Source organism: Pinus tabuliformis, chromosome X, assembly GCF_031772625.1.
Source record: "Pinus tabuliformis cultivar Carrire ecotype Pingquan chromosome X, CPIR1, whole genome shotgun sequence".
NCBI lineage: Eukaryota > Viridiplantae > Streptophyta > Pinopsida > Pinales > Pinaceae > Pinus > Pinus tabuliformis.
In genome coordinates, this window is record NC_142308.1 from 703,394,431 (window position 1) to 703,538,609 (window position 144,179).

The 144,179-nt window shown below is 37.9% G+C and overlaps 1 protein-coding gene across 2 annotated transcripts; it reads right to left on the reverse strand.

Moving 5' to 3' along the window:
• Positions 1-21,387: 21,387 nt before the first annotated feature.
• Positions 21,388-107,317, reverse strand: LOC149141922 (zinc finger CCCH domain-containing protein ZFN-like). 2 transcript variants are annotated; one of them, XM_089447678.1, is made up of 8 exons: positions 106,712-107,317; positions 105,177-105,349; positions 48,247-48,300; positions 43,708-43,821; positions 43,111-43,416; positions 22,614-22,964; positions 22,065-22,394; positions 21,388-21,900 (listed from the first exon to the last, which is right to left on the reverse strand). In XM_089447678.1, the coding sequence occupies exons 1-7, from the start codon at positions 106,914-106,916 to the stop codon at positions 22,068-22,070; spliced, it is 1,530 nt and encodes a 509-aa protein (XP_089303804.1). In that variant the 5' UTR covers positions 106,917-107,317; the 3' UTR covers positions 21,388-21,900; positions 22,065-22,067. The 2 variants fall into 2 exon arrangements, with proteins under 2 accessions (XP_089303804.1, XP_089303803.1); XM_089447677.1 differs by having other exon boundaries at positions 21,388-22,394; positions 106,712-107,316.
• Between the last annotated feature and the right edge of the window lie 36,862 nt (positions 107,318-144,179).

Genomic DNA, 144,179 nt, shown 5'->3' on the forward strand with positions numbered 1-144,179 from the left:
ACATGAAGCTCCCAAGGAAGAAGTTTTTGTTCCATCCAATTCTTCAGAACATCTCATAGATCATAAAGAAGAGCCAGAAAGGCATGTGAACCAATAGATCCAATTGTTGTTCTTGAGATTAGGAATTGGCTTGTAATGTTCCCATTTACAGTTCCCCTTATGACGCATTCAGGATGGACTTCCAGGGTTGGTGGTAGCTAGTTTACAAGAGCCATATTACGTCAACAAAGGTCTTAGAGGGATTTTGAGGTGTTTTATGGGGGGCAATGGGGATTGATTATTGCATTTCACTATCAAGGTCAATTATGCATAACTTATTCTTGGTTCTACTGCATTCCGACAATTCCTATAAAACAAGGTTATTATTGAGCCTAGCTTAATTAAATACACTTGTATCATTTTGGGAAGAATATTTAATTAAACACCTTAGTGTAATAGCTCATTGGAACTTGAACGAAGAGATCTACATGATGGGATGGTGAAAAGTGATTTTCAGTGTCCTAAGAGATCGGAGAGGCAAATTTACCATTTTCCTAGATTCAAAGTGACTTTAATTAATCACTTAATTAAATAAAAAATGGAAAATGATTAATTGAGGAAAGAGCTCAAGTAACTAAAATAAAATAAAATGAAAGGTCACTTAAGATAAGGATAAGAGGGGAAGTTTCTAAACTGGGAAATAAAATAATAAAATAAAGGCTTCTAGAAGGTTGGAGAGAGATCCATTATATCTATAAAAGGAGAAGTAGATCACTTTGGACATCTAGGATTTGTGTATTTGTCTTTGGTGAGGGTTGGAGAACTGATTTATTTTCTTCATTAGCCCTAGGACAGAAACCTTTGGGTGATTTGGTGAGATTGGATGAAAACTCAACTCATCCCTAGGTGGATTTGTTCAAAATTCACATGTGTATTTAGTAGTTTTGTTTATTTTGGAGGTATGAATTAGTATTGGAGCGGATCTTCCAGTGACCATCACTGTAACTATTTTCTATTGAGATATTTGTATGTAATTTCTCCAATAAATAAATAAAGTTGTATTATTTTCTATTTCTCATGTTATTTGTAGCACTTCCCAATTCTATTGCAAATTTTGTTTGTGTTGGTGCTAATGTGTATTTTTTATTAGGATTCAAATAAAAGTGTGTGGGTTAATTTTGTCATAAGCAAAATCATGAGAAATTTATAAACATGGTACAAGTCCAACTTGGCTTAGATCTACCTTGCAGGAAGAAGAAATACATGCAACAGCACGTGGCTCCCTTAGGGAAATCAAGAGACCAAAGATGTATTATGGTTATGCAACATTAATGACTAATCTTATTAGTTTTCAACTTTCCACTTATGAAGTAGTTAGCCAGCGAGTTTGAAAGTATGCGATGTTGGTAGAATACCAGTCAATCATGAAGAATGATATAGGGAAGATTGTGCCAAGACCTAAAGGGATGTTTGTGGTCACCTCCAGATGGGTATACAAGATCAAGCATGCAGTGGATGCTAGTATTGATAAATACAAGGCAAGATTTGTGGCTAGAGGGTGTTGAGAAATCTAGGAAAGCTAGGCTAGGGCTAATTCATTTTGATTTCTCTTAAATTTTGATAGTTTCTTGTGACATTCTTTTAGATTCTTCTTCTCTTTATTATTATTATGTTAATTTATCGTCAAACAACTACCAAAACCATGAATATCATCAATTACAAAAGGAACACCAGATGTAGGCACTCAACCAAGGCAAAACCCCTATAAAAGGGAAAACCCAGTCAAACTCTTCCACCAATAGATTCAGATCAAAATTGAGACAACCAAAACCTAAGACCAAGACAAATAACTTCACTCACTCCACCAAGTCATCATTCCATAAAATACAAACTAGGGTTTCGGCCCCTTTTCTTCTTTCTTTTGTAGCGCTTGTTTTCTTGCTCCTTTTTGGCCTTGTAGTTCATCTAAAAAAACTTGTATGTGTGGCTAAGGATCACTTATTTCATACTTATGTTCAACTTCTCTTTCTTCTTGGCATAGGATAGACTTTTCTCTTGATATTTTGCACTCCATTACTCCTAGTTGCAGATAGAATGTTCTTTCTTGTTGTTACTCAATAAGTCGAATGATAGGCTATTAATAGTTGTTTGAGGCTCCACTTGAGGCTGACTTATCAATTGTTTGAGGTCGGCTTGGAGAACTAGTGTAGGTCGACATGTAGGAGAGGGAGCTGACTTGGTGGAGGAGTCATTTTTACACAAAAATAATTCTACTTTGACTTAAGGTGCCCGTATAGGGTATTTTACATAATGATTTTGATTTTGACACAATACAAAAATCCTAGAGCACTCAATGGGTGCTTTGACCTATTGACCATTGACCCAAGCATGAAACCCATGCTTTAATAATTCAATTTATTTTACAATAAAAATTCATTTTTCTTTCTTTTGACGAATACAATATGAATACGGACACTAGTTACGTTCTTCAACACTCCTTAACTAGGGGGGTATCATAATTACATATATACAAATGTACATGGAAGATCTCAAAATGATATGTTCTAAGAAGAGTCGCTACACACAGAGTGCTACAGATTGGATACTTGACCAAGTTATATAATCTGGTTGGGTCTAAGGTGTGTTCCAAGCTTCATCCATTCTAGGTACCATCGGGCTTCCACTCTAACACAAACCCAGGGATCTAGGTTTGTATCCAAGGTCAAAGCTCTAAGACCAATGACACCCTCCCTACTTCGGGATCTAGACATCATCAAAGTCGGCCAGATGTCCTCCCAAGCATCTTGTCGCCCCAAGAAGATTCATCTATCCCCATAAACTAAATCATATATATCCACCAGTCCAAGCATTCTTCAAATGTTCAACCTTTTTACAGAGAGATCATGCACAATCACAACCCCAATCAATAATAAACTTTCAATATGTATATATATATATATAGCACAAACCTTCAGGGCCTTAATCATTATGATGTTGCTTAATACATTATCCAAATACATCTCAACGAAAGCTTCCTTCTTTAATTTTCCAATAGCACCAAACTCGGCCTCAACACTTTTCAAAACATCCAACTCGTTTACAACTTCATGAATAAAAATTAATCCTATGTAGTGCTTTAGCTATTCTCTGATCTCAAACATCCTAATGGCCTTCACATCATGTAGTGATTTGCAGGTACATAGTCCTTTTCTTCAACCAAGCTCCCTCTCAACTAGGGAGATTTATATATCTTCTTTATCCATCCTTTTACTAGGGACAAATTCATCAACTTCAACCACACATCCTTTTTCTTTTTGCACCATTATATCATCGAAGAACTTCAACCTTCCAAAGCTTCATAAGAACATCATTCTTTCTATTTTCACTTGGAAACGTGTATGCTACAATGTCACCAATATTCTTATAGATCCCTCTTTTCATCATACTCAACATCATCATCAATTCATCACCAAATATCTTCAACATCTTGAAGACTATGTACCTGCAAATCTTCAACAACAAGTACAACCAAGCACAAATATGTATATACAAGAGCATGAAGTCAACTTTATCAATATAAGGTTAGCATTATAATGGGAGCATCTAGGGTTATCAAATAAGAAATCAAACTATACTTGGATTTTCAATTAACGAAGGTTACAACTTTCACACCCTAGATTCTTATAACAAATTTTGCTAGGGTTTTTTCACAAACCATAAAATCCATCAAGATTAAACATAAGGTATCATCAATTAATAAACATAGAAAAATATTTTTACATCTAGGGATTTATTAACACTCCCTAGAAATCTATATCATTCTTTACTAGGGTTTTGTCATAAACCCTAGACACAAACAACAAGAAATTTGGAGTTAATTATACAACAGCTTGATCGAGCTAGGGTTTCAAACATACTGAAGCACATTCACTTAGGGTTTCTTTCCTAGGTTATTATTCTTGCAAGGGTTTTGTCATAAAGCCCAATTCATCAAACCCAAAAAACTAGGGTTTCATTATTTAAACATCAACAACATTCCCTAGGAATCTAGGGTTTCTTCATAACATCAGCAAACCCTAAACAACAAAAGGCTAGTGTTTTACAATGAACCTTAAAGGTTAGGGTTTTTACTAAAGTGAACACATGACAAGGGTTGATTAAATCAATCACCCTAATATAAGAATTTTCATGATTCTATAGCAAAGTCCTAAAGTGATTATATCTTCTTATTTGCTACATATTTTTGCAATTTTTACATACCTTGAGTTGCTTTTATAACAAACCTTGCAGGGTTTGTTAATGAATGACTACTTTTGCAACAAATATTCTTATAAGCCTTATTTTAGAGACTTCCTCTAAATTTGATCACACTCCATATTCCTTTGAATATTCTTGCAAGCAGTCTTTCAAAGAAAAAGGGGTAATGATTAAAGAAAAGCAAAGATTATATATGGAAGAGCTCCTTGTGGAAGAGCTCCCTCTCACCGTGAAACAACATTGTCCTTATCTCATTATGCACATGCAAAAATCCTTGGCAAGTACTACCAAAATGATCCAAGTGGATATTGGTGGCCACCAACTTATTCCACCTAGACCCCCCAGTCAGTGTCATATGTTTCCTTGTTCATTTCATCATTTACTATTTTTAGCCATTTTTTGGGTCTCGAACATTTGGAGCAGTTTTGACCCCCTAAACGGTGTTTTTTTGGGGTCTGTGGAAGGATTGTAGCCATAGATAGGGGCCTTTGGTGAAGCCTGTAGTACTTAGAGAGACCTTTCCAACAATGTATCGTACGCACCAAACAGAGATAATATGATCAAGTTACGACCCCGGGAAGTTGGCTACCCAACTAACCCCAACGAGGCCCACAAACTCTTGGTGTTACATCTCCTGGGGTTAGGGTTTTGGTTGTTTAGGGTTTTCTCATGTTTTCCAATAATAAATAGGCCCTTGAGCCTCATTGTAACATAGTTCAGAGGCATGTAGCCGCTACATCTCTTCTCAGAGATAAGCTACCATCGCCCGAGCTATCTTATTTCCATTATGTTTGTAATCATAGTTCAGTATTTTTCTATTAATGAAATGAAGTGTTTTTCTATTGCATCTCTGTGTTTATGATTATATCTATAAGTTGTTGCATTCCTATTTAAGTTTGTATCAGTGGTATCAGAGCAGTCGACTCTTTATCTGTTTTTCTTTTGCATGTCCCCAACGAGGTCAGGGTATAAGGAGTTAGGGCTTGATCTGGTTAAACCATTGCAAGATCAGCCTCGCAAAACCCGACGACCTCCCATGGCAGAAGAAAAGAAAGACGAGGGGGCAAGAGATCCTTTCAAAATGTTGCTCAAGGAATCCCTCACGCGATAGAGGGACGCGATGATGGATAACTTTGCCCAGATCCTTCGACAGCTACCCACAAGCGATGCATCTTCATCCAACAGCCACTCTGGAGGCGCCACTCCTTTTAAGGTACAAGTTAACTTCGATATTCCCATATTCGAAGACCTGATACATGCAGACGTTGTAGATATATGGTTAAATCTATTGGAAGGATATTTTTCAGTTTATGCCTTTTCCAATCGGGAAAAGATTACTTTTTCACTTCTTAAAGTCGTCCCACACGTCAAGGATTGGTGGGAAACCTACTGTGAATAAAAGAACGAGAGTGAACCCTCACTGTTTTCAGCCGCACCCACTTGGAATACTTTCTGAGACACCATCAAGGAACAATATTACCCTGTCGGGAGCTATGAAGACAAGTACATAAAGTGGACCTAGCTACGGCAGGGAAGGGGCCAAGATGTGTCAGAGTTCACAAATACTTTCCATACCTTTCACACGAAGCTGGGTATCAAGGATACTGAGTGGCATTTGGTGCTCAAGTATCTCGGCTGTCTACACAAGTACATCCAGGACGAGATGGAGTTCCTGAACATTTTCTCTCTTGGCATGGTGTATTGGTACAATGTCAAGATTGAGCAGAAGTTTAAACAGAAGAAGTGGGACTTTGAATCTGCAAATCCAAAGCAAGGAAAAGGTGCCCCCAAAACACAGAACAAAGGACCAAGCCAAGGCAGCGCTAACCAGGACAGCTTGTCGAAGCCGCAAGCAAAGAATAACACCTAGAAGACGGAGAAGGACACAGGAAAATGGTATGAGTTCCATAAGATCTCCACTCACAATACAAGTGAGTGTCGAGCCAAGCATTCACTGGTGGTAGAGTTGAAGGCTTCTGAATCAAACACAGGTTCTGACTCTGAATCAAAATTTGATAAGGGAACTGACAGAGGGAAGCAGATCATTGATGTGGAGCTCAGTGCCACCATGGCCACCACCAAGATCGAGAAGATTGAACCTAAAGATCCAGAGGAGGGGGAACGCCTCTTCCACTCACAAATGTGGGTGAAGGGTTCTCCGCTACAGTTCATTATCGACAGCAGAAACCAAAAGAACCTCATTTTAGCAGAGGTCGTGAAGAGGCTGGGCCTAAAGACTATAGCACATCCACAGTCGTACACCATCGGGTGGCTTCACCAAGGATGAGATCTTCGTGTCAGCCAATAGTGTCGCCTTCCCTACAACATCAAGCCCTCCACGGATGAGGCACTCTGTGACGTTGCTCCTCTTAACGTTTGTGAGGTATTGTTACGACAACCATAACTCGGGAAGCGACACGTTGTATATGAGTCTAGACCTCACTCTGTGATTATTACTTTGGCTAATAAGTTATACAGGATACCAGAGGTAGCCCCACCTATCGCCATCTCTTTGATCATTGCAAAGCAATGCAGTGAGATCATTTCCCAGACCAGGAAATTTCTTTTCCTTATGATTTGCCCCCGGGGCAAGAAGAAGGTTGTGGCCATAGCGTCCAGGCAAGGCTTTTATGCATAGCAGCAGCGGATGGACAAGGTCGTGGAGGAGTACAGGGATATTTTCGCCGCACCCATAGGGGTACCTCTGCACTGTTAGGTCAAGCACTCCATTGATCTAACCCCAGGCGCATAGTTGCCCAATGGACTAATCTATTGACGCTCTGTTCTGGAGAACGATGAGATCAACAGATAGATTCATGAACTATTGCAGAAAGGGCACATCAGGCCAAGCTCATCACCTTGTGGGAGCTCGATTGGATTGGTACAGAAAAAGGATGGGACGTGGAGACTCTGTATTGACTATTGGGTGCTGAACAAGATAATTGTCTGGAATAGGTACACAATCCCGCAGATTGATGACCTTCTAGACCAGCTCAAGGGTGCCAAATATTTCAACAAGATTGACTTGAATTCAGGTTATCACCAGGTGCATATCGAACCCTCCGATGTGTGGAAGACTGCCTTCAAATCCAAGGAGGGCCTTTTTCGAATGGTTGGTCATGTCGTTCGGATTGACAAACACCTCTGCAACCTTCATGAGACTGATGGACGACATCTTTTGACCCTTCACCAATGCATTCGTGGTGGTGTATTTAGACGACATCTTGATCTTCAGACAAATTTGGGAAGAGCACCTCCACCATATTCGACAGTTCCTTCAAACCCTGTGCCAACACAAGTTGTGTGCTAACTTGGAGAAATGCACCTTTGGCCTGGCCCGAGTTCAATATCTAGGGTACATCATTGATGAGGAGGGTGTAAATGTGGACCCATACAAGATACAAGTCATTTAGGATTGGCCAGTCCCGACCAATAGGGCTTCGCAACTTTTTGCGTCTTGCCAATTTCTACCGTAGGTTTGTGTCAGGATTCTCTCATATCACTTGGCCTTTAAGTCAAGTAACCAAGGGCAGAGCAAAAGCAATTTTTTTTTTGCGGAAACCCAACAACAAGCGTTCTCTGAGTTGAAAATTTGTCTTAATTTTGCACCAGTGCTCACATTACCAAACCTGCAACAACCGTTTGAGATTGAGACAGATGCCTCCAACTATGCTATTGGTGCGGTTATTACTCGGCAAGGGCATCCTGTGGCTTACCACAGTGAGACACTTTCAGACATAGTCCGAAAGTACCCCACTTACGACAAAGAAATGTATTCCATTGTGCAGGTCTGCCATCAATGGAAGCATTACATTCTAGGGAAGGAAACGGTCATCCACATAGACCTCCGACTTCTACAGTTCATACAGACAAAAGGGAAGTTGCAGAATTATCGCCATCAGAAATGGTCCACCTATTTGCACATTTCCATTTGAACATTAAGTATAAGAAGGGAAGCACCAATAATGTTTTTTATTGCCTCAACCGACCATCGGTCATGGCGTTGATCATTGTGCTCAACTCCTGTGGGCACAAGACATCGGGGTGGCCGCATCTTTACAAGAGCGATCCAGAATTCGGCAGCATATACCAAACACTCATGTAAGGGAAGCAAGTTCCAAATTTTCACCTTCATGATGCACTATTATGCCACCCAGGACAGGTCTCTATTCCTTCAAGTGAGCGTGCCAAGATGGTTTGGGAAGCGCACTACAGTCGGGTCGCTGGACATTTCGGAGTAGAGAAAACGGTGGCGGTATTGCAGAAGTATTTTTATTGGTTGAAACTTCATCGAGATGTTGGGAAGTACATTAGATCTTGCACCGCCTATGCCATTTCCAAAACAACCATCAAGAAGCAACACCTGTATACTCCTCTACCTACTCCTAGCCGGCCTTGGGAATCTGTCTCCATGGATTACATGTCGGGCCTTCCTTCTACTAAGCACAGAAACGATTGCATTTTTGTGGTCATCAATAGATTCTCTAAGATGTCCATCATGGCGGCCTGCAAGAAGAGTATCACAGCAGAGGCCACTACTAAGCTCTTCTTTCAGCGAGTATGGGTACACTTTGGGATCCCACAGTTCCTTGTCTCATTCGAGACAGCAGATTCCTGAGTGCCTTTTGGTCAAGTCTCTGTTCAATGCTGGATACAAAACTTACTAAATCCATGGTTTTCCATCCCAAAACTGATGGTCGAACAGAGGTTGTCAATAGGATGATCGTACACATTATGTGCATGTACAACTCGAAAAATCCACGCACGTGGGATGAAAGTCTCCCTTATGTCCAATGCAGCTACAACAGAGCTCTCCACAGCTCAACGGGCCACATCCCCTTTCAGGTAGGGCTAGGATTTCAGCCATTATATCCCATTGATGTGGCCATACCATTTGTAGCCACTCAAGTTCGGCTCACGTTCAGTTCAAAGTTGAAAGGGCTAACAGCTTCATTGAGCGTATTCAACACATCCACCAGCAGGTCCATGATATATTGGACAGAGCCAATGTTAAGTACAAGCAGCACCATGATCAGCATCGAGTGTCGCATAAGTTCTAGGTGGGTGACAAAGTTTGGCTACATTTGCAGAAGGAGCGCCTTGTTGGACCCCACCACAAGCTTCGCCCACTCCGATATGGGCCATACACCATCACCAAGGTCGTCAGTGACAATGCCTTTGAGCTCAGCATCCCACCGTTCCTTGGTCTGCACCCAATGTTCAATGTAGATCGCCTTCGGCCATACTTTCCACCATTGTTGTACACATCTGACATTGCAGAACAGCTCACCAACATAGCTCAACTCGGACTACATGGAACAAGCCACAACTGATCAGATCATGGACAGACATATCAAGAACACTCGCCAACAGAGGATACAACTATATCGAGTTGTCAAAGCAAGCCAACTCCTTCACCAATGCAATTGGTTCACCAAGGACCAGGTTCAATAGAAATTTCCTCACCTTAAACTAAAATCAATAAGATCTGATACAAATGGACCAATCGGATCCACTCTATCTGGAGATCTAATGGACAGAAGTAGTTAACTAATCTTATATCTTGTTACCAAGCTCTTTTTACTAAGAAATCTGATTTGCTTCTAGTGACCGTTTCTTCCTAAGGGAGGAGGAATGATCTAGGTGGATATTGGTGGCCACCCGCCTATTCCACCTAGAGCCCCCAATCAGTTTCATCTATTTCCTTGTTCATTTTAGCATTTACTATTTTTTGCATTTTTTCAGGTCCTAAACTTCTGGAGCAATTTTGACCCCCTAAATAGCGTTTTTTGGGGTCCGCATTAGGCCTGTAGCCACAGGCAAGGCCTGTGGCGAAACCTGTATACTCAGAGAGACCTATCCAACAAGGTATCGTACGCACCAAATGGAGATAAAATGACCAAGTTACGACCCCGAGAGGTTGGCTTCCCAACTAACCCCAACGAGGCCCACAAACTCTTGGTGCTACATCTCCTGGGGTTAGGGTTTTGGTTGTTTAGGGATTTCTCATGTTTTCCAATAATAAATAGGCCCTTGAACCTCATTGTAACACAGTTCAGAGGCATGTAGCCACCACATCTCTTCTCAGAGATAAGCTACCATTGCCCGAGCTATCTTATTTCCATTTTGTTTGTAAGCATAGCTTTGTGTTTTTCTATTCATGAAATGAAGTGTTTTTATGCTGCATCTTTGTGTTTATGATTATATCTGTAAGTTGTTGCATTCCCGCTTAAGTTCGGATCACAAAAGTATACAAATACAAGAACATTATTACAAATTAGTAATTTCATATTCACATCCTAAGTTCAAATCTAATCCTATACTTACTAGAGCTTCCAATTTCAACCTAGGTTTACAAACCCAAAAGTTAGGGTTTCTATGAGGGAACACAATGAAATAGGGTAGGGTTTATTTACAAGATGTATGACAACAATCCCTAGAAATTATGGGTTAGGGTTTCATAAGAGGGAACAAAGGTTTTTATATGAACTATCTAGGATTTTACAATCCCTAAATACAATCAGAGCTTATAAACCCTAAACATTAGATTTTAACAAAAGAACGTATTATTCTAAGGGGCGGCGAATGATCCAGGTGGATATTGGTGGCCACCCGCCTATTCCACCTAGACTCCCCAATCAGTTTCATCTATTTCCTTGTTCATTTCAACATTTACTATTTTTAGCAGTTTTTCGGGTCCTGAACTTCCAGAGCAATTTTGACCCCCTAAACGGAGATAATATGACCAAGTTACGACCCCAGGAAGTTGGTTGCCCAACTAACCCCAACGAGGCCCACAAACTCTTGGTGTTACATCTCCTAGGGTTAGGGCTTTGGTTGTTTAGGGTTTTCTCATGTTTTCCAATAATAAATATGCCCTTAAGCCTCATTGTAACACAGTTCAAAGGCATGTAGCCGCCACATCTCCTCAGAGATAAGTTACCATCGCCTGAGCTATCCTACTTCCATTCTGTTTGTAATCATAGTTCAGTATGTTTCTATAGATGATATGAAGTGTTTTTCTACTGCATCCCTGTGTTTATGATTATATATGTAAGTTGTTGTGTCCGTGCGTAAGTTCAGATCACAAAAGTATACAAATACAAGAACGTAATTACAATTTAGTAATTTCATATTCACATCCTAAGTTCAAATCTAATTCTATACTTACTCGAGCTTCCAATTTCACCCTAGGTTTACAAACCCAAAAGGTAGGGTTTCTATAAGGGAACACGATGAGAAAGGGTAGGGTTTCTTTACAAGATGTATGCCAACAATCCCTAGAAATTATGGGTTAGGGTTTCAGAAGAACATATTATCCAAAAGAACATATTATCCATACCTCAAGATAACATACCTTTGTTTTTGGAATGATTGATGTTCCATTGAGCTTGTTTCTCTCCATGCAAGTTAAAGACATAATGTTAGAAGACTAAAACAAAATGAGTAATAACAATATTTACATGAATTTGATGAGGACCTCAAGTTGTTTTCTCGTGTCGAAGAAGCTTTCAACAATGACCTTAATCTCTTTTCAGCGAATCATGAATTGCAAGATTGATGGACTTCAAAGGACTAACAATTTTTTTGTCTTTCCCAAAACAAGCCTTATTACTCAAAACATTGTGATCCTTTCAAGTCACTGATAGAGCTCAGATCTTATATGTGTAAGTACCACAGACCACAGTAAAAAAGAGGATTTCCTTAGCAAGCAAACAAAGCTTTGAATGTAGGAGTATGAGATTTGATTTTGTCCTTCAAGTAGTTTCTTGCTCGCTTCAAGGACTGTTCCTAGTCCTAGAGTTCAATCACTTACTTATGCACATAAATTTTCCCAAGTGATTGTAACTTCAAATTTTGGCCTCCCAGTTAGACATATATGGCTTTCAATTAGTTCGGTTTTGATTTAGTCAACAAGTAAACTTTATGTAGGCTTGAGAAGGCTTCTTCTAGTTCACAATGAGACACTTTCCTACTTGAATTGATTATCCACTAACATGAACAGATTTCAGAAGTTTTCGAAGTCTGGATTTTAAATGATGATTTCAGATCTTAATCCTTATGCTCAAGACTTTGTTCCTTGTTTCAAAGGACTCAGGTTTGTTTAGGCTAAAGGTCTAGTCATACGAATTTCCAAATGAAGCAATTTGGTTCCTCAATATTTCGATCTTCAACTCTTGATCTGTAGCCCCAATTACAAAGGTATGTACCCAGAAATGTATCTTTTGTAATTCATTCCTACTAATTAGTTCTTCCTCCAAAACAAAGCTAGAAACCTTAGTCTTTTGCTCATACAAATGATCTTCAGCGACCTTATTCATTGCCCTTAGCTCTAATACCATGTTGAGAAATCTAGGGCAGCCAGGTTAAGGCTTATTCAATTTGATTTCTCTTAACTTTTGATAGTTTCTTGTGACATTCTTTTATATTCTTCTTCTCTTTATTATTATTATGTTAATTAATCATCAAACAACTAACAAAATCATGAAGATCATCAATGACAAAAGGACACCAGATGTAGGCACTCAGCCAGGGGAAAACCCTAATGAAGGGGAAAACCCAATCAAAGTCTTCCACTAATAGATTCAAATCAAAATTGAGACAACTAGAACCCAAGACCAAGACAAATAACTTCCCTCACTCCACCAAGCCAACGTTCCATAAAGTGCAAACTAGGGTTTCGACCCCTTTTCTTCTTTCTTCTACAACAGTTGGTTTCATGCTCTTTTTCGGCCCTACAGTTCATCTGAAAAAAACTCACACATGTGGCTAAGGATCACTTATTTCAAACTTATGTTGGACTTCTCTTCCTTCTCAGCATAGGATAGACTCTTCTCTTTACATTTCACAAGCCATTACTCCTTCTGGTTGCAGATCGAATGTCCTCTCTTGTTGTTACTTCAATAGGTCGAATGATAGGTTATTAATAGTTGTTTGAGGCTCCTCTTGACGCTGACTTATCAAATGTTTGAGGCTGACTTGGAGAATTAGTGTAGGCCAACATGTAGGAGAGGGAGCTGATTTGGTGGCGGAGTCTTTTTGACAAAAAGAAAATCTACTTTGACTTAAGGTGTCCATAAAGGGTCTTTTACATTATGACTTTGATTTTGACACAAGACAAAAATCCTAGAGCACTCAATGGGTGCTTTGACCTTTTGACCATTGACCAAAGCATGAAACCCATGCTTTAATAAGTCAATTTCTTTTAAAATAAAAAATCCTTTTTCATTCTTTTGACAAATACAATTATGAAAACCAACACTAATTACATCCTTCAATAGATGTTCTTCCAAAAGAGGGAGAAGACTATGATGAGACTTTGCTCCAATTTCCAAGTACACTACCATTATATCTATTATTTATATTGCTTCTTCTATGGGTTGGAATTTATATCAAATGGATGTAAATATTGGTTTCCTTAATGGTGTAATTGAGAAAGAAGTGTACATAGAGCAACCTCAATGTTTTCAGGTTCATGGAAGAAATATCATGTTTGCAAATTTGAAGAAAGCCTTGTATGGAATTAAGCAAGCACCTAGAGCCTGGTACTCTCAAATTGAAAACAATTTGACAAGACTTGGTTTCTGCAAAAGTGATGTTGATCCAAACCTATATTTCAAAGTCAAGAAGAATGAACCTATGATTCTATTTTGTATGTTGGTGACTTATTTCTCACAGGTGTGTAGCAACTCATTATTCGAAGTAAGAGAGAGTTGGCTTCTGAATTCGATATGAAGGTTCTTGGGTTGATGCACTATTATTTGGGATTAGACGTATAGCAAAATCCTAGGGAAATCTTTCTTGGACAAGGAAAATATATTATCAAGGCCCTGCAGAAGTTTGGAATGATGGACTGTAAATCAATGGCAAGTCCCATGGTGACAAATCTAAGAAAGTTCGGAGACACTGAGTCAGATTTGGTAGATCCATCCATGTACCAAAAGCTAATTGGAAAATTGATGTATTGGTTAATACCAGGCCAAACATTTGCTTTGCAGTGAATACTCTAAGCCAGTTCCAGGTGGAACTAAGACATGATCATTGGATTGCAACAAAGCATGTATTGAGATATTTGCATGGTACAGTTGATTATGGTTTGAGATATGTCTCAACCGGTGATATAAAACTGCAAGGTTATATGGATGCAGATTGGGCATAGTGTGTTGACGATAGAAAGAGTACATCCAGAGGTTGCTTCAGTTAGGACTCCACTATGATTTCGTGGATGAACAAGAAGCAGACATATGTTGCACTATGTATTGTCGAAGCAAAATATATTGCAACTAATTTAGCAAGTTGTGAAGTAGTGTGGCTTCGAAAATTACTCATGGGACTATTTGATCATGTTAGAATCAACTGTGATATACGGCAACAATCAAAGTTGTGTGAAGCTGACAGAGAATCTATTTTTCCATGACAGATCGTAGATCGTAGCACATCGAGATCAAGTACCACTTATTCATGACATCATGCAAAAGGAAGTAGTGAAGCTCAAGTATGTTTCTACTGATGAATAGGTTCATGATATTCTTACAAAGCCTTTGTCTAGAGCAAAGTTTGTATACTTCAGGGAAAAGCATGGACTTGTTGAGAATGCCTCTCTCATTGAGAGGGAGTGTTGATGAGATAGCATCGTGGATTGACATTCTCCTTGTGTCATATATCACCAGAATTAGGGTAAAAGGTTCAACAGAGGACAATCATTTTTCCTGTGTCAAATATATTGACTAGAATTAGGAAGAATGGTCCTAGAGGCCCAGAATTACTCAAATAAAGTGTGGCCTTTCAGCATCAAGCTCATTTAGTATTAGGCTCAGAATTACTCCAGTGTGGCATTTGGAGATTCACCATGTGTCAGAGATATTGACCAGAATGATGGTGAACCAAGACTAGTTTGTATACCATGTGTCGGTGGACCATAACTATGCACAATCCTCAACGATGAGTTATGAGGCATGCCACCCACCTTTAGAATCGACACGAAGAGGAGAATTAAATGAAGATGGTCTTGTCTACAAATGTACTAATCCTCATCCAAGTTCCTCGTCAAATGCGGAGCATCATGGCCACATCGCAGGAGCTCCTCATCCTTCCAGGGTTTCTTGACCAATGGAGCTTCCAATCAATGCCATCCATAGATGAATATTAGGTGTTCAAAGACGACGTTGGCATCAATGACAATACTATTCAATAATAGATGAGTTCATGCTTCGATGGTTAAAGAAAGGAGACCAAAATATTGTTTTCTTTTAAAAAGGCACCCAAAAGACGCAAGTCACTAGCATAGATCCATCTTTACCCTAGATATAATTAAGCAATAAAAAAGGATTAAAAACAAGCATACCAACCTCTATATTTGGTGTAAAAAAGAATCTAAAGTAATTTATTTATTTTTTAAGATTAAAGTTCGGATGTCATTTTTTTCAATTGATTAGTGTTACACGCATGTTACACACTTCTTCCACTCTAGGCTATAACAACACCTTGTTTCTTTGGGTGTAAAAAGCACAATAATTGTTAAGCTTGTTCACTATGTTCTAAAAGGGCATGACCAAATTTGCAAGGAAGCATAATCTTTCTTCAATCCCTATAAACAAGACCCTAAAATTTATATGAAGAAATATGAGAGTTACTTCTATCACCCCCATCTTAAGTTTAATCATAGATGAAATGAATCAAAACCTTATGGCTCTAGTTTCATAAGAAGAATTGGATTAAGAAGTATTTTTCTTGAAGAAAAAACGTCTGAGATGAAATGCATTCTCAATTGATTTCTTCAAGAAAATGTCCCATACCATCAAAAAAGATCACTTGGAAGCAACAGAGAAATTAACGAAGATGAGAAAATTCTTAACATAATGAACTCTAAATTTCTCATCCACGTTCTAAGAAAATAAGAAACTAACAAGGTTTAAAAAGATGGCCAGCTAAATCCCAGTTCATGTTCCCTTTTTATTGCTATTCTAGCTAAATCTTTGGAAACATATGTTTCATTTATGAAAGAGACAAAATGGATCAAAATCGTTCAAAATCAAACACTCAACCCATTTCTCTTTTTTATTTTTTTGATAACTCCTTATGGACAAAGAAAATCTAAGAGAAGCAAAAAGACTCCGGGAAATCATATCAATGTTCATGGAAGCATCTACGCAAGAAATAAATGAAGTTTATTTCTTAAATGTGGAACCAATGGCTGATGATTGGAAAAATATTGAGATTTCAGGGTGGAGATATTACAACTAAATTCTTTAACCGTAACACATGATTATGCCCCCATTTTAAACAAGCTGAAGTGCAAGATAAATCTATGGATGATGGGTATTTACCAATGGTAGGAAGAATGAAAAATTGTTCATTCAATCATACGTTCACATTAAAATACCATCTTAAAGGTACCATCAATAATATTACAAGAATTATAAAACATTATATGAAACTTCTTATAAGAAGGAGTGCATAATATTTAAAAACAATGTCTGCTTCATAAACCATCAAAGGAGAACCATTGATTTATGGAGAAAAACAAATAACTAAGTCAGTATAAATATGCTCATCTTTAGTCAACTGAGCTTAAAGCACATTGTAATAGAGAGATTCCAAACAATTGATAGGCTACCTAAATAAGAAGAATGAAAACCCATCATGGGGTTTCAATAGTCAAAATGGATGAAGTAATTTGGAACATGGAGGCAATCGATTTTATCAATGTCACAACAACCAATCAACTAGCTTAATTGCCAGCAAATAAAGTTATATCTACCAAGTGATATGAATAGATGTTGAGAGTGGATTTCATCATCAAGGAACAAGTATAATTGGAATGAGGGGCTCAATCAAGTCTTCCCCAATTCTTAGTGTTATAACAGATGGGAGGGATTGAAAACCAACCCAATATATATGATTTTGAGGGAAAGGACATAAAGGGTCTCCTAATTGAAAGGGATATCATGCATTCCCCATAAATGCAATATTGTACACAACAATGAATGATGAAGAATCAATGCTAATTGTTCCTCAATTATGGGGGAAAGCATCCCAAGATATGATAAAACAAAGTCCAATTATGTAATTTATGGCCACCCAAGGTCATTAACACTTGGGTGGTATTTGAAGGCACATTGCTCAAGCATGTGTAAATTTAGTAATGCCCTAAAGTCTTCTTGTATTGCAATATCGTCAACAATGGTTGAATCCAAATTATTTATTTGTAACATAAACCTTCTTCACTAGATTTTGGGTTAATATTAAAGAGTCCTTAAGAAGTATTCACCTCAAAGGCCAACACTTTGATAGCTTAAGAGTTTGGATTTTGCACCTAAACAAAGCTCGGGACCAAGACCTTACCCGCCTCAGCAAAGGCAACAATCATGGACATAGGAAAGCATGGCCAATAAACTTCAACATGAATCTTAGTGGCTATGTTGATCAAGGGGAGAAAAAAAATTAAGACCGGTTACATAGTTAATGAAGTATTTGAGTGTACCTCAGGGTGGAGATAAAGATCCTACTCTCAATAACAATGAGGGATGGCTTCATAGAGCTTCAAATATAGATACTATGAATGTTCTAAAAAAAAGTTGAATAGGTAAAAGTCAAAGATGATACATGTGGGAGCAATGCCTCAACAACTTGGAAATAAGGGTGACACACATTCTAGATAGTATTTAGTCAAAGTCAAACAAAGTGAATAACGATAAGGAGATCACAAAAAAAACATTTTTAAAACTATCTAAAATATGTCTAACATCAAATGTATGGCTATGCAAAACCAAAGAACAATAGTTAAATATTTCATTGAAGGGGGGTCCATAGTTTACAATGAGGCAGAGAAGGACAATTTTTAGAAATACCAACCTACACCATAGCCATGTGCACAAACTAATCCTCCTTGCTAGCCAAGCAATTTTTGTCAATATGATGCTCTCTGGTTTTTGGTACCTGCAATTCTACTTGTTTGGACCATATCATTGAGAATGATATGTTTTGTACGATTTTGTAATTTTTATTATGAAAACCAAACACACAAAGAAACTAGGCATGAACACAAGAGGGAACTTGAAAGATAGAATACTTCTTGGTTATCATATCAAGAAAGTGATTGCCTCTTTATAGAAAAAGAATAGCATAAACCTTAGATGTGTGAACCCTAAAATGACTTTGTAAACTTCAAATCATTAATAAAACAAATAGGCATAATTTAAACTAAGTCATAAAGTGACTATTATTATGTCTAAGACTATAGTCTAGATCATTGTTATAAACTAGCATCCCCCCTTAATGGCCATTCTAGAAAATACATCGAGTTTTTCTCTAATTTTAGCAAATTCATATGGGCCAAGCGACTTGGTGAGAATGTTTGCAATTTGATCTTCAGTTGGACAATATTTCAGCTCTATTCCATGTTCTGTAAGTTGTTGAATGAAATGATAATGTACATTGACATGTTTTATGTGCTCATGAAAGACAAGATTCTTTGTCAACAAAATAACTCCCTAGTTATCACCAAATTGCATCGTCGCTCAATCTGATCAATTTGCAAATATGCAAGTGCTCTATTGAGCCAAACTACTCACATGTGCCTTTAAACATTGCTGTGTATTATGCTTTTACAAAGGGAATTGGAATTGCAATTTGTTTCTTGTTGAGCCAAGAAATTGTCCATGTTCCCAAACTAAACACATAACTTGTTGTAGACTTCCTTATCCACAAACCCTACCCAATCTAAGTTTGTCTGATTAGCCACACAACTGAAGCGTTTTTCTCGTGACATTATGAATGCCAAAATCTTAGCACCCTTTTTGTAGCAAGATATAGTTCGCTACATGCCTCAAGTCAAGACTAGTGGTAGTAAGATAGATGAAGTTGTCCACAAGTTGCCTATAGATTGATTTATTCATTACCTCTAAACCAATATTCATTGAAATGTTAACCATTTCTCAATAGGTATAGATGAGATTTTGCAATCTACCATCATGAATCTATCTGCTAAAGATTTCATATTTTGTTTGTGAAACATGGATTTGTTTAACTATTTGTCAGACTCTACAACTAAGAAATAACATAAGAAGCCTAAATATGTCATGTCAAAAGATGAACATAATCTAATTTTACTTTTGCAATTCTTCCAACCTCACTACACATCATGATGACATCATATAAATATATCATCAACATCACAATATCCCCAACTGTGTTTTTTATGTATAGGTTGGGATCTAAAAAACTTCTTTTGAAACCTTATTCACCCAATTATTTTTTACTTTCTATGTAACAAGCCTTGGGACCCTATTCCAAGCCATATAAAGTTTTTGTCAATCTAGAAACTATATGTCCCTTCCCTAGACCCTAAAATCCCTATGGTTGGCACATGTAGAACTTTTCCTCTTGATATCAATTGAGGAAGGCATTCTTCACATCCATTTGGTACAATTTTGATCCAATTTTGTTTCAATGGATAGAACCAAGCAATTCGTTCCCATTTTTGCCGTAGAAGCAAAGGTCTCCATGGAATCAATCCCTTATTTCTAAGCATGGCCCTTTGCAACCAACATTGCTTTGTGATTGTCAAATGTCTCGTATGCCTTGAATTTGACTTTACAAATCCATTTGTAGCCACTAGGTTTTTTTTGTAGGGGTAACTTTGAGAGAGCCCATGTTTGATTCTTCATCAAGGTTTCATGTGTGACTTTCATAGCATCAGCGTTTCTTTCTTGTTGATTTGAGTTATTTCTAGCATCCTCTTTATCAGAAAAATCATATGAATTGTGTTGAGAGGTTCATTCCACCTCAAAATGATGTTTATTATTTTACATCATTGTTTTTCCATCCATATTATCTTCACTTCAAGCAACTTTTAGATCTAATTGATGCTCTATCATTGGTTGGAAGAGTGGTGCACTTTCATCAACTACCACATCATTACTATAGAATGATACTTTGGTCTTCACATCAACCAAACAATATGCCTTGTGATTGTTGTTTTATCCTTTGAGCATCATTTCCTTGCATTTTGCATCAAGTGTGGTTTTTTTTCACAAACGCCATGCATGTACAACAAAACCAAAAACTTTGCAATGACTTGCTCTAGGTTTCATCCAGACCATGCTTCTTCTAGAATCTTCTTGTGCACTGCTTGTGTTGAAGATCGATTGAACAAATACATTGATGGTACAATTTTGCCTCTCTGCAACTTCATTTTGTTACGAAGTGTAGGGTGTGATGTATTGCCTCTAGATACCTTCTTGAGTACAAAAATCAAGTCCTTTACGAGTAAAATTCCCCACCATTATCCTATCTAAGAATTTTAATATTCTACCAAATCTTTGAATTTTTTGAATTCATCAACCACATCTGACTTTAACTTTAGAAAGTACAAAAAATACCTAGAACTAGGCATTGATAGCATCCACATAGACCAACAAATGTCAACATGGTTCAACTGAAGAACCTCCTTAGTGCTCCAAGCTTGTCCTTGAAATAGAGTCCTGTGTTGCCTTCCAACCTCGCATGCTCCACAAACACCTTGTTGATCTAAGCCTATGGTTTTCAATACCAAGAGAGATTGTCTTCTTATTATCCTTATCAACAAAATAGCATTTGTGATTGTTGAAAATCACATGTAAGTGAGCACTGTACTTATTAATCTCACTTATAGAGAGTATATGATTCTTAAGTAGATAACCTCACTTGTCCTAACCTTGGGCAATCTTAAATCTATGTGAGGGACCTTTGATAGCCATAACGAAACTGAAAGTAAAAAACAATTTAGCCTGAACTCAATCTAGTAATTACTAGCCCATACATTTTAAGATAATGCCAATTTCATAGACAGCTTGGTCAAAACAAAATAGCTCTATGACCTAAAGGATCATGAACATATTCATGTGGAATAATTTATTATAACAGAATAACCTTGCCTAACATTGAAGAGGTTCAAAACTACCAAACTTCTTGAATAGCACAATCAAAGATAACTTTTAACAGTCATACTATGAAAATACTCCAGCTATTTTCAATTAAAAGAACTATCCTGCAAAAGCAGAGCACAATGAAATTTTAGATCAAAATACTTCTGCAGTTTACAAGTCTGTTACTGGAAAATTCCAACTCCCAGTTTTAACACATAATCAGTTTATAGCTTTTTAGTTGTGCTGAAAATGTTAACTGATTAAAGACAAATATCCTTAAACAGATTATTAAACACTGTACCATTAGGCTAATGTTTTACAGTGTATTACATTCGAAATCAAATGGTTGGCATGATACTGGACTGTCTAGCTCATTAACTATGTTTATTGTAGACAGTAAAGGAATTTTCCTAGATGACAACCTTACTCAACTTCGGTGTAAAAATAGTTCATGCTTGTCCTTGGAAGATGCTGTGTTTCAGACAAAAAAATGTTCCACGTTGTTGGAGTACAGAGACCTTCTAAAGGACAGTAAGACGCCCGCCAAAAAAAGGGAAAGATGGAAGACAAGGAAAAAATATGACAGGAGATAAAACTAAACCACAAAGCAGCATTCCCATACCAAAATGTCAAACTCTCATTTTTTTGACATTAAGACAAAAACACATGGTAACACGTACAGGGAGAAGACTCTGTAAGCAAACCACAAAGGCTTCATGGCTCAAGTCCCAGCCTTGTCGGAGTCCACCTGCTGACACTGAAAAGGAGAAAAGAATGAAATGCATGAATTGTTGCTGTCTATAAATTCTGACATCCTTCGACCTAGAAAGCTGTGAGGAGTAAATACCAGATCCAACTAACATTCTAAGCAATCAACACCAAGATCGAATTGAATGTTAGCCTGAATGATTTTGTACGGACAGATTAAATTGCAGCACCAGAAGTAGATGGAGAATTTGCTGCCAATCTATCCCCTGCACCCTCTTCAGTTGATTTCTGCTTTAAGCTGGATGCCTCCTCAGCTTTTGAATACTGATCTGTTGCTTTCAAATCTTGCTCTGAAAATTCTTCAGAAGTGGACTGACAATGTGCCCCAGAAGAACCCCCTTCTGGATATGAAGTTGTCTGCTGTTCAGATGATGAAAAAGCTGCAGGATTACAGTTGGGACCTGTCAGCGGATGATCAAACTTGCATATTGGTCCAAACTTGCATATGCCATACCTGCTGTAAAATGGGCAGGTTGGCTGGCCCTGAACAAGGAAAGAATAGATAACAGGTTAGCATAAGATAAAACACAGTAAATTGGCACAACTCCATTAATTGTCCCTCTACTGGAACCCTTTTTGACCTGCAAAAAGTTGCCAACATGCATATAACCTCATTTGCAGAGGTACAGGGAAATTTCCTATTGAAGGGATGCATTTTCTTATCGTAAAAGAAAGTAGAACGGGCCGTTAAGGAGCACTCACAGGTCGTAAAGGAAGCCCTTGTGAACTAAGCATGCAACAAGGAGATAATGCAACTCTCTCCTGAGGGTGGTGATATCTGCAAGTTGTGCCATATTTACAACACCCTGTTTTCATGTAACGTTGACATTGTGGCTGATCAAGCCTTTTAGGGAATGCCTCCCTTTGTGGAGCAGCAACCTGACATTGAACTCCTGGGTGTTCCATGGCTGTAGATGATCCCTGTACAGGGGAAGAAAGAACACCATGCATATGACTACTTGACGATGAATCAGTCATGTATGACGAACTATACACAGTACCAGCTCCAAGTTGTTGCTTTCCTTCTGGAGATGACAAGGGGCTTGTAGGACCCTAATTGGAAGCAAGGATGAAAAGAAAGTATTATTGTTAAAATGCTAGAATGAAGTTGCGAAACTACCAAGGAGTAATTTTATTGTACAAATAAATAACAGAAAAAAAAAATTGCCTTTTGGTGCATATGATTCCGCTATGATGAGCAAGACAGCTCAAAACTAAACTTGGTGAAATCATAGGCATACAAATATCCTATCAAAAGAGATGTTTGTCTATATGCAAATTTACTTATACACAGTCAAAACATTGCTTAGCCAATCAGCAATAAAACTGCAGAATTCCATAAATGCTGTCAGGTTTACAACAATAAATTCATCCCCTACTCTCTCCCATGCAAAACATTTGTCATGAAATTTCTGACAAAAAAGTACTTTGATGTACACATTAAAATTTAAATAACTAGAAATAAGAAAGCGAAGGAAACAACTCTTTACGTTAAATTAATATACCAATTGAAACATAAATCCTATGTTACCAGATCTTCTTCCCGTGAAGGAAACAACTCTTTCTGTTAAACTAATTTACCAATTGAAACATATATCCAGTGTTACCAGATTCACCACCCCTCTGTCTTGAGTCTGATGGAAGTGGATCTCCTAAAGAAGGAAACAGACCTTAAGTCCATGAAACGAATTCATATGGAATATACCATTTGTAATGTCCCTCCCTCAGTGAATGTAATATCCCTTTTTCTATTTTCGGCAAAATTACCATGGATTTTACATTGGTAAAATTATTTCACAAATTCCATCCAAAACACCATACAAATTTGCAAAATTTAACACAATAATTGTTGCCGAAAATAAATTAATAAACCCAGAAAACAAATGACAATGTTGCAACTCGATAACACGAGGAATGGAAACAAACTCAGCTTTATTATATTAACTAGAATAAGGTTTAGCATGCCAATACAAACTGGAAATTAGCTGAGACATAACAAATGCAGCCTCCAAAATATCTGTTGCATCACCAAACCTGCAAACCTGCCCTCCAAAAATACAACTAAAAATGAGGCCCAAATTGGAGATCTATATGATCCCCACTCCAATCGGCTGATAACATTGAAGCTTCATGAAACTTCTGGATGAAGTCTCCTCAAGGAGTGTTGGGGTTTCGTCCAAAACACACAATGGAAACCCAAGGGTTTTCATCCTGGGGCTTGCTGAAACTGCGAACTTCTGTTCTCCAAACCTCACTATAACAAATAAACAACAAAACCAAGATGTCCCCAAATGGCCTACTCCTTTTATAGATCTGATGGATCCTTTTAGAAGCCTTTATTTTATTATTGAAATTTTTCTCCGTTTAGATATACTCCCTCCTTTATTTGATTAAGTGACTAATTAAAGTCACTTTTTAATCTGGGAAAATGGTATATTAGCCACCATCCTTTCTCTAGCCACCAAAATCCACTTCTCCGCATCACATCCTGTAAATCTCGTTCTAGTTCCAAAGAGTTCTTACACTAAGGTGTTCCATCAAAGATTCCTCCCAGAATGCCACCTTAAGTGTAATTAATTAAGTTATGCTCAATAATGACCCCGTTTTACAAGAATTATCAAAATGCAATAGAACCAAAAACAAGTTGTGGAGAACTGCTCCTAATGATGGAATATGCCAAGCGAACGTCATCAGACCCCATAAAAGTCCTCAAGAGTCAAAACCCCTCTTTGACCCTAATGACATAATTATACTCTTGTCACTTGGGCATCATGTTCCCTAGAAATCCATCCTGAATGTAATATAGAGGAAACTAAAAATGGGGACATTACAAGTCATCCCGCCCCAAGATTGCTTGCCCTCAAGCAATCCCTATCTATCCATCGCAAAGGCATCTACAAACTAATACCAAGATCCCATACAAACCATTGGGTCACATCATGCCTCTATGCTAGACAAAAATGAATGGGTCCCTCGATACCTGGATCCCAAACAAACTGCTAACTCAATTTGTCATCAATGGATCTTATTGGATCCCAAAGCCACCATGGCCAATCATCATCGCCCATACCGCATGGCTCTAGTTGTGCTCTATCTCTACCCATAGATGTTGCTCCACCAATAGAATACCAACTCACCACTTCTCTCGAATCAAACACTTGGCATAGACCAAGCTCAACCCCGCTATGCTGATGTTGGGCTAGTGTAACTGGAATGTTGATGAACTGTCAGCCTACCCCCGACTGCCAACTGGAGCATGTACTATCCCTCACATCTATGGGCCCCTGCTGCACTATGCCTTAGGCTAAGAATATCGCCCCATCAATAGGATAACAACTCATGATCTCTTGCCAATCCATTATGTGGAAAGGGATCGGATGCATAGACACTTGTATATGGAACAAGTCCACTATGTTGCATCATGCTCAACTCGTGCAGCTTTGCCCGGTTAATAAACAATATCTTTCTAGGAAAGCCTGCCCCTCTTTCTCTAAGAGATAAATGTGGGCAAATCATGCTGCAAGCCTGGTCTATGTACTCCTAGAGAGGGTTGGTGTATGAAAGTATTGCAGCTTTGTCAGTTGCCAAGCTCCAGCACATCTATCTGCTCCTCATCAATGGTGATTCCATAAGATGGTTGCTCGTCCTCCTCCACCATGGCCTCAACATGAGCCACTAACTGGTTCTCCAAAAATGGTTCATCGTGCACATTGTGCATATCATCATCCTCATCTGACTCACGCTCCTCTATGTGCTCTCCATGCCGTGTCATTAGTCAGTCATCTTGCAAGTCTCCTCCCCAGTGTTCTTCCCTCATGGGGACAATCTATTGCTCACCATACTATTCCATCAAACGTGGATGCATATGTGGGTTGTTGTCAAGTTGTCAACAACTCCACATGAATGCTCATGCTCCTCAGAGGTATCCTCATAAAAACCCATGGACTCTTCTATAAAAGAAAAATCCTAGTCCTAAAACCCAGAAGGAATCTCCTCCTAATCTACCTTTGTCCTCTCCTCTGTGTCACTCAACATGAGTGGTTAGGCCCCCAAGGTCCCCTACAAATGAAGCAAAGACCCTTTCTCCTTAACTCATTCTTGTTGCATGGTCCACAAATCCGAAGCAACTCCTCACTGGTCAGTTGTCTTCTAAACAACTTTATGTTCTGCTCAACTAACTCTTCGGCTAGTTCATGGGCAGCAGGTGAGACTATTTGTTCCTCTCTCCAAATGGCCAACAACTTAAACTGCAACTTCTTGCAAATGGCATCACGGCCTCCCATAACTGAAGACAAAATGGACTGCATGTTTGTTTTGACCGTGTTAGGATGATGTTTCTTAATGCTGAAAAAACATTGGAACATTTGAAGAATTAGGTCATCACACTCTAGATCAAACATGATGTGATATGATCTGACCATGGCCATGATTTCTAAAATCTTGAGTTTTTTCCCAAAGGTAGGACCCATGGTGTTATCAGAGTCCTCAAAAGGTTTCTACTATCAGCGTGAAGATTCCCCTCATAATATCATCGTTGTAAGGGGATATAAGTGAGGTTAGCCCTAAGAAAGGAGGCAACTGGAAGTTTGACCCCTCACAAGGTTGCTCCAAGAACTTGTGTTGTGTTAGGGCAAGCATGGCTAGTTTTAGATCCCAACTTGTTAAAATTGGCAACTAGGGCCAAACTCCATGTGAGTCATCTTATTTATGGTAGCTGATATTTTTCTTGGATCCCTCTCATCGAGAGGTGTAGGATTGATCTAAATATCATCCGATTCCGATAAGTATTCATGGAGATATGAATTTATTTGTGTTATAAGACAGTTCGTCAAGTTCGGCCAGCAACCAAATAAACCCCACAAGTGCTCAACGTTTTAGTATAAAAGGAGATGACTTGAGAGTCATTTCTCACACACACTTCTATCTTGACTTCTCTCCACTTGTCTTGGGTTTTAGTGGAAGGGAAATCTAGGAGTGGAAGCCCTAGACGTTGGAGGAAAAAAGACTAAGGGAGCTGCCCTAGAGGAGATAACCTAGCCCTAGACGCTACCAAAGAAGTCAAAAACACTATCAAGGAAGCATGCCCTAGCCGCAGTCTTGGAGGAATCTTATCACAGCTAAGAGAGGCCCTAACGCTGTCCAAAATGCAACCCTAGACGCAGTCTAAGAGAGGCCCTAACGTTTTCCAAAAGGCAGCCCTAGATGCAGTCTAAGAGAGGTCCTAACGTTGTCCAAAAGGAAGCCCTAAACGTTGTCCAAAAGTCAGCCCTAGAAGCAGTCTAAGAGCAGCCCTAAATGCAGTCGAAATGGCAGCCCTAAACGCTGTCTAAAGGCAGCCCTACCGTGGTCTAAAGGGACCCCTAACGCTAACCTATAGTGCCCTAGATGCAGGCTTAACACGGCTGAAAAGGTGGGCTGTAGGTGACCCTCAAAACAAGGACAGCATGAGAGTTTGAGGACTCAAACATGCCCAAGACAGAAATGCTAATAATTGGGATAGCAGCAAGACATGGTGCTGCAATAGCAATTGGGACAACAATGACATTGATGGGACAACAGCATACTATGATGGGACAGCAACATAGTATGATAGGACAGCAATGCTAATAATTGGGACAGCAGCAAGACATGGTGTTGCAATAGCAATTGGGACAGCAATGACATTGATGGGACAGCAACAAAAACAATGGGACAGCAAGCTAACATGGAATCGCTATGTCACTAATAGTGGGACAGAAGTATGCCACATAGGACAGTAGTGGCTAGCATGGTGCAACAATGGCACATGGGACAGCAGTGCAGCATAAGGTGCAGCAGTATGATGTGTACAGCATGGTCATGAGGTCCAACATTGTGATGATGGGTGTAGCATGGTGCAACACAGTGAGGTGCAGCATGATGACGAGATGCAGCACAATGATAGGTGAAGGAGTCACCTTGGAGAATCAGTTGAAGCAGCATGTCTTCAACTGATCTCATGTATCTTCTTATAGATGATCTATGCTCTTATCTAGATAAGTCAAAATGTTGACTTATGTTGTAAATGTACACTCTCTCTCTCTCTCTCTCTCTCTCTCTCTCTCTCTATTGAAATATTGAAGAACATATAAAAAGAATTGATCAAGGGTTCCCCACATTGGGGTTTGTCCCTGGCTAGCGCCACATCTTGTGTCCCCTTGTCTTGACTTGTCTTCTACGATTTACATTTATGTTCTATCTGCAGTTTACTTTAAAGCCGATGTGATTGCTAATCTGGAAAAGATATTGAGCTAACTGTGAAAATTGAAATAAATTGCTCTAAGCATAGAACATACCTAAAATTTAACATGGTATCAGAGCTGAGGTGAAGACAAAGCCCAAGCAAGAGTGGAAGAGCAATCACCGAAGAAAATTGGAAAAGGACAAAAGGATCAATGGATTCTTTATCCCTCTTCAAATTCACCTAGGGTGAAATCGAAGCAGAGAATATTATCAGAATAGCGCAGCGGAAGCTTCTGATGGCCTACCTAAAGATCACTCCATTGGGAAGTCTGGATCTAAGGGTGGAAGGAAAGGCAGATGTCTTGGTTGCAATAAGTTCGGCCATTATGCGAAGGAGTGTCCGAATGGCAGGGACACATCACTTGATGATGATAACAATCATTCCAGGGACATCTTCAATGATCAGAGGAATGACAGATAGTGCAGGTCATCAAGGAAACGATCGACTCTTCAGAGAGCAAGGAACCCCAGGTATGAAGAATCAAATGTTGTTTCTAATAAGATAAAGAAGCGTTATCTTGTATTGGCCCTCTCCTTCAGATTCTTTGGGAATTTGGTTCATTGATTGTAGTGCTTCAAGGCACCTCATCAGATAGAAGGGTGCTCTCTCGAATTTCGTAGAGATGGAAACAACCATGGGATTATACTTGGAGTCGATGCCACCTATCCCGGAAAGGGTGTAGGAAATGTTACCCCTCAATTGAATGAGGGTAACCCGATTCATTTACAGAATCTATACCTGATCGCAAGAAGAACCTCGTGTCCATTTCAGCAATGGAAGTCAAAGGCTACAGAGTGGCATTCATTGATGGAAAAGTACGTGTTTGAAAATGAAATTTTCAAAGATACTTTTTCTCATGGGTTCAGGGTTGGCAATTTGTATCAAGTTGCAGGATGGTCCATTAGGGATCATGTCAATTGACATATCTCATCTATAGCACCGAAGGTCTACTTATTATGGGACCCTACCCAATGTGAGTCAAATGGTGACAGGGATGCCTGAATTCAAGAAGAGCATGAAGGTACATGTCCAAGATAAACCAAATGAAAATCTTACAAGGGGATCATTCCCCTCATGTAGCAGGTACACAGATTTGGAACAACCCGAGGGGTTTGAGATTCATGATCAAGAATCTCATGTATGCAGGTGGAAGAAAGCCCTCTATGGCTTGAAGCAAAACACCCCAGGCGTAATATGAGAGGATTGATAGTCGTCTGATGAAGCTGAGATTCGCTAGGAGTGAAGTCGATCCAACCATTGCTTGAAGGTTGTGGACGATAAACCTCTCATACTGGCACCTTATGAGGACGCCCTCTTTCTGACAGATGCAGACCCTCTCATTTGCAGAAGTAAGAGGGAGTTGGATTCCGGATGTGGAATGGTAAAATGCAAACCCGTGACTACCTCGAGGATCTTAACTTTCAGAAGTTATATGGTGATGATGTCGGACCAGATTTGAGAAATGCCTATGAGTTTCATAAACTCATTTGCGTTGATGTTCTTGGTGAACTTTCGTCTGGACATATGTTTTGCAGTTAGCATGGTGATCTCATATTTGGTTGAGCCTCATTGGATTGGTGCCAAGAATCTTCTAAGATATCTTCGGGGCACAATCTCTCATGGATTGAGATACACTGCCGGAAATATGAAGTTGCATGATTATTCAAATGCTGACTGGGCAGGCAATGTGGAAGATCACTAGAGCACTTCTATGTGTTGGTTCTCTTTGGATTTTGCTTCGATATCATGGATGAGCAGGAAGCATATGTCGGTTGCCATAAGCACCGCCGAGACCGAATACATAGCTACGAGTATGATCTCGTATGAAGCTGCCTGGTTGTGAAAGCTCTTCAATGAGTTGTTCGTACATATGATGAATACCACCGTGATCCTCTGTGACAACCAGGGGGGATTTGATTATTGGGGAATCCCGTATTCGATGATTACTCCAGCAGATAGACATCAAATACTACCTTATCTAGGATATGGTAAGTCAATGAGCGAGGAGGCTCCATCGCATTGAGACTGATGTACAAGTCGCAGACGCTTTGTCAAAGACCCGGGGAAAGGTCAAATCTGTGATTTTCCCGAACGACTTGGAGTCGTTGAGAGACCTTCGTATAAGGGTCCTACATGTTGCATGCATTGAGCTCTGGAAGCTCTGGGGGGCTTGGGGTACTTACTGGAGCAACATATGACTACAGGGCGACTCACTCTCCCTTGGTGGTGGCGCTATGTATAGGGTGACAGGTTCAACCTTTCCTTGTGATACCTCGTGGCGACTATGGAACAGGATGATTAGTTCTCCTATGGGCCGGGATGATTAGTTCTCCCGTGGCAACTATGGAACAGGATGATTAGTTCTCCTATGGGCCAGGATGATTAGTTCTCCTATGGGCCAGGATGATTAGTTCTCCTGTGGCGACTAATGGATAGGATGATTCATTCTCCTGTGGACAGGATGATTAATTCTCCTGTCGAGGCATCCTAACCATGCAGTATGGGACTCATGGGAAATACCTCTAATCTGATCAATGAGCAAAGAAATGGGGTTAGGGACCATAGTAGTACTATCAATGGACGCATTGTTGTATCTACCGTACTCCCTATACTTGGATGACCTCCATTAATCTGGGATCAATGAAACTGATCTAGGATCAGTATGAGTGGTTTGAGACACTCTCTTGTGATATTGATTTGGGATCAATGAAACTGACTTCGGGCCAGTAAGAGTGGTATGACACACTCTCCTCATATGAAACTGACTTCGGGTCAATAGAGAATGGTATGAGACATTCTCGATCAATTCTTCTTCTTCATGGTTCAGCAGAGCAGTGCAAGGCACTAATGGCAGAGATAGTACAGTCGGACATATGGATCAACAGATGGAGTTCTCCCTAGTTGAGAGGGAGTGTTAAAAGTGGCAACTAGGGCCAAACTCCATGTGGGTCATCTTATTTATGGCAACTGATATTTTTCTTAGATCCCTCTCATCAAGAGGTGTAGGATTGATCTAAAGATCATCCAATTCTGATAAGTATTCATGGAGATATTAATTTATTTGTGTTATAAGGCAATTCGTCAAGGTCGGCCAACAACCAAATAAACCCCACAAGTGCTCAACGTTTTAGTATAAAAGGAGATGAGTTGAGATTCATTTCTCACACACACCTCTATCTTGATTTCTCTCCACTTGTCTTGGGTTTTAGTGGAAGGGAAATCTAGGAGTGGAAGCCCTAAACGTTGGAGGAAAGAAGACTAAGGGAGTTTCCCTAGAGGAGATGCCCTAGCCCTAGATGTTGTCAAAGAAGAATTAAAAAATGTTGTCAAGGAAGCATGCCCTAGCCACAGTCTTGGAGGAATCTTATCACAGCTAAGAGAGGCCCTAACGCTATCCAAAAGGCAGCCCTAGATGCAATCTAAGAGAGGTCCTAATGTTTTCCAAAAGGCAACCCTATACGCAGTCTAGGAGAGGCCCTAACGTTGTCCAAAAGGCAGCCCTAGACGTAGTATAAGAGAAGTCCTAAACGTTGTCCAAAAGGCAACCCTAGAAGCAGTCTAAGAGCAGCCCTAAATGCAGTCTAAAGGGCAGCCCTAAACGCTGTCTAAAGGCAGCCCTAACGCAGTCTAAAGGGAGCCCTAACGCTAACCTACAGTGCCCTAGATGCAGGCCTAATACGGCTAAAAAGGTGGGCTGTAGGTGACCCTCAAAACAGGGACAACATGAGAGTTTGAGGACTCAAACATGCCCAAGACAGCAATGCTAATAATTGGGACAGCAACAAGACATGGTGCTGCAATAGCAATTGGGACATCAATGACATTGATGGGACAGCAATGACATTGATGGGACAACAGCATACTATGATGGGACAGCAATGACATTGATGGGACAACAGCATACTATGATGGGACAGCAACATACTATGATAGAACAGCAATGCTAATAATTGGGACAGCAGCAAGACATGGTGCTGCAATAGCAATTGGGACAACAATGACATTGATGGGACAGCAGCATACTATGATGGGACAACAGCACACTATGATGGGACAACGATGACATTGATGGGACAGCAACAAAAACAATGGGACAGCAAGCTAACATGGAATGGCTGTGTCATTAATAGTGGGACAGAAGTATGCCACATAGGACAGCAGTGGCTAGCATGGTGCAACAATGGCACATGGGACAGCAATGCAGCATAAGGTGCAGCAGTATGATGTATACAACATGGTCATGAGGTCCAACATTGTGATGATGGGTGCAACATGGTGCAACACGGTGAGGTGCAGCGTGATGACGAGATGCAGCACAATGATAGGTGAAGGAGTCACCTTGGAGAATCAGTTGAAGCAGCATGTCTTCAACTGATCTCATGTATCATCTTCATAGAGATGATCTATGCTCTTATCTAGATAAGTCAAAATGTTGACTTCTGTTGTAAATGTACTCTCTCTCTCTCTCTCTCTCTCTCTTTGCTGAACTATTGAAGAACATATAAGAATTGATCAAGGGTTTCCCCACATTAATTATTTTAATTAAGACGTCCCATGTGCACCATTAAAAAAGATTAATTACTATAATTAAGACGTCTCTAGGTGGAATTTCCATAAACGATTTATGGGTTTTGGAGAATACATGTATTCTAGCCTCTCCACCAAATTTCGTGTCTAGAACACAATCGATGCTACAAAAATCAACACTCCATCTTAGCGAGGAATATGTTCTAGCGCTGCATCCCCCTGAAGCAACACCTTGTCTTTGCACCATCTCCTGTTACGTTGTTGATGTCTGGCTGTTGTTGTCCACCAACTACTGCGCAACTATAATAAACGTTGCATTCGTGTTGCTACTAGCCCTGCTGAACTGCTATCAACACTGCAACTCCCTCTCCATCTGTTGTTGTTGCAATTGCAACAACTACTGCTAAGAAATATCCAACACACTGAACCAACTATGGTCAATGTGATGCATCTGTCACCCGAGTCTTGACTGCTGCTAGACTTTGCGCTGTCACTGAAGCTTCTGCACTGTTGTTGACTCTGCATTGTGCCAACTGCACTACTGCCAATTATGCTCTGCGTTGCTCAGTTTCTAACTGCTACTAGCTACTGCATCTATCACTCTGGCACCTGACTACATCAACTTCCACTGGTCCATCTTGCTACTGCATGATATGGGCTCTCGTAGCAATGTATTGATTCATGAGGTGGACATCCTCAAGAATCCTACCCATCCTGTAGCTCTCTGGGCTACAAAACCAAATCACCCCACCTCACTCCTGTAGGTATCCCGCTGATCATGGAAAACTCTTCCTCCAATCTAGAGGACAACCTTTCAATCTCCGCAGATGCAACCTGTTGATCTTGCTTCTCCTCCTTGTCCTTCTTTCTGAGAGGACATTCAGTGTTGTAGTGGCCAAGCTCGCTACATTTGAAGCATTTCAATTTGGAAACGTCCTTCTTCCTCCTGCGTTGCTCCTGCTGCCCCTTTGATGCAACGGCCACATCCTCCTTTTCCTTTACTTTCTTCGTCCCACTGCTGCTGTTGCTGCCAGTGATGGTGGTCCTCACCAAATCTCGCCTCATCTCCTCCTGTTGCAGATCAACCCACATACGATCCCAGTCTGGCAACTTTTCTCTACCCAGAATACTCTGGACGAAGACTTGCCACTCTTTGGAAACGTTGTTTAGAGCAAACCTCAACAACTCTATCGGTTGAAGCTCTAACCCTACTGCAAACAGCTAATCTCAGATATCTTGAAGCCTAGTAAGGAAGGGGTCTATGCGCTCCCTTTCTGCATCCTCGTGCATCTCAGCTTCTCCTCAAGATACACCTTTTGTTGCTCGGAAGATTCCTTGTATAGCGTAGCAAGTGCTTCCCACATCTGTCGGGTAGTATCTTTTCCAACTATGTGAGACACCACGTGATCTCAAACCTCATCGAGAATCAGCGTCTTTGCCTTCGCCATCTCCTTCTTGTAGGCCTCAAGCATATCTACATCTGTAGGTACAGCTACCACTCCATTGATATAAGCTTTGAGATCGTACTCTCATCTAGAAGACAGGAAATTCTTGCCTTCTGGATCACGTAGTTGGACGCTCCATCCAACCGATCATGATCTCTCAGCCCTGCTGATGCCATCTCTGCAAAAATTTTGAATTCCTCCTCTTCTCCTCTACACAGCGGCTGACTAGGTCTATGCACTCCCTGCTGGAGCGGGCAAATCTAGTCATGGCTACAGCTGCACCACTAGGAAAATTCAAACTTATGGGCTAGATGTCCCCTGAGTAAAGAATTCCCTCAGTGTGTGCTCTTTCTTCCTCCTGACGCTATTTTGCACTAGCAAACTGCTGCAAAATAACTGCATCCCAGCTGAAGATCTGCTCTGCAAAGGAAAATATTGTGTCTCCCTTTGCCTCTGGTAACCTCTGATCTGGAAAATCTATTCTCTGTCGACTCTCTCAAAGAAATAAATCTTCCTCAGAAACTGACCCTCCTGGCCCAAGGACTGCACTGCCTCTTGAGGGTTTCGAACTGCTGCCTACACAGGAATTCGAGCCTCCTCCTCCTCTGCTGCTACTAAGCTCTCCCGCTTCTATCGGTGATTTGATACAATGTGAAAATTCGGAAACCCCGAATCCTACTCCAGCAACTGATAATATTTCTTCTATTCAATGTTACTTGGGAGCGGGAGCGGAAGCGGGGAGCGGGAGCGGAAGCGGGAGCGGAAGCGACCATTTTCAGAAGCTCCCGGTTTGGGAGCGAATCCCGGAGCGATTTTTTAAAAATATATATATTTTTTATATTTTTTTAATTTTTGATACATATATGTCAACAAAAACATGTAGAATGATGAAATAGACATAAAAAACATAAAAAAACATAAATTGATCATTGAACCATATCACATCAATCATCTAGAAATTATAATCGTCATCAACCTTAGTAAAATTAAAATACATATTACAACTGCAACATATTGAGTCTTATAAATCATGATTCATCAAATTCAATATTAAAGTTTCAACTTCAAGCTTTCAGAATTGAAAATTCAATAACATTTATCATCATTGATCACCAAAGTAACAAGTTGTACTTGTAAGCCAAGTTTAACCATTACAAGAAGTAATATCGAAGATATTTCTAAGTCCTGACTCCTAACTTCTAACTGTTAACATGATATGAAATGTTCAAAATTTATAAAATGAAACATGAATAATGAGATGAAATGAAACAACTTTAGTGACTAGTCTTTCACAAAGCATCATATTCATAATTCACAATCATTACCAATGAGTTATAATTGCCAAGGCCCAACTTCAAACTTCAAATTTTCATTGTCACAGTGATATAATGTTTACAAAAAATATCATAATGTCATAATGATATGAAAGAGTCAAGAGTCAAGAGTCAAGGACTCAAAACTCAACACTGAACAGTTATGAAAACTAAAGTGACAAGTCTAATAGAAACTAAAAAAGACAAGTAAACTGTAAATCTACAAGTGGCCCTTGCCACGAGAGTCTCCAGGAGTATAAGTAGGTCGTGGTGGTCTTCTAGGAGTCTCCCGCCCAGACCGACGACCAGAACTAGAGCCTCCACGCGAGGGTGCCGATGGAGGTGGCGACAGCAATGGAACAAGACTCGGGCCCCGAGAACTGCTACTGGATGGTGGAGGTGGAGGTGCCATGGCTGTTGCAGCTGCTTCAGCTTCATCCCGTACAAGCTCCTCTTCTAGTTCTTCCATATGTACAATGCCATCCTCCAAATTGTCGTCCTCAGGGTGATTGTCCCAAATTTTATATGTGGGATCTTCATTAGCCCGATCACAATAATGGCTCAACAACCTCAAGTTGTAGTGCACATAAACCAAGCTTTCTGCTCGGTTTTCGTTGAGCCTGTTTCTTTTCACATTATGTATATAACTGTAGGTGCTCCAACACCTCTCTGCAGAAGAAGAATTTACAACCTGTGAAAGAACTTTTATTGCCAATTTTCGCAAAAGTCCGTGGCCGCCATATGTTTCCCACCGTGTGAGAGAATCAAATTTATCTTTGTCATCCATTGCATGGAAGTTACCATACAAACCACTGCCAGTGAAGTATCTGCCTATTTCAAGGCGCACAGCTGCACATTCCTCCCTGTCAGGCACCAACTTTTCTAATGCTTCCAGATATCCTCTAGTTACCTCTCGATCTAAATGGGGTTTGGTCCTAACACCACCCCCTGCTGCAGGTTTGCCCAACCAAGAATCTGAGTAGTATTTTGGCGTAAGGATATACGCCAAGCAATGTAGTGGAAGGTTAAGCCTATTCCACCGTTCACACACACAATCGTGAATCATTTTGTACAAGTCGGGATCTTTGTTATGAACAATGTCTTTTATTTCCCCCAACATGGTATCCATTTGCTCATACACCTCGCCAATCACTGGTTTGTCTGTATCTGCAAACCGAATCATGTTATAAATTGGCTTGGTGAAATCCAATACCTGTCTCACAGTTGTCCAAAACTGCCCATCAAGAGCGGCCTCCTCCACCGTTTCAAAACCTGCAATGTCAGCTACATTTGTAGCCCTTTCCTTTAACACCTGCCAATGTGGACTTGATACCATGCTAGCTAATGCCTCTCTTACCTTCAAAAGGCGCCTGAAGGTGAGGTAATAGCTACCAAATCTAGTCCTCGCAATCTTCAGCAACTCCAATCTCGAGTGACTGCGGAAAAGGCCATGGGTATTGCTATGATTTGTAATAAATTTTATCATTTTTTTCCCTTTCTTGTACAAATCACCAATCCATTGGTATTGTTCATTTTTGTTTTTGACAATATCATGCAACAGAAGGTTCAATGTGTGAACCAAACATCCAGACCAAAATATGTTCGGGTATTTATCCTCAATAATTGCTCCCGCTGCCTTACAATTAGGAGCATTATCAGTGATGACTTGGATGACATTGTATGGGCCAATACGCTCAATTGTTTCAAGCAATGCTTCTGCAATGTTGATAGCGGTCTTGAACTTGTCTGAGTAATCATGTGCAGCTAGAAAGATGGGACCACTAACAGACACAGCAAGAACACTTATCAATGGCTTGCCTTTTACATTTGTCCATCCATCAGATACAATGGACACCCCATTGTCAGTCCAAGAACTTGTCATTTTATTCAAAGAATGTGATATTTTTGCTTTTTCATGATCAAGGCCAACAGTTCTTGCCTTGTCATACCCAGGGCTCTTGTATCCTTTAGGGGCATCATTTATGGCAGAAACCATTTCGTGCCAATAAGGTGAGCGTAGAACATTGAATGGTATCCCACATGCATAGAGGAACCTGTAAACTTTTGAATCCACATCATTCCTACACCCCTCATCAAGGAAATCTGATATGGTTCTACGGCGTAAAGATGATGACCCTGTGCCTCCATGTCCATATCCACTGCCTTGGGAGGATGCTGAAGGAGTTCTTTGTGAGCTTGGTTCAAAGAAACCCCTTGATCTTTTTGCTCTGTATTGGGCGTCCTCCTCTTCCTTTATGTATTTGGCTCTATCTGCTGTTGACACCTTGTCACAAGTTTTGATTCCTATTTGTTTCTCTCCATCCCATGGCCTTTTCCCGCAGAGGTGTCTTCTAGCACGGGTGTATGAGCCTGTGTAGTCAGTGTTGCAATGGGGGCAATGAAATTTAGTGGTTCCACCCCCTCTCCCTGTTTCAGCCCTGTGAACATATTTCCACAATGGAGTTTGGTCTTGTTTAGTTTTTTGACCCTCATGTTCACCCTCCTCCACATCCTCCTCACTGGGGTTTTCACCCATTTGACTTCCTCCGGCTTCTTCATCCACCTCTTCAGTTTCAGGCCCCCTCCGTTTCCTACTCTCCACCACCATAATAACCAGAAAGGGGACCAAGAAGAGGAAAATGCCAATAAAAATGCTCAGGTCCATCGTGTTTGATGTTTGTAGGGTTTGAGTCTTGAATCTGCAAATTAATTTAGTTTATTGGGATTAATTCATTTAATTTATTAATTTAATTTAAATTAATGATCTTTAAACTCAAACAGGTAAATGAAACTAACCAAATTAACTACCTAACCAGCTAAACTAACTAAATGATTAAGTTACTTACCTCTGCAAGCTTCCTCCTCGCTCCTTGGCACTTGCTCCTCGCTCCTCAGCTCTGGCTCCTTGCTCCTCAGCTCTTGCTCCTTGCTCCTTTGCTCTTGCTCAGCTCTCAATCTCAAGCTCAATGAAGTTGAAATGAGTTTTTTTTGGCCCATTGGGCTTATAAACAAAAAAAAATTAGTTAAATTTTTTTGATTTTTCGGGTCCGGCGGAATTTTTTTCCGCCGAACCGCTCCCGGCCGGTTAAAAATCGCTCCCGGAGCGTTTTTTAATGCCCGGGAGCGATCAGGGAGCGATCGCTCCCCGATCGCTCCCGGGCATTAAAAAGCGCTCCGGGAGCTCGGGAGCGATCGCTCCCTGAAACGCTCCCTATCAGAGCAGGGAGCGTAAATTTTTTTAAGGGAGCGCGCTCCCGAAAATCGCTCCCGTCCGGGAGCGATTTTGGGAGCGCGCTCCCGAGCCGCTCCGGCCCGGAGCGCGCTTCGGGAGCGGGTTCGAGGGGGGGGGGCGCTCCCCCGCAACACTGCTTCTATTTGTTAAATTAACTGAACAATTTTTTGGCAGTTTTCTACAGCAAATATCGAAACATATACACTATAGCCTTCACAAAATAAATACTGCGGAAGAAATAAAAACACTAGAAGAATAGATGTACACACATAATAATACACCGTTATTTTTGGACTAACGTCCCAGGAAAAACCCAACTCGGGAATATCGATACAGCAGTTGAGGGTTTTATTATTATGCAGTATTAAATCTGAGTACAAATCTATGGAAGCTCAAATCTAGCTTTCCATATAGAGAAAATCACTGACAAAAGTCTAGTGAGAAAAATTTCACTTCCACCGGTGATCCGACACTGACCTTGGCTCAAGATGAGTTGCTCCTTGCTGCCTCTGCAGCACCCTATGCAGATCTGCATCACCCTATGCAGATCTGCATCACCCAGCTCGAACCAGCGCCTCTCTTGCTGGCTGATCAGCTGCTACTCTGGAAACTCGATCTTCCTCGCGGGCTCACACTCCGACTTCTGGCACTGAATTTCGTCTTCTCCTCTGCCAAATATGGATCTCCCTCTGGAGCTCTGTGCTACCTCTCTGCACTGTGTCAGCCTCTCTATGGAATTCTCTGTCTCTTTGTTGTGCACTCATCGGACTAGAAAAACTTCTTTCCGACCTTACTATCCCTGCCCCTCTCTCACTGCTTCGACTTTATTGAATCACCTCCGGCTACTCACAACTGCTACTCTGGAAATTGATTTCCCAACAAAATTGAATTTATGGTGGCTCCAAGTGTGTTCTTCACCCCCCTTCGAATTTCTTCTTATAATCTCTCGTTGAGGCTTCAACGGTCAAGATTAAAACATAATCGATGGCTAAGATTAACTAGAACTCTATCCATGTCTTCTTCTAGAAGATTTCACCATGACTTAATTAATACCCTTTAATTAATCAGTTTTCCTAAGTTTAGACTTAGGCACCATTAAAAAAAGATTAATTATTTTAATTAAGTCGTCTCTAGGTGGAATTTCCAGAAACATTTTCTGGGTTTTGGGGAATACATGTATTCTAGCCTCTCCAACAAATTTCGTGGCTAGAACACAACCGATGCTACAAAAATCAACATAATTGTCCTCCTTTTATGGTCTTGGCCCTCCCTTTTTGTACAGATATTAGGGCACTTAAATACTAGCTCTTGGACGAATGATCTTGCATAGAAGAACCCTCAACTAAGGCATCAACATTAGTCCTCTAACAATGATAGAATTGCCTTCCTATCACTATACTTAGGCATCAAATATACAGTCGTTCCAAATCCTTGGAACAACCCCTCCAACCAGCAACTATCATCCACATACATCAACACACTTGTAGCCCTACCACAGACCACCACACATTTCTTGGCTCCCTTTTATGCCACTGTACCTACAACATAACCTTCGGCCTACATTCTAGGATATGTAGCTACATAAGCTTGTTCTGTAGTAGCCCTTAGCCTAATAAGCCCCCCTTCTGCGCTATAGCTTGAGGTAAATAGGCCCTTACTTCTACAATTGCATAGGCCTTACGGCCTCCTTTCCAAGTTATTTAGGGGCTCAACCCTTCTCCACAGACATGCAATCCTTATACCTCTCATAGCACATAGATCTCGACCCTCTATTAGATCTTCCTTTCCTAAGATTCTTGGTTGCCCAAATGCAGAAACCCTACTCAAACTCAGCTATCTAAAACAAATCGTATTCCTCCTTGAGCTTAAAAAACTTGGACAAATCTACTTTCCTTATTGCTGCAGCTCCTTAAGGAAGGACAAAATACTTTTCTTGATGCCTTCTTGAGGAATCGTTACTCTTACAGATCAAATCACGACCTTCCCTTGCAACCTGACTCAACCTTCTAGCTAGGCCACTCCTAGAGCTACATCTCTTCTAGCCTCCACACTCAAAGGTCTTTCTCACATTGATATCTAGGCTTGATCCTTAGGCCTCTTTAAATACTTTTTCCCTTAATCTCATAGGAACCCTCTAGATCTAGGGTTTTAGTCTTCTTGACCTTAAGAAACAATAATAATTTCTTTTTAGATCTTAAACCCCTTTCTTGGGTCCAAAACCCCACTGCTTGGGTACTCCGCCCACAAAACAATTTTGTGGTCAAACTTCTCACATACCCAACACCTAGGGTTGTGGAGTACCTCCCAAGCTACACAAATCAACATAATTGATGTGTCAGGATTAACTGTCAGCCACCTGTTTTAGTACGAAAGAGGGGTTCGACTTGTTGCAGAGGTTTTGTATGAGAGCCTTGTCGCGGAAAGCATGGACAATATTGTTAATTGATGAACATGTTCCTATCGCTTAGATTTTGTCTACCGCACCAACATGCCCATCACTAAACCTTTGCTCGACTTAGTCCTGGCGCTGCATGATGGCATGTCTTGCCAGTTGTCACCCCACGTCATCACACTACCATGTGTCACCCTATGAGTGGTACCACATGCCACTCGACAAAGGGCCACTTGGGCACCCATGCCACATGTCCTTTCCACGTCATGTCACATCATCCTCACACTGACCTATCAAGCTAGTTGGCTGCCACATCATCTGAGTCATTCAATCACATATCGCCACGTGTGTTTCTCTCCACCTCATTTGTACGAGGAAACAGTCTGAGATATTGTGGTTTTGCAACAAAATCCTTTGTTAATTTAAAATGGCCTAGTCATTGGATTCACATTAATTGCCATATTCTGCAAAGTTTGTCACTGCAGAGTCTATCAATCATGGGACCAAATCATCGCTAGGATCTCTGACCAAAACCTCCACACCGTATTGTACAATCACACAATAATTAACAGAAACATGTGTCATCTTGCGCCTTTTGTCCACCATGCCCTTGGAACCTTGCTGACCTTCAAACTTGAATAACCCCTGATCCCTTAGGAGTTTTCCAAAGTGCCATATACTGTTGAAAAAGTCTCTCAGCAGCTATCCAATTATACGCTTTGCAAGAGCATTTGAGTTTATCCATTGTGGACAAAATCCCTTCAAAGATATAACCTCCATCCTTGACATCAATGACAAAACTTTACCCAACACATCTGGTATGTCTCAGGGTCACACTGCTGCAAATCAAACATCAGCGAAGTATGCCACATCTGAAGTGAACAAGGGTCGTGAAACGACAGATCTGCCAGAATCTACGACGAAGAAAACTCGCAACCTCTTCAGCAGGCAAATTTATGAAGAAAGACTCCAATATAGTCTTGGATATCCTATCCCAGATCCAAAAACACTACCATCCTCTCAAAGAGAGCTTTGATAAGCAATTAATTGGTTTATGGCCCAACCATATCTCATTACATGTGTTTTTGATTCATAGATGGATTGCACTAGGTTTTATTTTATTTTTTGACAATATGCACCATTGTTATATATATGAGAAATTTTGCATATTTGTGTATAATGGTTTGGATTCATATGGATGCACATGAATATATATATTGTTTTTCAAATTCTGATTTTTTATGTATTTTTTAGTCAACTGGTTTTTTCGTATGTTTTTTCTCCATTTCCAGTCCAGTTCACTTTTTTGGGGTTGACCGGTTCGACAACAGGTCCAGTTCTGTTAACATTGGGTTAAAGGGATTTTACCATTCCCCCTCTCTGTAGAAGCTCACATAGAATTTTCAATTTCCTATGGGAGGGTAGATTAGAGGATGTTCTAGGTCACCAGGCCCATTATACAGGTTTCTCAGTAACCACCAATGCAAGTGTCCCACACCATGGTGAGAACCTAGTTAACTAATAAGCACAGGATTACAGTTGAGCCCTAAGTTTCACCAGCTCAAAATAAAATTCTTCATCCAATGTTGATCCCTAAGCAAAGAAAATTCTTTGCACATAAAAACAAATACACATCTCAGAATAGCTCCCAGCAACATTCAATGTTCAGAGAAAGTAAATGTGCCTTGCTCCCTGATTAGAGTGTGCTGTCAATCCTAATGTATACATGCCTGAAATGATATATTACGTAGCTGCAAATGCCTGACCAGAGATTATTTGTGAATAAATCTGGGCAATAAATATTAGTTTAAGTCATAGGTAAGTGGAGTTGCAGAAAGTACCGATACTAGAAAAAGAATGAGGGATCTCAAGGGAAAAGTTGAATAAACCAAAAGAAATATGGCCAAATAAATATTTCAAAAGAGATTTACTAAAGATGATTTTTTGGTGCAATGGTGTTTTTTGGATTACCAACTGTTATAATCTTGCAGTGGACGACAAAAATAGATTATAAAATAAGCAACTTACATGGCAAGTGTTCCAGCCTGGCTGGACTGAAGGTGTGCTTTGTTGAGGTGAAAGAATGACAGGCATGTATGTTGGAGATCCTTGCAGGTGAGGACCAGAGACATAAGGAGCTCCCTGTAAGAACCACGATGTGAGTCCTGCTGGATATGGTGATCCTGATGCAGGTGACAAAGGCAATTCTGCTGCCGCATATAGAGGAGAACCTGAATCAGGCAGCAATGCAGTGGGCTCTGAATGATGAAATTTGCAGGTAGCTCCAAATTTGCAAGATCCTGTGCGTGTATAATATGGACATTCTTTCTCTCCCTGTAGCACAAAGGACCATTGAAGTCAGACATCTTTCAGTTGTATGGGCATGCCACAAAAGAGAAGAACAGCTTTCACAAAGAAACTGTGAATTCAAAATTGTTTGGAGCTAAAGCTAAATTCGATTAGTATAACAGTTTCCACACAAACCGGGACTTGCTTGGAGCTAAAGATTGGTTCTGTATGCACTTGGGCATCCATGGCACATGCATGACAAGATATCATAAACATTGGGACAAGCTTACACTTTCTACTAGGAAAATAAAAACGCTAAACACAAAGTAAACAAACCTGTCGCATGGGAAGGCCTAGATAGTTTAGCTGTACTCTTGGTCCATCTCTGTCATGTGGATGATGATATTTGCATGTTGCACCATATTTACATGCTCCTGTCTTCATAAAATACTGAAAATACAGCCAAGAAAATGAACTTTAAAAGTATAAAGGCATGTCTAAGATGGAGCAGACACTTAATATACATCAGAGAACTACAATAAACCTTCATATTAAACTGGTAATAACAGTTTGAATTTTTAGAGGGAAGAGGGCTCAAAAGCATCTAAAGAACTGTTTAAACTTATCATCATGATCAGTAATGAGGAATTCCAGGGCCTATGTTTACAACCAAGAGAAAGCTAAACTAAGAAATTTGACTATGGTCAAGGGCAGTGTTGCGTGGGAGCACCCCCCCACACCCACTGACCCCGCTCCCAATCCGCGCTCCGGGCGGGAGCGCGCTCCCAATAAAAAAAATTGTGCTCCTTGCCAAATCCGGGAGCGTTGCTCCTGTCGTCCCGGGAGCAAAAATTAAAGCCCGGGAGCAGTCAGGGAGCGATCGCTCCCAGGCTTTAAATTTCACTCCCGGAGTGACATGCACAGAGGCCAGGAGCGAATTCGGCAGAAATTAAACCAAACCACCAAAAAAAAAACCACTCGGCTAAAAAATCGATTTTTTTTTATATAATGAGGGAGAGAGGGCTTTTATGAATCATTGTGACTTGAGTGAGACTGAGAGCAAGGTGCCAAGGAGCAAGGAGCAAGGAGTCTTGGACGCATTTGAGGTAGGTTAGCAATTTTTTTTTAATGTTTATTAATTTACTCCTAATTTCTAAATAAATAAATAAATTTTTCTCTATTTCAGTTTCCCATTGGACCATTCCCATTCCCATTCCATTTTATTAAATTTTGCATATTCAAAACTACAAATTTCAAACATCATGGTTATATTTCTTGGCATTTTCTTCTTCTTGGTTCCTTTTCTGGTTATTATGGAGCTGGAGAGTAGGAAAAGGAGGGTTCAAAATGAAGAAGGGGATGAAGAAGGGGGACAAAGTGGATTTGATGAAAACCCCGGTGAGGAGGAGCTAGAGGAGGGTGAACATGATTCAGCCGCTGAAAAAACTACACAAGACCAAACCCCACTGTGGAAATATGTTAACAGGCCTGAAGCAGGGAAAGGGGGTGGAACCACTAAATTTCATTGCCCCCATTGCAACAATAATTACACAGGTTCATACACTCGTGCCACAAAACACCTCTGTGGGAAAATGCCATGGGATGGAGATAAACAAATAGGAATCAAAACTTGTGCAGGTGTGTCAGCAGCAAATAGAGCCAAATACATAAGGGAAGAGGAGGAAGCCCAATACAAATCTAAAAAATCAAGGGGTTTCTTTGAACCAAGCTCACAATCACAAGCACAAAGAACTCCTTCAGCATCCTCCCAAGGCAGTGGATATGGAGGCATATGGTCACCAGCTTTAAGGCGTAGAACCATATCAGATTTCCTTGATGAAGGATGTAGGAATGATGTGGATTCAAAAGTTTACAGGTTTCTCTATGCATGTGGGATACCATTCAATGTTCTTCGCTCACTTTATTGGCACGAAATGGTTTCTACCATAAATGATGCCCCTAAAGGATATAAGAGCATTGGGTATGACAAGGCAAGAATCGTTGGACTTGATCATGAAAAAGCAAAAATATCAATTCTTTGAATAGAATGACAAGTTCTTGGACTGACCATGGGGTGCCCATTGTATCTGATGGATGGACAAATGTAAAAGGCAAGCCATTGATAAGTGTTCTTGTTGTGTCTGTTAGTGGTGCCATCTTTCTAAATGCATATGATTACTCAGACAAGTTCAAGACCGCCATCAACATTGCAAAAGCATTACTTGAAACAATTGACCGTATTGGGCCATACAATGTCATCCAAGTCATCACTGATAATGCTCCTAATTGTAAGGCAGCGGGAGCAATTATTGAGGATAAATACCCCAACATATTTTGGTCTGGGTGTTTGGTTCACACATTGAACCTTTTGATGCATGATGTTGTTAAGAACAAAAATGAACAATACAAATGGATTGGTGATTTGTACAAGAAAGGCAAACAAATGATAAAATTTATTACAAATCATAGCAATACCCATGGCCTTTTCCGCAGTCACTCAAGATTGGAGTTGTTGAAGATTGCGAGGACTAGATTTGGTAGCTATTACCTCACCTTCAGGCGCCTTTTGAAGGTAACAGAGTCATTGGCTAGCATGGTATCAAGTCCACACTGGCAAGTATTAAAGGAAAGGGCTACAAATGCAGCTGACAGGCGAAGTTTTGAACTGGTAGAGGAGGCCGCTCTTGATGGTATGTTTTGGGCACGTGTGAGGCAAGTATTGGATTTCACCAAGCCCATTTATCACATGATTCGGTTTGCAAATACAGATAAACCAGTGATTGGCGAGGTGTATGAGCAGATGGATACCATGTTGGACCAAATAAAAGATATTGTTCATAACAATGATCCCAACTTGTACAAACTGATTCACAATTTTGTGTGTGTACGGTGGAATAAACTTAATCTTCCACTACATTGCTTGGCGTATATCCTTACACCAAAATACTACTCTACATCTTGGTTGGGCCAACCTGCACCAAGGGGTGGGGTTAGGACCAAACCCCATATAGATGAAGAGGTATCTAAAGGATATTTGGAAGCATTAGAAAAGTTGATACCTGACAGGGAGGAATGTGCTAGTGTGTGCCTTGAAATAGGCAGATACTTCAGTAACACTGGTTTGTTTGGTACCTTCCATGCAATGGAAGACAGAGACAGATTTGATGCTCTCACATGGTGGGAAACATATGGCGGCCATGGACTTTTGCCAAAATTGGCAAAAAAAGTTCTATCACAGGTTGTAAATACTTCTTCTGCAGAGAGGTGTTGGAGCACCTATAGCTTCAAAGTTCATACATAATGTGAAAAGAAACAGACTCAATGAAAACCGGGCAGAAAGCTTGGTTTATGTGCACTAGTTGAGTCATTACTGTGATCGGGCTTATGAGGATCCAACATATAAAATCTGGGACAACCACCCAGAGGATGACAATTTGGAGGATGGCACTATACATCTTGAAGAACTGGAAGAGGAACTTATAAGGGAGGAAGATGAAGCAGCAGCCATGCCACCTCCACCATCCAGAATCAGTGCTCGAGTTCCGAGTCTTGTTCCTTTGCTATCACCACCTCCATCTACACCCTCACGTGGAGGGCATGTGCCTTCTAGTTCTGGTCGTCGGTCTGTGCGGGAGACTCCTAGAAGACCACCACGACCTGCTCATACATTAGACTCTCGTGGCAAGGGCCACATGCAGTAGTAGATAATAGATTTACAGTTTACTTGTCTTTTCTAGTTTCTATTAGTTTTCATAACTGTTGAGTCTTGACTGTTGACTCTTTCATATCATAATGATATTTTTTGTAAACAATATATGACTATGAGTCGTGACAATGAAAGTTTGAAGTTTGAAGTTGACAATTATAACTCATTGGTAATAATTCTGAATTATGAATATGATGCTTCGTGAAAGTTGTTTCATTTCATTTCATAATTCATTTTATAACATTTCATTTCATGTTAAGTTGTTAACAGTTAGATATTATTTCTTGTAATGGTTAAACTTAGCTTACAAGTACAACTTTGGTGATCAATGATGATAAATGTTATATATTGAATTTTCAATTTTGAAAGCTTGAAGTTGAAACTTTAAGATTGATGAATCATGATTCACGAGACTCAATTGTGGATGTGGTTGATGAAGATTATAACTTCTAGATGATAGATGTTATACGGTTCAATGATCAATCTATGTATTTTTATGTTTTTTATATCTAATTCATCATTCTACATGTTTTTGTTGACATATATGTATCAAAATATAAAAGATATAAAAAATATATATATTATATAAAAATCGCTCCAGGATTCCCTCCCAAACCAAGAGCTTTTGAAAATGTCGCTCCCGCTCCCAAGTAACACTGGTCAAGGGTAACTATCATACAAAGGTGGCTACAAAAACACTCACACATACATATTGCTAGTGCTTATCATATCTATAAACAATAAAACAATTTATCAATGACAGACTGCATAGATTTACATGGGTGGACTGTAAGGCTGGAAACAGTAAATTTTCGGCATGTAAACAGTAGGAAACATACAATCTGATCTGTTTGCAACAAACAACACCTGAGGCTTCAAAGGACAAAGAATTTTTCTATTAGAATAAAAAAGAAGCTGTTGAAGTCAATAAATACCATAAATAGTATTTCAGCTCATCCATATGAAATCATGATGCCAAACAGTCATTCTCGCATTGCAGCAACAGAACAAATTCAAAGAAGCAACAAAGATATATATAAACATTGAAAGCTAAAAAGGACAAACCATTTCATGAACTCATATTCAAGCAGCCCCATAAAGGCATATATTAGAAGCAAAAAACTGCCATTTCTAAATGAGTCGCATAACAGTGTAATGGAGTACCATACCTTACATTCAGGTTGCCCGAATCTCTCTGGAAGTTCACTCATATATTGAGCATCCTGTAGAGTAGACATTCAAGGTTAATTAGATATGAACTTTATTCAAATATAGTGACAGAAGAAACCTGTTTATAAGAAAGTAAATGACAACAAAACCAAAGAAAGCAATAAGGAATCTCAAGGGATCCATCTCAGATAGGCATCACCTAGCAGTCTAATGACAATTAGGACCAAAATTGATTTCAACCAGCCAACAATGACAAGAAGAAGATGAACAATAGGTCAATATCTGTCAGTTAACTGAATTTTAAGGCAGGGGTCAGAAGCACAAATAGACAAAAGTGCCACAAAGCTAAAGGAACAAAATCTTTGGTAATAGTGGGTTATACTCATTTACAATTTTCCCTATTTTTTTCTGCAATATGCAGAACTCTATTAGTAGATTTGAATGGTGTATTCATATTGGAGCACACATACATCCACAGCATGAATGAACATTGAAAATTCGATTTCAGATTTTGGCAGAGCCTCATTTAGCTTCTATGCATCTTTCATCATTCATTAAGTCTATTATAGATAGTAATATTATCCATGAAGATGTTTTGATGCAATTTTTGCATTTTCTTTGAATGGAAAGAATGCATGGGAGAGATATTGTGATTTCAACCATAAAAAGATAAAGTCATACCATATCTTGTTAAGAAATTTTAGAATTATTGGTTGTGTGGATATGGTAATGAGAAGCTGGTAGCAGATTCATATGAGGCATATTTTTGGGTTGATATTTGTCCTAAAATACAAAAGGAAGTTGTTGATCCATAAAGTGCCATGGACATTGTTGGAAAATCAAGGTGAATTTAGATACATGTAGATTTTGCTTTGACTTGATAATTATTTGTGAACTTTGTTGGCTTCTTATTAATTTCATGTGTTCTTTTTCTTCATCAAACAATTACCAATATAAACATGAAGATCACAAAAGACAATAGGCACAAGATGTAGGCTCCATGCTAGGGAAAAACCCCACTTCTTGGGGAAAACCCTAACAATCTCCTTATAGAATCAGATCAAAATGAGACCACCAAGACTCAGACACTAAAGTCAAACTCTTCTCCAAACATAAGTCGGCCTTCCAATCAAATTCTTCTCAAATCTTTCACAAGCTATTCTAGTCAAAGGTCTCGGCCCTGTAGATTAAGCCTACAATTTACCCTGAAGCATCTGACCCCAATCAATGTCTGCTCATAGAAAGAGAGAAACTCCACTTCTGTCCAATGAGAAAGGTCCTCGGTCAAATTCACGTGAATGTCACATTAAAAGGTACGAAGTTACAGTGCTTTTCTTGATCCTTTTCGCTCTTAAAATCTTCTTGTCCTACTGCAGATCTCTTATCATCAAGTTGCTCCAAAATGCATTGAATTTTCAGCTATATATACACTTTGAACATGCCTCTTCTAGGCTGACTTCACCATAGCAAGGCCGACTTGCTCCTGACCTAGGCCGACTTGATCTTTGGAGGACTCCTTGATTTTGTAGACTCAAAAGCAAATATTTTTACATGAATATGCCCAAATAGGTCTTTTACAATGTAATAATGACCTTGACTCACAATAAAAACCTAGAAGCATACAATGGATGCTTTGACCTATAGACCAATGACATAAGCATGAAACCCATGCTTTACAAACAATTTTTCTTTTACAATTTCTTTCTTCTTTTGATCAATACATAAGAATGATATGAGACAAATGACAATTATGAGGATTGAAACTAGTTACAATTTCCAATAGACATTCCACTGGACAGTTCGCCACAACAGATCTAATAAAATTATACTTAAAAATCTGAAATCTACACTATGAAGGTTTATTTCTCTTTAGATTTTCGGATCTATATATTATTGTTTATTGCATTTGCATGAAAATTAAAATTTATGTGGAAAATAGATAACAGCGAAATAAAACTCACAACCCACATTTGACACAAGATATATCCTGGGAAACCCTTTCAAGAGAGAACCCAGCTGGAAGGTAAGGCCACTCTTCTCTCTTACTCTAAATAGAAAATGGTTGCGACTACAAAAAAGGCATGTAGCCCGTGGGCTCCTACACTGCACAAATCCTCTTTGAGCTCTCTCCCTATCCCTCTTGGCTACTTTGCTCGTCTATGGAACAAGTGTACTCAAAAAGAATGGAACCCCCTTTCCTCCTAGTGGCCCAATTGTAACACAACCCGATAGTATACTAGTGGTTAGGTTTGACACCCTCAACTCTTAACCAGAGTTCAATATGGACTCTTCTAGAGTTTTCTTCATCATGATCATGTGGCTAGCCCCCTTTCCTTGATTAATGGGGGTTGACATGGCATCCTCTCAAATTATGGTGGCCAAAACAAGGTCAACTTCCAAGTGGCATAACTTTTGCATACGGACTCTGAATGAGGCGATTCTTGCACCATTGTAAAAGTCTTTGTTTGTAGAATAGGAAAGAAAGGTGTTGCAATAAAGGGGTAAATTTTTAGCCCAAAAAACGCCTTATGATGCCTCAAAATTTTCTCGAAAGGTTTTAGACCTAAATTTGCCAAACTAGGGCTTGCCAATAAAAATGGACCTGTTAGTTGATTCTTCCAATTTTTCCACTCTACAAGCATTGATATGGATGACAAACAAAATAATGGTCCAATCCAGATCACACCTCCCCATTTTGGGAGGTTTTTAGTCCCCAAATATGAGGTGAGGAAATTTGTTCTCTGCCTTCTCTCGAGTGTAACATTTAGCCTTTTCCTGGAAGCTACCCTTTCAACCCAATCTGCCAAAGGTCATGTTGCCCTTGTCTTGTAGTTTCTAGACCTCTTCTACAAAAATGTATCTTTTGTCAACTTTATCTAAGCATCTGGTGCCAAATCCTCTACTGAAGGTAGGATTTGTTCTTCTTCCTGATCTAAAAATATCATAGAATTTCAAATTCTATACATTCACAACTGAGTAAATAAGCATGTATGGGGGTCGATTGAGTCTATAGGCATTATCTCTAGACTCCCACCTTTTCTAGTATCTCTAAGGTACCATATCGCAAAGTCTCCTATACATATATATGGGTTTGCTTGATATTTTCTGTAAATATTTCAGCCATTAAGGCATCCCCTATAAGATCCTCCCTTTCTTCAAACTGCGCCATTGATCTATCTCCAAATTTGCTCTGATACCATGTGAAATTTTCAATCTATTGCAGCAACTGGAAATTATTCTTCTAACTAAATATTATTATGTGCAATTTATTTGCTACAGCAAACAATGAATAAAATCACAACTGCAATTTTCACCAAAACTAAAATACACTGCGGAAATAAATCTAGAACTGAGAAGAAAATAGAGCACACACACAATAAAATTGACACCGTTATTTTTGGACAAATGTCCCCGAAAAACCCAATGTGGGAAAATCGATGCAGTAGATGAGGGTTTTGTTATTATTATTCAGCAGCAAAATCTAAGTACAATAAATTGGATGTCAAACTGGCAATCCTCTCCTGAGAAATCACTAGAAAAATTATTGAGGGAAATTTTCCCTTCTCCACAAGCAATCCAACCTCAATCTGTCCTCAGAAACTGGCTCTCCAGGGCCCCTGCGCAGGCCTCTACGCAATCCCTCACACAGACTCCCCCGGTCTATCGTTGAAACAGACGTCTTGCCTATTGCTACCTCTGGAAGTGATTCTTCGGCCCTCTGGAAAATTATCCTGGCCTCCGGCACCTGAATCGACCACCTCTTCAATTGAATCGAATTGTACCTTTGAGGCTCTGTTCAAGCCCCTGCACAGCCTCTTGTGGAATAACTCGGCCTCTCTGAGATGACTCTTCTGGCACTAGAAATCTCCACTAGAATCTTGTTGTTGCTACTCTGCCTCTGCTACTGATCTCTGTCTCGAATTCTCTTCCCAATTGAATCTATGTTCTCTGGAAAATACGATCTGCCTAGATCAACCACTCACTTAATGTATCCTCTCAATCGCTATTGTCCTGCTCCTATAATCTCATTGGTGAACCAACGGCCATGATTAGATCACCATCAACAACTAAGATCATCTCAAACTCAATCCGTGTGAATTTCTAGAGCATTCTCACATTTCCTTAATTAATTCCTATTAATTAACAATTTTCCTAAGTTAAACTTAGGTAAAACTTAAATGATGGTTGATTAATTTAATTCAGGGGTTTCGCAAACTTATCTTGAGAAACATTTTCCTGGGTTTTGAAGATCTTGTGTTCTTAGCCTCTCTAACAAAAATCGAAACTAGAACACTTAATGATGGTTCAAAAAACTAGCATAGACCTCTTCAATTTCGTGTCCATCTTCTCCCACAATGTAGTCAAAAATGCACGGAGAAATCTCGTGTCCTTGTCTGAAATGGTGCTCCTTGGTATCCCAAAGTGCACCCAAACTATTAATTTTTCACTACTCTATTCTATATCAATTACTTGAGCCCAATTTAATTCTTCAAATAGCAATATTTTCAACAATAATTAATTCTCTCAATCATCAATAGTAATTGAAGGTGGAACAATAAATGCAATGACAATAGGAGATAATCAAAACATCAACAAGAGACACCAATTTTGGTCAAAGATCAAGGAAAAACACAAGTGGGAAAACTCTTTGAAATTCTTCTATTAGATTGTCTTCAAATGTTGAGCAGAGAGTACAATGATCCAAATTTCATCAACAAGAGTCAAAGTTCAACTTACTTATCCAACAACACTACCAATTAAAATCCAAAACATGAGCCAATAGTCAAATTTGGTCAAAGTTAATGGCAACAACAACAACAACAAGTGGTCAACGGTCAAAGGTCACTAGTCCTCCAAATGAACTCGGTCAGCAGCCAAAAAATGCTACCTGATCAGATGGTCAAAGTCCCTAAAAAACAATCCCAAAAATCTCCTTCAATCTTGGTTAAAGTCAAAGTCAAAGGCAGTGAAATCCCTAGTTGCAGATCTGAAGTCAACCACAGTCAAAGTGCCCAGAAATTCTCAATTTTTGTGCCAAGAAATTTGGCCCTCCAAAACAGTCCAAAAACCCAAGTCAAAATCGGTCAAACTGTGCCCAGTCTTCAAAAGGCAACCTTAGTCAAATTACTAGTCAAAACAGAATTCGGCCTCCTGAAATTTCTCCTTCCTCTTGCTCACACGTGTGAAGAGATGACCTGCAATTTTCAGATGTATCGAACCAAATAGAGGAGAGATGCTTGTGTTGAGTTGATGTCCAAATGAGCTTGAGGTGACTTGAATTTATAGGCGTTGGAGGAGGCTAATTTGTCTTTTAGATCGACTTGATCAAATGTGTCATTGTGGGCTTCACTTTAAAAATACACTTTCCCTTGTCCAAATCTAGTGCTTCAATGGTCAATTTTGGTCTTCTCGGAAAGACAAATCTAGTCCAATGATTGGAATTTGTCACTGAGTTGTCAAATTAACACTCCCTCTCAGCTAGGGAAAAATTCCAACTACATCATATGATCATTGGAAGTATCTTGTCATCAAATCATGTCCCATCTCTGCTCAACTCCATGTGTTGAATTATTCTCGAATCTAAAGAAGAAGAATCATAGGGGAGCGTAATCTACCACCTTCTATATCGAGCAATAAGCAAGATACAACTTATCAAGCAAGGATCACAACTATCCCATCATGCGATCAAAGGGTCAAGATACCACTCGTTATACAATAGGTAAGGATCACATCCATCCTATTGCCTACCGACCTTCCCAATAATGACCCTCAAGAATCATGTGGTAGAACACCTGCATCATAATCCGAGCTTGGGTGAGATACCCAACTTACCAAATGTAAGGATCACACACCCCCAAGCCTCCTCAACCCACTGGCTAGACGAGGAGGGACAATCCCACCAAGCCCGACTTGTGGGTATGATGCCAATTGGGGTATACTTTGCTAGACCAAGATAGGGAGAGATACCTCACTTGTTAAAACGGACAAGGATCACGCACACTCTATGGGTGACAATAGGGGAGATACTCAACTATTGAAAAAGTAGGGATCACGCACACTTATTGTCCAAATTTCCCTCAACCCCTGGAGCCTTCAACACTCCATTCCCACCTGGGAGCTCAACCAAGGGGGAAGAGCTATGCTCAATGTTCTCAATCAACGAAGCCCCTTATCAGGAGGGGTCACATCCATCAGTCCAAGTTGCTCTCTAAAGACCAAGAACTTCCCTTTCGGCAAAGCCTTAGTGAGAATATCTGTTATTTGTTCATATGTCGATATGTGATGGAGTCTAACGGCTCCTCTCTGCACCATGTCTCGAATATAATGATATCTAATCTCTATGTGCTTGGATTTGTCATGAAATACAGGATTCTCTGCCAATCAGATCCCACTCTTATTGTCGCAATATATCACAGTAGTGTCCAGGGCCTACTCAAATAGCTCTCCAAAGAGCTTCCTCAACCACACTGCTTCGCAGCTAGCCATGCTAGTAGCAATATACTCTGCCTTAATAGTACCCAGTGCTACGGATTTTTGTGTCCTACTCATCCAAGATATCATGGCAGATCCAAGGTTTAAACAACAACCTGAAGTGCTCTTCCTGTCAACAATGTTTCCTACCCAGTCAGCATCAATATATCCATGAAGTTGAACATCTTTGGCAAAATATCTCAGACCAAGGGTGATTGTCCCATGCAAGTATCTCAAAATGATTTTGGTAGCAACCTAATGTGCATGGAGAAGCTCAGTCATGAATTGACTCAACGTGTTCAATGCAAAGCATATGTCCAGACGAGTGTTCATTAAGAACATAAGATCCCCAATCAACTGTTTATACTCGGATGGATTCACCAAATCATGTATCGCAACTTCTCCACATGGCTTCTTGAAATTCATTTCCATCAGTGTGGCTAGGGACTTGCATTCTGTCATTCCCAATCTCTCCAACAACTTCACAATGTGTTTTCCTTGTGAAAGGAAAATCTCACCGAGCTTTTTCCACACCTGAAGGCCTAGGAAGTAGTGCATGAGTCCAAAGTCCTTCACCTCAAATTCAGAGGCCAGCTCCCTCTTACACTCGATCATCAGGGGCTCACTACATGTCAAGAATAGATCGTCAACATATAAAACTAAAATCAAGGGCATACCTTAGACCACCTTGAAGTAGAGGTTTGGATCAGCGTTGCTTCTTGTGAATCCAAGCTTCACCGGGTAACTATCTATGCGATTGTACCATGCTCTAGGGGCCTGCTTCAAACCATACAATGCCTTCTTCAACCTACAGATGTGTGTCTTTCGATCCTCCACTTCAAATCCCTGTGGCTACTCAACATAAACTTCTTCTTGTAACACGCCATGAAAGAATGTTGTCTTCACATCCATCTAATGGAGGGTACATCCTTGACTTGCAGCAAGGGCAATTATCAAACGAATAGTGGTATATCAGGCCACAGGAGGAAATATATCATCATAATCTTCTCCTCCTTTTTGGGAGAATCCTCGTGCCACAAACCTCGCCTTCTATTTCTCGATGCTTCCGTCAGCTCCATGCTTGATTTTGAATAGCCATTTTGAAGTCACCACTGATTTTCCCTTTGGTCTTGGAACAACATCCATATGTCATTCTTCATAATTTATTCATATTCTTTGACCATAGCATCCTTCCAAACTTGTTCTTTCACGGCTTCTTCAAAGGTGTAAGGCTCAACTTGAACTGTATTACTCATCGCTACAGCATATCCCTGGTACCTGCAGGGTTTCTTGCTCTCTCAGAATGTTTCACAAGCAGCAACATGTCTTTCGGCATCTTGTAATGTGTCACGAAGCCAAAGTGGCCTCTTCCTCGCAGGGGGATCACATGGAGGAGGATCCAAGGGATCCATAGGCTCCATGGGATCATCAACAATTTCCCTCTCGAATTCAGGCACGGAGGGACCTCCTAGAATATCCATATCATCACTTTTCTTCTCAGTAAGCGAAGGCGGAGGAAGGTCCCTTGCTTTTCCAAGAGCAGCATTTTCATCGAATGTTACATCCCTGCTAATTTCAACCTTCCTTTGACTAGGAATATATATTCTAAATGCTTTAGAATCTTCACAATATCCAACAAACATACCTTTTCTTCCAATGGCTTCCAACTTGTTTCTTTTGTTCTTGACACCTGTGAATACTTCTTCGAGAGTCTTGTTGTCCAATGTTTGATGAGGAACCTTGTTTTGAACATATACTACTGTTGACACCTAATCCGAAACGGATGGGTGAACTGGACAGTCATCTAGAAGATGAACTGATCCGTTTTATGTATGTATATAAATAATAGTTGGCTAATGAATAAAATCATCAGTTCTTTCTTGCGCTCATTAATTTCTGGAGTTACCCTGGCCTGACATGGTATCAGAGCACAGGTCCCAAATTAGTTGTAACTCCTGCCTCTGCCCTGAGCACTGCGCTGCTCTGTCCTGCGCTGCTCTGCCTCTGCCTGACACTGATTCTCTGCGCACTGATTGCCTCTGTCCACACCTGAGCGTCGGTTTCCTTTGAAAGAGCCGGTGCATCAGAAACGTTGTTCTTAGCATGTTCCAAATGCCCGTCTCCTCATCAAAACCCTCTGCGCTTCAAGAAATTATGATTGTTTCCACTTATTACCATGAATTTCCGCTCTAGGTAAACACCCACAGGGTTTTCGCCGTTTTAGGTCATATTTTCTATCTGTCTTCCTCCACATCGTAAGCTTCCGCAGTAGCCAGAGTGTTGTGATGCTCCAATGATGCTTAGAACCCGTCTCCACTGAAGATTATTCGAAGGCTCAGCTGAAACGCGTTGCTGCCATCATTTGAAATTTGTTGCAATTTTTGTTGCCGTTGTTTTTTTATCACGGTCATTTTTTTTCTAAATGGGTGCTTTATTATGGAGCAACAGAATGTTCTCTCTGATTTGTATGCGTTGAAGGGAGCAGCGTATGGTTCATTCTATGTGTGGAATGTCGCTGCATTGAATGGGTCATTGCTATGTTATCAAAGGCTGGTCATTGAAACATGCTTTGAACCACTGTTGAATGGAATCTCTGCAAATCATGACTGGTGATGCATAACTTCTGCAGCTCATTCAAGACGTGTTTTGAAGACCGTGTATGTTTTTTTTTAAGGCCGTATATGCTGTGAATACTGTGAAGGCTTTGTGCATTGAATAATTTTGAATGCCGTATGCTGGTCGAACCTGCATTATATACATATCTTTGAATCTGTTGGAACCTGCATTATATACATATCTTTGAATGGTGCATTGAAGTCCATGTACGATGGCCATGTTCAAATGTTGCTGGCCGTAAATGGGTAATGTGTTGTTGGTGGCTTATGTGGTGCGTTGAGCTCCTTTTTTGGAGATCATGTAATGCTTTTGGAACCTTCAATTGGAGCGCTGGCCTGAAGTTCGTTGAATTCAGCAATTACAGTGGAAAACAGTGACTGTGGGCGTTTTGAATTGTGTTGTGTTATGAATTATGCGTTGAATGTCTTTTTAAGGTCGTGACCTGGTGCATTTAAACTGCTTGTGTTTGAATGGTATGGTGACTGCGTTTTATTGTAAGAATGCGATAAAGAATGACAGCGAATGTTGTATAGCGTTTTTTTTATAAGGTGGAGATGCGTTTTTCTGTATAATGGTTGAGCAGTTTTGTTGAATTCAAAGCAGTTTGTTGAATTCAAAGCAGTTTGAGATGCGTTTTTTTTTAGTGGCTGAGCAGTTCGTTGAAATCAAAGCAGTTTGTTGAATTGATATACGCAGTTTATATTATTCAAAGCATTGTTGTGTTTCCAGAAGAAAATAAAGTGCATAAGGTTGTGGCATAAGAATTTGTTTTCCAGCAGAAGTCTTTTATCAACAGAAGTTTTTTTTTAGCAGAGATATTTTTTTACAGAATGCATTCAATCATTTCTATGGTAGGAATAGTTCTCACTGGCAAGGAGAACTATTCAGAATGGTCTCGGATGGTAAAACACACCCTCATCTACAATGAGCTGTGGAAAGGAGTGTGTGTCGGAGAAGAAGACAAAGACCTTGTGCAGCCCACATCAGACAAAGAACTCACCATTTGGGAAAACAAGAACAGCAAAGCCTATGCATTGATCGCAGCATCTGTAAATGAAGAAGTAAGTCGTCATATTTCATCCTATTCCACTGCCTTTGAAGCTTTACAAAAGCTGAAAGAACTCTATGATTCACATTCTGCACTTGAAGTTGTTCAGCTCATGATTAAACTCTTCACTCTTGAACTGAAAAATAATGACCCCCTTGCTCTTGCATCTGAAATAAAGTCTATAATGCATGATATTAAATCCACTAAGGTTGAGCTGGATATCTCTCTTATTGCCTTTCTCAAAGCACTCTATCCTACCTACTCTAATTATCTTGAGTCTTTACAAGCAAATGGAAATCTTAAAGACATAACCTTTGAGTCTCTTGTGAAAAAGTTTGCTGAAAGAGAGAAAGCCTTTGGAAAGAAAACAGTCCCTGAATCTTCTGAAGAGACTGTTTGCCTTGCTCATAAAGAAAAGCATCCTGCTCAAGATTCTACAAGAGGAAGAGGTGGACGAAGAGGAAGAGGAAGATACTTCAGAGGCAGGGGGGCAGACATTCTCAAGCAGAAAAGGCAGATATGCATTGCATTCGCTGCAAACGAAATGGATCACATGATGCTTCTACATGCAAGCTACCATGGGACAAAGTTGAGCAGAAAAGAAACCAGCAGAAAGGTAAAACTGATGACACAGACAAAGGTAAAGCACCTGAATCCGCTCACTATATTGAGGCACAATGTAACATTGGAGTAAATGAAGATTTGTTTAATGCTTCACTTGCTTCTTCGAAAAATGACTGGTTGCTTGATTCAGGAGCAACCTGTCATATGACTCATAGGAAAGAATTTTTTGAAGATTTCACTGACAATGTTGATGGAGCAGTATACTTTGCAGATCAGTCAAAAATCGAGCCATCAGGGCTTGGCACAATCAAGCTTAAACTGCCTGGTCTTCCAGATTTTCTTCTGGATCATGTTCTATATCTCCCACAGCTCAAGAGAAACTTGTTGTCCCTGGTCCACATCCGCCAGCAAGGTCACTCCATTCATATGTTTGATGGAAAGCTTGAGGTAAGAAAGGCATCTGACCACTCACTTGTCATGAGGGGTATAGAAGAAGAAAGACTTCTTAAACTGCAAGGAACCTCTGCTCATGCACAACATTTTTCATATATTTCTCATCATGATGAAGGTACACTTCCATCAAGTTTATTATGGCATGCTAGATTTGGACATTTAAACTATGATAGCCTCCGCTTGTTGAAGAAAAATGGTGTTGCTGGTTTGCCTACAATTCCTAGAAAACATAAACAATGTGATGCTTGCATTCTAGGAAAGCATAGCAAATAGTCCTTTCATGATTCACATTCAAGAGGACATAGGAAGCTTGAACTTATTCATTCAGATTTATGTGGTCCAATGCCTGTTCCTTCTGCAAATGGAAATAAATATATCATGACATTTATTGATGATTACACCAGAATGTGTTGGGTTTACTTATTGAAGAACAAATCTGATGCTTTTCAACCATTCAAGAATTTTCATAAGTGGATTGAAAATGATGCACAATCTCATATTGGGTCTATTCGCACTGATAATGGAAAAGAATATACATCAAATGAATTTGAACACTATCTTCGCCAACATGGGATTAAACATCAAACAACTGTGCCTTATAATCCTCAACAGAATGGTGTAGCTGAAAGAATGAACAGAACAATTTTGAATATGGTACGATCCATGCTTTTCTTCAAAAATGTAAAGACAATGTTTTGGGCTGATGCTGTTCTATGTGCTGCATATATAAAGAATAGATGTCCATCTAGTGCTATTAGAAACAAGACTCCTTATGAATTATGGTATGGACATGTTCCTTCGGTAAAACATCTCAGGATTTTTGGTTCCACCTGTTATGCTTTAATACCAAAGGTACATAGAAACAAACTTGGTGCTAGAAGTCGTAAGTGTATCTTCCTGGGGTATTCAAACACATCTAAAGCATACCGCCTTTATGATGAAGTAAATAAAAAGTTTGTTTTATCTAGAGATGTCATTTTTCTTGAATCATCCAAATCTGACAGTGTTGTTGAGCGACAACTTGATCGCTTGGATAGATTCACAAAACCGAAATCATTTCAAGAGTTTGATAATCAGATTCCACATCTTGAAGGGGGGATTCCTATACTAGATCAACATGTGGAATCTTCTTCTGAAGAACAATCTCCCCTGCATGACACTCCAACAACGGATGATGCTTTAAGTGATGTAATTGATAGAATTGGGAGACTTAATCTTGATTCAGTCCCAACTCAATCAACAGAACAGCCTGGACCATCTCAAAAAGGCCCCCCAAAGTGGCTGACAAAGACACTTGAAAGTGTTCATCCTGATGAAATTGGAAAAACAGGAACCAGAAATACAAACCGACAAGATGGAGGTGATGTAGATAACTCTAATTCACCTGTTGATATGGATGTTACTTATGATTGTGAATTGAACTTGTCTACAGATTTTGAACCAACTTCCTTCAAAGAAGTTGTTTCTCATGATGAATGGAAAGAAGCGATGCAGAAGGAGTATGATGCCCTCATAAAGAATGGCACTTGGAAGCTGGTTGATCCTCCATTTGGAACCAAACCAATTGGCTGCAAGTGGGTCTACAAGAACAAGTACAAATCTGATGGCTCACTTGACAAGCACAAAGCTAGGCTTGTGGCAAAAGGTTTTGCACAGAAGGAAGGGGTCGATTATGAGGAAACTTTTGCTCCCACAGCAAAATGGGCCACCATCCGGACACTCTTTGCACTAGCTGCTCAGAACGGTTGGAAAGTCCATCAAATGGATGTAAAAACTGCATTCTTGAATGGAGATCTAAAAGAGAATGTTTTTATGTCCCAGCCTGAAGGATTTGCTGTGAAAGGACATGAACACAAAGTATGCAAACTTGTGAAGTCCTTGTATGGCCTCAAACAAGCACCACGAGCCTGGTATGAAAAACTAACTGAGCACCTTCTGAAACTCAACTTCAATCATTTTGATCTTGATGATGCAACTTTATTTGTCAAGAAAGTTGGCAAAACAGTTGTATATCTTGTGGTATATGTAGATGATCTCTTAATGACAGGGAACAATGAAAGCTATATTGCATCCATAAAGAAAGAATTAGGAAAAAATTTTGAAATGACTGATTTGGGCTATGTTCATTACTATCTTGGCATTGAAGTAACCCAACATCCAAAGTCCATATTTCTTTCTCAAAAGAAATACATTGGAGATTTGTTATACAGATTTGGCATGACAGAGTGCAATCCCCTTTCTACTCCAATGGAACAAAACTTGAAGCTCACATCTACTGAAGGAAAGGAATTTGAGGATGCAACAAAGTATAGACAGCTTGTAGGAAGTCTCATCTACCTCACTACTACCAGACCAGACATTTCATTTGCTGTTGGAATCCTCTCCAGGTTTATGCAAAAGCCTTGTGAGGGACATTGGTCTGCTGCAAAAAGAGTTCTAAGGTACTTGAAGGGAACTCAAGACCTTGGAATTAAGTATACACAGGTGGACGACTTCAACTTGATTGGATACTCTGATTCAGACTTCAATGGAGACAAAGAAACTGGGGTATCTACTTCGGGATATGCTATGAGTCTTGGATCAGAAGCTGTCTCCTGGAGATCACGCAAACAATCAGTACCAGCAGATTCCACAACAGAAGCAGAATATGTGGCAGCAGCTGAAGCAACGAAAGAAATTGTGTGGCTCAGGAAAATTCTTGAAGACTTGCAGGTAAAACAAATACAATCAACTCCACTCATGATTGATAACACCTCTGCAATAAAGTTGGCCAAGAACCCAAAGTTCCATGATCGTACTAAGCACATCAATACTAAATATCATCTGATCCGACATCATGTTGAGGCCAAAACAATCCATCTCCGTCATTGTTCCACAAACGAGCAAATTGCAGACATCTTCACCAAAGCGCTTGGAAGAGAAAAGCTTGAAAGATTCAGAACGATGCTTGGACTCACCAACATCCCTTCAGATTAAGGGGGGGAATGTTGACACCTAATCCGAAACGGATGGGTGAACTGGACAGTCATCTAGAAGATGAACTGATCCGTTTTATGTATGTATATAAATAATAGTTGGCTAATGAATAAAATCATCAGTTCTTTCTTGCGCTCATTAATTTCTGGAGTTACCCTGGCCTGACAACTACAGTACTCGTTGCTTCACCCCAAAGGAACTTCAGCAGCTTTTGATCATGGAGCATGGCTCAGGCAGCGTCCACACTAGACATATTCTTTCTCTTAGCCACCCCATTTTTTTCGAGATTATAGGGCACAATCATCTCCTTCTTGATACCTTCTTTCTAGCAAAAATATATGAATTCATTTGAAATGTATTATCCACCATTGTCAGACCTGAAGACTTTAATTTTCTTCCCTGTTTGATTTTCAACCAAAGCCTTTAAGTCCATGAACATTTTGAAGGCCTCATCCTTGTGCTTCAAGTAGTATATCCATGTCTTCCTTGAGAAATCATTGATGACGGTTAAGTAGTAGAGATGGGCACCAAGTGAATGGATGGCCATTGGTCCACATGTGTCAGAATGAACGAGTTGGAGAATGTCATTAGTCTTATTCTTGCTAGAGAGGAATGGTCCCCTTTTCTTTTTTCCATTGGCACATCCTAGACATACTCCATCATGTTGAGCTTGAACATCAGGGATCTCAAAGACCAACTTCTTCAATTTCGGAAGAGCATCATAAAGTAGATGGGCCAATCTTTGATGCTGCAACTCGCTTTGATGATTAGTGTCATGTACCATTTCTAGAAGGGGTCTCCAGTGACTCTATAGAGTCCTTCAAATCTAAATCCCAATGTGAAAGCATCTCTCATAGGGGATTCCACAAGCCAAGTAGGTACTTTTCCCTTGATGAAGGCGACCCTCATCCCTTTGTCCTCCTACTTCTTTACAATGCTCCCATTAGCTAGGGGTACCAAGAGACAGGCTGATGACAGCATCACTTCTAGCTCTAGATCAATGCGGACCCGAGTGACCAATCCCCATCACCACAGATCATAGCGATGTCACCAAACCAGATCCCTTATCAATAGGCAAATGAGATCAACCATGCATCAACAACGAGTTACAACTATCGAATAGCAGTGTAGTAAAGTTTTTCGATCTTCCCCTAGTTCTTCCTCAAGGCATCATCCTATTCGTAGTTTTCTTCATTTGGCCTCGGATGTTAGGAGAGGTAGATCTAGTGGACCATGACCCAAACCCTAGATCATTTTCCTTTGTAAGTCTCCCTCCCATTACAGTTGTGCGCACTTGGATTCAATTGTTTTTCCATGTTTTTGTATATAGACTTCATGTTTTTTACTTTACCTCTTGTTCTTTATACAAGAGACCTTTTAGTACTCCTGCTTTATATTGAGTCTTAACATCATCATTCTTGGCAGTCCTATTGACCTTCTTCTCTGGTCATTTATTGGACATTAATATAATTATCTTATCTTTATGGCATCCATGATCATCCACTTGGCCTTCACTTCTTTCTTCTTGTGAGCTACCAATTGTTGCATATTTGTAAACAAAGACACAACATCCTTAACAATATCCCAAAAATTATTCTCTTTCAGTAAGAGGATACCCTCAACTTTCCATGACAAAAATTTCAAGTGCCATCTAATTTGTCCTCAAATTTGAGGCTAATTAAGGCCATCACTGAGATCAAATGCACAAAATCCCAAATCTGAAAATTTGTCCTTAAAAAAGATATACTGCAACCTTTTAACAATTGGTCCTTCTTTCTATCAATTGATTTACTGTTGCAAAACTTTGACGACAACAATCAAAGAAATAGCTTTGATACCATGTAAATTTTTCTAACCTAGGTGATTGTTATCCTAATGTTCTCTCAATAAACAACTCAAAACATAATTATTATAACAGCAAAAAATTAATTTCTAAGCATTGCATCAATGTAATATTCCAAATGGAAAAAATAATGTAGATAACAAAAGAAATGAACTAACTACAGCTACTAAATTCAGAAATGCATAACCATACACATTTGAACACAAAAATATGGGCAAAAACTTTGAGTCATTGTATTAATTTTGATAAATATGATTACAATAAATGAGATCAGAGGAACCCCGGCTTGCTACAGCAAGCTAGGAGAAACCTAGGTTTAAATTGTGATGCCCAAGTGTTGGAATGACTCCACCAAAAACCTCTACATTGAACCAGTGAATTATCGCCATTGCTGCTATAGGTGCGCTGAGATTTCGACCCTCAAATCTACTCCAAGAATTCTGCAAAATTAAATGTAGGCTTCCACACTAGCTCCAACAAAACCCAGAAATATCTCACGGACCCAAGTGGTGGAAATGGTCCCGTGGTAAACTTCGCCCTCCTCCAACAATTTTTGTCGCTGGCTACTGAATGTAACTAGGAATTTTTCCCTCATAAGTGCTCAGAAAATTCTGTAAAATTAATCCTGGCCTCCACGCACCAAACCCACAAAAACCCAGAAAGTGTTTGCGCTGAATCCAACATGCCCCGGTGATCCCCAAGAAGTGTGTGTGGTTCCAGTTCGCTAGAAAAACGCCCTATAGAAAGAATCCTATTGTAGGAGGCCAAATCAATTCCTAGAAAATTTCCTCCAAACCTCCATATTTCTCCTTAGACCGAACTCCCTAATCTCCCTATCAAAATGCCTGCATAGTAGCTATCCAGAAACCCCTATGCGGGCCCTAAAATAAATAAATTTGGCCCTCCAAAATGCAGATCTATCGGTCTTGCAAATCACCAAGGAAAATCTCTTCCTCCCTATGGATAAATCTCTGCAAATTCTTTGGCTAAAACTCCACAGTTTGCTAACTTCTCTCAGCGCCTTCGAATTTTTTTCTGTGCCCTAAGAGAAGTATGCTCTAGCTGGAAATAGTCTGCAATGTAGCTCCTAGAGAAGCCCTGAGATGGACTCCTTCTTACTCCCCTAGGGTGACACTCGAAGTTCACTGAAGGTAGAGGTGGAATTCCCGCTTGGAAATTCCTTGTGTTGAACAGCACAATTGTCTTGGCTAAGCAGCTCAAGAGAACTAATGTTGAAATTGTAAAATGACCAAAGATGCCAAAAGTGAGGCCCTCAAGTTCTATTTATAATATGCTGGCCTCTTCTCCCCCCTTGTGGTCCCCACTCTCTCTCTCTCCTAATTCGCACTTCTTTTTCTTCTCTCTCCTCCAAGAGTGCAAGTTCCCTCCTTGTGTTGAATTTCTCTTTCTTGTGGCCCCCACATTCCACTAGAGCTGCAATTTTCCCTTTTTCTGTGCCCTAAGAGAAGTATGCTCTAGCTGGAAATAGTCTGCAATGTAGCTCCTAGAGAAGCCCTGAGATGGACTCCTTCTTACTCCCCTAGGGTGACACTCGAAGTTCACTGAAGGTAGAGGTGGAATTCCCGCTTGGAAATTCCTTGTGTTGAACAGCACAATTGTCTTGGCTAAGCAGCTCAAGAGAACTAATGTTGAAATTGTAAAATGACCAAAGATGCCAAAAGTGAGGCCCTCAAGCTCTATTTATAATTTGCTGGCCTCTTCTCCCCTTGTGGTCCCCACTCTCTCTCTCTCCTAATTCGCACTTCTTTTTCTTTTCTCTCTCCTCCAAGAGTGCAAGTTCCCTCCTTGTGTTGAATTTCTCTTTCTTGTGGCCCCCACATTCCACTAGAGCTGCAATTTTCCCTTTTTCTCCTAAGTCCCAAAACCAGAAATGTCCCCTTTCCAAAATTGCCTCTAATGCGGAAAACAAAAATTGGGGACATGACAAGCAATCACATAATATTTGAAGAAAGGAACAGCAAAACAAATAAAACACTTATACAAGAATTTCTCCTTCAAATCAATTTTTCATTCCTTGGTTCAAAGCTTACACAGTGACCTCTGCAACTTGCTCTAAACCAGCAGATCTACAGTCAATAAAATCACTTTTAAAAATAGTGTACAGCCTGTGCATGAAAAACGATTGGTACAGTCATGGTACGCCCTGTATAGCCTATTGTACTTGCTGGTCATTTCAATAATTTGCTCCTCTTCTCCTTAAATGCACTCTACCCTCTTCCAACTCCCTTGTTGTCTTCTTATACATGAGATTGACCTCTCCAATCTTGTCCTATTTGTGCTTCGAGAGATGATAACTAATCTCCTCACTCCTAGCTGCCACCTATCTCAATCATGAGATGTATAGCTAAGATTACAGTTACCTAATCTAAGTCAATAATGTTTTGAAGTCAACTAGTCTTAAGAATCTAAATGAAATGTTCTAGAACTTCTGGAACATTTCATTGAGGTTCTTAAGACTAGTTGACTTCAAAACATTAGATTTTCACCATTTCTTTTATTTTCAAGTGAAATTACAAGACAGAAATAGTGATGACCTTCCCAAGGTGGTCACCAAAGAAATGTCTTGAACCACTTCTTGCACATTCACGCTAAACCTCTATAAGAAGTTCCTACTTAAGCTACATTTCTCAACAATAAAAAAGAGTAGATCTTGGCTAGAAAAGACATAATCCGACATCGTAACTCCCCTGCCATCGAGCATGTGAAGTAGTTTAAAACTGGCAAACAGGAGAGGCCATTCAGTTCAGTAATTCATGAGATTCTCCAAGTTGTAAGAGGTGCCTACCCATAAGCTATAATAGGCCCCAAAGCATCATGAGACAATCAATAAAGTCCACTCACTCTGGATCTCTAACTCCTATATACAAAACATGTCCTTCAAGCAGTCATGGAGAGGAGTCTCAAGAGGTCTGGTGCAGGAATTAAAGTTGCCTAGAAGGATGACCTCCCCAACTGCTGAAAACTAAATGATGCGACATACAGGTCCAAGCAGGGATCCCCAACTAAATCACTATGAATAGCAAACTGAGATGAGGCTGCGGAAAGTAGAAAAGTGCAATGTAGATGTCTCTAAAGAAAGGGGCTAAGCCACTAATCCAAATCCACATGAACCTAGCAAACTTGTTTAAGGAAACCATTGAAATCCTACCCTAAAGAGAGTCTCTAGTTAGAGTCTAGACACACTATCCCTCTTGATCCTCTTAACAACACTTGAACATCTATTCCCACACTTGCAAACAGAAAGCCAGTGATAATCCGCTATGCCTGGAAATGGCTAGACAAGGCTTGCATGGGTCTTAGTGACAAAGAGGATATCTAACGAACCAAGAGCATCACAAATCATGCTTGATGATGACCAAAACATCCAATTGAAATACTTAAGCCCTACTTCCTCTCCCAATGAGCCCATCACTTTAAGAACCCAAGTTGAGGCTCCCCACTAGGGGAGATCCCTAATATCTTTAATGACGACACCTTTCCTTACTTGCCATGCAACTAGAACCTACTCATTAGAGTGTGGGGGAGATCCCTAATATCTTTAATGACGACACCTTTCCTTACTTGCCATGCAACTGGAACCTACTCATTAGAGTGTTTGAACTTTGAGCTTTACCACCTTAGACCTAGGACCTAGTGAGATATTCATTTAGGAAGATCTTGCTAGGAAGAAAGAATAGCATCTACTTAGCTCTAAGGGCTTAATGCCAATCTTTGACTGACCTAAACCAGAGAAATAGAGTGGACTCAAAACCAAGCCAAGTCCTCTCAAGGTTAATTTCAGAGAAATCAAGGGTATCCAGAAGAAAGATACTCCCAACTTGCATGTATTCAAGGATGGGGAAGGTATTGGGAGGCCCCTAACTTTGACGCTCAACTCCTAGGCCCACTTAGTACACTCCTCGATGAGATTGGCCTACACCACTTCCTCAATCACAACAAGAGAGGGGGAAACCCTGTCTCTTCCCTAAACAAACCATGCCCATGAGTTAATATGCGTTTCAATCTCTCGTTTGGAGGTGGCCCACTAGGTTCAATTCTCCTCATGTTTATTTTTAAGGTTGAGAATTTCTTCATGCAAATCATTGTTAAGCAAGTGAAGAGAATTCTAAACTTTGGCATCCAAGAATTACTATTTAAGAAGAAGGTACTCTATTATACCTCCAAAACAGGATTAGTGAGGTTACCAACTTCATTCTACAAATGGGTAATTCTCATGATAAAATTTAATATGTGAGAGGCCTGAAATATCTCAAATAAACCCTTGACTTACTCTTCCCAACCTATTAGAAGTGGGATTGAAGTGTTGTCCTCTATATCCCTATTTTTTAGTTGTTGTTTGCTACTTAACTGGGAGCCATTTCCTTTTGCCTATGAGAGAGGGAGCCTAAATCCTTCTCGTTAGTAGTAGGGTGGGGGAGATAAAGTCTAGGGATGTAGTTCTAAACACTGTATATGGGATAGTTGGGGGGGGGGGGGGGGGGGGGGGGTGCACGTGGGGTGTTGTTGAGGAGCATAAAATCCAGGGGAGTAATTATGAGTGGGGTATAAGGGATAGTAGAAGAGGGAAGGGGGGGTGTTGGGGAGCACAAAGTCTAGGGGAGTAGGTTTGAGTGGGGTATAAGGGATAGTAGAATGGTGGAGGGGAGACGAATCACAAAGGCTCACCATCATTTACCATTCAATCATTCATCAATTAAGCCGACCATATCACATCACATGACAGTTCCTCAAATTCTTGATGGTAATTCCCTAATGGAAACCATTGGATGATGGATAACCCTGCGGAAATACCTTACGGCACAAAGACTAGAGCTAGCCCACAAATACCTCAGCGTTAGCATCAACCCTTGGTGCTGACAGAATTATATTTGTAGTGGCTACAGATGCATCGTCGAAGGTGGCTTCTAGTGGCTAAGCTATAGGGATGACAACTCCTCAATCTACAAGTTCTAGTAGCTACAAGTTTCAACAACTAAGTTGCAACAATGGTGGCTCCTAAATCTACAAGCTTTGGCAACTACAGGTTCCAACACCTCAATCTATAGAATCTAAAGGCTCAATTTACAAATTCTAAGGTGCTCATCCGACAGCTCGATCTTGAGATATAGGATTCCAACAACTCAACCTAAGGAATCAAATGGCTTGACCTTGATAGATCACTACATTTCATATAAGTGGGCCATATGATACTCTTGTGGCCTACTAGGACACAAATTTTTCCATGAATATTCTTAAGTAGAAGCATATTAAATTCGAAGAGGATTTGAGCTTTATCCTCTGAAGAGCATAAATATTAGGCCCTTCTGCAAATCTAAATGCCCTTTCAAAATATTTTGTGAGGAACCTAGAGGATATGAGATTGAATGACATTGAGCCAATAAAATTGACCGATGGAAAATCTAAATGAGAAACACAAAATGTCATAAACGTGGAGGCTCTTAGCAAGTAGACAACGACATGTTTTCTACAAGGTGTTTCTTTTATAGGTAAGAAGGGGTTTCTTCTACATGTGTTACAATTTCTTACGAAGGCATTAGGGTTTCTTCTACAAGTATGAAGGTGTTTGCAAAGTGATGGGAGCAAAGTTTGGGAACAATGGGAAGGTGTTTGTGGTTAGGGTTTCTTCACCAAAGCATAGGAAAAAATGGGTGTGTTACAAGTTTGAAAGCGTGTGACAACCTAGTTGTGTGAGTAGCTACCATTGGTATTTGACCCACGAGATCTAAAGCAACCACAATCAGATTTTTATAGATCACCACAAAAAGGAATTAGGATTCCTACAAATCACCACAAATTGTCATCTTTCTTGAGAATCTACGATGTTAGACAGTCCTTGTTTCAAAAGGGAATAAATTCCTAGGAAGACTACAGATGCATCAATTTTCATCAACAAGGGCATCACCATTTTCACATCTATGCTTATGGAAGCATCAAATACTATAATCGCGTTGAGAAGCGCTCTATAGCCCAATATGGGGGAGATGTTGTAGTGTCATAAATGAGTGTAAACATTTAAATGTCAGCTAAATATGGGAGAGATGTAATGTCCGTAATATGAAGTATTAGATAAAATAATAATAATAATAAAACACAATGTCAGCTAAATTAAAAAAGTAATAAAAATAATAAATAAATTCAATTCAATTTGTAATTTTGTTTTTACTATAAACAATTTTTTTCGGGAGAAATTCATAATATACATATCACATTAAAAATAAATTTAAATAATAATTATTCATGTTCGTCACCGTGACATTAGAACATATAATTAATAAACATATAAAAGCTTAATAAATTAATTAATAAACATATAATTAAAAATATAAATATTTCTAGATATAGAAATGTGAAATATATATAATATATATAGTAGTTATAAATTAAGATCTATTTGATCATATAACCTAAAATTGTGATTCATATGTATTATCAGGGTTTTAATAAAATTAAAATAAGAATATTTCTATATATAGAAATGTGAAATTTATATAAATATAAATAATATTATTAACAACCAACATACATCCATCTTAACTCCGACCTACCAAGTTTTGAGAGGAATCAAATCTATTGAGGTTCTAACCTTTCCTCAAGTTTTGCACTCAAAAAGAGGTTTGCATCTTGAGAAATTTGATCTCTCTCAGCACTTGGTAGATCCGGAGTTAAGATGGATCTAAGTTGGTAGTTATTCTTTTGCAGAGTGATCAGTTGGATGATGATGGACGATTCATAAAATTTCAACATGATGAGATATATCAACAATTTGCCTTTTGGGAATAATTTCCCACATACATACAATGCTCAGAGAGATCATCTAAAAATACGAAATAGTGAAGGGAGGGGCAAAGGCAGAATATTGAATGGAATGTAGGATGGACCAAGGAGAGAGTATCAGATTTTAAGGTACACAATAGAACATACATATGTGGGTTGTTTTAAATCTTGTGCTAGCATAAGACGTTTGACCTTCGACATCAAGGAAGACATCAATTCAAGAGGACTAAAGCATATATTATAAAAATCTGAGGAGGTATGATTACGATGGAAATCAATCAATGGCACTTCAAGAAATCTAGGGTCAAGGTTTAGAAACCACGAGACTCTAGGAGCATACAATCAATGCTTTTCTCTCCCATATTGTTCATGGAGAATTACCTCATGGACTCTTCAGATGATACTTTGGGTGACCAACAAATTTTGATCAATGCAAAGGACATCCAAGTCACCCTAGAACCCCACTCATCATCTCTACATGCATCCAAAAGGATAGGATAGTTGTTAACTAGTCCCTTTTCAAGGTGATGTCATTAACATTTGATCATCAAAACCCTAATGCAATTGTCCATACTTCTGGTTTCATGGCAATAACCACCTCAGCTCATTTTGGATTACAATGCCCACACGAGGAAACCCCGTGCATAATTTCAATGAGACACCCACCCCAATGGAATGATCTCACCATAGATTCCACCAAAGGTGAAATCTCTCTTGATTTGGTGGTAGGAGGGTTTGGCTCAAGGTATATATTGAAGGAGGCACTAATGACTCCCAGAGGTATGGCTTCAATGAGGAAAACCTAACAGAGGAATTAATGAGTGGCCTCTCCTCCCCTAATACTAGAGCTTTAGCTATTGGAGATTTAGGACTAGGAGGATCAAGGAAACATCACAAAAGGAAGAAGAGTATGAAACACATATCCAAGATCGTCAATTCATTGTTAGGGGACAATGTGAAGTTAAATGAAATGATGGAATTTGAGAAGTCTTTGCTAGTAGGCAGATTTCTAAGCCAAAGAATGGGAAGGACTTCTCTCAAAAACTAGATAATGGAAAACTTTGGTGCAATGTTGGGGTATATACCAAGAAGCATGGTTTTGGTTAAAGGTGGACTAGAATAGTCCTTTTAGGCCCCTAAAGGTGCATATAGAATTCTTTGTAATTGTTGGAAATGTGGCTCTCAAGCATTATTCCTCAAAAAATGCCATTTGCATTTCAATGTGGACTTGGCACAAGTAGATTTCAGCACAATTTGGATAAGAATGCCTAGGATCCCATTGAATCTCTAATCTGAGGATGTCTTCAAATAAATAGGGGACTCATTGGGCCTATACTGTGAAGTAGATAAATCTTTTCAAGAATTAAGTTATACGAGGATGGCAAGAATCCTTATGACTCTTGACCTAACCAAAGGTCTAGCAAATTCCATCATCATCAAAAAGGCCTTGCTTTATTTCATCAATTCTCAATTACAAAGGAGTTCCTTTGAATGTGAGAGGTATTATGAATATGGGCACCTTGTTAAAGATTGGTGTTGGAAAATGTAACTAGTTTCGGTCTTCATAATTGTCAATGTACTCATATCATTATGTATATCTTATGCTAAAAGAAAAGGAAGAAGGAAAAAAATTATTATTTTAAGCATGGGTTTCATGCTTCATTTTGATGGTCATCTTATTAAAGCATGTTCTTCATGCTTCTAGGGTTTGTCACGTCAAAAGAATATTTTTCTTGAGTCAAATCATTTGTATAAGACCCCATTGAGCAAGTTGTAACATGTAAAAGATCATTTTGAGTCTAGAAGGTCCTAGAAACCTTCAAGCACAAGTTGGCCCTGGCAAAGATAAGTCGGCCTAGAAGAGGCTATTCAACCTCATGGAAACACTATAAATACAAGCAACATTGACCTCATTAAGCACCAATTTGATCTCTCTCATCAAGAAGTTCGATCTGAAGCAAGCAGCATCAAGGAAGCAAGTGCAAAGGTATAGAAGGCAAGAAAAACTCAAGAAGAAAGAAGAAATTGTGTTTTTGGGCCTTATTCTCTCACACGTGCAAAGGTTAGGATTTTTGCAACTTCAAGGAAGGCCGAAAATTGCAGGTCCAAATTACAAGAAAGCTAAATTGCAAATCCAAGTTGCAGGAGAAGCCAAATACTCTAATTTGGTCTAGTTTGACTTTGGAGACCTTGGCTTATTTGAAGGAAGACTTCTTGAAGAAGTGACACGTGTCAAAATTAGGGTTTCTATAGCTACTATAGGGTTGAAGTTGCAGGTCAAAGCTGGGGGCCAAAGTTGAAGCTGGAAGTTAGTTAAAGTATAATTGATCTTTGTTGATTTAGCTGATATCTGACCAAATTGGAAGGGCTTCTTGGAGGGTTGATTTGGTGCTTGGAGGAGGACTTGGTCTAGGGTTTGGGTCTTGGTTTTCTCATTTGAAGCGGATTCTATAAGAAGAAAAGAGATTTTCTGGGATTTCCCCTTGGAGGGGTTGTGTCCTAGCTTGGAGCCTAATTTTTGTGTCCATTATCTTCACTGTTTTTTCTCTTGATAATTGTTTGATGAAAAGATCTAATAAAGAAACAAAAGAAGATAAATAAAGTTCACAAGCAAGAATGGAGTTGCCCTACTCCATTCTCCAATTGATTGTGCACTTTGTTTCTCCAGAAAGATATGGATACAAAAGCCCTCCCTCTTCTCAAAGTTTCTACACCCTTTTTTGTAAGAAAAAGTCCCTCCAAGTTTTATGTAATTTACCCCTGCAAAAGGCCCTCCAGTACCAGACCTCTGAGTAAAAAAGCCCTTCTTGAACAATAGGACTCCCCCAATCGTCTACCCCCTTAAAAAGAAAAGGGGATCACTTTTGCTACAAGTAAAAATATCTCTTCCCCTACATTCTCTTGTTAATTCCTATGGTCATTTACATTTTGCATCCTGTGAAGTAGTAGAGCATGAGCCAAGAAACATCCAAGGGTACTTTCTCTCCAGTCCCTCTGGCTTCTCATATCCTTAGCCTACCTCACTCATCCCTTTGGTTGGGTTGGAAGAAGCCTTATTTGCAAACTCCAAGCCCCTTGACCCCCTCCCCTGTGTTCGCAAGATTTACTAAAGGATGAGAACTCTTGCTGACAACTTGAGTGTGCTTCAATCTCCTTGGTAGTTACAATACATTGGATTGCATGTCATGTTATAGAAGGTTGTCCTCGTGTTATTGAAATGGGGTATGAAGAAAATACTTCTTGTGAAATATTTTCTTCACCAATGTGTTTGTTTGAAGGTTCTCCCTTATGCAAGGAATTGGAGGAAGAATGGTCCAAATGGCCATACTCAACAGCCATATCCACATGTTCTACACCAACCAAAGACAAACTATATCGTAGAGAAGAATGGTTGCAATATCCATCTGCAATTGTTTCAATAGCATTTGTAGATGTCCTAGCCTCAGTGTTAGTATTGTTCAAAAGAAGTTCATCCTTGCTACAATCAAGTTGCATTTTTCCAATTACATCCATAGTATCTTCAATCTTACCAAATCCCTCCTTCCCAAAATACATTGTTCCAAGTAATGCACTAGTGGTCACATTCTTAGTATCAACCATGTTGGGCAAACCACTGATTCACTCTGCTGATTTAATATTTGTTTATGCGTGTGATTCAGTATGTATTGCTACCAAATTGTCTATATTTTCTAGTTTAGCGGGATTTTCTTTAATATCTTCAACATTGATAAATCCCCATTCAATTAAATTCCTATCATTCCTACACTTTCACTTGCAAACAAATCCAAATCTAAATCAAAACCATTGAAGGACTTGAATGACAGAGATGTAGTTAATCCTGGCAAATCCTTTCATCGAGTTTTTTGAATTTTCTTTAGTAATTTAATTTTCTACACTTATTAGTGCCATATTACATGCATTCGGCCTCTTTTTATTAAAGGATGTCTCAACACTATCAGAATCTCTAGAGTCCACATTACTTACATCATTTGATTTGACTGAAGGTAAAGCTCATTCAACCCCTACCTGCCCCTTCAAATTCTCCTCAAGACGACATTGATCTGTCATGTCCCCATTTTTATTCTTCTTCATAGTACAGCCCGGGTGGATTTCCAGAACAGGGGATGGCCAGGTCAGTGGAGTAGGTTTATGTCATCAGGGGTCCTGATGGAGTTTTGAGGAGTTTTTATGGGATTTGATGGCATTCTCTTTGCATATTCCATCATCAGCACAGTTTTCCTTTCATTCCGTTGTATTCCGACAACTTTCAAAAATCAATAATTATTATTGGGCATAACTTAATTAATTATGCTCAAGGTGGTATTTTGGGGTGATTAATTGATGGAACACCTCAATGTAATATCTCGTTGGAACCGGAATGAGAAGATTTACATGATGAGACTTTTGGATGTGAGTTTCATTGACCTGAGGAGACATGGTGGCCAATTTACCTTTTTCCCACATTAAAAAGGATATTTTAATTAAAATAAAAGAGGGAAAAGTGCCCCATGATTAAAATAATAATAAAATAGAAAGTTCTAGAGGGGCTCATCAGAACTATAAAAGAGGAGGAGGATGCCATTGGAGGACATCTTGGTTTTTGATATTGTTTCTTGTATGAGAGGTTGAGGACCCGGTTCTCTACTCCATTGGTAGCCCCAGGACAAAAACCCTCGGGTGATATAGAGAGATTGGGCGAGCACCCATCTCCCCTTGGTGGATTCATTTAGAATCCACAGGTGTAGTGATTGTTTTTCTATTTCAGTTTGGAGACTGGAGGGTCATTCCCAGCTATTGTATTGGCATCTATCTATATATAATAAAGCTGGATTTTGGTTGCTGCATTTCTCATTGTTCCTTGTGTTGTGATCTTTTAATGAGATTTTGTGCAATTTATAGATTTATGGTTCTGGTTTTACATGGCAATCTTCTGGAAAATGCATGATAGTTTTATATGAAGCACTTGTTCCAAAAATTTCTGATTTGGGACACTACAGTGGTATCATAGCCTTGATTTTGGCTCAACCTGCGGGCTTGGATTTTTTAGTCTTTTTTTTTTGTTGCTACCATTATGGTTCAAGGGTTTCAGGTTTATTTGCAGAATAGATTTTGAGCTAAGTTTGTGGGATTGATTTTGAAAGAATTGAAGCTAATGTTATTTTCTAAAGACTGAGTAGTTATTGTGGTACGTACTTTCTCATGAGGCCGATGGCATAATTCTGAGGTGGAGGCCAAGAGCTAAATTGAAGAGTCGAGTTGTTTTCTTTCCGGGACAGAATTTCTTTGGCAGCCACTAATTAAAGTCTGAAGGCTCAACGATGAATGGTCCGGGTAGTGCAATCCAATCAGGTGGAGGTTGACGGTGACACTAAAGATCGTATTAGGGATTGCCAGTAGCTATCCGAACTATTACTGGGAAGTTGATTACTCATTAACCAAAATCACGTCCATGTTTTATTTTCCGAGTGGAGTTTCGTTGTCTTTTGAAAGACCGTGACTAATTTGATTCGTCCTTGCGGCATGAAATAAGCTGTCACCAGCATTACTCGTAATCAGATGAGTGAGAAGCATTGCAAATCGAGTTTCCACGGTAGGGGGACAAATTTCTTTAAATTTTTATGATGTCGTGACACTTTGTGGTGCCGTGGAAAATTTTTTTTTTGGGAGACTGTTTGTTTGGTGGAACCAAAGTCTAAAAGGGGTCGTGGCATATTATTTAAAAAGGTGGGGGTCAACTCCAAGGTTCCTTTTCGCAAAGCTGTTGACTGTCGTGGAAAAGATCAGCAAGGAGCCCACTCATATTTCATAAGGCCGTGAGAATTAAGTTGGTCACATTGTTTTGAAAGGCGTGCAGACAAGTCGGTTGTGAAGGGGCCGCATTCTCCTTGTCGAGCTTCATTTCCCTGTAACCGCAGTTGTTTGCAGAATCGTGGCTAGGATTGGTTCAAGATGCTGAGCATATCAATCGCAATCACCTTCTGCAATTCATCCAAGAGATCATCATTGGGGCGTGACCAATTTCAAAGGGATTGTTGCCTTGTCTGGTAAGCAATTGATTGCATAAGGGCTCCATCAAGTTGTAATTTTGTTGCCATAAGACATCGAAGGACGAAATAGTGAGCTAGCAGCCCCGTGGAGACGTTGGGCACAATATTTTGGATGGAAGCTGATAATACAGGTGGAAACTGAGTTGAGAAATTGATTACGTGACCACCGCAAGCGTTAGATTGGGTTATCGCTCAACAACGAGTTCGGGTTCGTGTACTCAAGAATAAGCTCGGTGCCATTATGGTATGAAGGCTAGAATACACGAGAAATAAAAGGGAGAATGAATCGATAGTTGGTGAGTAGATTTGAATTGAGTGTGCAGATGAAGTTGTTCAACTTTGTTTCCACATGGTATGAATACAAGGTATCCGCAGGCCACATCTAGCGTTTATGATTCATGGTGCTACTCTGACAGAACCGTCAGCTAATTGGAGCAGCTGGACCATCCCATGCAACGTGATTTGGTTGAACGTTGTTGGGTGCATCGAATGTACAATTGGAAATCGATGCATGCTATTGAGACAGTATGCAGCATGTAGTGCAATGACCTCGTGGGAGAAATCGTTCTTGGTGACGTCTGTGTCACAGCAATAATTGGGACGCACCCTAGCTCTTATGCGCATGTCAGTCCTGAGGATGCTTGTAGCAGCTCATGTGTAAAAGGTCAAATACATATTCTTCCTTCAGGAGTTTGAGCTTATTATAGTGAGTTAATTGTATTTGAAGGCTGAAGATAAGTGTGCTGAGGGTCACTTAAAGTCTGGCATTGATCAACTGAATAGTCAACTTGATGTACAAGTTTTGGGCCCGATATATCATTCCACTCAGCTGTGCATAGAGCTAGAGATATCACGGAAAAAGGGAGGAACAAGTCCTTAGCAAATGGAGCTATCATATGGAATACTTATTCTTATGCTAGTTGGAGACCACACATTCAGCATAAATCAGGTTCCTCTTAAACAAATTGAGATTACAACTGCAATTGGAATTGTGCATCGACACATTATTTTGCTATCAAGTCCTTTGTTTGGAGGTTGTTTGCAGTCCTATTGTTGAAGGAATTAATTATATTGTTGTTGCTAAGCTCTGAAATTGGAAGAGTATTAGCTGTCCCTTGAAAACTAGATTTAATTCCATGAGCGATATATGTATATGTTATTGATATGTGAGCAAAATTGTCGTTGGATCCATAACTGCTGTATATGACAACACTATTGTATTTTCACCATAGCCGTGTTTTTGCCACTAAATAATGGAGTTTTTAAAACACCTCCTAAATCCACACAACAATACATCCATGGACTGTTGTATAGACCAGAAAACAAATTCTAACAGTAGACCTTTTTCAAGAGGGATTCATGTCATCCTTCAGAAAAAACAACCAAATGATTCTCAAAAGAAGCTGGAGATTGGGCACAAAATATGTGCACTCGGAACATATTTGAGGCACATGAAGGTCACATGGAAAGTTCTTTCCAAGCTTGATGAACTAGATGCCTCCTTTCCAAAGTCAATCAGTTAGAGGGGAAGAAGTTGATGTGGGCTTTGAAGCCAGCCATGCTAGCTTTAATACATCCCAAGTTCTTGGAGGAAACTTGTTAAGGGGTTAGACTTCCAGTTGCATCTTGTCTCAGTAAAATCATGAGACTAACCGCCCCTACAGATCCTTACAATGATGGTATTATGAGGAGAGTTTTCAGACTGATGATAGAAAATTTTCGAGACTTGGACAATAGTGCAGACTCTACCTTAGGGAAGAAGCTTGAGATTTTTGGAGTTATGGCCATGACTAGGACTTATGAAGTCATGTTTGATCTTGAGTGTGATGATCTCATCCTGCAGATGTTCCAATGCTTCTTCAGCATTACGAAACATCATCCTAATAGAGTCATAGCACACATGCAGTCCATCTTGTCCTCATGTATGAGAGGTCGTGATGCCATTTGTCGGGAGTTGTAGTCTCGATTGTTGTTTGTTTGGAGAGAGCAGTTGGTCTCACCTGCTTCTTATGAGCGAGCTAAGAGGCTGGTTGAGCAGAACATTGGGTTGTTCAGGAGACAGTTGACCAGGGAGGAGCAGCTCAAGATTGGGGGATCATGTAGCAAAAATGAGATGAGGAGGAAGGCACTTTGCTTTGTCTACAAGGGACCTTAGGGACTTAACCACTCATGCTTGAGTGATGTTGGGGAGATGATAGAGGTAGAGCAGGAGGAGGTTCCTTCTGACTTTTAGGGTGAGGACTCTCCTTTGGGCGAGTCCATGGGTTCATACGATGATACCTCTGAGGAGCACAAGCAGTGATGTGGAGTTGATGTCAGTAACCCAGATGAGCATCCATGTGTGGTAGAGGAGTATGACGAGAAGTTGATTATTCCCATGTAGGAAAGATATCAAGGAGCAGATGGGTGGTTGATAATTCAACATAGAGAGCACATAGAGGAGCATGAGTCATGGCAAGTCATTAAAATCAGGCCAGATTCATATGATGAGCAGTCCATGGGTCCTAGAAGAGACATTCACGATAGTGTGTCACCATTGATGAGTCAACATGAGCAGAAGGTGATGGAGCGTGAGTCAGATGAGGAGGATGAGGCACACAGTAAGCATGATGAGCCTTTTTGGGAGAGCCAGTGGGAGGTTCATATTGAACCTGTGATGATGGAGGATGAGCAGCAACCCTTGGGGTTAATCATTGATCAGGAGCAGACAGATGTATAAACAGCTGGCAGGGTGACGATGTTTGCTGACACTTGTCCTCAGGAGATGCTAGAATTTGACAAGACAGTTTGGCAGGAGATAGGTGGACTGGAGGAGCGTGGAGTTTCCTACCAGGCGAGGGGGATGGCAGTGCATCCATCTTTGGGACTACCCATTGATGAGGTACAAACAGATGTAGTGGCAGTGAGACGAGCTGCAGCATTTTCAGGCAACCACCCTCTTCAGTAGTACATAAATGGGGCTTGCAGCACATTTTGCCCACTTTTTCCCATTACAGGGAGAGAGGCAGGACTTTCTCAATGGATATTGCTAACCAACCAGATAGGGCAGCATGAGTTGAGCATAGTAGACTTGTTCCTTACACAGGAGTCCATGACTTAGGTTGGCGGGAGATCATCAGTTGGTATCCTATTGATGGAGTATCATTCTTAGTCAAGAGCAGTGTATTGCAAGAGCCCTTAGTGGTGGAGGATATTACATGCTCCAGTCGGCAGCCAAATGTGGGGTGGCCACTCATCAGTATCTCACCGCAGCATCAGTATGGTGAAATTGACCTTGGGGTATGCCAAGGATTGGATTGGAGAAAGGTGATGAGCTGGTACACAGTTGGTGGGGCAGCGTCACAGCCAGAGCTACAGCACATCAGGAGCCATGGAGCATTAACGCTCCTTCTTGGTGGCATTGGGATCCAGGTGGATCTACTGGCAGCAGGCTAAGTCAGAGATGGACACTGGATCCAATCATGTTTCGATAGCTTGGAGACATGATATGGACCAGTGGTTCGTATGGGACCTGGACATTGGGTCTCAGTGGCGTTGGGCCACCAAATTGGTCCACAGATTTGGATTGCTTGAGGGCAAGCATTCTTGGAGCGGGAGGACTGTCATGTCCCCATTTTTATTCTTCTTCATAGTACAACCCGGGTGGATTTCCAGGAAAGGGGATGGCCAGGTCAGTCGAGCAGGTTTATGTCATCAAGGGTCCCAATGGAGTTTTGAGGAGTTTTTATGGGATTTGATGGCATTCGCTTTGAATATTCCATCATCATCACAGTTTTCCTTTCGTTCCGTTGCATTTCGACAACTTTCAAAAATCAACATTATTATTGGGCATAACTTAATTAACTATGCTCGAGGTGGCATTTTGGGGCAATTAATTGATGGAACACCTCAATGTAATAGCTCGTTGGAACCGGAACGAGAAAATTTACATGATGGGACTTTTCGATGTGAGTTTCATTGACCTGAGGAGACATGATGGCCAATTTACCCTTTTCCCGCATTAAAAAGAATATTTTAATTAAAATAAATGAGGGAAAAGTGCCCCGTGATTAAAATAATAATAAAATAGAAAGTTCTAAACGGCCCCATCAGATCTATAAAAGAGGAGGAGAAGGTAATTGGAGGACATCTTGGTTTTTGATATTGTTTCTTGTATGAGAGGTTGAGGACCCAGTTCTCTACTCCATTGGTAGCCCCAGGACAAAAACCCTCTCGTGATATAGAGACTGGGCGAGCACCCATCTCCTCTTGGTGGATTCTAAAGGTGTAGTGATTATTCTTCTATTTCAGTTTGGAGACTGGAGAAGATCATTCCCAACTATTGTATTGGCATCTATCTATATATAATAAAGCTGGATTTTGGTTGTTGCATTTCTCATTGTTCCTCGTGTTACGATCTTTTAATGAGATTTTGTGCAATTTATAAATTTATGGTTCTCGTTTTACATGGCAATCTTCTGGAAAATGCATGATATTTTTATATGAAGCGCTTGTTCCAAAAAATTTCTGATTTGGGACACTACATGATCAATATCTCCATTATAGGGGTTACCCATTGATTTTAAAGCATCAAAAACTTTGTCTATGGATCATTTCTCATGACATTCTTCTGACTGCTTTCCAAAAGAAGGGATACCTTCCTTTACAACCTTAGCATGGTTTTGGCCCTCAGCAACCTCTACTTTAATAGTTTGTTGCTTAACCTTCAAATTAGCATCATTCTTATTTGATGCTCTCATCCTCATTGTTGGTACTCTCTCCTTTCTCCATTTCTGTTGGGAATCGGGTCTAAGTTACCTTAGCACTTTGTTTCTTTGCCTTTGGTTCATTGTCACTATAATTTGATCTGTCTTCTTCGTTGCTTTTAGAGTCATGATCACCCTTACTATTCCAGACATTTGAAAGGTTTGTCCTTTTCACCGGATCCTTCGACAATTGGTCCAAATGTTGATACTGATAAAGGTCATGGATAGGGAGTTTGAAAATCATTCCAATTCCTAATGACTGCTTTTTGTTTTGTGCCCCTACCATAATCTTTGGGCCTATCTTCGTACTTAATGTCACAAAATTCCTAGAAGGTCAAGGCTACCTGAATATCCTCTCCTAACATTTGATACTCCCTCTAATAATTTGAAATGTCATTTTTAGGTTCGCAATTTCCTGTTTTCCACACATTTAAAAAATAGGGGAGCCAAGGACTCGAAGTCTTCTGACTAACTGTCCTAGTGCTAGTTTGTCTAGGGGTATTAGGCTACATAGGAACATGGTAATTACTTCTCCATTAGATCTATTAACTCTAGTGCTACCTGCATTATTCTAATTTGCCACAAGTTGGGCAAGAAGCTGAGTCATCAGCTACTGCCACTGAACAGTTATAGTTTTCACGGTTTCTTCTAGAGACTGCTCTTCCTTGTCCTCCATTGAGGCCTTCCTTGAAGATTTTGGGTCAATTATACCCTTCTTCCTAACGTATTCTCTATCTTTTGGAAACATACAAAATTATGTTAAAATTGGCAACTAGGGCCAAACTCCATGTGGGCCATCTTATTCATAGATGATAATATTTTTATTAGATTCTTCTCGTCGAGAGGTGTAGGATTGATCTAAAGATCATCCGATTCCGATAAGTATTTATGGAAATATGAATTTATTTTGATTATGAATAATTATCAAGTCGACTAGCAACTCATGTAGGCTCAGAAACCCAACAGACGCATCTATTCATCATCAACATTTGTATATAAATACAGGAGGTCTTTTCCTCATTTGGACACTCACTCTCATCACACATCTCTCTCTCTCCTGCGCAGAAAAGAGGCTCTTCTCCTACTGCGCAGAAAGGGACTCTTCTCTCACATGTATGGAAGGAAGGACGTAGAATTTAGGGCTACAACTGCAGATCGGAAGTTTGACCAGCGTTGACCATATTTCTCTCTCTCAGAACTACGTTGTAGGTGGAACTGACTCTCCTTAGAAGGCCGCATTTTTTGGTGAAGGAATCAAGCCGATCCAACGGTCGGTTTGCAAGATATTGTCTGCCCTAGTTGAGGGTTGATCTAGGGTTTGTTGCTACTGATGTAAATCACATTTATGTACTATTTCTCTTTGCTAAATTATTGAAGATAAAAGAAGATTTGATGAAAGGGTTTCCCCATATTGGGGTTTGTCCCTGGCTAGCCGCCACATCTTGTGTCTCTTGTCTTGGCTTGTTTTTCTGTCGATCTTTTAATGTTCTATCTGTACTTTACTTAATGTACATGTGATTGCTAATCTGTGGATAATAATAAGAAAAAGAAGTAAACTGCTTTAAGCATAGAACATACCATAATTTAACAAATTCATATGCTCACAGGCTGACAAGATGCATAGCTCTAATACCACTGTAATATACCTACATAATTTTGCCCTTAGGGTTATCAAGAGCATGGGAATGTATTGCACCAATAACACAGTGTCTCTTACAACTTATCACAATTGACATTTAATGCGCAATAATGAACAGGTAAATGAATCCCCTAGCATTACCAACAACATACATCAGTTTACAATCTTCATAGGTTTACTTCCTAATTGTTGTTACAACTTACAATATTAAAGAATTAATAACAGTAGCACTCCAAGGATTATAATATTAACTAACAACACAACTTAACAGCTTACAAATTCCCATTGTTATTGCTTTGTTGGGTTGTGCAATTCCTTATCCTTGTTGCCTATTACCCTAGTGACCACGTTGTTGTTTGTTGCCAAAAGTGCATTGTGATGAGAAGCCACTATCACTGAAATCCCTCAGACGTGTCCTGTATTTCTCCAAGTAGGCTTCCGTTGCTAGATTGACCTTGATACCATAGGAAGAAAACGTCAAGGCCCTTTACTGCCTCAGATAAGAACTCGTAAGAGTTTCGCTACCAAACTTGCTCCCTAACCACCCTCATTGTTACAAGAGGTCCTTTCTTAGATGAGCCACATACCCTGGTACAAATACTCCAATGTTTGTTACCATAGCATAGTCACCTATTACCCATATGTATGCTCCTAATCAAATGTATGCTCTGTTTCCCAAATATCACCCTCAGTCAGGCTGCGATGATACAGAGTGACTTTGTTGCCCTAGTTTTGTTACCAATCATGTTGCAGTGCCTCAAAGAAGGGTCGAACGAGAATCATTGTCTCAAATAAGATTTCGGGTTGGTTCTTTGCTCCTTCAATTGCCTCCAACTACCTCATTTCCTTAGGTCTATGCCACAGAAAAACACAGTGTGTTATTTCGAGCCAATATCCCACAAAATTTTCCCTTTCCTTGCCAAAAACCAAATGTAAGATGCCTCTAAAAAGCATTCCAAACATAAGAGAGAAAGAGGGGATTGGCTAGGATGGGATCATCACCACTGAAACCAATCAAAGGGAAAGGGTTCTTAAAACACTCAAAGCCTTAGCTCACAAAACATAAATATCCAATCAGCGTTGATGAGATTAATGATTCTCCTCTCTCTTATTTATAGACTCCCTTTGTGGTCTCTACTCCTTATTTTAATTTGAGGGGTTACAAGTCTCCCTCTACTTAGCCCTAGTTCTAGCTTCCTTCACAAGTTTCACCCCAATTAACCAAATTTACCCAATGTTGCCTCAAAAGCATTGGATAATGGGATTCCCCCTTTATCACTAACTATATCCTATGGGATAGGATAGGCTACTTCATCCCCCCCTGGGCCATTAATTAGTAGGGAACATTACAATCCTCTCTTATCCCTTCACATAGAGGTCTAAAGTAAAATTGAAGGTCTTACTAACTTGAAATCCAAATGAAAAGAGGATTCAATTGAAGCACCTTTAAGAAAATGACCTAAGAATAAGGACACAAAGCTTATAAAACCATGCTTCTAACCATAGCCTGAGGAATTCGACTAGTGACGAAGACAACAAATTTTTAGGACAAGGACACGTTGCCCTTCAAATGTGTTTCCCAAAGTTTCGATATTTTAAACAACTTTCTTCAATTCTCCTCCAACCCTCATCATGCTCGAAACTTTGATATTAATATTGACACTCAAACTCCCTAGGCATTTTTTGATGGAGCCACTCAAGATATTCCACCTAAGGGAGAAACTAGGGGACTTTATTTTCTCCCAAAATCAATCTCAATTTCAAAGCTAGAACTAGTCAATCTACAAACAATCACGGTGAACTCACAACAAATTGGTTTTAATCCTTGCTCTTGAAAAAGGCAATACTCAAATCCAATTTCTCAGTGACTCCCTCCTTGTGATCCAATGGATGAAAAGAGATTTCGCGCTAAGAAATTTCATGCTTCAAGTTTCAATCACTGTTCAATGTGAAAAATCCATGATTGCAATTAACTAGAAATTTATCCGCTAGTGACTGCAGTTTATTTGTTATTAGGAGAAATATCGATAAACTCACAATTGCAATTTTTACCAAAAAAAAGCATGCTGCTGAAAATAATAGAAATTGAGAAATAAATACACACACAAAATAAAATTCTGACACAGCCATTTTGGACTAAATCATCCCTGGAAAAACCCCGAAGGGAAAACCAGTGTAGCAGATGAGGGTTTATTTTATTATTATGCAACAAATTTCCGAAGTACAATAATTTGGATGGCCAACTGGCAATCCTCCGGCAAATATTTGGAAAAATAATTTGGAGATCAAGAATCTCCTTTACAAATCAATACAGCGGCTTCTGACCTGCTCACACCCCTCTCTAGTTGCTCACACTACTAGTCAGAATGCGCATTGTTGGCTCTCTGCAACTCATACAACCTTGGATCCGCCTCCAATTGGGCCATCTAGCCTCATTTTGCCTCTAGAAGAAATTTGCTCTACCTTCCAGACACTGATCCGGCCTCTAGCAGTTGATCAAACTCTCTTCCGGCAACTCACACTGTTGGACTAGCTAATATGCACTGCAGAATTTGGCCTCTTCTGCAGACTATTCGACCTCCCTTTTCCTGTTGCTCTGCCACTAGAAAAGCACTGGAAGAATCTCCAGAATTCTCTTCCTAAATTTCTTGTTGCTCCCTCTCTCTTTGATGCTCTCCCTTTGGCTCCAAGTCTTCCCTCGTTGAATCACTATGCACTAGGAAATTCGCACTACCTTGTTCTCATAACTGTGTCCCTCTACATTCCTTCAAGTTGCTCTTATAATCTCTCATTGAGACTTTAAGAACTAAGATTACATCCTCATCAACGACTAAGATCAATTAAACTTCATCAATAGAAATCTCTAGAGCAATCTAGAACATCCTTAATTATTTAACTTTAATTAACCAACTTTCCTAAGTTAAATTTAGGAAATAATTTAATTACTGGCTAATTAATTTAATTAAGATGTTTTGGAGCCATATCTCGTGAAACCATTTTTGGGTATTGGAGATCACATGTTCCTTAGCCTCTCATACACCTTAGAGACTAGAACACATGTCTGATGCTACCACAATATCCAAAACTAACACTCCCTCTTAGCGAGGAAGGTGTTCTCCACTATACCATTTTTTCTCTGAAATAGACGAACTTAGCTCTCCCTAGAGCTTTCGTGAGAATATTTGCAACCTGTTGCTCTGTGGAAACATGTTGTAGCTAGACTGCTCCACACTAGGTAATCTCTGATGAAATGGTATCGTATGTTTATATGCTTCGACCTATCATGAAACACTAGATTCTCAGAGAGCTTGATGCAACTCTAATTATCACAGTAGATATTGTTGCCTCCATCTTTTGACGGAACCAATTCACTAGCAGGTTCCAAATCCAAATAGCTTCGCATGTGGCCATGCTAGCTACCATGTACTCTGCTTCTACAGAGCTCAACACCACAGACTTTTGATTCCTACTGCACCAAGACACAACCCCGGATCCAACATTGAAGCAACACCCGAATGTGCTCTTCCGATCTATTGAGTTCCCTGCCCAATCTGCATCCATATAACCACATAACCTGACACCATGACCTTAAGTATAACTCAATCCATACTCGACTGTGCCATGCAAATACCTCAGTATATGCCTCGTTGTTGTCCAGTGCACTGTCTTAGGTCCCACCATAAACTGACTAATATTGTTGACCGCAACGCAGAGATTTGGCCTAGTCTTGACCAGATACATGAGGGAACCAATGAGTTGTCTACACAAGGTTGGGTCCAAGTCCCCGTCCTCTAACACGTCAATCTTCCTCCAACTCGTAATCATAGGTGTAGACATAGGCCTAAAGTCCTGCATCCTGAACCTCTTCAGAATTTTTGTAGTGTATCTCCCTTAACCAAGGAAGATCTCCCCGTCCCTCTGCCATACTTCCAGGCCTAAGAAGTAATGCATCAGTCCCAAATCCTTCATGTGAAAATTTGTTGCCAAGTTACTCTTGCAATTCTCTATGAGCCCTGATGACCCAGTAAGAAAGAGGTCATCCACATACAACACTAGGATGAGTGGCTCAAGCTCTACCATCAAATAGTAAAGGTTGGGATCTGCGCTACTCTTGACAAATCCCATTTTCTGCAAGTAGTTGCCAATCCAACCATACCACGCCCTGGAAGCCCATTAAAGCCCATATAGAGCTCTCTTCAATCTGCACAAGTGTGTGCCCCTCTCATGTGTCTTGAAGCGCTCTGTTTGTTCGATGTATACTTCCTCCTCTCTTAGGCCCCACCATAAACTGACTAATATTGTTGACCGCAACGCAGATATTTGGCCTAGTCTTGACCAAATACATGAGGGAACCAATGAGTTGTCTACACAAGGTTGGGTCCAAGTCCCCGTCCTCTGATGCATCAATCTTCCTCCAACTTGTAATCATAGGTGTAGACATAAGCCTAAAGTCCTGCATCCTGAACCTCTTCAGAATTTTTGTAGTGTATCTCCCTTGATCAGGGAAGATCTCCCCGTCCCTTTGCCATACTTCCAGGCCTAAGAAGTAATGCATCAGTTCCAAATCCTTCATGTGAAACTCTACGTCCAAGTTACTCTTGCAATCCTCTATGAGCCCTGATGACCCAGTCAGAAAGAGGTCATCCACATACAACACTAGGATAAGTGGCTCACCCTCTACCATCAAATAGTAAACGTCGGGATCTGCGCTACTCTTGACAAATCCCATTTTCTGCAAGTAGTTGCCAATCCAACCATACCATGCCCTGGAAGCCTGTTTGAGCCCATATAGAGCTCCCTTCAATCTGCACAAGTGTGTGCCCCACTCATGTGTCTTGAAGCGCTCTGTTTGTTCAATGTATACTTCCTCCTCTATCACCTCGTTCAAGAATGATGTCTTGACATCCATCTGGTGAATCTCCCATCCCATCTGTGCTGCTAAAGATATAACTGATCAGAGGGAAGTATATCTGGAAACTAGGTGCGAAGGTCTCCTCATAATCTATGCCTTCCTTTTGCGCATACCCTTTTTCCATGAACCTAGCCTTGTATTTCTCCACATTACCATCTGCAACATACTTGATCTTCCACCAAGAGCCCACAACTAACTTATCCACAAGTCTCGGCACTACCTCCCAAACATTGGTTTTCATGATAGAGTTATACTCCTCTACCATGGCATCCACCCACACCTGATGTTATGTGGTGTCCTAATAGCTAGAAGGTTCAACAACCTGTGTCACTAATGCTTGGTAACTATCTGGTTGTTTGTGTTCTCTCTTGTTTGTCCTAAGAGCTCCTATGAACTCCTCTGCATCCCTCAGCGTCTGACGAAATTCTCTTCTAGTTTGACCACTAGTGGTGGGAGGATCGACCAACTCCTCGTCTTGGCTTTGTTGCTCCATCTGTTGTGAACTTACTAGATCTCCTGCACTTGAGGTCGTACTAGTAACTGTACTAGATCCTTATGACTGTCCTTGTAGCTGCCCCTACTGCTGAACTAATGGAGCTTTTGCTAGCTCACTCTGATCACCTGTAAGCATCTCCCAAGAACTCTTGAAGGCCCTGTCCTCCATGAACTTCACATCACATCAAACGATAATCTTCCTACTGCTAGGAATATAGATCCTGTATGCCTTTCAGATTTGGCTATACCGAACAAAGAACCCCCTCTCTGCAATCTGATCCAACTTAGTGTGTTTTTCATCCGGTATATGGCAGTAAGCTACACTACCAAAGATCCTAAAGTGATTAACTTCTGGATTCTTCCCTAAGAAGACTTCTTATGGTGTTATCTTCCCTGACGCCCTGTGAGGAACCTTGTTTTGTATATACACTTTCATGTTACATGCCTCTGCCCATAAAAACTTGGGCATGTCATGGTCATACAACATGGTTCTTGTCGCCCCAACTATAGACCTAATCTTCCGCTTCGTTAGTCCATTCTGCTGAGAATTGTATGGAGTTGCCCATTCCCTCCTAATGCCTTCCTTCGCACAGAAGTTCGTGAAGTCACCATCTGTGTACTCTCCTCCATTATTTGAGAAAAGTACCTTGATATTTTTCCCTGTCACATTCTCCACCAAAGCCCTAAACTCTTGGAAACAACTGAAGACCTTATCCTTGTTCTTCAAGAAATAGATTGTAATGACCCTTCTAAACTAATTAACTAATATAAAGTTTTAACTTTATATTAAAACTGATTTGATAAACTTCATATTAAAAATAAATATGAGTTAAACTTTAAAAATAAATATGAATTAAACTTTAAAAATATATATAAATATTTAAACTTTATAAATATATATAATATTAAACTTCATAAAATTAAAGTTTATAATTAAAAAAAAGTATAAAATTTGAAACCTTATGTAAAAGGTAACGCATCGACCAAACCTGGAATATAAGCAAAGTACATAAGATCAGAGGGATAAATATCTGAGAGTGAAATGCATGCGGAGGCGTGTCAGGGGGAGGAAGAGCGGTGGCCGTAGGCGGGAGGGCGGCCACAACCAAGCCTGCAATTATAAAACCACTGATCTGAGCCGATCACAGGGGGGAGGAACGGAGAAAAGGAGGAGAAAATCAGAAGAGAAGGGAGGGCAAACCAGAGGAAGACAATTGACCAAGGGAATAGCTTTAGGTATTCTGAGGTTCTAGGCACGGGGGACAGTGAGCTTCTGCGAGAAGCTTACTGGATTGAGCAGCCAGGCTCTGCTCAGTCTGGCTGGGTGGAATTGGTTTCCCGGTAATTGGTATCAGAGCAACCACAACGCCATCAACTACACCAGAGCAGGCAGCAGTTCAGGTAGGTGTCCAAAATCCCTTACGGTTACTGCATTTCAGTTTTGATTCTTACTGTATTTTCAGTTCTGGTTATTACCGTATTTCAGTTCTTGGTCTTTACATATGGACCGTTTAAAGTCGTGGAAAGAGTTGGACCTGTTGCCTATCGTCTTGCCCTGCCACCTCACCTGCATAGAATTCATAATGTATTTCATGTTTCTGTATTAAGGCATTATATAGCTGATCCATCTCATAACCTTCAATGGGAGGAATTGCAGGTATCAAACGAGGGAGTCGTAACGGTCGAACCGTTACGTATATTGGAACGTAGGGTTCGACAGCTGAGGAACCGCCTGGTGGACCAAGTTAAGGTCCAATGGGACAAGTATAGTCCTGGATCAGCAACTTGGGAAAATACAGAGGACATATGCCAAAGATACCCTAATCTATGTCAATTTTGAAGAACTTTAAACTATGTTTAGTATATATTTACTTCACTGCAATCAGAGACTCAGAAACATTTTGAATGATTATAGATATACATGAAATTTTGTGACATAATATATGTTTAATTTCTGCTGGTACATGGATACCAAAACGATATATGTGGTTCATTTTTATAGTTGTCAAGGTAAAGTTAAAGACCGTAAATGATTTTACTTCTGATAGAAATTAAGATATTATAAATCTGTTTTATTTGTGCATGTCAACATGAACAAAGGAATAGAAAGTAGGAAGTGAATACATTCTAGATGAAAGTCAAAAGACATGCATGGAATATGGAAAAATATGTTATACTGTAATGTCATATGTGAATAATACATGAAGTTATTTTGAATATGCTAAATGCACATTTTACAAATGTATGGGTAAGTGTATGATTGCAGATAATGAACAGTTACCGGGATAACCACGTGATGACAGAACCTCAGAACCATTAAAGCTCAAAGTGATTCTATGATAAAGTATTAGCCCTAATTCTACTGGGAGGGGTGGAGGTGTTACCCACCGTTTATCCTCCGAACCCTGGCGCCATGGGAGGACAGTGTGAATCACGCTCCCCTAGACGTGTGATGATGACTGCCGAATGCCAACTGGGAATCAGGTCGCCATAACCGACGCTGTCACCTTAGAGTTTATGAATGGTTAGGTCAGTAAAACTGACGCCATGGCATACTCCAGTAGAGGACGGATAGGATGGGAGCGAATGAGATTAGGAAGGATAAGATGATTTTAGAATAGCTTGGGAACCTGGGTAGGGTAAGAATTATCCATTTAAAATCATAAACCTAAAACTCTAATTTTATAGTCTCTTGACATTAAAACAAAAATTTTGAAATCTAAGAAGGAGGTACCAATTACTATCGTAAGTAATCAGATAAGAAAAAAAAACTCTAACTTCGGGACGAAGTTTTGAAGGGGGAGTGTATGTAATGACCCTTCTAAACTAATTAACTAATATAAAGTTTTAACTTTATATTAAAACTGATTTAATAAACTTCATATTAAAAATAAATATGAGTTAAACTTTAAAAATAAATATGAATTAAACTTTATAATAAATATAAAATTTAAACTTTATAAATATATATAATATTAAACTTCATAAAATTAAAGTTTATAATAAAAAAAAGTATAAAATTTGAAACCTTATGTAAAAGGTAACGCATCGACCAAACCTGGAATATAAGCAAAGTACATAAGATCAGAGGGATAAATATCTGAGAGTGAAATGCATGCGGAGGCGTGTCAGGAGGAGGAAGAGCGGTGGCCGTAGACGGGAGGGCGGCCACCGCCAAGCCCGCAATTATAAAACCACTGATCTGAGCCGATCACAGGGGGGAGGAACGAAGAAAAGAAGGAGGAGAAAATCAGAAGAGAAGGGAGGGCAAATCAGAGGAAGACAATTGACCAAGGGAAGAGCTTTAGGTATTTTGAGGTTCTAGGCACGGGGGGCAGTGAGCTTCTGCGAGAAGCTTACTGGATTGAGCAGCCAGGCTCTGCTCAGTCTGGCTGGGTGGAATTGGTTTCCCGGTAATTGGTATCAGAGCAACCACAACGCCATCAACTACACCAGAGCAACACCAGAGCAGGCAACAATTCAGGTAGGTGTCCAAAATCCCTTACGGTTACTGCATTTCAGTTTTGGTTCTTACTGTATTTTCAGTTCTGGTTATTACCGTATTTCAGTTCTTGGTCTTTACATAGATCCAGGTCTTTCGAGAATAGTCATCAATGAAGGTGACGAAGAACTCGTACCCTCTGAGAGATCTAGTGGACGTAGTGCCACATATATTTGAGTGTATAAGTTGCAACGCACCGTCGGATCTACTAACGCTTCTTCGTAATGTTTCCTTAGCATATTTCCCAAGTACGCATCCTCTGCACACATCATTGTGTTTCGTGCTCAATTATAGAACACCTATTATTGTCTCCCTAAGCATCTTAAGTGCTCCATGATGCAAATGTCCCATTCTCCTATGCCATAGCTCATTCAGGTATCTTCCACTGCTACTGTTATTACTGTTGCTACCACTAACAAGTGCCTTTGGAGAATCGAGTTGCAACTTGTACAATCTGTTGCTATGAACTCCAATCTGCCTCACTTTCTTCCAATTTTGATGTCTAATAAACACCACCTTCCCTACAAAATAGACATTGTATCCCTTATCTTGTAGCTTTGACACTAAAATTAGGTTCATACCAAGGCCCAACACATGCAGTACATCTGTAACACTGGTAGTTGCCCCAGTCTCCCTCTAAATCTTGATGGTGCCTACTCCAACTAGAGTGCCTTTACTTTTATTATCGATCTGAATCTCGAAGTCCATTTGTTCCAGTGTTGCACACATCGCGATAAAATCGCGATAAAATCGTAAAATCGCGATTTTTTAATTTTGTCGATTCAAAGCGCGATTTTTATCGAAAAAATCGCCCCCTTTTTTTATAGCGATTTTTATCGAAAAAATCGCGATTTTTTGAAAAAATCGGAAAAATCGGGAAAAAATCGGAAAAAAGCGGGAAAAAATCGTTTGGCACAAAAATATTCATTTTTTTTCAATTTTTTTCCAATTTTTGCCAAACGATTTTTTCCCGCTTTTTTCCGATTTTTTCCCGATTTTAACGATTTTTTCCGCTTTTTTCCCGGCGCCGATTAAATCCCGATCGCGATGTGTGCAACACTGATTTGTTCCTCCTTATAGCTGGAGAAGTATTCTCTAACACGTCATATGAGTTGACGCTCCTTTATCTATATACCAAATACCCTGTGAAGTTGAGCTAGAGACACAAACTATCTGAGCGAATTCACTCTCCAGTCTCGATGATAAATCAAAGGTGTCAAATTTGCACTATGAATTATCTGTTCTACTCTCTAGAGTCTTTCCCTGACAGTCGTATTGATTGTTGCTATGGGTGTAAGGAAATTCACATTTTTCCATGAAAATCAAATTCCCTGCCTCTACAATTCGCACCCCACGTTGCCTTGTTCATATCTAGAAGTTATGGATTTAGATCTCCCTTTGAATCTACGTGATCTGCTTCCTTTCGCATAGAGCCTCGGATCTGATTTTCACTGCTCCAATACCATGTGAAAAATCCATGATTGCAATTAACTGGAAAATTATCTCCTACTGACTACAATTTATTTGTTATTATGACAAATATCGATAAACTCACAATTGCTATCTTCACCAAAATAAAACTTCTTGTTGAAAATAATAGAAACTGACAAATAAATACACACACAATAAAATTCTGACGCTACCACTTTGGACTAAATCATCCTCGGAAAAACCCCGAAGGGAAAACAGGTGCATTAGATGAGGGTTTATTTTATCATTATAAAAACAAATTTCGGGAGTACAATAATCTAGATGCCCAACTAGCTAAGTCACCGGATTCGTCCTAAACCCCCTACGAATCCCGAATCTGACACGATTCGGTCCAAATCATATGACACATCGTGTCCGTTTTCGACACGTCATGTCCGAGGTCGTGTCACGATTTTCAAAATCGTGTCGCGATTTTGGGACACGTGTCCTGTTTCCAGGACTCGCTAAGCTCAGTGCGGGAAAGAAAAGGGCATGTTTGCTCATTAATATTTTCATTTGGCAAGTGATTTGTGCTGTTGCAGCAAGGAGTAGAGCATTTTGGTAGCTTCATGATCAAGTCTAGGCCCTAGTATTGATATGCTATTCATGGTAATGTTAAATTCTTAAAGTAAAAGTGACATTCTCCTTAATCTTCATTTTCATCCTTTTACTTAAATTTTTAACATTACCATGAAATGACTCAGGATGTTTGAGAGTGGTTCCGGCCTCATTGGATTTCATATGGAGAAAGTAGAATTTTAGATTTCATTCAAAATCCAGCAGACTTATCAGTTTTTCAGGATTTTAGGATTGGGGGATTGCAATGTTTCCATTGAATTTTGTCATGTATTAGGGTATGGAACTCATATTTAATCAAGAGTGCCAAAGCAAGAGCTTCTGAATATATTGCTCCCGCTCCCCGCTTTCGCTCCCGCTCCCAAGTAACACTATTCCTGATGATATGGGTCTGGACACCACTGTTGAGTTGGCATTGGCCAACATGGATCTCAATGATCCAGTGCTAGAGCATGTTAGATTTGATGACTTAGAGGGGTCAACCTCCATACCAGCAGATGCAGAGGCGACTATGGATACAGGGGAGGAGGAGGATGCAGAGGAGAGCAATGGGGACCATGATGATGGGGACAGTGATGCTGATTCTGATGTTGATTGATGCCTTGAGGCTTGTATACCTGTAGTTGTTTTTATATTTTCTATTTCTATTTGCCATTGGCATTGCACCAACACTACCTATGTAACACATTTTGATTTGATGACTTAATGAGAAAACTACAATTGTCAGTGTGTTTATCTTACTATCTTGTAGTTGTAAGTTGTCTTTCAGTTATGAATTATGAATCATGATTTAAATTTTTAATAGATTTATCATTTATGTGACCAGTACCACTGACATTTATTTGAATTTTGTATGTACTATGCATGCTAATAGCTATAGATGAAGATCTAGTTTGAAATCAATAAATTTGTATCATTAATTAAAATTTGTGTAAGAAATATGATAATATCTAATTTTTAATATATATATATATATATATATTTTAATAAAATAATATATAACGTGTCCTAACGTGTCTTGTTCCGGGGGGTTAGCGTGTCCGAATCCGACACCACGAATCTCGAATCCTACGTGTCCCGAATCCCCGTGTCAGGTGACTTAGCCAACTAGTAATCCTCCAGCAAATATTTGGCAAAATAATCTAGAGATCAAGAATCTCCTCTGCAAATCAATACGGCCCCTTTTGGCTTGCTCACACCCCTCTTTGGTTGCTTGCATTACTAGTCGAAATGCAAATTGTTGGCTCTTTGTAATTCGTACAGACTTAGATCTACCTCCAAATGGGACGTCTAGCCTTCTTCTACCTCTGAAAGAAATTTGTTTTGCCTTTCGGACACTGATCTAGCCTCCGCCAACTGATCAAACCCTCCTCCAGCAACTCACATTGTTGGATTGGTTAATGCACACTACAGAATTCAGCCTCTTCACCAGACTATTTGGCCTCCCTTTTCCCGCTGCTCTTCCAATGGAAAAGCACTAGAAGAATCTCTATAATTCTCTTCCTGAATTTCCTGTTGCTCCCTCTCTTTAATGCTCTCCCTCTAGCTCAAACTCTTCCCTTAGTGAATCACTATGCATTGGCAAATTCGCATTGCCTTGCTCTCACAACTGTGTCCCTCTCCATCCCTTCAAGCTACTCTTATAATCTCTCATTGAGACTTCAACAGCCGAGAAGTCTTTAAAGCAATATCGAACATCTTTAATTAATTAACTTTAATTAACCAACTTTCCTAAGTTAAACTTCGGAAATAGTTTAATTATTAGCTAATTAATTTAATTAAGGTGTTTCGGAGCCATATCTCACAAAACCATTTCTGTGTATTGAAGATCGCATGTTCTTTAGCCTCTCTTACACCTTAGAGACTAGAACACCTGTCTGATGCTACCACAATATACAAAAACTAACATTCCGCAACGTCAAGCAATTATAATCTTCTTTTTCTCACACCACTTTTGTACATGTCTACAAGGAAGAAAACAATGAAGCTGATAGACTGTCCAAGGAAAGACTATAACTGCAAGGCACCTAGGAGATCAAAGAGTCCCTTCAAAGATAAATACTTTTTATTTTCATGAGTCCTAACTTTAAGTTTCTCAGTTTTAGAGCTAAGTTTTTGAACTTCTTAAAAGTTTTTTCTTCTTGCAAAGACACCTGGCACCTTTTTGAACTCTACAAGATTAAGATTCCGAGCTATGTGGATGTATTGATGTTCTAACATATTGTTTAGCTTTGACTATATTGTAATTAGACGCTACAAGGGGAGCTCAATGACCCCCAGATCTGTATTAGAGTTATGTAGGTAGCTTTAAGTTTCGCACTGTATCAAAGACGAGTTTTTGAACTTCTTAAAAGTTCTTTCTTCTTGCGAAGATACCTGGCACCATTATGAACTCCACGGATTGAAATTATGAGCTATTTGGCTGTATTGATGTTCTAACATACTATTTAGCATTTGATTATACTGTAATTAGATGCTACCAGGGGAGCCCAATGGCCCCCAGATCTATATTAGACTTACATATGTAGTTTTTTTATCACTACTACGTTGATTACCAGCCTAGATCCATCTTAACTCTGGATCTATCAAGCGTCGAGAGGGATCAAATACCTAGAGGTGCAAACCTCTTTTCTGAGTGCAAAACTTGAGGAAAGGTTTGCACCTTGAGAGATTTGATCCCTCTCGGAGCTTGATAGATCCAGAGTTAAGATGGATCTAGGCTAGTTTAATTATTAATTTTATTTTTTTCGTTTAATTTTATTTATTTTTTGTAATTTCACTAAGTCAAAATGTTTTAATTAATAATTTTCATTTTTTTATTTTCATTTTTATTTTTATGTAATTTGACTGGGTCAAAATGTTTAGATAACATAATATAACAGGACATTACAACATCTCTTCCATATTGGGATGGAGAGTGTCTCTCGACCCAAAAATGTAATTTAATTAAATTAAAATCATATATATTTATAAAATATTTTGATTGTGAAATGAGAGATGGTTTTTCGACATGTGTTAATGATGAGCCATGGTATGGTATGGTTAATAGTATCCATGGTAAAGTGGGGTGACTATCCATGGTTTAAAATCTTGTTATATTTGTAAATATTATTTTGAGTGTGAAATAAGAGATGGTTTTTGGTCATGTGGTATTAATGAGCCATCATATTGGCCCATGGTACGGTATGGTTAATAATATCCATGGTAAAGTGGGGGCGAATATCCATGGTTAAAAATTTTGTTATATTGTAAGTATTAAGTTTTTATGTGCCTATTAATGAAATTTAAATATGGTTACAAAATTATTATTTTAATTTATATGGTAAAATGTATCTTAATTTATAGCTATGTTGCACGGGGACCTGTCCCCCCAAAAATACTCACGTACTTATGTCCCCACATTCCAAGGACACTTTTAGACCCTTAGAAAACATCCCCAAACTGTTGGCGACTCCATTGGGGACTTGGGGACTTGCTAGACGTTCCAGACAGATTTCAGGGATTTTCCAGACAGAATTCAAGGATGTTTTGGAAAGGTTTTAGGGATAATCCAAGCATAGAGCTTTAGTTTTGACAATCATGGACATTGATGATTGAACAATATGATCATTTTTCCATTCATTTTTTTTGGAATGCATTGAATCTAAATTTTTGGTACAAATTGCCGCTGAAAACATCGATTTTGTATGATGGGTTTTATTTTGGATTTCTAGTGATTTAGATATTGGATTTTCAATGGTAAAATTACAAAAAGCACCCTCCATGTCAAGAAAACAGAAAATACAATGTTTTAAAAGGATGATCCTTGTTATTTTTATTGCTCTTTCTTAGGATCATTTCAGCTTTTACATATTGTATATGGTTTTAAAGGACTCATTCAAGTTCAGTGTTTCCATCATCCTGACCCCAAGCATTGTGAAAACAATCAGATAGTTGTGAATTGGATTGAGTACTAAATGTTTAAATAAATTCCTATTCAATCCCCTTCTTAATCTGAAATATGAATTTAATATCATTAAAAAATCAAATTATTTTATAGTGGTTTTCAACACAGCTATAAAAGTTTGCAAAACCTATTGAAAAGGAAATGCCTTTTGTGTTTAACATAGTCATCATTAACAAGAAATATGAGGGAAAAACACTAATATAAAGACAGTTAAGCAGTTACACTTAAGTTTCCTAAAGCTAAAGCTCATGTCTAGTGGCCAATAATAGAATGTCACTCAACCCCTTTTCAAATTGTTTGAGATTTTAATTGGTGAGTGTAAGGGTTGTGCATAATACTAGCTTGAAACAACTACAAATGTTAATACTGAATTCTGCATATATATATATATATATATATATATATATCCCCAACCCCCCCGTCCCCTAAAAATTCGGGGATGCGCTCTAGCCGTTTCGGGAACTCGTTCCCCCATCACTACCGTTCCCTCATCCCCAAAACCAGTGCAACGTATATTTATAGCTACTATTTATATATTATATATTTTAATGTGATAGAGGTGCAAAGATATCTCAAAGTAATTATAATCTTTTTCTTTTAGATTTAATAAAAAAAATGTTCTAAAATTAAATTCAAATAAAATATTTTGGTTGTGAAATGATAGATGGTTTTTGGGCATGTTGTATTGATGAGCCATGGTATTGTAACAAAGCCTATTTACAATTTAATCATATCTATGGCAAAATGGACATGAATATCCATGGTTAAACATTTTGTTATATTGCAAGTTTATTGTAAATATTAAAAATTTTATGTGCTTATTAATTAATTTTAAGTATGGTTAAGAATTATTATTCTATTTATAAGGTAAAATTGTAACGACCTATCTATAAATATAGAGAACGCAAGAATAATAGCAAGCATCCGATGCATGCATATGATAGCTACATATGCATGTGTCGCATACACCGCACTAGTATTTCTATATACTAAATTAACTATAAGTATTAAATATCATGACACTTCTTCAAATAGAAGTTCTATTCACCCATCAACACCCATATTACTTAATGTATCATGATTAATGGGTAGATACTAAATTTAAAATGTATAATGTAAACATAACAATAAAAGGATAGATGTTAAAAATTAAGCTAAATCCTAAAAGATGGTTATATAATTATATATTTTAGATTATTAATAAATTATAATAATAATATAATAAATTAATTAAAAGTAAGGTACTTAGTATAACCTTATGATCTTTATATTAAAAGAAGTACTTTACTAAACCATAAAAGAAATATATTTATTAAATCATAAAAGAAATATATTTTATTAAATCATAAAGAAATATAATTTATTAAATCATAAAAGAAATATATATACGTGACCATAAAAGAAATATATATGATACGTGACATGGAAGGGTGTCACCAGGAGGCTAAGCGGTGGGCTGCTGGTGGAAGAGCGGCCACCGCCAAGAAACAAGATATAAACCACCGAGAAGAATTTTGGAAGGGAGCCGGGAGGAAGGAAAAGAACGGAGGAAAGGGAAACTGAAGAAGGGAGGACATCCATAAACTGGAGTTACCAACAGGAAGAGCGCGGATTGTTCTGAGGTTTCTGGGCACAGGGGAACAGTCTGCTTCAACTAAGAAGCTTACTGGACTGAGTAGCGAGGTTCTGCTCAGTTTGGCTGGGTGGATTCGGTCTTTTGGTAACCGAAGCAAGGTAGCTGGAGGCATCATCAACCGCAGGTGCACAGGTAGGTAACCGAAACAAGGTAGCTGGAGGCATCATCAACCGCAGGTGCACAGGTAGGTACCCTCAGCAGTTCTGTTAGTTAATTTTGTAAGATTTCAGGAAATTAATTACAGACTCATGATAAAAACCCCTTTACTGTATTTACATCTGCTTTACGGTCCTTTCAAAAATGGATCTTAACTTATTTTTGCTACTTATAAGTTACATATTTTAATGTAATATTTATATTATGATTTCTTTTATCTAAAAAATTATTCGTAATTTTATTAATAAAACAAAATTACAATGTAACAAACTGAATTTTATTATTTTTATTACTTTTAACTTTTTACAAGGACTACAACATATCCCCATATTGGGCTCTATATTACTTTTAACCATCATGTAAATGTTTACCAATCCTTTACTTATTATAAATTGGACATATTAATATAAATTCAACATATTAAGCTGACGTGTAAAAATGTTGATAAACTTTCTTACATTACACCTACACATCACTCCTACACTGGGTTGTAGAGTGCCTCTCGACACAATTACAAACAGCCAACAGCCAACTTTTTTCTAAGATTATTTGATTTTTTCCTTTGAAATAAATAAATAAATCCTATCTAGCGCAATTTGAGGGTTGAAGAAGGGAACATAGCCAAAAATTCCTGATAAGCTCTTGGTTAGTGACTCCTTTACTGAAGACTCGATCAGAATCAGGTAGTGGATGGGGTCAGGAAGTGAATCTGACCACTCATTAGTATTTTTGAGAAATGGCTAATCCGAGGTAGAAACCACCTAGACTATTTAAGTTTAACCCAAATTGGCTTATGGAGGAAGAGTTTGGTAAGATGCTAAAAGAGACACGGTCTTCATTCAATGAGAACGCAAGGGAAGCGACTGCTCCACAGCTTAAGAGGAATTTTAAAAAGATCAAGCAGTCATCAGTGAGATGGGCTCAACCAAAAAAGTGTTGAAGGATGATCAGGAATTACTAAGTGTGGAATCGTAGTATCAAAGAGAGCAGGCAGGATTTCCTGGGGAGGGTTATAAAAATGAGGTTAAAACATTGGAACAGAAAAGATGCAGCATTCTAGCAACCAAGGAAGCATCATGGAGGCTCAAAAACAAAGCCCTGTGGTTGAGCAAAGGAGATGTCAACACAATTTTTCCGTAAGCATGCAAACCATCAGAAGATATCAATACAATATGGCAATGCTAAAGGGGGATGGGATAAAGGAATATAAATTTGAAGAGATTTCAACTGGGGGTAGAGCACTTCTAAAATATTTATAAAGAGGAGAGCCAAGTAACTATTGTCTAATAGTGAAAATGACGTCATTTTAAACCATTTTTGTAAATGGAGAAGATAACCAGAAAATGTTGGAAGAGATCTCAAATAAAGAATTGCAGCTGGATATGCACAGTTTCCAGAAAAAACCCTGGGCCATATGAATGGCCCATAGAGTTTCTTCCCAGTGTTCAGTGAGATAATTGAAGAGGATTTAACGAGGATGATAAATGAATCCAGAACAACTGGGAAGGTATTAGTTGCATTCAACACCACTTCTATAGCTTTAATCCCAAAGTTTAATAATCCAGATTCCTTTGACTTGTACAGGCCTGTCTCTCTGTGTAATTGTGTCTATAAAATAATTGGAAAGGCAAATGCAATGAGAGTGAAGAGGTGGTTATTAGTTTTAATTTCTACTAAGCAATTTGGATTTTTATTGGAAAGACAGATCCATGAAGTAGTGGGTGTAGCCTAGATGGGATTGCACACAAAAAAGATTCCTTCAATGGTGATCAAGTTGGACTTAACCAAGCCCATGGGGGGCAACTCAACTGGCAATTGCAGATTCAAGGTTCAATTCTCCCGTGGGTCAAGCCAACAACCAAAAAAAATGGTTGGACTTAACCATCGCTTATGATTGGGGTATGCTGGATGCATCTAAACGTGAGTGATCCATTTAGGGATTGATCTCCACTTTGTCAATTGGGTGATGTGCTGTGTGTCCTTGGTTTCCTTTGCAATTTTAATGAATGGGTCAGCCTCAAAGTTCTTTAGGCCAAGGAGAGAGCTTACACAAGGACGCCCCCTCTCCCCATTGATATTCCTCATTGTTGCTGAAGGCTAGGCAGAGCTATAATGGAGGCGAGAAGATCAAGGGATTTTCGGGCATCAAGATGAGAGGTGGTGTTTTTCTATCCCATCTCTTGCTCGCTAATGATATTCTCTTATTTTATGATGGCTTGAGGAGGGATGCTATGAAGCTCAGAGAGACTTTAAACTTAGATTGTGCTAGAACAAGTATGTTGGTAAATATCCAAAAGTGGACTGTATCTTTCTCTGATTTAAATGAAGAATTCAATTCATTTCGCAGTTACCATACCAGCCAACTGACATTCAGGGGGGATTGAAATACTTAGATTTGTTATCTTAAGCCTGTGATTATGGTAAAAGGGACTGGCCGTGACTTATTGCCAGGGATGAAAAGAGGTTATTTGTCTAGTATAAGCATGGGCCTTCTCGAGGGGGTAGACTCATTTTAGTCAAGTCTATTTAATGATCTGGATCGAGAGAGAAAAAAGGAATTGCATTGGCGAAGTGGTAGGCTATGGCTTTGCCTAAGATATAAGAGGGTAGGGTTTGAAAAATCTGCATTCTTTCAGCAAAGCTTTGGCAGCTAAATGTGTTTGGCACTTGATTGGAGGTAAGGGTATTTGGTGGCAGGTCATAACTCAAAAGTATATAATTTCCTGACATTGTGGAAGAATGGAAAAGATCTCCAAGCAAAAAATGGCATAATTCTTTCGTGATCTGGAAGGAGGCAATGAATCTAGCATTCCCATTAATTGGTCAATGGCTAATTTGGAGGATAGGGAATGGGATGAGACTCAGGATTGGTATTGATCCTTGGGTCAGCTAAGGTGAAGGTTACAAATTATCTGAGGGCTTGATAGAGGCACTTCACAGGAAGTCTCTGTTTTTTCTACACCAGGTAGGTCATTCATAATTAACTACAATTTGGAGGCAACAGAGGAAACAAGTTGATCTTTTAGGATAGGAAAGGAAAGTCGCTGAAGAATGGGGATGATACATTCACATTCTTAGATCCAGCCATGCTAGAATTAGGGATGACAAGGATGAGCTCATTTAGGGGGGGCAAAACAAATCAAGTGGGGTTTACACTCCTAAGTTAGGTGATTGAACCATTTGTGCAGTTGAAAGTAGGGAGGATTGGGTCTGGTGGCGGAAAAAATTGTGGTAATTCAAATGTCCTTTAAAGGCTTGGATCTTTATGTGGTTAGCCTTGAACACAAGGCCCTCACTCAGGAAAAGTTACAAAAAAAAGGCATGTGTGGACCTGGTTGTTGTATACTATGGAAGGGATGCAATGAATCATTGATCATTTACTCATGTCTTTCTTGTCCATATACAGAGCAGGTTTGGACGGAATTAGAAAGATTTGACTGGTTTAAAGGAGGCATCACAACGGTGAAGGATAAATCAACTGATGCTCAAACATTGCTATAAAAAAATTCAAAGCCTTGTCTTTGATAGTTGCTTGGAGAATCTAGTTATCTAGCAAGCAGGTGAAGTGATTCCTCCTATCCGGTGTGCTGTTCAGACTCCAGAGTGTAACTGTTTTAAATGGGTTTCAACTTTCCACAGGTATCAAGGGTCAAACCACAAAGGCTGGCCACTGAGAAACAGATACATTAAAGTGGTGCACAGACCTACTTTGATGGGGCTTGTCAAGGGGACCCAATGCTGTGTGGTGCTGGAAGTGTGATTTATCTCAATGAACATGTTATATCTTGGCTAAGCTTGTGGCCTGAAAACTGCTGCTAATTCTATCAGCTAAAACAGCTGTCCAAAAGTTACAAACATCTAGAGACTTACTTGTACAGGTAAATTGGAAGAATACAACAAATACGTTGGAAAATTATAATCTAAGCCGTGTATTTGAGAAGATATAACTGGCTCCAACGGCTCTTAATTCCTTATCTTTCCCCATGTGTACAAAGAGAGAACCGTGTAAGCTGATGGACTTTTGAAAGCTGGATTACAGTTGGAATTGGGAGCTTGGCTCATTCAGGAGAAGGTGGAAGGATATTCCACTGAATATTTTCATGCTCCTTTTATATTATTATAAACATGGAAATGCAAAATGTGAAGATCTATATGTAGGTTTTTGATGAACTGTTTATGTATATTTCTAAAAGCTTTTTTTTAACAGACTAGTTGGTTCCATAGCATAGGAAATCTTTTGTAAACATATTATGGGAGATTCGGACTGTAGTATCTACTTTTTTATAACTGTTATGGAGCAGAGAATATATTGAGCTGTGCATTATTGCTCTCCCTGGATGGGGAGACATATGAAACGTAGTAGTGATATATGGACATTGGAATGTAATCTTGTTTTTTATTAATAAAACTAAGATCTTTTCCAAGGAAAAAAAAGGAAAACTGATCAAGTCTTAAAAACAGAGAAAGGCAAAAGTATGAAATAGGCTTAAACCTCAGATAGGAAGTAGAAGGGGAGATAATTCCTGCTCTGTAAATCTTATTGTTCATCTAAGAAGCTTAGGACAATTGTTGAGGGAGCTAAATATCTATATTTGATTCTTTTCGGTTTAATAAAATTTGCAGCTCATAGTTTTTCTTGCCATCTGCCAAACTTGGTTAGGGAATGCGAGTGGTGTATGTGTATTGGAGCCAACACGTATGCATACCATGAATGCAAAGCCTATTCATCTCTCAATCACAAAACAAACACAAGTTACCCAAGGTGATAGAAGTGCAATTTAAGGTTTATATGCGTCTATATTTACAGATAAAAAGTTAAAAACTACGTACTTCGAAAAATGTTAAAGGAACACATGAGCTTTCAAGGGTAATAACTGGATTGCAATCAGACCCACTAACTACTGGACTAAACCAATCTGATCTTAGAAGTTCTGCCGAATTCATGCTTTATTATTTAAGCTTCTAACATTAAACAATTATCTACTCGTCATAACAATAACTGCACAATTGATATTTAGGAGAATTGATGAAACGTGTACCAGTTTTACGTTTGGGGGATGGTTGAAATGACAATGCCTCCCATAACCACAAAGGCCTGTGCGCATGTAGTATGCACAGTCTTGTTCATCCGGACGCTCTGGATAAGGACCTGAATAAAAACCGATCTCCTCCAGGGTATCGAGTGTCTGAATTGAAATTTGTAACATTGCTTCTGCGACAAAAATAAAACCTGGTTCGTCAGAATAGCCACAGAGCTAAGCCCCAAATGCTTCATCATTACAGCACTACCATACAACATGAACCAAATAACAAAAACATAACATAAGCTCCTAGGTTAATTTACTGCAACCTTTCCATGTTGCAAGTATGTCCATTTTTTTTTGGCCATGTGACATGCATGGAAGTCATCTAATGTGATCAACTGCAATAAGTTTTTATAGCCACGTCATGCTTTCTAGCAGTAATATGAAGACAGGTTCTTCTTACATAGGATTTCTTATGCTTATTTGGGAAGCAAGATGTCAGTAATTGCTATATGAATGGTTCATCTTTTCTCATAAGGGCCAGAACTTGTTCTCAAAACTTTTATCGATTCAATGATGGGTTTCCATAGTTTGCATGTACTGCAGATCTGATTTGCTTGTCAGCTTCACTTTATCAGATAATATGTTTAGAACTCTGCGATGTGCAAAATCATGTATACTGGTTGTAAGCGCTGCACCCTAACCACAGTTGTAAAATAAAAATCTTATATGAATAAAATTAACCTTACAAAAATTGAAAGGCTGCAGTCCCAAAGCAATAAAGGTGGTTTTGAATTCTCTACTGATGGTTAGATTGAACTAAGGCTTATCGTAATCAATGCTGGAGACGGGGCCTGCAATAAGGTTCCATTATTTCCTTGTAGATGCTTTTGATTGAACATAGAGTATACTGAACAATGCAGCTAGTGAGATACACACCACTTCACCATACCATCTTGATGATAAATCTAGAAGGTTCTTAAGACAAGATTATCGCACATTGCATCTAGCTAGTGATTTCTCCTCTCATTTATTTAGCATTGCTTGGTGGCGTTGAAATACTACTTTCTCAAATTTGATGAACACTTTATTGTTCTATGATCAGGCATATGAACAAGTAAGAAGCCGGTACAGCATTAGCTTGTAGAGACAGCGAGAAAAGCAACTGCTGTCAAAGAAAACTCGTCCATCTCAGAAAGGAAGATTCACCTATAGCTCATCAAATTAAATTGGATTACAAATGATAGGCAGGGTCGCACGCCTAGCATTACTGACAAATAATATTATATTAAACTCGATGTATTTGAATCTAATTTCATTTTTTAACACTGGTATTAAAGCTTGATTGAGCATAAAAATGTAATGGTAACACTAAGCATTTCCTGGCGCTATTTTTGGCAAAATTGCAGAGGAAACATGTGTTTAGCAATCAGATTGAGCATGCTTTGGAATTGGACTGCTAAAAGACGGGCATTCTTAGCAAAGATGAACACAGGAGATCTAGATCCAGAATGCTGCAACTATAAATGTAAAGATGACTGAGTAATTACCCTCGAGAGCGTCTCCAGGCACTCTGGGACTGGAACTGGAACTGGAACTAAGGTGACAATTATCATGCATCGTTCCTGAGGTGGATGATGATCTTCGCTCACCATCAGTGTAGGAGCCCTGAAGGCCTCCGTGCGTGGTTGTGGTGAAAGAAAAGGGGCTCTCTCCCTCTCTCTGTCCCTGCACAAATAGCATTCCATCAATCATGCACCATCCTTCCTGGGGATTGATTTGCTAACGGTTTTGCACCAATTCCAGGCGCCAACGAGATGGGGGACCGATCCTCCAAATTTAGCAGCGAGGCATAACAATGGGGGTGGGGAATGGGGATATTTTGTCGATCCCGAGGAAGGGAATGAAAGTAAAATAGCCTGGTCTGTTGGCCGGAGCGCGGTGGGGACGCCCTCGCATTCAATGACGTTGCTCTCTTCCCTCGAGGTCAGTGGCTTTTCGCTTCAGTTGCCATCACGCCAAATCTCCCCAGCGATCCACTGATTGATTGAGTGAACGTTTGTTGCCTTCATTTTGAATTCAGAATTTCAGGACAAAAATGACCACCTCCATTCATCGTTTAAAATCTGTCAATCCATTTCTTGTTCATTTCCATGCAAATTTAATTTGTCGAGAAGTTTACATATTTAATTTTCAAATTTAATTGTTTTAAAACTGTGCAAACTTCATTTTCAGTTTTTTTCCGATAAGATGAGGTTAATTTATATTTTTTAAATTTAGATTTTAAAATAAAATAGAATCTTTAATTTATATTTTAAAATAAAATATAGTGTGTAAAATTTATTAAAATATGATAACAGAATGTACCACATTTATCTTTATTAATAACATAAACAATTTTATTAAAAAAAAAATTGTTCACTTTTTAACTTACTTTATTTATATAATTTTTATTTTTTTTAATTCTAATTAAATAATTTTTTTATTTTTTTAAATTCTAATTAAATAATTATTTTTAATTATTACTGATTAATTAATTTATATATTTATTAAGTGTTGTTTAGTTAGTTAAAAGTGGTTAAACTTAACGGTAAGAAGTAATGGATTTTTATTTTTAACAATTAAATTGTGAACAGATATTTTACAAGTTAATATTAGTAGGAATTTGTGACTTGGAAAGGTTTGAGATACCTGAAAAGGAGTTTCATTCCAATACACTCGTACTCTTCATTAATGAGCAAGGTTGAATCCAGTAAGCACTATTCCTTAATCTCTGGGTATCCCTGCATATCTGGATCAACTTAAGGTAGTGGTTCAACATGTGGATATATTCAAAGAAATTATATTAAATGATTTATGACTAGTAATACATGAGTGGATCAAAGCTCACCCCCATATTCTTCATTTAAGGTGAATTGAATCTCCACGGAATTTCAAATCTTGTTTGTTAGATGTTCGCTCTTTGTATACCATAAACTATAAACTAGAGCAACCATATAAATTAAATAGTGTCAATAGGGATCAATCTATAGTAAACATAAAAACACTTACTCTATAATACATCTCATGGTGCTAAAAATAAAAAAATAAATAAATAAAAAATCATAAAACTAACTAAATTATAACTTTATTTTAAATTATTATTATTATTATTATTAAATATAAAAAGAATAAATATAAGTTAAACATATATACGTTTGTAGCATATTTATCTTCATTTTACAACGAAAATTCTTAATCTATAAATAAGTTTTGTTACAATACCATGGTTTATCAATATTACATGTCCAAAAAAACCATAACTCACTTCTTAACACTTATTCATATTATATCAATTTAACTAAAAGACAATAAAAACATAACTAAATCTCAAATTTTGATTTGTGTAGACATGTCTATCAACATAAAAATATCTCAAGTTTACTTAAATATTGGATAATAGAATATTTGATTATTTATACCAGATAAAATCCTAATCACATTGAATTTTTTAATCAAATCATAAATCTATTTGTTTTTGTTATTAGTATGTGTAAATTCTGTATGTGTACTTTCAAATATTACACTTAACCTAATAGTAACATACACCTTTGTATCATAATACAAATCTACAATATAAAATTATGAATAATTGTGATTAATAATGTGTTGATTAAATATATTTTTCTTAATTTAATTTTAAAATTATGTAATATTAATTTCATTTTATATGGATTTTAAAATAAATATGATGTATAAATTACTTTGAATTTTTTTAGCTTGCTTTATCAAAATAAATCTTTTTAAACTAGCTATAGTGAGTTTTTCTCCATTGCTGAGGGTTCAAATTTTAAGGCATCATTCTCATTAGGAGTATAAAATTATTTCCCATGCAAATGAAAATTATAGGAGATAGAATTATTTTCCATGCAAATGAAATTTAAAATTAAAACTTACTTGTCAAAATTGAAATGAAAATTGTTTCCCTTTTTTAATTGAAGGGTAAGGAAACTATTCATAATGTATTTTACTTGTCATTATTTTTAGCTTTTTCCATTTTTAATCATTTTTGTATATATCATAACAATTAGAGAAAATTAATGTCAACAAATTTTCTCCATATCATGATATTAAAAAAAAATGTTATCATTTCTATATAATAGAATCTTATTATTATGGAGCTCATGCATTCATGTATCAACTATTTATTGAAATTACAACTTAGTAGTGGGCACTAAAAATCAAAAGCTTTGTTTATGGTGAATCCTTATGCTCTTCATAAAGGACAAACAATTCCAATTGGAATCAGCTCCAATTTGAATCAACTCCCTATCCTCTTGCTCCTTGGATTTGCAAACAATACCTACCAATCCTCCATGACTTCACCTGCAAATCTTCTTACTTCCTACTCCACTTTTACTACCTACTTCACTTGCTTGCATTTACTGCTTTCTCTACTTGCTTGCATTTTATGTTCCTTATGGCTACTTATTATGAAGGAACAACAAGAGGAACTAGAGATCAAAATTGATTCAATACACTTATGATTCCTTACTATCACAAATCCAATGCTAAATAAGTAGTATTCATTCATTTTTGTTAACAAAAAATAATGTTATTTCTATGTTCCTTTGCATATGGTGTCCTGCATTATAATTCATGTGTCTTATTGCAAATGATTCTTGCAAGTTATATTTCTTTATGAAAATTGTGATGTTGGTGGTTTTAAATATTTTTGTTGTTTTTTTCTTTATTGGAGATTACAATAATATCCATAAAATAACATTGTATTTTTATTGCCTTAAAAAAACTCATTACAATTGTTTCAAGGATTGGGCTACTTACCTTGTAAAAAAAGCAATTCCATTGTAAATCAATTTCTTTATATTTGAAAAATAACATCCATGAGATGAAAGAGTAAATGGTCATATTGATTTTCTTTCATATATATATATATAGATTGTAAGTAAACAATGTTATTAAATTCCCTCCATATGAATTCTATATATATTGTAATACTAGTGAACTAGTGTTGTTTATGTGAGTTCTCCAAGTGTACTTGGAGTTTTGATTTGTAGCTAAGATCTTTCATTTGAAGTCTCTACAACTTAACACCTTGGAAGGTGTGATGTCCGAAACATACGTGAGATTTAAATTATTCGTGATTTTCATATGAAAATAATAGTTTATTTTAACTTGTCAATATTGAAAAACAAAAATAAACTTAACCCTTCAAATCGAACAGTAACCCTTCTCGTCAAATTTGATCCCTGATTGTGCTATTATCTTTATGTACTTTTGACATTCAAGTAAAAATGAAGAAAAAGACAACTTTTTGATTTTTTAACTATTGTGACATATGAAATAGATTACAATAGCGAAGGCACACAATATGACACAAATTTACCTTGGAATCTACATGGAAAAATTAATATTCAATGAAGAACTATGTTTCTATCTTCTTTATAATGTAAATGACAAATTTTTACAAACTTACTATGAAGCTCGATATAGTCCACTACAATATGTTTATGTATCTCCACTCTCCTAGCATCCCCTTCGGCTCTTACACATATTGTGGAACAATGGGTGCCTAGTGAAATAGTAAGCCTGCTTCCCTCATTTTGTTAGGATTTTTGTCATTAGAGTTAAGATTAGGGTTACGTTCAGGGTTTCAAAACCATCTTGGAGTCGTCGTGATGTTTGTAGAAGTCTCTAATAGATTCATGCATGTTATGGGTTCCTCATATTCAAATTGTGGTGAGTTAACACGATCACCACTTGGACATGTAGAAATATTTGAACCGTTACCATGTTGGGGTGTGGACTTTCTCATATGAACTATGTTTTAGCCACACTATAGCTTGTTGGAAATATCTCAATTAGAATTACTATTTTCATGAAGGTTTAGGGATGCCTACAACAACCCTAATCCATCACAAGGTTAAAAAAGCTATTTAGGGCCTTTAAAACATGTCAAAGAAAGTTGATGTCCCAATGTTTGATAAATTCAAGACCATCTCTAAGAATCTTAGGTCATAATCTACCTAATATAAAGGAACGATAAATTCATATGGTACTTTATGATAGATCCATTTTGAAAGGCTTTTTGTCCCAAAAAGCTTTGGTCTTGTAGGAGATTATGTTAGGTCCCTATACTACTAGTGTAGCCCCTTATTGTTATTAGTGCAACCCCCTTATTGTATTGTTGTGCCCATGTAGTTCCCATAAAAGCCCATCATTGTTATTGTTGTTCCCTTACAATATTATTGTTATGTAGGCTTTGATTATATTGTGGCCCCTTAGAGTCTTATATATAGAAAGGAGGCCTTGTCATTTGTATCATCCAAGATTTGTTCATTTGTGTAATGTAAAGGAGGTTTCCCCCTCGAAGAGGCTTATTTTGAAGTCGTTGATCTATCTCTTCTTCTATTTTTTGAGTTGGTTGCATAACATTTGGTATCAACTTTGGATTCTAGGGTTTCGCTGCTTCAAATAGGTGATCGTGGAATTTTCGCTATAACTTGTTTTCTACGAAGCTTCAAAAGATTAAATTAAAACCCATTTGAGCTGAAATATTTTTCAATCTCTTGTCTAAATTTCAGATCTTGTTTCACTATATTTTTAGATATATGATCCAAGGAAGTTAGGGTTTTTGCAAGCTCCAAAATTTGATCTCAAACAAGTGACCTTGGGAAAATCGCCATAACTTTCTCTCTGAGCATTGGATTCAAATTTCATAAAAAGTGACATAAATAGGATGGATTTTAGTTTGTTGGGTATCATTTTCAAGGCTGAAGCTCAAAACAGTGACACGCGGAACTTTGTACAATTTCGCTCTAATGAAATAGTCTATAATCAAGTCATCGTGGGAGATTGGGCATAACTATTTCTTGAAGAATCCAATCTCGATCAAACCTATGGGGTTGGAAAGAGGACTCATAGGGCTACCGAAGGATGAAATTTCAAAACTTGGGGATCCAAAACTATAGAGTTACAATCATTTCAAGATGGAGCTCCTAAAAGCAAGAAAAGAGATATGAGGAAGTTTGATGGCAAGGATCCAGTAACTTGGATACTATAGATGGAGAAATATTTTGATCTACATGATGTGCAACTATTACAAAAGGTACGTATTTCATCTTTATATTTAGAACCGAATCAGTTTGTATGGTATAGAGGACTTTGTTCTTGTAAACCACTTGTCACCTAGTCAATTTTCATAGAGGAAATGATAGCATACTATGAGGATACAAAGAGCAACACCTTCTTTAGCCAATTGATAAATCTCAAACAAAAGGGTTCAATGGAAGGAATTCCAAAAATTGAACATAAGGGTAAATGATATTCCAGAGAAGTAGAGGATTGATGTCTTCATTGGGACTTTAAAGGATAACATCCAACATGAGGTTAGCCTTTGGGAACCTGATTCATTGGAGAAGGCATTCAGGGTGGCCAGAAAAGTGGAAAGAAAAATTATGGCAACAAGGAAGTATACCACTCACAACTCTAAAGACAGAAGTGTTGTTGCTCCTAGTCTTCCACAACCTACAAGGTTGACACCACAAAATTTGGAGGAAAAAAAAGCAAAAGGGCTTTGTTATAGTTGTGATAGGAAATACACTAAAGGTCATAAGTTTGTTGAGAAGAAATTATTTTACATAGATTGTGAAGAGGAGGAAGAAAAGTATCAAGAAACATCAAAATAAGAGGATATACACCACGAACCAATGCCAGGGAAAGAAGAAATGCATCCGACCATATCTTGTAATGCATTGGCAGGAATTACCACTCCTCAAACTCTCAAGATAAAAGGACATATCAAGAAGAAAAAGGTTCAAATGGTGAAAGATCACATCAAGCATCAACAACAAGTTCACCAACTTTTAAAGGATAACCCCACTTTGGCGTAGATTCAAATGAAACAACAGGAAGATCAAGATCGCAACAAAAGAAGTTTTGATGTAGGCGACTGGGTATTTTTACGGCTACAACCATACAAACAAATGTCCCTCAAGAAAGCTAAGAAGGATAATAAATTATCACCAAAGTACTATGGTCCTTACAAGGTGTTGCAAAACATTGGTACTATGGCATACAAATTGGAGCTTCCTACATCTTCCCGAGTGCACCCAGTTTTCCATGTTTCATGCTTAAAGAAGATTATATGTGACAAGCTCCCAGTTCAAACAATATTGTTGGAACATGACGAGGAGGAAAAATCATATTGGAACCTGAAGCAATCACGGAATCAAGAACCCGATAGCTACGAAATCAATCAATTTCAGAGTATCTCATCAAGTGGAAGAACTTAACCACTAAAGATTCCACATGGGAGGATGAGACTTTTATACAAAAGCATCCAAAACTACTCAAACGTTGAGGACAACACTTTTTTGAAGGAGAGGGGCATGTTAGGTCCCTATACTACTAATGTAGCCCCTTATTGTTATTAGTGCAACCCCCTTATTGTATTTTTGTGCCCATGTAGTTCCCAAAGAAGTCCACTATTGTTATTGTTGTGCCCTTACAATATTATTGTTATGTAGGCTTTGATTATATTGTGATCCCTTAGACTCCTTTATATAGAAAGGAGTTCTTGTCATTTGTATCATACACGAATTGTTCATTTGTGTAATGTAAAGGAGGTTTCCCCCTCGAAGAGGCTTATTTTGAAATCGTGGATCTATCTCTTCTTTTATTTTGTGAGCTGGTTGCATAACAGATTATGAAACAAATCCTCTGTTTTCTCCTTTGAGTACGACATAGCCTTTAATTGGAGTCGACCCTTTAATTCCTCTAACCAAATTTCTTATTAACCCCTTTTGGTCATTTAGTTCTTCTTTTGCAAAATTGTATCCTCTAGTAATTTTGTTTGTACATCTAGAGTCAAATATTCAATGGAACGTAAGACTTGGCCCTTTTCATCATCATTGAGCATAGATAAGTGATAGAGTTTTAGGTTCTCTACATTTACAGTTGAGTAAATGTGCATATAAGTTGAAAGACTATCTATAAGAAACATACCTTTTCCAATAATATGAAGCCACATATCTCAAAACTTTGATTTTCTTACTTGATCTTTGTAACATTTCCTTATTAAGGTATAACCAAAATTTGTCTGTTACTTGAAAGAGCTTCTCAATCACGCGTTTATCATTTCTCGGCTAGTATTTCTCTTAATACTTCTTCATTTTTTTCTAATCTTATGAGTGTACTAGCCTTAACACGGTAATGAACTTTGTTGCCTTCAATGCATCATTTGAGGTTGTTACCCTTACTTTAAGTTGTCCAAATACAAAATCCAATGGTGTAGTGGAAAATATCCAAAACAAATTTCAAAATGAGACTTACCAATGGAAATGTGAATAACACTATTATAAGAATGTTGTATGTAAATCAAATTTTCATCCCAGGTCCTTTGATACTTTTGAATATAGCATCTGAAATGTTGAACCTAAATTCACTCTATATATGCTAATCAATGTGTTGATGAAAAGCATTTGAAGTCATCAATTTAGTATCCAACTTCTCATGTAACAAAGCCCAAAATACACTAGGGAATCTAGTACTTATATCATAAATAATGTCCCATAGAATCCCAAAGGGAAACCAAACCTTTAAAAAGAACAAGCTTACAGCTTATTGTCTTTTGATGGTCTTCTTATGAGCCAACAAAAGACAAACCTTACTAAACCTATCTAGTACCACATGCAAGTAGTCATGCCCTCTTCTTTGTTAGTTTATGATGGATATGGTAGCATTAGACATGTGTTCTAGTCTTAGATGATGCTAAGAGCTAAGGAACACAACATCTCCAAAACCCATAAAAGGTTTCGCAAGATAAGCTTGGGAAACACCTTAATTAAATTAATTTACCATAATTAAATTATTTCCTAAGTCTAACTTAGGAAAAGTGGTAAATTAAAGTTAATTAATTAAGGATGTTCGAGTTTTCTCTAGAGACTTCTATTAATGAAGTCTAATTAATATTATTCATGGGTGGAGATTGAATCGTGGCCGTTGAGACTCCTACGAGAGATTATAAGAGTAGGTCGAAGGGCTTAGAGATAGTATCAACGTGATCAATTGTGAGAGGCAAATCGAGCTACCCAGTTTGTAGGGCGCAATTCAAGCCAAGGAAAGAGCATCGAAAGAGGGATAAATTGAGCCTTGGGAGTAGAGATCCAGAGAAGAATTTTCCAATAATTTTCTAGTGTTGGAGTGGCAGGAAAATGGAGTCCAAATTCATCTACAGAAGAGGTTGTATAAGCATTACAAATAGCCAAAACCCTAGTGCAAGTTGTCAGAATAGGCACAGATCAGTGGATTAAGCCTAAATTTGTTTTTGGAAGGCAAAGTGAGTGGTTTCCGGTGACAGAGGGAGGTAGTATGGATCAATTAGAGCTAGTTTCTACGCAATGTGAGTGGATCCAAAGCCACTAGTGTACATTCTAGGTAGAGGTGCGAGTAGCCAACATGTAGTGTGAGTGGTTGGATAGAGGTTGAGTTGGTTTGCATAGGAGATATGATATATCCTATATATTTTTCCAGTTTTGATATATAATTGCTAAAGGATTTCCAGTTGGTCATCCAGATGTAAAATTTTCAAATTGTTGGATAATAAAATAAACCCTTATCTGTTGCACCAGTTTTCCCTTCAGGGTTTTTTTCAGGGATGTTTAGTCCAAAAATATTGGTGTCATTTTTATTTTGTGTGTGCATTTATTTCTTAATTCCTATTTTATAATTACACAATGTTTTTATCATGAATAATGCCTCAATGATTTAATCGTTATTTGTCATAAACAAATAAATTGCTTATAGTTAGATGATTAAACTCCAGTTGGTGCATTGGTGGAAATTTCACATGGTATCATAGTGTTGAATATCATATTAGAGGCTCAAAATCAAAGGAAAAGAGATTTTGTGGTTTGAGAGGGAGATATGAGCACAATATTTATAGATTTGCACAGGTCAGTTAGGTAGTGTGAATTATTAGGGCAAGAAAATTGATTTCCAATTCAGAGTGAAGGAAAAGCTCAATTTGCCCCAAACGTAGTAGCAACAGGCAGTGTGGTTGTCGGGAAGAGATTTTGTTGAGTAGATCTATGATTTCACAGTGTAGATTTGGTGCAAATATTTCCAACAAGGGTTTGCAGTTGTAGATCCGCGCAAGGAAGGAAGAGGAAAACACACAAATAAATATACCCAAGACTTGTCCAATGTATTTCTCAAATTTTCTAATATTGTCACAAAGAGATTTAACATTCAGGAGGCTATGGATTTGTCTTCCAAATTGGAAGATGAATTCAATCAGATAGCTTACCTCTCTAGCTCAACTTCACAAGGTGTCGGGTATATAGACAGTGGAGTCAACTCACATGACAGGAGTTAGAGACTACTTCTCCAGCTACAATGAGAAGGAAATGGAATTCCAAATCCAAATGGGATATTTGAGTAAATGTACTCCAGTTGGGAGAGGTACCATCGAGATTCAGAGGCAGTCATGAGCAAGTACCCGTGTTACAGATGTGTCACTTGTGCCCGGATTAGGTATTAACCAATTTCATTGTGAGAGCTATAGGAAAAGGGATATGTGTCTATTTTGCAGGGAAGAAGGTGTTTATAAAACACTAGAACTGGAAGAAGGTGAAGCAGATTGGAGTTTGTAGCAACATGTTGCACAAGTTGCAGCTTGACTCTCTAAAGGCACTAGTTAGTAGCAAAAATTTGGATTGCAGTAATAGTGGGAGAGACATACATGAAATATGGCATAGGAGAATGGGACATTTACACCATGGAGCACTTAAGATTCTCAGGGAGATAGTAACAAGTTTTCTAGAACTGAGTACGGAACATGATGATGTGTGCAAGGGGTGCATACATGGGAAATATGCAAAGGAAACATTCCCAAGAAGTGAAAATAGATCAGATTGTGTGTTGCAGCTTATACACTTAGATATTTATTTCCTTATGTCCACCAGATCTCTCACAGAGTATGAGTACTTCGTCACCTTCATAGATGACTACTCAAGGAAGACCTGGATCTACTTCTTAGAGACCAAGCATGATGTCTTCAATCATTTCTAGGAATTTAAAGCTATAGTGGAAAATGTGGCAAGGAAGAGGATCAAGGTGCTTCACATGAATAACAGAAGAGAGTACATAGACAATTACTTCACATGATTTTGTGAGAAGGAGGGCATCATGACGGAGTGAGCAGTTCCATACAATCCACAACATAATGGAGTAACATAGCAAAAAAACAGGTCTATAGTCGGGGCAACAAAAGTTATGTTATATTACCAAGGTATGACCTGGTTTCTATGGGCGAAGGCATGTAACACAAAGGTGTATATATAGAACATGGTTCCTCATAGGAAATTGTGGAATATAACACCAGAGGACATCTTCTCAGGGAAGAAGCCATAGGTTAGTCACTTCAGTATCTTTGGAAATATATCCTACTATTATGTACCAGATGAGAAACACATGAAGCAAGATCAGACTATAGAGAAGGGTTCTTTGTTGGGTATAGTGAAACCTAAAAGGAATACATGAATTATATTCCTAACAACATGAGATTATTGTGAGATGGAATGTGAAGTTCATGGAGGGAAGATCCTTCAAGAGACCTCGTGATATGTTAGTAGATGATTAGAGTGAGCCAATAGAAGCACCATTGGTCCAGTAGCAAGGGTAGCCATAGGGATAACCACAAGGACAATCACAAGTATCTGGTAGAATTAATAGTATTAGCACAACCTCACGTGTAGTAGGTCCAATGATTTCATAGAAGACGAAGTAGCAGAGGCAAGATAATGATTTGGACGAACCACCCACCACTAGCAGTTGAACCAAAATTCACTAAACACTGAGGGATGCGAAGGAGTTTTTGGAACTCCTAGGACAGGCAGAAGAGAATGCAAACAACCAAATAGGTACCAAGAATTTGTGGCACAAGTTGTAGAACTTTCTAGCTATCAGGAGGTTTCACAACATCAAGTGTGGCAAGATGCCATGGTGGAGGAGTATAGCTCCATCATGATGAATGATGTTTGGGAGGTAGTGTCGAGACCTGTGGATAGGTTAGTTGTGGGCTCTCTGTGGATATATAAGATCAATTATGTTGCATATGGAAGTGTTATAAGGTTAGGTTCATGGAAAAGGGGTTTTCATAGAAGGAAGGTATAGATTATGAGGAGACCTTCGCCCTAGTTGCTAGATATATTTCCATATGTTCAATTATATCTCTAGTGACCCAATCGAGATGGAAGATTCACCAGATGGATGTCAAGACAATATTCTTGAATAGGGTGATAAAGGAGGAGGTATACATTGAACAGACGGAGGGCTTCGAGACACATGAGAGGGGTGCACACATGTGTAGACTAAAGAGAGAATTATATGGGCTCAAACAGACTCCCAAGGCATGGTATGGTCGGATTGATAACTACTTGCAGCAAATGAGATTTGTCAATATTGACACAGATCCCAACCTTTACTATTTGATGGTAAAGGGTGAGATACTCATCCTAGTATTAGATGTGGATGACCTCTTTTAGACAGGGTTATCAAGGTTCATAGAGGATTGAAAGAGGAAACTGGTAGTAGAGTTTGACATCAAGGATATGGGACTGATGCGTTATTTCCTAGGCCTGGATGTATGGTAGAGGGATGGGGAGATCTTCCTTGGTCAAGGGAGATACACTATAGAGATCTTAAAGAGGTTCGAGATCCAATATTGTAGGCATATGTCTACGCCTATGATTACAAACTGGATTAAGATTAGTGCATTAGAGGGCGAGGACATTAACCCAACTTTGTATAGATAACTCGTCAGTTCCCTCATGTATCTGGTTAACACTAGGCCAGATACCCGCTTCACGGTTAACACTCTCTGTCAGCTTATGGTGGGATCTAAGAGAGTGCACTAGACAATAATGCAGCATATTTAGAGGTATTAGCATGGCACAATTGAGTATGGGTTGAGGTATACTTGAGGTGATGGTGTCAGGTTATGTGGTTATATAGATGAAAATTGGGCAGAAAGTTCAGTGGATCGGAAAAGCACATCAGATTGTTGCTTCAACATTGGATCAAGGGTTTTATCTTGGTGCATTAAGAAGTAGAAGTTTGTGGCACTGATCTCTACTGAAGCAAAGTACATGGTAGCTAGCATGGCCACATGCGAACCTATTTAGCTTCAATTGCTACCAGTAGTTTGTTCCATAAGAGAATGGAGGTGATCATTATCTACTACGACAATCATTATTACATTAGGCTCTCTAAGAATCCAGTGTTTCATGATAGGTTGAAACATATAGACATAGGATACCACTTCATCAGATATTGTGTACAACATGGAGCATTCTAGCTATGACATGTTCCCACAAAGTAGTAGGTCGTAGATATACTCACGAAATCTCTAGGGATAGCTAAGTTCGTATACTTTAGAGAACATATGGGTATAATGGAGAACCTATTCCTTTCTAAGAGGGAGTGTTAGATTTTTATTGATATGGTAGCATTGGACATGTGTTTTAGTCTGAGGTGATGCTAAGAGGTTAAGGAACACAAGATCTCCAAAACCCAGAAAAAGTTTCACTAGATAAGATTGAGGAACACCTTAATTAAATTAATTTGCCATAATTAAATTATTTCGTAAGTATAACTTAGGAAAAGTGGTAAATTAAAGTTAATTAATTAAGGGTGTTTGAGATTTCTCTAGAGACTTCTATTAATGAAGTCTAACTGATCTTAGTTGTTGATGGAGATTAAATCTTAATCGTTGAGATTCCAACGAGAGATTATAAGAGAAAGTCGAAGGGCTTGGAGATAATATCAGTGTGATCAATTGTGAGAGGCAAAGAAAGCTACCCAATTTGCAGTCTTCTGCAAGGGCACGGTTCAATCTAGGGAAAGAGAATTGAAAGAGGGTGTTGTCAATATTTGAGAGTAGAGATCTGAAGGAGAGATTCCCAATATTTTTCCAGTGTCAGAGTGGCAAGAAAAGGGAGGTTGAATTCATCTGCAAAGGAGGTCGAGCAAGTAGTGTGAATAGCTAGAAACCCTATTGCTAGTTGCTTGAAGAGCCATAGATTAGTAGCTAAAGTCCAAATCTATTTTCAGAAGGTAGAGTGAGTGTTTTCTAGTAAAAGAGGGAGGTAGTTTCTAGGAAGTGTGACTGGATCAAAATTCACCAGTGCGCATTTTGGGCATAGGTGCAAGTAGCCAGCAGGGAGTGTGAGTGGTTGGATAAAGGTCAAGTTGGTTTGCAGAGGATATCTGAGATATTGAATATATTTTTCCAATTGTGATCTATATTTTCCAGGGGATTTCTAGTTGGGCATCTAGTTGTAAAATTTTTAAATTGATGCATAATAAAATAAACCCTCGTCTGTTGCACCAATTTTTCCTTTGGGATTTTTCCAAGGACGTTTAGTCCAAAAATATTGGTGCCATTTTTATTATGTATGTGCATATATTTATCAGTTCCTATTATATAATTCCGCAATGTTTTTATTATGAAGAATGCATCATTGATTTAATCATTATTTGTCGTAACAAATAAAACTGCTTATAGTTAGAAGATTAAACTCCAATTAGTGCATTCGTGGAAATTTCACATTCTTATCCCTGGAAAACCTCTAACAAAGTCTTGCTTTGTAGAGAGTGGAAGTGCATTATATAGTCATTACTTCAAGTTGTTGGGCATATTGGTACAACATAAAATACAAACACTGATAAATCTAGCCACTTCTATTTTCACCTTGAGCTCATAAACATACCTCTACAAGTTAGACATATTCTTATAAATACCAAAATAACCAACAACCTTGGAGGTATGAACCTCACTTACCAGTGGTATTTTTTTTCCTTTGGTACACAAAACTTCCCCATCTTGTCGAGTAACATGTCTTGGAGATGGTAGTCAACATATGTTTACTCTTTTTGTCATTGCAACTAATAAAACACCCACTTGAAATCCTCATCTTCGACATAATTCTCTTTGTGTGCTTCATGGGAGAATGGCTTCATTTGTATAATGGCTCCCATGAGAGCTATAGTCTTTGAAATTGATCACCTAAATAGAAAATCAATGGACTTATTGGTTATGCCCTTATTCTATTTAATCACTAAATGAAATTGTTGTAGAAATCACATCCACTTGTATTGTCTTTATTGATGAAGTTTATCAGCCTACAAGTATTGTAAGGTTGGTGATCAATATGGATGATAGCTTCCTTAAACAACAAATAGTGCTTCCATTTCTTCACTTCATGGAACAAGGCATAAAGGTCATTATCATATGTAAGGCAGTTTAATAGTACTCCATCAAATTGAAATAACTTCAATTGAGAGAAAAATGGTCTCCCCCTTGCATCAATATTGCTCCCATAGCATATGCATTGGCATCAATCTCTATTTCAAAAAAAAATTGCAAGAAAGGTAGTGTTAAAACCAAGGACCAACTAATTTTCTACTTTAGTTCTTTAGAGGATAGTAATTGGTTCTTAATCCACCATAAATTATTACTATCAATTGTTATATCATAAATTGGTGTTGTCATAACGAAGAATGACGCTATGAAATTTCGTAAATATTTGGAAGCTTTCACAATAATCCTCACTTTGATGACATTAGTAGGAGTAGGACATTTGAGAATTGCCTCTATCCTTGTAAAATCAACTTGTACTCACTTCGATCAATCACATCTCCCAAGCACACTGAAAATTGCTTAGAAAAATCATGCTTCTTTGTGTTTGCTAATAGTTGATGTTCCCTTGATATTTCTAACATTGGTTTTAGATGTAACACATGCTCCTCCCAAGAAGAAATAACTATTAAAATGTTGTCCAAATATGACAAAGAATCTAGGAAAGGATGTAAAATTCCATTCATTAAAAACATAAAAGTAGCTATTGTATTACTTGAACCAAAAGGAATTATTGACCAAATGTAAAGACAATGCTTCATATTAAAGGTGGTGTTTCAAGTGCCTTCTTCCTTAATTCAATGTCTATGCAATCTATATTTGAAATCTAAGTTGTTGACATGCTATAATTGATCTAAGGTCACATATAAGGAGAAAAGTATATTGATTCTTGATATAAGTAATCTTATTTAGTGCCCTATAATCAATGCATATTCACTATGTCACATCCTTCTTTGGAACCAATATGGCCAAGGAACTGCATGGCGATATACTTGGTGTTATGGCTTCTTGATTAAAAAATTCCTACACCTACTTTTTCACTTCATCAAACTCTAATATGGATTGTTTTCATACTCCTAAGTTTGATAAAGGATAGTATGGAAATTACTATAACTTATTCTCTTCTTCCCTCCCAGGTTGTACTCCTTTTCAATTTTTGAACACTTCTTTTTATTTATGCAAAATCCCTCCCATTAGACATTTTTTTCTTTCATGCGTCCTTAAAATTATGCCTTCACACATGTTAAATCAATGTCTTTTCATTTTGTCTCAAGGAAAGAAGTACATACTTCTTAGTTGATGTGATCGATCTCTTATCTTAGTCTACATTCACTAGAAAGATATTAAAATTCCCTTTCTATACACTAACGATAAACAATTTACCACCATTGATTAGATGGTATTGGTAGGCTCTTTTCATGAAGATAGTATTCGTCATATACATATAATGGTTTATAATTGCTACACCATATACATCAAGGGGTACTAAATCAACCTATATCTCATCAATAAATGTTTCATAGATAAAAAATATAAGTTTACATTGATTGGTAACTTTTAACTAGATATTCTTATCACCCAACCCAAAAATATAGATGAGCATCCATTTCTAATTTGAGTTTATTTATCTTGCCCTTTGCAATGAAGCTCTTTTGTAAACTAGAATTAAACATAATATCTATCTTATTCTTCTTGATCTAGATCTTCATATGGAATTTCTTTGTCATCTCCTTCTCCTCTTTAGTTCACCTGCTTGGGAAACGTTGTGCAAAAATCTTTTCATTCACATCATCACTACTTTCCATCTCCTCTCTGGTTTCCATTAGAATACTCTTCTTCTTAGAATTCTCCTACTTGTAGCTTGTAGGATTCAACCATCAATGCTGCAATGGTCATAGTGGTTATTAGGGTCCTTGTAGACATATGCGATGGTGATAATGTTCTTTTTTTTCCTTTTCCCTTCTCTTCTCACCCTTTTTAAATGATCCATGTTGGTTTGTCTACTTTAAACCATTTGGTTTCCCCTTTTTCTTGCTAGCTTAAATGTATTGGGCTTGTACACAAGCATTTCATGACCACATATGGGTCTTGGGGATTTATTCCTAATTGAGAAGTTTGCTTTTAATTCTTTGTATTGTACTCATGTACACTCTGTCCTTTATTTTGTCAGTAATAGTGCCATAAAAACTTATGGTCCTTTTCAAACCCAAAATGGTAAAATTAGGACTTGCGGAGGTCTTTGAATATCTCCTACTTAGTTATTGGTGGGTCTCCCCTTAGCCTAAGGGCCTTGGTATGGATCTCCCACCAATTTTCTACATGGGATATTAGTTTCAATAATGCAAGATATTCTTTTTTCTCCTCTTGTTTACTATGCACATTGAAGTAAACTTCTAGTTATTGCATCCAATGATTCAATTTTAGTCCATCCACCTAACCTTCATATGTCTTGGTCTCGACCTTTACTTTAGTTTTATATTAGTACTAATAAGATTGGTTAATAGAGTCACCTCTTTTGAGCTTCGATTATTATTTCTCTTTTCTCTACTCATGATTTCCTAGTTTCTCATGAGATTTGGGTTTCTCTAAAAAGAGGTTAATACTCTCTTTGAGACTAGATATGACTTGGTCATGTTTCTAGAATAACAACTACTTGAGCTTCCAACCTTGCAAATCTCCTTTCACCTTCACAAACAAATCCTCCCTAATGTTCTTCTTACATTTCTATTGATTGCAACTGCATCTTAACCCTTCTTATCCCTATCTCAAGATCAATACAATACAAGACTCCCGTAGATTTGGATTTGTATAGTCAAGTAAGCATATATTGTGTTTTAATCCACCAAATACAAAAATAAAACCCATTTTAACAACAATATGATATGTAAAATGCCTTGGATATTACAATGGGGAGCTCACCAAAGTAGATCTTAACTTAAAACATATAAAATGAGACTATGCTTGATTGTGCCATTATCTTTTTTGTATTTTTAACACAAGCATACATTTAAAAAAAACACCATTTGAATTCTTTGACTACCATGACTAATGGTATTGAAACCAAACCAGTTATGCCAAAATTAATGTATTCAACCTGATTCTGGAATGTTTATAGCCCAAGTCATGACCGCGAATTGAAAAAGAGTTGGTTCTTTATGGAACAATATCTATTTTTTCCTAAACTAGTTGGTTCCATACTAGATTGTAAAGTGAATGCATGGAGCCACTAAATGCACACCTCCCCTGCCCCCAATTAAAAATAAAAAACAGAAAAAAAATGTTTTCATAACCTCAAGTTGAATTATTATAGAGTGGGAATCAAATGACTAATGCCATGGAAATCAATAGAAATTGTCTAAAATGGGATTAAAATTTACAAAATAAAATAAAGGTTCTACCTTTGGGCCACCCTCCAAAGGTGTAGGGAGCCTATATAGGGGGTACTACCCCATGGCCCTCATAGTTATCTTTAGCAATCAAAACCCCTCTAAATATCATCTTTGCTTATGTATTTTGGTTTAGATTTGGATTGCATTAGGTGTTATTTTTGTTATATGCACCCTTACTTTCCATATACATGATAAAACATTGCATATTTATTAGTAATGGTTTGGACTTACATGGATGTACATGAATATGGGTATCTATGTGTGTGTGCACGTGCACACTCATGTGTCTGAGTTTGAATATATGTTGTATTTTTTGGTCAATTAGTTTTTGTTACTAATTTTTATCAGTTTTGGTTCGATTTCGATTTTTGGGTCAACTAGTTTGGTCACCAATCTAGTTTTGGTAACATTAACTACATTATATGAAATGGAATACAATCGTGAAAGAACATAATGGGACACAAATATTTATATTAGAAACACATATGGGAAAACTAGCATTAAATTAACGATTATGCCTTTTGCCTACCTATATTATGGAAATTACAAAACATATTACAAAGCTTCCAAGCTTATTGTGAAGCTATGAGACACTACGATCTTATACAATCCTCTAGAATATGCTTACGTGTCTTTACTTGTCTAGATTCTCCATCACCTACTCATATTATGGAATAATGGACAACTAGTGAAAATGTGGACCCTCTTCCTTCCTTTTGCTAGGTTTTTCTACAACTAGAATTAGATTAAGGCTTTGGAATTCTATTTGAACCTCCATAATGTTCATAAAAGTCTCTAGTGGATTCATACATGTTACAAACTCTCCATAATCAATTGAGAAGCTATCATTGTCATCACTTGGACTTGTTATATTAGTAGTTTGGTCAAAACCTTTCATTGTAGTTGTATTCCTTGTCTCCTATACACACACACACACACCAAGGAGACCTAGTCATAAGATCATCTCATATTGTTGTATATATTGTAAAAGGAATCCCCCTCAAAGAGGATTGTATTCATTGACTTTTTATCATTCTCAATGCATTTTCATCATAATATTTGGTATAATAGCAATGATCCTAGGTTTTTCCCCTTCAATCAATTCACCTTGGAATTTTTGTCATAATTTTGGGGGTTGGTGCAAGTGAGGGGGATTTTTCTAGTTGCAAAAGTTTGAGGATATTGAGAAAAAAATATCAAGGTACATTCAATCAAAATTTTAGTTTGTAGTTCATTATATTTTCTGAGATAAAGTCTATGGATGACAGGGTTTGAGGCTAATCTTGAAATCGATTTTAAATGAATCATATCATAATCTTCACTAGAACCTTTTTCTAAGAAGCTTCAGGCAATTTTTTTAGGAGACTAAGGAGAATTATCAAGGTACATATTGTAATAATTTAATGGTTTGTTTCATTATACTTTCATATATATTTGCTATGGAAGTTAGTGTTTATGACTAGTCCTTAAATCACTTTTAAACATGTCGTCTTGGTATGTTCATTATAACAATTTCCCAAAGACGTTTCAAACTATGAAATTTTTACAAATCTAAAAAGACATAATGAAGTACCTTAGATAAAACAATTCAGAATTATATGTGAAATTTTGGATAGGAGGCATGTTATACTAGTTTGCTCTAGGGAAGCGGACAAAAATTGCCAATTTTTCAGAAAGTTACCATAACTTTGACTTGGCACCTCAAATTTTGGTTAGAATTATGGAATTATAAAAGATACATTTTCGAGTACCAAAATCCAAAATTTTAGACTCATAAGGGCTGGAATTTTAGAAATATATAAAGAGAAAGCTCATTCATCCAAACAATCTCCAAATTAAGGTTTTAAAAGTATGCAACTTACAATTATCAAGCCTTTAATTAGAAGATCCATTTTGGTTGATTGAAATTGTGATAAAGAGAAGTATTTTTGTTATTTCCTCACATGGAAAAGGGTTCTACAATAAATATTACTCCTCATATAAGTTCAAATATGACATCTAAAGAAAGTGAAGACTCATAATATAGGATTTCCAAATTCAAGAATGAACTTGATGGCATGGGTTGTAGTACGTTGAAACAAGTGGATTTACACATTCTTGGTAAATCCTTTAAAAGAAAATGGAAATAATATGAATGAAGTGAAAAATAGTATAGACAAGGAGATGGAAACCATGAAGGAAGAAATACAAAAATCCATGAGTCCATGGAAAATATTCTCTTAGAGCGGCCTCCTAAAAGGGACATAGAGATCCAAGGAAATCATGAAAATAAGGAGAACAATTATGTTGGCATTCAATCACATATTAGGAGTATTTTATTACAATTGGAGAGCACAAATATTAAATCAAAAAATATGATCATCCATCAACTCAAGATCCGCAACATCAAAGGCTCAACTCAACACCAAGAAATTACTTTATTCTGAAGATCGATACGAGGAATTTTTATAGTAATGAACTTGTAACATTGATATTCTAGATGAAGCAATATTTTGATATATGCGAAGTTTCGTCCTTGCAAAAGGTAATTATTGCATCCTTGTATTTATAACATGATAAATTTTATGGTATCAAAGGCTTTGTGAAAGGAAAAAAGAAATTTTTTTATATCGTGGTCCATTTTATGGAGGAATTGGTAGCACATTATGGGGATATTAAGAGAAATACATTTTTTAGTTAAAAGGTAATTCTTTGGTAAAAAGAGGTCCAACTACAAAGCACATTTAGCAATTCCAAAAGTTGAGTCTCAAGGTAAAGAACATTCTAGAGGATATTCTATTAGACATCTTTATGGGAACTTTAAAGGAAGGCATCCAACATGAGGTGCCTCTCGTTAAACCTAAATCCTTAGAGTATGTTTAGTTTGGAAAGAAAAGTTGAAAGAAAAAATATGGCTACTAGAAAAGTGGTCACTAACAACTGTAAAGAACATTTTGGTCTCTCTTATAACCTCACTCAACTAACAAGGTTGACACCTTAGCAAATGGATGAAAGAAGAGAAAAGGGATTATGTTTCAATTGTGAAGCATGTACATTAATGTGAAACATGTACAATAACGAGCATAATTGCAATGATAATAAATTATTCTACGTAGATTGTGAAGACAAAGAATATCAAAATTTCAAATTGTCACAATATCTACAACTGGTAGAGACTACTCCAACAATGTCTCATGCATTTTCCAACATCAATGTTCCACAAACCCTCAAAATAGAAGGATATATGAAAAATAAAAAAGGCAATAGTGTTGATTGATTCATGTGGTACCCATAAATTCATTAACAACAAATTACCAAAACTTCTTAATTGCTTCGTATATCCATCACTAAAATTTCAAATAATGGTTTCTAATGGAAGTACCATAAATTGTTCAATAAAGTGTCACAATATTAAGCTAAATATAGGGGAGTCTTTAATAGATAGTCCCATGATTGCAATCCAAATGGGTGGTGTGAATAGTGGCCCTTAAATTTCAATATTTTTCATGAGAATTTCCTTAGAAGGTTATGCAATTGAGGTTAGAGTTATCCAAGGAGAACCCTCCAAAGTGATAAGCACTTACAACATGATATGATTACTCAAAAAGGGACACCATTGTATAATTGCACAATTGTGTTCACTAAATGGTCAAACATCTATATCCTTAGCTATATACATCTATATCCTTAGCTATATAAATCTATATCTATATCTAAAAAACTATGAACAATTGTTCCAAGGTATTTGGAAATATTCTTAAGGGTATTCCACCCATTCATGATCATGACCATGCTATTCATTTGCAACCTAGAAGTTTATCACCTAATATTAGGTCTTACATGTATCCATATGCACAAGAGAGTGAGATTGAGCGTATGATTGAAGAAATGTTAGAGGCCACCATCATTCAACCTAAGCAATGTGCTCTCTCTTCACCAGTGACGATTGCTCTTCACTAGTGGTGATGGTTACCATCAAAGACAAGTTTCATATTCCCATCATTGAAGAATTACTAGATGAATTGCATGAAGCAATGTTCTTTACCAAGTTGGATCGCCATTCAGGATATCATAAAATCATAATGAGGTAACAAGACATTATGAAAACAACCTTTGTAACACCTGAAGGTCATCATGAGATTTTGGCTATGCCATTTGGACTCACTAATAGGGTCTTAAAATTGTTGCAAGAGAAATAACTATATGCAAAGGCTTTCAAGTGTGACTTTTGCATTCAAGAAGTGGAATACATGGGTCATATTATATCTCATGAAGGTTTCAAAGTGGGGCCTAACAAAATTGAAGCCATGATGGAATAGCTAATCCTAAAAACCTTGAAGAAACTTAGAGGATTCTTGGCATTGCCAAGCTACTACTACAAGTTTGTCAAGAATAATAACAACATCTCTGACAACAATATTATAAAAGGAAGTATTTTCTTGGAATTTAGAAGCAACCAAAGCCTTTGAAAAACTTAAGAAGGCTATGTGTACAACTCTTGTCCTCGACACACCTAGTTTTGCAAAAACATTTGTTATGGAGTGTGAATCCTTATGCCATCACATTGGTGTAGTTTAAAGTAAGAAGGAAATCCCCTTGTTTTTGAAAGTGTCAAACTTAAAGGAACAAAATTATTCAAACCCATTTATGAAAAATAAATGTTGGACATACTACATGCAGTTAAAAATGGTGCCCTTGCTTAACAGGAATACATGCTAAATTAAAAATGAATCATGATAGTTTGAAGTACTTCTTAGATAACTATTTATCTTCAAAAGAGCAACAAAATTGGTTTAAAAAATTGCTAGCTTATGACATTGAAATTATCTGCAAAAAAGGAAAACATGATATGTTGGAAAATGCACTTTCAAGGAAAGAAGTGTTGGGTATGTGTTATATTCTTTTCATGATTATCCTCACGTATGATACATTGCATTGGGCTCAGTTGTAGGGGAGGACATAGAAAGGGTGAAACTGAAAAAAAAGGGCCATTTTTGTGTTTGTATTTGGTGGTTTTTGATACACAATTTTGCTTTTAGTGGTTTTGTAGTGCATGATGGCTCAACCCATGGTTTTGTATTCGAATATAAGGTAAATGGATTGGGGGTTTATGGATGTTGTGGGGTATACATATTGTATTGTAACATTATAAAGATAAGATATACTGAAAAATCTTTATGAATTTCCTGATTTCGGTTTCCAATGTCAAATATTCATGTGTTTGTATGTGTGCGCTAATGCATATTTTCTAATTTTATTAAGAATATGTTTGCAACAATTATTTGTGCAAGGTTAAAACCAACATTTGGTATTAGAGCAACTTGGCTTCAAAGGGACACCTTTATGGTTAAGGGTTATGGCTCGAGCTTGTGTAAAACCTTGTTATCATGGGATATCTACATAATTGATTGTTGTGGTGAAAGGAAATGATGAATAGTTCACAGATATAAATCAAGATATTCAATGGGTTAAGTGTTGAGATATGGAAGCTGAAAATGGAAGATCTTTTGGTGGACAAATATTAGTGGATCATTGTGGATATGGGTATTGCATTGATGGGGATGTCGCACAATATGGTTTTGTCTCTCATATTCAATACCAATGAATGTTTTAGGATAAGGTATAATGAAGGCATTGTGGAAAAATTTATGGGATTTGTATCAGTGTATGTTCTTAGTGATTAAATTGTTCCTGTGGAAGAATTTATATAACCCAAGGATGAAGGATGGAAAATTTGTGACAAAGCAGCTTAATTCCTCCAATATTATGGTAAGCAAACTATTGTCTATTCATATTAAAATTTCAAACAAATATAAGTGTATCAATTTGTTGTTTTCTCTACCATACTCGTGGGATAGTTTACTTATTTCCATAGGTAGTAAGGCAATTATCATCATTTTATCGAAGGAGGTGAAATGGAAAGACATGGGAAGCTAGAATAAAGATGCCTTATCTATAAGAGGACACTCCTAGGACATAAATAAAAAAAAACTCTTCAAGTGGAGATCTAAATCTAGACGAAGATCTAAATCTCTAGAAAAAATTAGAAGGGTATGTTGGACACTTAGGAAAGAAGGGCATTACAAAAGCAATGTAGATATAAATGTGTTAAGAGAGGGAGGGAATTTGATGATTCTCCTTCTACAGAGTCAAAAATATTATTGGACAAAGGGGAGGATGTGTAATTAGCTTCTTCAAGCATACATGTAGATCACGAGGCACAATCAATCAACTTAGGTGCATCTTTTCATATGGCTCCTCACTGGGAGTGGTTTTGTAAGTATGAAAGGTATGATGGTGGTGATGTTTTCCTAGGAGATGACTTGATAGTTAGAATCATAGGATGAGGTAAATTCAAGTTGAATCTCATGGATGGAAGAATTTAAACACTTTGGTGTTCTACACATTAGAAATTTGATTTTTGTAAGCAAGATAAGTGATGTAAGTGTAAAAAGAGTTTTTGAAAAGGAAATTGTTAGGTCCCTATAATATTAATGTAGCCCCCTTATTGTTATTGTTGTGCCCATGTAGCCCCCGTATTGTTATTTTTGTGCCCCATAGAAGCCCACTATGGTTATTATTGTGCCCTTACATTATTATTGTTATGTAGGCTCTGATTATATTGTGACCCCTTAGACTCCCATACAGACAAAGGAGGACTTGTCATTTGTATCATCCAAGAATTGTTCATTTGTGTAATGTAAAGGAGTTTTTTGCCTTGAAGAGGATAATTTTTAAGTTGTTGATCTATCTATTTGTGAGTTGGTTGCATAAAATTTGGTATAAGAGCTTTGGATTCTAGGGTTTTGCTTCTTCAAATAGGCCATATTAGAATTTTCACTATAGCTTTTTCTACAAGGCTTCAAAAGCTGACATTTCAACCACGTGGAGCCAAAATCTTGGTGAACATCGTGTACAAATTTCAGACCTTTGTTCGCTATAGTTTCTGAGATATGATCCATGAAAGTTAGGGTTTTTGCAGGCTCCAGAATTTAGTCTCAAACATGTGACCTAGGGAAAATCATCATAACTTTCTTTCTAGGCATCTAATTTGAATTTTGTAAAAATTAGTTGAAAGTACACATATTTTAGTTTTAATATAAGGGCCTAATTTAAACAGTGACACGTGACATCCTGTACAACTTCGATCTACTGAACTAGTCCATAATCAGGTCATCGTGGGAGATTTAGCATAACTCTATATTGAAGAATCCAATTGTTGAAGTTTGGAATTGTTTCTTTTTTACTATCTTTTTTCCCTCTTATTTCACCTTCTTATCACCATTTTATAGCAAATTCAGAATGTTTAAGGTCAAGTTCAACTCTCAAAAATGTGTTCATCGTCCATAATAAGAATCTCTACTTCTCAATGAATTATAATGAAAATATTCTTACAATAACGAAATTACAAACATTTTACAACTAATATTAGTTTTTGTAGCAATGTTCATTGTTAGACAGGTTGTAGCACTTAAATTAAATGATGAATACTACCTAGAGATGATAATTGTCCACCATATGGATAACCACCTGTCAACACAACTTGGCAAGCTACGAGGATTGGGAGATCTAGAAGGTCAAACTTTGAGTCAAACTCTGAAAATGACGTGTAGCGATCAAGTGGAGGAAAATAATATCAAGTGAGTGAGATTGAAGACCAGTTCAACTGTTAGATGTTGGATCGAAATGAATATCCTATGACTTTCTCTTTAAGTCGAGACCTGAGAAAGTTTTCAAATACTGAATTTTATAGTTGTTTTACTGTGAAGATCGATATACTCTGTTTTAGCTTAATATAAGCTACTTGTTCTCAATGCGTGCGTGAAGATCTTGTGATTATTAGCTGACCTACACTCATAGGAGGGCCCCCTGTCGAGTTGTGAGGTTTTATTTTTAGTTTCTTTTTGCATTGCTTATCTTTAGTATTCTAAGTTTATTTCATAATTTGTTTTCAGTTTAGTTGCATTTTTTACAATTCTCATTTTTATTGTAAAGTACTCATAAACATAAAATCATTAAAAAGATTTCAATTATTGAATGCATTTTCTTTCCATCACTTAATCATTTCATAGCTTAGATTGATTTTTAATTGTTGATGAAACACTCTTTAGAGGATAAATACACACACAAGTAATCATTCTCAAGTTGTAAAGATTTTCATTTCATTTTCTGCAAGTAGATCCTTTTATGGCAATTTCTCTTTCATGCAATTAATCTAGAATTTCTTTGTTGCAATTTAGTATAAAAGTTTCCTTTTGCAAAATAGTGTAGAATGCTTTGAATTCTACAAAATAGAGTTAGATTGTTTCTTTCTTGAAATTTGTCTTTTAAACATTTTCCTTTCATACAATTAGAGGAAAGTTTTGAATTTTGCAACTTAAGATAGATTTTCAATTTCTGCAAAGAAGTGGATTTCAATTCAGTTAATTAGAATTTAATATAACTTTAGATTGAAAGAACATGTGTGTAATTACTCTCCAATTTGTGTCCATGTTTAGAACTAGTTTCATTTCTAGAATCAATTAATTCACAAGAATAATCCTAGCATATATAGTGCACATACATTTCACAAGTACACAAATCCTAGTTGACAATTAATGAAGGAAATTAAGAACAATTAATTTACCAAACATTTTGGCGCCGTTGTTGGGGAAGTGTATATAGGATTCCATTCTTGCATATCATTTTTAGGAGTTTTTAATTTCAATAAATTGAAAAATGATAAAAAAACATTATGCATAGAGAAAGGGATTGTAGGGGTAGATTTGTAAGTAGAGGAAGAAGTTCAATTCCAACATCACCACTCACTCCACCTAGACCTCGTAGTGCCACACCATCTAACTATACTCACATCCCATCATTGGCAAGTAGACATAAACTTCCTAAGGTGCATAGATCTAAAATCCAACCTAGAGATTCACCAACTTCTTCTACCGAAGTTGTAGTTGAAGAACCTACATCCACAACAGAAGGAGTAATTTTCCTCTCATTAATAGGAGAACAAATTTTAGGAAAAGAACAAGAGGTTCCTAGTGAATAAGAAGAAGAATACACTTATTTTAACATACCATTAGTAGAGGAACCAGAAGAAGAGTTAGATAATCCTATTATAGAACCTTATATTAGCTCTGAAGAATCTACAATGGCAGGGGAAGGAGAAGTACATAATGTAAATGATGAACATAGGATTGGAGGTGGAAGAGGCAGAGGAGGAAATAGAGGAGGAGATCGAGGTCGAGGTGGCAGGGGAGAACCAGATCCTTATGGATTTCCCATCTTTGATGAAGACACCATAGCCATAATGAAGAACATCTCACCCTCCATCCTCCCTAATTTCCATGGTTTAAGACATGAGGACCATGAAACAATTATTTTTGAGTTTGAAGTTTTATGTAGAGCCCGTGACTACTTACTTGATCCTCAAAAGTTGAAATTGTTTCCAACAACTCTTAAACATGGAGCACTTAAATGGTTAATGGGATTAGGAACACATACAATTAGAACATGGAATGAAATGAAAAATGTGTTTTTAGAAAAATACAAGGAATATTGTATGCCCCATAACCTTAAGGATGAAGTCTTCAAGGTGATGCAAAAAGAGGACGAAAGCCTTGAATATCCAGTTGAAATATTTGCTTACAACAACAAAAGAGCTAAGATGTATAATTTGGATGATGAAACATTAAAAGCTCTTTTTTTAAAATCCATAAAAGATGAATGGATTGATATTATTAATTTAATGGGCAAGGGAGATGCTTTTCAACTTTCATTTGGAGAAATATGTGATTTATGTAAACATATCTCAAGGGGTAAGGCTAGAACTAGAAAAAATCCGAGAGATCCTGTGATGTCCATAATTAATAAGTTTGCAACTGGAACAGTAAGTAGGGCTGAAATAGGAAATTTTCTTGATAATTTTGAAACAAATATTCTAGGGAGTCTTAGTGAACAACTAGATACCCTTAAGATACAAAACAAGCAAAAAGTCGAGAATGATGCATTATCTATTTTCCGTCCCAAGTGTAGGAAGAAACATGCCTTAAGAGAATTCCCTCTTGATAGTATAGACATTTTTGTCATATGTGCTTAAAATCATAACACGAAGGAGTGCCCTTAAATACCTGGTCTTAAAGTTGTTTTTCAAGATGAAGCTGGAACAAGCCAAGCTGAATCCCTTTGTTTTATTGCTAAAAGACCATGGAAAAATCAACAATAAAATATGACTCAAGGTTGCAATACTCAATCATATGCACAACCACACAACAATTGGATTGCACCCATGCCATGGCAACCTTGGGCCCCGCAATCTCAAAATCCATCTTGGGCTCAAGGTTGGAAAAATACTTATGGAAAATATCCTTAATATGCTCAACTCCAAAAACCATATCATTCTTTTCTACCACAATATTATCCTCTTCAACCAACTCAACTTTCTCAATTTTAAAATCCAAATCAACAACTTTCATTACCATTTCCTCAAAAACCCAATCAACTACCTTCCCAACCACTTCCAAATCCAAACAATAAAAATCAACAAGTTATTTATAATGTTGAAGGACAAAAGTTTCAAGCTTGTATGATTACCCCATTATGTCTAAATGATGTTCAACTTAGATCTGGTAGGGTTTTGCGAAAAAAGTCACTAACAAATGCCATCCAAAAATCTAAAGGGGATGAATTTCATGAGAAAGATGTAAATCTTGTTCATGAAAACATTTCTCTAAAGGAATATGTTCCTATACTATCAAAGGATGAGCAAATAAAGCAAGCTCCTACAGTTCCTCTAGTAGAACAACCTTATGTTTCTTTGCAAGATCCACCTTTTGCTGAGAGGCTCAAAATTGATAAAGGGATAGAAAAGAAAATTGTTTTACCAGATTATGATATGCTATTTTAACTTAAGAATATTTGCATTAAAATTATTTTATTACAAGCTATAAAGGAAATACCAATATTTGTAAAAACTATTAAGGAGCTATGCATTAGAAAACCAAGAAGAAAAGGAAAAGATATTAAAGTGATTCAATTAGTAGGAAAATTTGTTGATATCATGATGGGAAAACCTATTGTTCAAAAATATCTAGATCTTGGTAATCCCATTGTGAAAATTCATATCAATGGTGTTGAGATTCCAAACACTTTAATTGATTTAGGAGTAGCCATTAACATCATGAGTAAACAAACAATGGAGCAACTTAAGCTTCCTAACCTTCAATATACCCCTAGATTATTACAATTAACAAATATATTTGTTATCAAACCAGATGGAGTATTAGAAGATGTGTCTGTTTCTTTAGATTCTTGGGAATATCGCGTAGATTTCATGATTTTAACTCCGAAGAATAATTTAGGAGGCCATCCATTGATCCTTGTAGACCTTGGCTAGCTACAACTGATGCATTCATAAGTTGTAGATCTGGTGATATGTATATCTCTGATAGAAATTCCACTAAGAAATTTACGTTATATCCTCCTGCAAAAACAATAACTAAAGTAGAAAGTGAGATTTGTATAAATGATGATAATGAAGACTTTAATGATTTGCAACCAATTTATACTCTTTCACAGTTAGATGAAGAATATCAATTGATAAATTTAATGAATAATAATGATTCTTCTTCATATTGTGAGCAAGATCAAAGTTTTCAAGAACAAAGTAATATTGGATATTTATCATCTCAAGAAATGGCTTTACATTCTATGGAAAAAATTGGCAATTCTCAAATAGAAATTTTTCCAGATAAAACATTGAACATTAACAATAATTTGGAAGAATTTTAAAAGAGAAAATTGATACAGATGATACAAAAACACTCTTTTTCTTATGCATGGAAGTACATTGACATGAAAGGGATTGATACTAAAACTTGTATGCATCATATTAAAATTCAAGAAAATTCCAAACCAGTGAGACAATGTCAGAGAAGGATGAATCCTAATCTAAGAGAAATTACAAAAATTACTTAATGTGAATTTCATCTATCCAATATCATATAGTCAATGGGTGTCACCTTTAGTGATTGTTCCTAAGAAAAATGGAAAATGGAGAGTGTGCATTGACTATAGGGAATTAAACAAAGCTACTTTAAAATATCATTTTCCACTACCTTTTATAGATAAAGTATTAGATACCTTGGCAGGAAAGAAGTATTTTTCATTTTTAGATGGTTTTAGTGGATATAACCAAATCCAACTAGCACCAGAAGATAAAGATAAAACTACTTTTACATGTCCATGGGGAACATATGCCTATAGGGTTCTTCCCTTAGGATTATGTAATGCACCTGCAACATTTCAGAGAGAAGTCTTAGGTATTTTTTTTGATCTAATTCATGATAGTGTGGAAGTGTACATGGCTGATTTTACTGTGTATGGTGATACTTTTGAAGAAGCTATGGAAAAATTGGGAAAAAATCTTGTTAGATGTAAACAGTAAAACTTTCATTAAGCCATGAGAAATGTTTTATGATGTTAAATGAAGGGATTGTTTTAGGCCACCATATTTAGAGTGATGGAATTAAATTGGATACATCTAGAGTAGAAATAATTTCCAAATTTCAATTCCTGTTTGTCAAAGAGATGTTAGAAGTTTTCTTGGATTTACTAGATATTATAGGAGATTCATAAAAAAATTCACAAAAATGGCCTCTCCACTTTTCAAACTCGTTACAAAATATTGTGAATTTGCTTGGAATTTTGACTGTCAGAAAGAATTTGAGACATTGAAACAAAAGATTACTGAAGCACCAATTTTAAGAGGACCTAAATGGGCTCTTCCTTTCCATATTTCTACTAATGCTTCAGATACATCTCTAAGAGTTGTCTTGGGACAAAAAGATTTAACTCCTTATGCATCTACTATACAAGTAAAAATTTGACTCCAGCAGTGTTAAATTACACTGTAATAGAAAATGAGGTTTTAGTTGTTGTTCATGCCATTAATAAATTTCATCATTAAATCAATAGTTATGAAACTTTCATTCATACAGATCATTATGCTATTAGATATCTAATGAACAAACAAATCAATAACGGTAGAATTACAAGATGGTTGTTATTACTACAAGAATTCAACATTACTATTCTTGATAGACTAGGAAAAGAAAATATAGTTATTGATTTTCTTTCTATAATGCAGAATAATAATGAGGATGTTCCTGTAACAGATAAATTTCCTTATGAATATATTTTTGCATTATCTACTAAAACACCTTGGTTTGTAGATATTGCTAATTATTTGGCTACATGAAAGTTACCTCCACAACTATCAGCTAGAGAAAAGCAAAAAGTGATCAAAATCAGTCCACCTTATTCCTAGATAGATGGAGAATTGTACAAAACTGGACCTGATTTGATTATTCAAAGATGTGTTCAAGAAGATGAATTACCTGAAATCTTGAAATCTTTTCATGACGAGCCACATGGAGGACATTTTGCTAGGAAAATAACTTCTTACAAAATCCTTCTTTTGGAATATTATTGGCCATCCATTTTCAAGGATGCCAAAGAATATGTTAGAAGATGTGATAGTTGTCAAAGAATAGGGAATCTCATTCCGTCATATAAAATTCCTCTACAACCACAGGTACTTGTAGAACACTTTGAAATATGGGCTCTAGATTTTGTTGGACCAGTAAGTCCTCCATCTAAATAGAAAAGGTACATACTTGTTTGCACAGATTATGTTACAAAATGGATAGAAGCTAAACCTATTTTATTTATAACTGAAAATGTTGTAGTTACATTTCTTTTTTAGTACACATTTACTCATTTTGGTGTTCCAAGAGAAATTATAACAGATCAAGGTACCCAATCTACATCAAAGTTGGTGCAAAAGATCATGGAGCAATACAAATCAAGCATCAAAAGTATACTCCATATCATCCAAAAGCCAATGGACAAGTAGAATCTACAAACAAAGTTCTTGAAGCAATTCTTACCAAAAATGTGCATTTGCATAGAAAGGATTGGGCAGAAAGGCTTCCAGAAGCATTATGGGCATACTGAACTACATGGAGGAATACAACTGAACTATTCCTTATGAGCTTGTCTATGGAAAGCAAGTAATGCTTCCAATTGAATTCCAAATGGATACCTTGAGAAGAATAGCTAAATTGGGCCTTGATCTATCAGAAGCTCAGAAACAATATTGGCACAATTGAATGAGCTAAATGAGATATGACAAGATGTTATTCAAAGAAATAGCATAGTTCAACAACAAAGATCTAAGTGGCATGACAAATTCATCAAAGCTAAAAAGTTCAAGCAAGGTGATTGGGCTCTTCTTTTTTATTCCAAGTTCAAAGATTTTCAAGGAAAATTTCAAACTCATTGGCTTGGTCCTTATGAGATTGATACTATTTTTTATAATGGAGCAGTCAAAATCAAAACTATTGATGATGAACAAATTACTTTCCTTGTTAATGGTCATAGATTAAGGTTGTATCATAAACCACTAACAAGGGAAGAATTTGTCAAATATTTGCAAGAGAATTTTAAATTCAAGTTGGTCAAGGAAGGGGATTCTTCTCCTCACTCTCCAACTTCATTGTAATTTTTCAAATAAAAATAACATAAAATAAAATAAAAGATAATAGTAATAATAATAAAAGTATAAAGGTGAAAACCAACTATGTTGGCATGTTTATACAACAAATATTAACTAAAAACCAAGATCTCTTACCAGTTTATATTTTCAATATTTTTTTTTGTCCCTATTTCTTTTTGTCCTTCTTTTTCTTTTCAGGTGCTGTTATGAAACCAGCTCACAAGAAGATAGAAAAGAGAGATCAACGCCTTAGAATTCAGCCTCTTCAAGGGGGAAACCTCCTTTACATTACACAAATGAACAATTCTTTGATGATACAAATGAAAAGACCTCCTTTCTATATATAGGAGTCTAAGGGGTCATAACATAATCAAAGCCGACATAACAATAATAATGTAAGGGCACAATAATAACAATAGTGGGCTTTTATGGGGCACAATAGTAACAATATGGGCACTACATGGGTACATCAATATAATAAGTGGGTTGTACTAATAATAACAAGGGGTTACACTAGCAGTATAGGGGCCTAACAGGTGCCAAGTTATATTCATGAGGATTAGTATTTTTACTGATCATCAACATCAACTACCATGATAAATAAGTCATCTCCTGATCAAATAAAGAAAGTCTGGGAATAAAAATCAAAAACAAAATTTCTATCATTCTACAGCCAATCTTCAATTCTGCAACCAAATCCAATTTCTACATAAAAATATCAAGGAACATAGGAATAAAGGTATGTAAGAATGTTTAAATTATATTTCATATAAGAGCTTAGGTTTTGATTCATGGATGATTATATTAATAAGTTGAAGACCTTATACATTTTCCATCACATTCATAATCGTTATACCATATCTCCTCATCATTACATCACTAGTCACATCAAGTCCGATTGGAATTAAAAGATGACACTGGTCCTTGAAATTGGATTTGGAAAATTGTGAAGTACAATCTGGACACAACACTACCTCTCCCATCAACGCCTTACTTCGCCATCATTTAAACCTATGTCATATCCATTATGATCGTTCCTAATTCACATTTCGTTCATTCCCTCTTTCAAAAAATGCCATTATCCCAGTCGAAAGAAACAGTCAAGGCCGAGAATTTTCCTCACCATGGGAACGCTTATTCGTTTTGAACCAAATGGAGTAAAATTTCTCCAAGCATATCCAAGGGTGAAAAACCAATTGCAACAAGTGGGATGGCTCCAATTTTTTGAAAAATTCAATGGGTATGAAGTAGAAGTTACCAAAGCCTTTGCCCGAAAATTTGATGGAGTGGAAGCAGATATAAGATATATTAGGCTCATCCTCACAGAATCTATTATGGAAGAAGCACCAGGACTACCAAGGAACAGGGAAAGATGGTTTAAAAATAGAATAATTAAAGAGAATGATTGGGTCCATTTCCTTAGAGAACCAGGTATGGATTTATCCGTTTTGAAAAAGGATATTCTAGTTATTGCATTAAAAGGAAAACGGAGAAATCTCTTGCTCGTTATTCAAAAATTTGTCACATGCGAGGGAATATTTGGGACAATGTTTTTATACCATGTCAGACTTATGATGCATTTTATTCATGTAAACGAGATTAATTTTCCTTACTTTCTGCTTCAAAAGTTTAAAAGACAATGGCGTTTAGCATACAGAGAGAGTCCAAGTCCATTGATAACTCTCTTTACCATCATGGACTCATAAAGATTCTCATAGAAACACATTTAGAAGCTAAAGGAGATAGTTGGCAAGATTTCTTAGTAAGAAACCATTTTGTAGAAGCTCCAGAGGAAGAAACAAACGGTAGGGTTAAAAGAAGCCGAAGAAAGTCAAACCCTAACCCTGGAAAAGAGAAAATTGTAGAAGAAATTCAAGAGTAGAATGTAATTGAAACACCAAGAGATCCATTTGAAGGTAATACCCCACTATCCCAGTTTCTTGAGAAAACTAAACAGAAAAATGACAAACAGGACTTTAGAAGAAAGAAAGCTAGCCCAAGCCAAAATTTACCCAAGGAAAAGAAGAAAACAAGGAATAATAAAATAAAAAGGCAGGACTTTAGGAGCTCATAAATAAAATTAAGGAGAAGCAAAAGGATTTAAAAAATGTCAAATACTCAGTCACCAGAGATGATCGATCTTGAAGAAGAAGGGTATAATACACCACCTCACACAGTCAGTCCAACAAGATAAATTCCAAAAATTGATCCAGTTCAGCAAGGGATTGATGATTATGTCGAATCTCTAGAGAAAAGAGCATAGAAAAATGTAAATTTTTCTCAGTATTAAATGAGTGAAACTTCAACAACAAAAGAAAATGCAGAAGAAGAACACAAAATTGAATTAAATGTAAACAAGACATATATGAGCTGAAGTTTCTTAAAAAATATTTAATTCATGAAATGGAAGCAACAAAAGTTCAAAATGAGATACTTAGAACCAAAAATGATAACATACTTCAACACCTCTATCATTGGTATAAGAAGAATAAGAAACTGAAGGTTAAAAACAAGTTTCTCAAGAACATAATCAGGCAACTACAAAGCAGAATTTTGATGAAGAAACCAAGGACCACTTTCGGCATTAAAAAGAAGAAATAAAGCACTAGTCTGGATGTGCTTGCAAAGGCTTCATAGATCATTCACTAAAATGGGAAAGAAGAGATTTTGTGTGTTAGCACTCCGTAAATTTCCCTAGGCTGAGGAGAGAAATTTCAGAGGTAACCACAAACCAATTTTAGGCTATAATCTAACCCTTCTAGCCTTGGAGAGGGCTCTCTCACTTAGGTTATTCAAATAATCTGATATTAGGCTAGGTGTAGAGATCAATAAGGTCCGCTTTTTCAAAGGGTTGCTGGTAAGAGAGGAGATAGATCCATTGGGCATGGAGTCGTGTTAAAGTTATTATCTTTCCAGTGATCTGATGAAGAGAGAAAGCGTTTTTCCACAGGGGCAAGGTAGGCAATCTTGGTGATGGAATCAATTTAAATCACTGTATGAGGGTGAGTGTAAGAAAGGTGAAAACAACACTTAGAGCATCAAAATTGTAGATGAATCCTAAATATTTCTTCAAGAGGAAACAATCACCTTGTAAAATTATGTTTGACATTTGTTGCATTCTGATTGTTTGAGGAAATATGGCTCTAAGAAGACATACAAGACAACACCTTGACCCAAATCTTCCTGAGATTGTTAGTAGCGCTGGGAAACTGCTTAGAAGATAGAGGATCGAAGAGGGTGAAGGGACTAATAGTACCCTTGAAACGTCTTATACCCTGCCTGAGAGTCTTATTACAGTTGATGACATCGAAATTAACCTACCCTTTCAACGTACTCTTTTCAAAACCAACTATGATTCTTTCGTATCAGAAATAATCCTTGATGAAATAAGATTAAGGCCATTCATCCCTCCCATAAGGTTGGTGTTTCAGAGTCTAATAGAGATATATTACAACAATTTCATAAACTTGAACAATTTTTTTTATCAATTGCATGAGGTTGCTGAGAATTCCTCCAGCTTTCATAAAACAGTCCCTATTTAATCTACATCCCCTTTAAGTCCTTCCTATTGCTCTTCTCCCATAGTAAATGTTTACACACCTTCCTTCGCAATTACTCAACAAATTGTTGTCCTGCCACCTCTTTCATCCACAATATCTAGCACTACAATAAGAATTACATCAACACAAACAATAATGAGTACATCTACCTATCAGACCACAATTTTGGGTTGTAATTTGTTTATGCATAGTTGTTAATACAACCACGATATCACCTTATCCTAAGGTGGCACTATGTGACAAGACCGAGAACACATACATTCAACCACATGCCATGTTTAGCCAAAAAAATTTGAGGATGAACCTAAACACATTATAAATGTCAATTTTGTGCATGATGAAGACATTGGAGGGTTTTGAAGACTTTGTACTCAGATTCTGAGTGAGAGAGAGAGGAAGTTTTGTTTTCAATGTTTCTTGGTCGTCTAGAGGCAGAATTGAGAACCGAGACAGGCATTGGAAAGCTAGGAGAGAGAGATTTCTGTTGATAGAGACCAGAGGTGCCTGTGAGCACCTTCAACTTGGTGTTTTTCTATGTAAAGACTTCCTTGGATCAATCCTTAATAAAATGGACGCCCATCTTGAAATCCGACTCGGAGATGTAGTCCAATAGGGATGAGCTCCATAATCAATGTTTGTTGTCTTCTATCTCTGTTATTTGCTACAATTTCATATTTAATTATGCTTCTTAAGTTCTTGATTAAGTCGTAAATCAATTTATTTCCTTTAGTCTTCCACATTAAGCGATTGAGTTAACAATTAGTTCACTGTTGGAAAATATTCAATTCTACTTCAGTTTTATTTATGATCCATTTGAGATCCTATAATTTGGTATCATAGCAGGTTGTGTTTTTTATAATTTTTGCCAGTGAATGTTAACTAGGTCCAGGTCGTGACAGGGAGAAGGAACATTTGAGAAGTTCGACCCTGAAATTGGAAAGCGAAAAGTCGCTCATCATTCGGAAATGACAGGATCCGGTACAGGTGAAACTCCTGAAGTTTCAGCAAATGTTTTTGAGCATGCAACAGATGTTGGGAGAACTCTATGAAGATAATAAGGTGAGAGATGTAGCTTCTTCTTCAAAGGCATTGAAGAAGGACAAGGGAAAAGGAAAGGCTGATAAACCTCCTTCTCCTCCATCATCTCCATCATCATCATCATCATCTTCTTCTTCCAGTTCTGATTCTGAAACAGAAAAGAAACCTAAGAAATCATCTCTTTTGAAACTTGATGTTAAATTCAAACTACCTATTTATGATGACAAAATGAATCTTGAAAAGCTAGATAAATGGATTAAGTAGTTAGAAGTGTATTGTAGAATTCAAAATATTTCTGATGAA

What these genes read in the sequence shown, in the direction of transcription:
- LOC149141922 (XM_089447678.1), bottom strand. Translation starts at nt 106,916, where the DNA reads ATGATTGATGGAATGCTATTTGTGCAGGGACAGAGAGAGGGAGAGAGC. An exon ending in GCCTGGAGACGCTCTCGAGG is followed by an intron (nt 105,350 to 106,711) that starts GTAATTACTCAG and finishes TTTTTGTCGCAG; the next exon opens with AAGCAATGTTACAAATTTCA. An exon ending in ATCCCCCAAACGTAAAACTG is followed by an intron (nt 48,301 to 105,176) that starts GTACACGTTTCA and finishes TCTACTCTACAG; the next exon opens with GATGCTCAATATATGAGTGA.